This window comes from Scomber scombrus, chromosome 7, assembly GCF_963691925.1.
Source record: "Scomber scombrus chromosome 7, fScoSco1.1, whole genome shotgun sequence".
Classification (NCBI taxonomy): domain Eukaryota; kingdom Metazoa; phylum Chordata; class Actinopteri; order Scombriformes; family Scombridae; genus Scomber; species Scomber scombrus.
The window spans coordinates 19,985,021-20,090,087 of record NC_084976.1 but is presented as its reverse complement, the minus strand read 5'-3'; the positions used below and the strand labels follow the sequence as shown (position 1 = coordinate 20,090,087).

Here is a 105,067-nt window from a genome sequence, read left to right as displayed (position 1 = left end):
ACACACACACACACATGCTGTGCTGATTAATGATGAGTCACAGCTTTTAGGCCTCCATCTTTCAATTTTAGGAAAAAGTGGCGCACAGGGTGACAACTTTGACGGTAAATAACGCCCAACCTGCATGCCAGAGCTCCAGCGGCGCCATCATCAAATGTTTGTTTATCTAATCCAATATGGCAGGTCGTCAATGGTTTGGCTACAAGACATTGCACCATCTGAGTTTGCATGCTTTGACGATCGTGAACACTCCAATCTGTCTGGTAGATTTGTGCAATCTGTGCTCAGTAAAACACCCACAGCATCAAGAGAAGAAAACCAAAGTTTGTGATATTCAGCAACCTGACAGATATGATGAACCTCATCAAAAAGACAGGTGTATACGTGGGTCTGTTTGCTTGCATTAATATTGTGTTTGCCTGTTTACCTTCTTCTATGTCTCATCAGACACCCTGAACATCAGAGGCCTGTTGGTCTCTGAAGCCTCGTTTCAGGCTGCAGACAGTCCAGAGGAAAAGCTTTCCTCTGTGAAGCTGGGACTACACTCTTTGATGCTACAGACTCCTGTGTGAGCTCTATTGCAACCTGGCATCAAACTGCTCAGCTGCAGGTACTGTATATCCCTCCTCCAGGCTGCAGCAGATGGTTGATAACTCATCATCTGCTTGTACACGTTCGTCAACAATCCCTCATGTGTTCGGCATCTTTTTGTAAATTGTTAACTAGAATTTTGGAAAGTGTTTGTTTGATTATGTCCTTTTTTTTGTCCATTTCTGCACAGCTTCAGTTAAGGGATTGGTGCTTTTTCTTCAGCGGTGACAGGCTGGACTGGATTAATAGTACAGACAGATGTGCAACCATTTGCCATTTTGCATACCAAAGAACAGAATGTAAGTGTGTGTGTGTGTGTGTGTGTGTGTGTGTGTGTGTGCGTGCGTGCGTGTGTGCGTGCTTAATTTATGTTTTTTCCTGTATTTGAATGTTGTTTTACATTCATGAAGTGCTACAGTATAAGTTTGGATGCAGAATATTTTAGAAGGCAGTGGAAAAAGATGGCAGAAGATACACAAACTAGTGCACTAGAATGACAATAAGAAGACAATGGAAATAGGTACACCCCCTATGTATCAAGAAACTAAAATGAAAACACTCTTCTCATAGTGAGACAGTACAAACACTGTCCATACATGACCAAGAGTTAAGCAAGGAAGCTTCAACACCTGCAACAAAGATTTACAGATTTACAATAAAGGCTTTTTTGGGGTTATCACACCCCTAATCAACCAACCATTGCAGGTGAGGGCAAAAACCCAGTCAAGTCCTCGTTAATTAGCATTTAGCATCATTCAAGTTATCACATTTTCTGGGAAGTTACCTGAAGACTTTATACTTTCCTTGGGCGATCACTGTGTTCCACTTGCAATGGTTATACAGATATATTTATACATTAGGTATTTGAAATCAGTTAAAAAAAATGTAATGTAAGCAAAACTCGACTCAGCACTTGCCTGTGTTGTGCAGTTATGTGTAAATGAAAACATGAATCAAATATAGACATCGGAACTAATGTCTGTGAACTGTGAATGTCGGATATATTACGAATAAATCAAAACTATTGCTCGGTATTACTCAAAACAACATCAAAAATATAAGTAGAAAATATAAATAAAACTCAAAATCAAAATTATTGTAAGAAATATAACCAAATTGATTACTTAACATGTTTAGAAGTAATCAGAAACTGAAAATAAATCACACATATTCAAGATACACATCTATAGAAAATATTGGAGTTTTTACGTCTTTTATTTAAAGGGGACCTATTATACTGTACTTTTCCTTATTTTCAGACATATACGTATATGTATGTGTGTGTGTGTGTGTGTGTGTGCGTGTGTATAATGTCACAGTGTTGGATGTTGATGTTAAAAGTGGCTCTGAACTTAAGTAACTTTCAGCCCAAGCTGATGTCGGCTTGTGACAGATTTCTTTATATGGTCATCCGCTCCACGCATAGCAAGCTACTGCTCTGTTCCGCTAACATCATGATGTTTTTCCATTGTTTTGGAGGTAGTCACACCAAGCCATGACTCCATTACACAGCATGGAAAAGTAAAATCAGTAGTTTAGCTGTTGGAGCTATGTTGTTCGTCTGCAGCTCTTCATCAGACATCATCATCACTGCGGCTATTTCTGCTTGCACTATTCCTCCTTGCATTATTTCTAATTAATCTACTGAACAAAGAGCTACAAATCGTTGTAGTTTCAATCTGTTTTTAGCACAGCTAACGAAGCTAATTCAGTAAGGAACACTATGAATTGTATAAAGCTACTCTAATGGAGACCAAAAATTAAAAAAAATTACAGCTGGAAATAATTATCACATACAGCAAATGTAGCATTCAGTGTCACACCTACACAAGATCTATTTTATGCATGTTCATATGTTAGGGGTTTGCTTTAAAATAGAGGTTACCATTTTGGAAACATGAAAGCCAGCCAGACATGAGGATTGGAATTAGTAAATACAGTGGTGTTCAGTGAGCCTGCCAAAAATGTTTCCATGTGTCAGATTCAGAGCTGGGGACTCGGACTCGCGACTCGGACTCGAGTTGCACTTAAGTCTCACTAAACTGTGACTTCAGACTCGACTTGGACTCGACCTCAAAAGACTTCAGACTTGACTTCGACTCGAGGCTCGAGACTCGCGAACAACCTTTATTTCATGTTATTATTATTATTCTCATTATTTATCTGTCATTCATCTTTTTGTATGATCTCTGGCTCTGAGCTAGATGTAAACACCAACGTCATGCCACGCGCATGCGCCATGTGTGAAGCGCGCATCTTCAGTATCAGACATTGACAATGGCGAGTGCGATAAGTTCAGCAGGAGTGCCTCAGATCATTACGTTTGGATACAATGCCTTCACACTCCCGATTTTCCCTGGTTCTCCCATATTTCGAAACCATCTCCCGCCGCCCTCCCGTCATTTCTCCCGTAATTGACAAGCCCCAAATTTGTTTGTTAATAATAATAAGAAGCGCACAATAGCAAATGTTTTATTTTGAAAGCTCAGACAGGAAACCACCGCAACTCTTATTATGCTTAGTGCCACTAACTTAGTGGCTCCGCTACTAATTATTAAAAAACACAACGTTGCGTTAACTATGGTCATTTTATATATATATATATATATATATATATATATATATATATATATATATATATATATATATTTTATAATATCCCCACACATTCCCTGCTGTGTGTTGTGTTAAGCAGCAGATAAAAGGCAGCTTGGAGAAAAAAATAATGAACATGTGTTTGTACCACAGTGTTAAACTGCAGTGCAGTGTTTCTGTGATGTTCATGTTTTGTTCATTTTGTTATATTTTACAACATTGTTAAAATAATTATTTTTTTGTTGAAGAAAATACAGTTATGGAATTGAAATAATTCTTAGTGTATGTTTCTTCACATCACATTGCAGTAGATTCTCTATAGTGAACCTACAATTGGTACATTTTCATACTGTCCTATATCAAGGTCTTTGAATATATGAAGGAATTTGAATTAGTGTTGGCGAGAGACTTGAGACTTGACTCGGACTCTTGACCAGAGACTTGAGACTTGACTTGGACTTGACCCTCAAAGACTTGAGACTTGACTTGGACTCTAGCTCAAAGACTTGAGACTTGACTTGGACTTGTAAAAAATGACTTGTGAACAGCTCTGGTCAGATTTGACCTTGTTGAACAGATGCAGTGTTAAACAGAAATGTCCACTGTTGGTGTTTACACATGCAGACCATTTCTAACAGTGAGAGTTCACTGACAATGCTCTTGCTACAACACACCCAAAGATATGGAAATTTGTCTGTGACCTAATAAAATAATTATTTACTTATAATAGCAACAAATATTTGGTTCCCAATTGACTGTGAATGTCATTTTCTGAAAAGTGATATTATTGTAGATATAACTAAAGGTATTAATGTAGATATAACTAAACTTTATTTGGTTAGGATTGTATCTACTAGTAGAATCTCATCTAGGAAGAAGTCCTTTTTTCTTCCATGCTCTGTGTAGGTCTGATGAAAACATTTTATGGTGATACATTTGTGGCATGCTTTACAATATTAATTACCACTGCAACCTTGCTGTTAAGTGCATATATAATATAAGCAGCTAATGTGCATAAACTTCATGTGTAGTGCAGATACTCCAGATAGGTGGTGAGGTACCAGTTCAGTGGAACATTGAATTTTTTTTAAAAACCATATTTATTTTGTGTTGAATACATATCAAACATACAAAACATAATCAAAAAAGAGAAAAAAAGCAACCACAAAAACAAAGAGAAAAGAAAACTACTGATGCTGTCCAGTTTGTCCAAACTTACTTAAGTCACAATATATTTGATATATTATACTTTAAGATAGATAAAATTCCAGCATTAAGAAGTCTGCCAAGGAAGTCCATAACTTGTTGTCCACATCTTTTCAAAGTCGTTGGATTTTCACTTGAATGCAAATATAAATATTTCTGTGGACAGTGTGCTTGACAGAGATGCTTTGGAATTGTATATTTGCTGTGCAGATAACCAAAATATCCCATCTTTTTCTTCACATAACTTAAGTTACATACTTTAGGAAATATATCAAGTAAATGTAACTTGGAGCGCAAAGGGAAATCATAATTAACAAAATGGGAAACAAAGTCACTTTCTTCCAAAAATCTTACAGAAGCAGGACTTTCCTATGAACAGTGATATAGCGTCCCTTGAGTAACTCACATGAAGTAATATCTCATTAACAACTTGTACAAGGTTGGACCAGGTATCGATAGTAATACAATTTGTGACCGTAATTAAAACGTTAAAATGTTTTCATCTGTGTGAATGATGTACAATGAAAAAACAGCTACAATAACATCCAACATCCTTTGAGTATCCTAAAATCTGTCAGATGGATGACAAGCAGCTTCACTGAGCCCACCACTCATTTATTAAAGATACTTAGGTGCTCAGGTAGCCTTCTGGTTAAGATGCATGCCATATAACCATCTGCAGTTTGAATCAAGTTCAGACCATTGCTGCATGTCACATCATCACTCTCTCCCTTCAATTCCTGTCATTTTTTCACAGTCACTACAATAAAGGCACAATCCCCCCCCCCCCCCCCCCCCCACCACCAAAAAAAAAAAAAAAGAAACTTTATTGAGAAAACATAATGGTACATTAATGACAGGACAGTAGGGAATGTTTTTACTTCTTAAAGATGCGGCTTTCATTTTAAGTAATAAAGTATCATCATGTCTATACAAATAATAGATGTGAGAATAGTCATAGAAGCAAGTAACCAAGCCTACCAATGTAATACCATAGAAATATATACATTACATGCCAATAAATCTACAAAAGGTTAATCTAAAACGATATGAATTAAATCAAGCACTGTAATAATTATAAACAAGTTAAAATGCTAATTAAATGGAACATCAGTCCCTATTTGGATTATATTACAGATATAACAATGTGTTGGAAAGAATCTGAGCTGGCTGATATGTACAACTGTAAGATGCATGTCGTATATGATGTTTCAACAATGACTAAGACAAAAAAAATCTGTCTTATCTGGACAGAAATTCAATTGTTTGCGATGTCCTCTTGAGAACATCTTTCTTGGTTCTGGAAGACATCATGTTCTGTAAAATCCTTTTGGCTTGGGACTGAAACAGAAAAGTCACAAGTTTCTGTTTGAGTTTTGGAAAGAAACACAGAGCTACAAAAACAGAAAAGAGGAATGAAAATAAAGCCTAAATGTAGATGTTTATACAATTGTTTTTATCTGCATGAAACACATTATGGCTGGAAGTATTCAGATTTTAGCCCTGAGGAGTGTGAATGTGTTTTTGAGCCATTTCATCAATCCAGGAAATGGTTGGTACGTACTTTTTGCACTGGCAGAGTCGATACCTGGGGAATCTCATCTTCCGCTAAAGAGAGAGAGAGAGAGAGCGAGAGAGAGAGAGAGACAGACAGACAATCTTAATGTGATACTAATAATCCAGTGTGATTTAACAGAGAAGAACAAAAACAATTTAAACGTACTTGTCTGTGTCGGTGGAGGATCAAAGCAAGGATGCAGATGAGGATTACGATGACTGCGGTGCCACATATGGTCACGACCATCCACACACTCAGCTTGAATTCTGTATACAACAGAGACAGGCAGCCATCAAACACTATACAGTACAGAGAGTGCATCATGTCAAAGCAAGTTTCTGCTGTTAGATATTGTGGCCACAAGGTCATGCCCATGTCATATTTCCTGCTCTCCTCTCACTTCCTGCACTCACCGATATTCAGTTTTATCACAGCATACGTCAGCAGTATATTGTTCTGCCACAGCTCACACTTCCAATTTCCGCGATCGCTTAAACCCACTTCCGGGATGGTGAGATTGGCTGGGTGATGGTCAGATCCCAGAGAGTGCACGGATGATTTAGGTGGGATCCATTTCACTCGTATGTCGGAGGGAAGCGCATGTCCAGTGGTGCAGTTCAGGTTGAGCTGCTGGCCAGAAATTAACTCTATTCCTGGAGAGGAGATGACTGCCGAGAGAAGAGAGGAAAAAACGTTTTAAAAGCTGACTTTTTTTTGACAGGCTGATAAAATGGTGGTTTGATGGTAAACTAAGAAAATCTTTCCCTTTCTTTACATAAGCTATATGAATTTGACTGAACCTCTGCTTTTGTGCTGCCATAGTTTGCCAGCAAAACAAAGTCAAAATGTTAGTACAACCTCATTCACTTACACCCTTAGACAACAATATCATGATTATTTTTGAATTTTTATGTCCAACTAAACATTAACACTAAGTAACTTTCACCAAACCAAAAACTGAGCTAACTAACAGCCCCGTTTTCAATAACTCAACCGTCTTCTGACAAAATGACCCATTTAATTTCGGTGGTGATGAAAGGGGACCTCCGTATGATCAAGTAAACTGGGATCCCAAAGCAAGTGTTCTTAAAGGAGGCCCAGATTTGATAAATATAACCTTGCTTGGAAGAAATCCACAGAGCTACTGGATTTCTTTGTTTTTAGCTCAGATAAAAAAAACAAATCTTAGTTTTACATTACAAATACTGACAAGACAGAGTCCAATTAAAACTCATTGTGTTCGCACACTCCTCTTGCAGAGCAAAAAAGAAAGCTCGTTACACCCTATTAAATCTAGTGGAGCTAAACAAGTGTATTAGCCACTGAATTAGACACATGTCAAACCAGAGACACTTCCAAATAAACTGCAGCAGAGAGACGAGAACAGTTAGAGCAGAAGCAGAGAGGTGGCAAAGAAAGGATTGTTTGCAACGTGTTATGAATAACAAGTAGGAAAGAGCAAAGAAACCGGACATCAAAAAGATAAACGAGGACACTGCGATAACTTAACAACAAACATACAAAAATGCGTATGACAGATGTGAGCTGATTTCATGCAAGGCAATTTTTTTTACTTACTTTCAAGCACCTCAACGTTTATAGTCCTAGTCAGTCTCATATCATTTTTGAATTCAATGCTACACGTGTAGGCTCCTCCGTCATCTTTTTCTGCTCGATTTGTGGTCAAAGACAGATTTCCTTTTTTGAGGGTTGGTACGTGAGTCAGTCCTCTGCCCTGGTCCCCCATCCAGGTTATATTCTCCACAGAGAGGGAGAAGAGCCTCTTTCCTTTACTTGACTCTTTACTTGATGAGAGTTTAGGGGAGAAGTCCCATTGAACTTCTTTGATGCCCTTGGTTTTGATTTGTTCCCAGGAGATGCGAGTAGGAAAGTAACAGGGGATGGTGAGAGACGAGGATGTAGAGGTATACTGATGACGTAAAGGAGCTGGTTCGAGGTCTAAGTAAGGAGGAAAAGAGAAATAATGGTGAAGTTATGTTCAAGATGAGATGTAAGACATGGGTATACACACTCGTCATCAACATGCACAGTAACTTACCGATAACTATAACAGAAGTTTCAGCCCTGTTTTCCTTATTATTCACTACACAGGTCCACAAGCCATTGTCTTGGTTTGTGACCTTCTTGTTGATTGTTCCGCTTCTGACGCTGTTCGTATCTTCTGTTTCCTGGGGGTTTAGCCAGGATATCCGGGGGTTTTGACCCCGAGGAGCCTGTACTTCACAGGCTAGATTCAAATCTTCTCCAAGCACTAGAGGAGAGGCTGGGAAAATGGAGACTAGCACAAAAAGGGTAAAGAAGACAGAATGGAAATTATAATTATTACAGTTATGATTTGTTCTTAATGTCAACAAGAAACATTACATGTTGATGATTTACAAAATGTAAAAGTTGTGGAGTTAAACCAACAAGTTTTTAGGCTAAAATTACACTTACTTTGCACAACACAATGCATGAAAGCGATCAAAATATATCTGCCTATAGATTATGTTGAAAACTACATAAAGTACTGTTGTAAAATGTATAATCACCCTTTGCGATGAACATTTATCAGAGTGAATGAAACAAGCACATCGCCTTGTTTTTACTCTTACCTTTGAGTTCGAAGACTTTATATGTGATGACTGTAGTAGGTTTTTTGTTATTTATCACTTTACAGATGAAAGTCCCAAAGTTTCCTTTTTGGATATTTTTAATTGTCAGTTCTTTGGGAGACAAGGACAACTTGTCCTTCCATATGCCCTCAGGACCTGCAAAAGCAAGAGTGACGGTCATCATCAGGAGTGTCTGTATTTGCAATTCATAGATTATTTCATCTATTGATGGTTAAAAACATTTAATCTGTGAGTAACTCAATGCACTGTTCACCTTCTTTACTGCTAAGAATCGAGGTTCCACCGAAGGGATTGATCCAGGCAAGCTGAAGGCCATCTCCTTCCCCAAAGTACCAGTACATGTAACTTTGTTCCTCAGTTACTGGAAGTGTAACCGTGTGTCCCACCTCAACATATTTCACCTCCTCAGCTCCTAAAAGAGAAAGACGAGGATATTAAGTATCAGTACGCAAATCCAAAGCACCTTGTCCCGAGTGCAAATACATAAAGTATCTGCATCATGGCATCCTACCTGTTGTTGACATGAGCACAGCAACGGGGATGAGGATGAACTGAATTAAGTTCTTCATTTTGGTCAAAGGTCTGAAAAAAAACAGGTCACATATATATAAATGATTAGTTATAATGATAATAAACCCTAATTGTACTGTACCTTTCATACATAAGATGCAGAGATGCAGAGAGGTATACATTTAAAAAATCATAAAACTAGTAAAAAATGAAAGATAGGGAGCTAGTGTAAAGATGCCACATTCTTTGCATTAAAAGGTGCACAATGTGATCTGAGTTTTGCTATTTTTATGATGGAAAATGCAGTCTAGTGATTCAGCCCCAATAGATGTCATTTTTGTTTTGTCTTATTTCATTTCAAAAAGTCATCCAAGTTGTTATACTATTTAAGCTAAGCCTAAATAATTTAGGTTGTTGGACTCATCAGACAAGAGGACAGCAATGAATTTCACACCTTGTTATATAATTTGACAGAGTGGGAGCTTGAGATTGTGATTGACTGAGAAAAATGTGATTAATATTGTGTCTGAGCAAGCTACTTAATCGTTCAAAAACTGCTTTCTCTATGATTTTGCTGATGAGGGGTAGATTGGAAACAGGTATTGAATCATTCATAATAGATGAATCAAAACTGTTTTTCTTGAGGAGAATCTGACTGATGCAGTCTAAATTTGCCAGTTTATTAGGTACACCTGTACACCTGTTATAATCCATTTCAAACGTTGTGTAAGTAATTGGAGCTCATGAAGTTTGGTTTTTTTCGTTCGGAAGTCAGAGAGGTGTTTTTTAAATGATGCGTTTATTTATTATTATTTATTTGAGGGTTTAATTAGTGGTCATATTGTACTAGACTACATTGTATTATATTGCTTCTAATATTCAGTCCATCTACTCTACAAAAATGAGGGGGACAATGAAGACTACCATAAAAACTGAACCCTAAAGATGTACAAAGCAATTATTTATTGCAGGGCTGCTAAATTGGATTGCAATAGATTTTATGGGTGTACACAATAAAATGGTAACAGGGTGCGGCATACAGAAAAAGTCAAATCTTTGTTCATTATATCATTTTCGTAAATCCTGCTGCAAAGTGAAATTATTCGGCAGGAAGCAAAGAGGGGTTTGTGGTGGTCTCAGATTTGGAGAGATTTGACAATATAAAAGACAAAGAGTTCAGAGAGGTGAGAGTAGGCGGCCTGTGGTGGGCTTTGGATGAGAAGAAACAGACACAATGTTGAAGGGAAGAGACACAGAGCGTACGCCAGGTTGTGGTGGGCCTTGATTTAGTTAAGGTGCAGATTCTTATCCCAGTCCTCCCCTCTTCTGCTCCCCTCTGCCTCTCACACCCCCTCTCTTCCTCCCCTGTTCCACGAAAGACGGATCTCTCCTCGCTTAAAAGGAGAAAAAAAGAGACCACAGCACCAGCACACCTAGACTGTGGTTTACGGTAGATGTTTCTCTCCTCTATCTCCCTGTCTCACTCCCTTATCTCTTTCTTTCTCTCCCCTCCCCCCTTTTCTCTCTTTACGCTGTATAAAGTTTCATGATTGTGCACAAAAAGCTTTTTCAAAGACCTTTCATTGTTGCTTTCATTGTTGTTTTTATATTGATTCAACCCTTTAAAAGAAAAGTTAGAGCTTATGGATCTGAACTATTTATTAATTCAACATTGAGTATATACTAAATACAAAATCCAGTAAAAATATCTTAAATTTGAGTAATTGCAGATGCAGCTTCACAGGCCAAAATATACCTTCAAACTGTTTTAACCATCAACATTACTTCACTTGAGCTACTGTAAGTTTGAGTCCCGATCAAGGACTCAGATAGATATTACAATTAAATAATCATTTGCTAAGACCTTATTTATCATCAAGAAATACAATTTAATTTTACATTGATACAAAACATTTCTTAATAATATTTAATAGTTTAATAGTTTTGCATTAGTATTATTTATATTACATAAAGAAGTGAAGAGACACTGAGCGCTGGCTTCTGAGTCTTTAAGATTATTTTTACTGAAACTAAACTGAACTAAAATGACACAAACTGACAAAGCTTACTGCTAGATGTTAAAAAAAGGAGTCCAGCACAAGATACATTTGCAATATGTTTAGATCAAATAATTAACTTTGTCATATTGTGACTGCACTTTGCAAGTGTGCATTCATAAAGGCGTTTGCCAGGTTTTGATAAATATTTTTGTGGCATAAATTAAATTACGTAATGTCCCTTTTTTTTTGCAGGTCATTCCTCGTTGCTCTCCTCTCGTTTCCTGTCCTACTTCATTGTCAGAAAAAGCCCCTTAAATACTTTTAAAAATGTAAATGTAAAAACATTAAAATGAACAAACTATACATAGTATCCTGTGAAAACGTGTAATAGCCCTTTAAATAAAAGTATCAAGATAAATATTTAAGATTTATTAAGGTCGCCAAGTCCTTTTTATTGCACTTATACCAACGTTAATCACAACGCACTGATAAAATTCTGCTCATGGTCTTAAAATGTTTACTGCCTTCTTCAGAGATAATCATCAGCCTGGGGCAAAATATAAAAATGTTAAAGTTTAAAGGTGCAAGTCTATTAAAAAGCAAAACGTATTTGCTAAATAACTCATCACGCTCACAGACAGACCAGGCAGGCAGAGAAAAGTGGTTTTAAACATTAAAATCGCAGGCGATCTGCTCTGCGTGGTTTATGTATATATGTTATAATACATTTCAACCTGTCAGATAAGATTTGACAGAAAATAAATCATGTTGCATTATTGATTTCAACTGAGATCAGAGTTTGTAAGAAAGAAAGGAAGAAAGGAAGATCAGAGACAGAGTCGGACTGATGATAAACAGACTTTCGAAGTCGTTGCACCTGTGGAGCTATAACCCAGAAACCCAAGACGAGCGTATCTGTAGTCAGGATGGAGGTTCAACAGCAGGCAGAAATGGAGGGGGAGGGGAGGACGAGGGTCATACACAGAGGAGGTGAAGGAGGGGAGGAGAGCGAGCAGAAAAAGACAACACAGGATTACAATATCACAGTAGTTACTGAAGTGTTTTCACTATTTAAACTGTGTTTTGGGCTTCAACTGGACGTACTTCTTTCATTTCACTTCTCAGTAACTTAACACGGTTACATGAAGTTTGAGCAAGAAACTAAATTATTGGACCTTTTTGTAAAAATCAGTGGTACACAAATTAACGTTAGTAGTATTTCAGCATTTTGTGAGTTTGTGCCCAGATTTTTTTTTCATACTGTAATTGTATTTAAAGTATCGTATTAGAAATAAAAGCACTTATTAAAACACTTATAAAAGATTATATTTAGTTATGTGAAAATACATAAATCTGACATTTATACTTTGTAAATTGCATCTATAGCGGTCGTCCATTTTACAGCGGTCAGCTGCCCAAAATATTTATACATCAACAACAAAACATGATGCAAGAATGAAGAAATACAACATATAATGTAACATTTTTAAATGATTTCTTGTGTTTTGACAATTTTATAAAACTCTAAATATTGATGATACCATCTCATATTTAATATTTTATGATTTCAATTTAATTCAGAATATTAGTTTTGCAATTTTGATATTAATACTTTATAAATAGATCTTTGTAATTAGATACATTTATAAAACTCACAATGACATTTTGACCCTGCTCGGCCTGCTGCAATCTAACAGGTTTATGTTTCAAAATCAAGAATGAGAAGAAAAACAATAACACTGATAGTTGTTGTATACATCAACATATACATGTTTCTATATTTTAAATATATATGTTATGAGAATTTCAATGTCACTCTCAAGGAAAGAGACTAGATTCAGAATAGTAGAACACAAGTTGAATTTATTTGCTTGTACAAGCGGAGCGTTTTACAAATGCAACAACAATGGTTACAGGCGAAAAGGCTCCTAGAGGAGCGTTGACAGATAGGCTTTATACTGTTCTTCACTTGTCTTATCAAGGCCCCCCCCGCCCCTAGCTGACATATGTATTCCATTGATAGAGTCATATTCATTACACAACGCCTCTTAGTAGCCTTATTCCATAGATAGCATCATAACTGTTGTCTAGTTCCTTTTTATCAGCAGGCAAGCAGAAGTTCCACTCCCTGACCCATCTCTAACCTCCCAGTACATCTCAGCAATATGTTAAAAACAAGAAGTATCAAACAGTTCACATAAATATAGAAATGTACTCATACTCTACATGAACTCTTGACACATGGAATTCACCCTTATCTAATTTTTATAACAATATATGTATATGAAGCTAAAATTAAACAAACAGTATACTTACAACTGTCGATGACTGCTCTGTGTTCAGCAGTGATCTGCAGTCAGGTGGAAATGTTGAATATTTATCAAACGAACCCTCTTTTTAAATGCCGTTGCACCTCCCTCACCACTGATTGGTCTGTAAAAAAGCACAGAGACATTGATCAAACCCAACATCAGAATAATGACCTTTGATTCGTTGTCACTGGGGCCGAGATTTCGACCTTAACTTTTCTTAAGTAAACTTAAAACTGTTTAAGCTCATCGCATAATGTGTTGTTTTGGACAAAGATGTAAATGCTTTAATGTAATATCGGATCAAACAAAAATGCATCATTTAGCAGCGTAATGGTGCCATATTTTAATCAGTATATTATAAAGTATTCATGCCCTTTTTTCTTTTTAATCTTTCTATTAGATACACAAACAATAACTAATCCTAATTGGCTAAATTTATTATTTGAATTGCTTCCTGATAACATATAAGTCCAAAAATTTGTGAAGGGTCTCACTGGACTCAATGTCTATCTTTAGCACATTTTAAAGAGCACACAAGCGGCTTACGGCCTAATTTATCATAATTGCTCGGTTGATTTTTTCCCTCGTCATATAATTGGACTGATTCAGCTACATAATTAGTGTTCAGAAATCAAGCCATGAACTGCGGGAACAGTCTTGGCAAAAGCTGTTGTGTAAAGTAAATTAAAAATGTCACATTTCCTAAAAAGAAACAGTATAAAGTGTTTGTTTTGGGTAAACTGTCACTGGGATAACAATAGAGAGATGGGATTAGGGCAGAAAGTGAATTGAATATACATATGATGAAATAATTATCAGAAGAAATCGAATCCTGAAGATGTTTCCACTGAAAATGTTTTTTATATTCCTCAATAAGATCTCCCTCTCACAAGCCGAGTCTCTCTATTTGACCTGCTAAACGCTGAAGTTTCTTTCATGAAAATTGTCTTTGTTCATTCAAGTTATCAGCGATGAAGTCTTTAGATGTCTTCTAGGATGCAGGCAGTGTAAAACACTGGAAGCTACGCACATCATTTTGTAGTTTTTCGCGACAGGATAAAGATATTAAAGTTGGATGAAGCCTGCGCAGACAATTTGGAGTTCATCTGACAAACCAGTGTCTTTATTGGGCAAGAGACATGTTCTTTCTTGTCAAAATAGTTGAGTTTAACTGTGCATGTAAAATAACTGAAAATCTACTAAAGAAACATACATTTCAAAGTTGTTTCATAACATGACATATATAATCTGTATCTGCGTGTTCGTAGTGCGCTGCTGAAGCTAAACCGTATATAACACTTGTATCGAGTGATACGTTCAAATTTAAGACTTTTTTTTTTGGTCTACACATCCTGATAAATTAATTTTAGAATTTATTTAATTGTAATTCAGCGCATCATGTTTGAATCTTCAGATGCAAGAGTAATCTGACTACGATTTACAACAGAGATTTTCAGGTCTTTGGGTACCGTCCACACGGAGACCCTCCAAACTGTCCAGGTCAAATAGATCAACAGTGCTCATTAAGTAATATTGTATAATCGAACTCTTGTCATTCGTGTTCTGAGTAATGATTAATTAGTACTAATCAATATACAAATGTACACCCTGATAAAAACTACCATGCAAATGAAGACAGCACAGGGATTTCACTTTCACAAAAACCCATAAATGGAAAGTGCAGCTTTTATATTTAAAATGACATTTGTCCTTAAATAAATATACTAAACTACATATAATCTTGCATCTACTGCCTCGGGTGACACTATTTTTGGTGGACTCTTTCTATTTGATGTTTTTTGTAACAAAGTTTAGCTTTTGCAGCACTACACAGTCCAGTCCAATTTACAAAAGTACACGTGTCCGCACCTTATTCAATGTAGAATCTGTTTCATTTCTTATTTCAGTGAATGTTCTGATGATATAAAGACTATCATCCTGTGTACAGTTCAGATTACACCCTGCAAAACATAATCATTCTTTCAGTACTTTATGGGTGAATGTACACCTGTGCAGGAGCCATCTTTTTGTGCTTATCTCCTCTCTTAACCTGCTGTAGAGTCTCGCCTGCACTCAATACATCAGTAAATGTAACATCTGTGGATCTCTTAAAGCTTATTGTAGTCCTTATTGAAGTTGTACACAGCTATAGTTGCAACTATTGGTTGATTAATCGATTAGTTGCCAATTATTAAATCAATTACCAAAGATTTTTGATCATTGAAGAACCATTTTGAGTCTTTTTTTTTTAAAGAAAAAACAAATTTCTCTAATTCCAGTTCCTGAAATGTGAATCTTTTCTGTTTTCTTTAAACTTCATTGACAGTAAACTGAATATATTTGGGTTGTTGACTTTCGGTCAAGACAAAACAAGGCATTTAAGAAAGTCATCGAAGGCTTTCTGAAACAGTGATCAACATTTTTTACCATAGACCAAAAAATGTATCAGAAAAAATAAATCAACAGATTAATTCAGAGGGAAAATAGTCATTAGTTTCAGCATTTTGCACAGCTGCAGGGATTGTTACTGAAACAATTTCCCTGTACAACTTTGCTGATGAATTATTATTGAGGGTGTTGGATAATGAAACGGTAAAGGCTCTGATAAAATGTATAGAAAAAATCACGATTTGACAGTTTGTGAGAAGCTGAGTGAATCTAAACTAAAGTGGAATGGCAGTCACAGTCAGCATGAGTTGAATTTATTTGTTTCTTTTGTTCAAAAAAGTTGAAAAAAGAAAGAAGTTCCCATAATAAGACACTTTTGTTGTTGAATTGCAGACTTCAGTGATCAACTTGAGTAAACATCTTTGCACTGAAATATTTTTAAGAAGTTTTAAAGCATCCAAACATGCAGTGATGAGATAATATGTCTATTGATAGCATATTGACTGTTAATTAATAACAGTTACAGCTACAGGGATCAGTTCGGGACTAGAGCTGTAGAAACACGCTGCCGAGGTGGTTTAGAGTCATGAACCACAACAAGGACAAAACAAACATCTCGCACACGTCTCATGTGTCTCTCTGAGGTTTCTCTTGCTCTCTGCCTGTCTCTGTACTGCCATCATGAAGGGTTCACACCTGCTTCTGTTCCCTCTAAACACGAAATGAAACGAGCCTTTTGTTTCCTCCGTTGAACAAAACCTTCACATAATGGCTACTTGAATCTAACGTGCAGTAATATTTACTTCTAAGCCTTGTGTATGAGTAAAGAATGTATGGATATAATATTTGTCTCAAAGTACAGGTCCTATTTGACTCTGTTTTCTTTCTCGGTGGATAAATGCCTGTTTTTGGGCTGGCTGTGATTCTGGTGGAAAACACCTGAAAGTGAGGACTCCCTCATTAGTCACACACCTAACGAGGGCGTGTGTACCACACTGTGTCATTACTGAAAAAGAAAAAAGAAAAAAGTGTGGGCCACAATCAAGAATGCAGGGTGATTCACTTTTATTATGTATATCTCTTGATTCCCCATCCTCCATTCTCTCCTACATAGGGTTTCCCTCAGCATGCAATCTCTATTTTCTGACTCTCACAAGTCTTTTTTTTGTTTCTGTTAGCCATTTCAGGTTAGATTTATGGTGTGTAACATAACAAAACACTGGAGGATGTTTGAGGCCCAGCAAAAACGGAAAGGCATCAAGTTTATACTGTCACTTCTGGTGTCTGCGACTACTCTCGTGTTTAAGAAATAAACAACATGTCAGTGGAAAAGACATCAAGAATCAGAAACAAGTGACATTCTGCTCAATGACTGAAAACATGTTGTCTGTTATCTCGCGACAGGAACTTCATTCAAGTTTCTTTGAAACCTCTGAGTTGTGAAACAATAGATGAAGACAGAAAAGTTTGCTTTCTTTGCTGTCTCTCCCACTCATCACTTCACCTCCATCATTCATATGCACTGATGGTTTAGTTATTTCCTTTTGTTTGCATAATCATTTCAACAACATACTACAGTTAGTGTAGATTTAACCACAAGAGAAGCATCGTACAGACAGTGAATTATACTGTTACAACAATTTTAAGCCATATTTATTGTTTATGAGAAATGCATTTTTTCACAAAGCAAGCAGAATTATTTTTGTCTGTAGGAAAACTGCATCGTGGTTCAACAAGCTGTTACTGTAAAGCTGTGATTGAGTTAAAGTGAACAAGCTCAATGATGACGTTGGTTTGGATGGAAAAACTGCTGTACAGTTCCACCGCGCCTACATACATGTACTGTTTGTGTAGATGAAGTAAATGAATTTCTGTGAATAATTCAGAATCCCCAAAACATATTCACCACCAAAATGAAACAAACACTGTCAGCTATAAACTATTTATCAATAAAACAGACTCCCTGCAATCCACAATACTACAGTAAAAATCTATTTCAATGTTGTAGTGTCTATAAATGTTACTTTCCTCTTCCATCATGGTAGCACTCAGTACTCTTCATTTCGACTACTAATGCATTTGGATACACAAAATGTTTTCTTACTTTTTCTTCACTTCAAGTGAAACAATATAACATTTAGAAACTGGGGAACAGTCTGAAAGTGCTGAAAGCCACTGCTCGTCTGTGTTGCCAAGCTCTGGAAGATTAGCTTAAGCATTCACAAATTTAATTGGGCAAAACTGCTTTGCTGTTTCAAGTTAGTCGCTACACTATTCATTAATTTTTCATTAGATCTGATTAGAAAAATCTTTTGTGTCTGACCTTGCAGACCTACTTGCTGTCTTGCATAAGAAGCTTTGTGTCGAATAGACGTGAAATTCATTCACACACAGGAACAATATTGCAGACATATACTGTACAGCTGCATGCAGTTCATTTCTTTGCTTAACGCTCAGTCTCAGACATATGCAGGTACGTACACAGGCTATCCAGACACTATATTGAATATTTTTTCTAATATTTTATCCACTACATTAACATACATAAGGAGGGCAAAATATTAAGAAAACTCTTCAATATAATGAACTCCAGTATGTTCGTGTGCGCATGATGGCTGCCTCGCATATCCTGCGTCCATTTTGAGCGTCGGTTGTGCACATTGTCAAAAATGAACACTACACGGCCACAAAATGCATTATGACATAACAGTAGGGCCGTAAAGGGATGTAACAGTGTCAGGGGTCAGTAGGCACGTCAGCAGCGACAATGATGGCTGAAGACAAGTTAATAGACCGAATATGCAATTACCAACATCTGTACGTGTCATTACTGCTGCAAATTGACAAATGGGAATAGCTGGTGTGAGATCGGTACCACTTTAGAAATCGCTTTTTCTGTAATGATCAATGAGAGAGCAGAACCATCGTTTATGTTATTGGTAACACCTGTGCTTTTTCTGGCTATGACATGACAAAATGTCTACTGCGGAAAAAAAGGCCCATCATGTTTCATTTGCTGACATGTTGCACATTACCGTTGGCCTAAAGAGAACCCATCTTCTCTTTTAGCATTTTTACTCTAAAGTTTACACACATTAGGGAGACCGTGAGACTGGAGGGATCATCACTCAGCTGACGTGTCTTCACAAATGAGATGACAACTTCGACAATTTAGAAAATGCATCATTTCAATGTCAGGCTGGACAGCGATCAATCACAATGAACCAGTTATTCAAACACTGACTCCACTCATCAGACCCTGCGCTGACAACTGAAACCTGCGTGGAACCCAGCACACAAGGGGAGTTTACAGAATGGGAAATCACCTAACAGGTAATAATTTTCAATTGAAGAATTATGAGAACAAAAGTGGTTTAAAATGTATAACAATCATTCAATTTACACCTGTGGATGGAGTATGAATTAAGATGACTGCAGCTCTGAAAACTCACATATAACTGCGCTGATTATGGCACCTAGTGAATGCTAACTTTCTACCAGTATTTCCTATTCATTCCAAAGTGATCATATACATTTGCTTAAATCATATGAATGCTCGCTTAAAACTGTTTATAAGAATCAAGATTTTCTCAGATACATAAAATTACTTTCAGTGACCTGAATGTGGCTCCTGATGTTTTGCACTGACACCCTAAGTGGAAATACAAGAGGGAGGGATACACTTGTTCAGAAATTTCAGTTTCACTTCGCATGATTGTGTGTGTTCATTTGTGTCAGACAGATAATGAGAAAGAGAACTGAGTAATGCAGGCTGTTATAAAGCCATGAAAAGGGAATCCTAATGTCTCATAAGAAAACACCCTCAGTCCAACACAGACGTTATATTTTCATAACAGAGTCAAGGAAACACTTGGTGATCGCCTACAGAAAAGACAAAACACACAGAGCCTCTGAATGTGATCAAGACAAATTAAAACTTAAAATAACTTTCACTACATATGACACAGTCCATGAGTGACATATTTGTGATTGTTTTGTCTGTTAACTCCTGCATTTTAGATCTGAAAAAGAACAATAACTAAGTTTACTGCCAGTCAATAAAGGAGAAAGCCTCTACACACAGGAGCCCTCTCAACCCCTCCACCACTTATTCCAGCCACTGCCATCAGGCCGTCACTGTAAGGTTACTCCTGCAAAGAGGAACATCTTTAATGTCCTTCATCCCCTCAGCCATTTCTAAATTCTTATATAAACCACACTAAGCACAAACAAATATATTCACATCTGAATTGTCTGTTAGCAGTATTGATGGTAGCATTCATGAAGTATTTTACTGTGATGTTATTACTGTTTAATTGTTCCTACTTTGTTACTGTTACGTTTTTCTTCCTTTGTCTTGGATTGAGCTGTGTCAAAGAGGGATTTCTACTGGCTATGTGATAGCCAATAAAGTTTCTTGAGTCTTGAATCTAAAGTGCTGACTTCAAGCAGCATTTATATGGACAGTATTGTGTGTGTTAACATGTGTTGAACTCTTAGCCTTTTCTTGTACATGGTACCCTGAATTGTAGGGAAATGCAGGAGTGAAATAATACTACACATACACTACTGATAAAGCAAACAAGGGTCAAAGACACAAATGTTTCTGACCATCAGCTGAACCCTTCAGCAAACTGATGGTAAGAAGCCCCCAAAACAAGCGAGACAAGAAGATCGCTGCAGCACAGGTCCGACAAAGCATCACCAGGTATCAGATATCAAGTCTCTGCTGATGCCGGTGGGTCGCACATCAACTGCAGAATACCAAATATCTATCATGATAATATTGTTTGAGCTCATTTATTGATTTATTCTTACTTTGTCAAATGCATTTTGGTTCTGCTAAAATCATCATGGGTCCAACATGTACTAAAAAGGATCCTTGTACGGTTCATCTCACGTGAACACCCCTGAACAAAAGCGGCGTGCCAACTCTTAAACCTCACAGTCCTAATTTTATTTCAAATCCAACCTGGTTGAGTCTCAAGCAAAAAATGTGTCACTGTCCCACTACTTATGGACCGTACTGTACCAATATGTCTCCACATGTAACCTGATTCACAGAAAGCGTGAACCACACAAAGTACAGTACAATATAACTTAACGCAGTGCTTCTTAAGTTACTTCTTCTAAACTGATGAATGTTCAGGCTCGACCTTGTAGTGAATACAGCATGGATTAACACCAGAGAGTTCAACTGGTTTCTCCTGCGGTCGTCTGTGGTCATCCATGGTGAAGAACCAAAACTATTAAGCGTGTTATCTTTTACTACATTAAACAGGCTTAGATACACTTTATCAGTCATGTGTGATTTAACAGAATTTCAACATTTCCTAAGTTTATGGTCTCTGAGTAAAATATTAAAATCACACGAGTCACGATGTGCAGCCTGCTAGCCTAATTTGTTCAGGTAAAACATTTTTAGCTGATCCCAAACTCCATAATATGTTTGGTACTGACTTATAACATTTATATTACTTTTTGTGTGTACAGTTTGCTTTTATTTTCGTTCTACAATGCACATATTTATCATCCAGTCCTTCATTTGTTTTACTTCAGATTACATGTCTTAAAAACCAGAGAGACACGACGGCGTTTGGGAATGGGCTTTAGATCAGCCCTTTTTTCACAGGAGACATTTTGACATGTAACAGTAGGAGAAGCTCAGCTGCAAATGATATGCAAATGAATGATAGCTGAATTCAATTTAATTCATGTTTAGTTAAAGTAACACCTGTGCTTTTCCTTCTACAACTAGTCAAAATATCTTCTTGGAAAAATACTTATTTCTTGATCCACAGAAGTAAAACAAAGAGACAAGACATGTTACGGTGTCGACCAAACATGGGCTCTGAATTTGTTTTAAAGCTTTAGTATTTCCCTAGTGGTACATTACACTTAATGAAATCACATGCATCAAGCTCCCACTGTTCAAATTCTGATGCTTGTGTCGCATTTATGAACAATGTATGCCACATAAAGCATGTGTATTGCGTCAAGCACATATGCGAATACTGTACAACACACTATATTCCGCATTTCTTAAGGTAATATGCACATTGAAATGTATTTGTTCAGTCAGCCCACTGTTGATGTACGATGCTATGAACCTGTAAATGGTCGGCCTTTACTGTACAGTACAGTACTGCAGGTGTCGTTTATTCGACACTAAAACGTTTTATGAACACTATTAGTGCCCCACAATATTTAAACAAGTGGTTATCTCTCTTTTTATGGTCATGGTTTATATATTTTTAGTCAGAAACCACCATCAAGTGAACAATTTTAATATTGAAGTAATTACTGCTCTTCAGATAGATGCATTATTATTTAATGCAGTTTAAGTCTCCCAAATGGGAACACTGTTCTGTTAAGATGATTTTCAAGCGCAACTGAACAACAGTGAAACATTTTGAATATTCTTTAAAACCATTGGTACTCAATGACAATGTACTGCAGTGGTACTTCAACAATTAGGCTTCATATTAGGCGGTCTGCAGGCCACAAAGTAGCAACAGCTGACACGAGCCCCTAACAGGGACAGCACATGAACTTCTACACTTTTCCGAGTTCAACACATAATTACATTTTTAGATTTATCCCTTGAGAACACAATTAGTTTGTGTTCCACTTGTGTAAGATAAGCAGAAACAAAAGCACCCCGTCGGTGTTAACAATTGCAAAATCAGCTAAATGTTTCTGCCGTTATTGCATAAGATTTTATCGTCATACTTTCAAAAACTAAGGAACAAACTATTCTATTTTAGGCTTTTCTGTTTCAAGATTTTGAAATCCTCCTACGAGCTGTCATCAGGAGGAGCACAACACAGAGACCGGTAGAGCGTGAAACATGTCCTACAGTGGGTCAAACCAGAGTCTGGATTGAGAGTGAAGCATTTATAGACTTCTTTACTGCTAGTGATGAAGCAAAGAGACAATTATTCAACATTCTTAAAGTTGATCCAATTCATCTGTCTGTTTACCAGTTCAAATATCAAGAGGCATTCAGCTAGAACACGTATACGCACAGTCGTATACCTGTTTGAGGTCAATTGAGTCAGTTTTCATGGCAAAATACAACCAATACATAAAAGACCAGACTACGGCCAAGACAAATCAATCAGCATGAGGAATGAAACAAGAAGTTTTAAAATTGTGGCCTTGGACAGTTTTGACTAATACAGCTTTGCCCCTCTGCCCCTTCGCTTCTGTCTACGAGAGTGTATCTCAGACAGCAGCTGGGAGGTTTGTCAGTATTTGTACAAACAATTTGTACTTTCAGAGTCAGACATGTCAATATCCTGACCTATACATCTGTAGAAATCTCTTAAATCAGCATTTGAATAATGAACTAAGGAGTTTTTATACACAACACAACATGTTCAGGAGTACTCACATGTGATGTGATCAGTGCAGCGATGAGTTCAGCTCTGACATTTGGTGAGATGCATGTATGCACTGCAGATGTCTCTTTCATACACACACACACACTCACTCACACACTCACACACACAAACACACAGGAAGTCAAACAGCACTACGATCCTATCCTCCCTGTTATGAGCTAATAGGATTACATAGAATTTACACACACACACACACACACACACACACACACACACACACACACACACACACACACACACACACACACACACACACACACACACACACACACACACACACACACACAAATGCAAAAGTGTCATGACTTAAGAGTTTGTTAACTTGTATAAGGCATAAAACCATTTCACACTTACACACATTTGAAGGATCGTTGGTGGTCTTGTGTGACAGTCGTGTGTTGCTGTGTGAAACAGGTGTTTACTGTGTGTTTAATTACATGTAGAGCTGCACTGGTCTCAACACCTGCATACTGCACCAGTTGTGGCGAATACGGAGCTTTTGTACCACTAATCCAGTGCAGGCAGGGTTGAAAGTACATTACAGAGCAAAGAAATATGCTGATATAATGTTGAACAAGATCATTGATGTTGTAAAATTGTCGATTAATTCATTAGTTGTCAACTATTAAATTAATTGTCAACTATTTTGATAATCAATTAATCGTTTGGAGTCATTCTTTAAGAGAAAATTCTCAAATGTGAATATTTTCTGGTTTCTATCATGATCGACATTTTTCACCATTTTCTGACATTTTATTGACCAAATAATTAATTGATTGAGAAAATAGTCGACAGATTAATTGATAAAGAAAATAATTGTTATTTGCAGCCCTCATTATTTCACAACCATTTTTTGATACTATTCATTTGATCTTTTATTATATACCATCAGTAATTATCTGGCTGTATAGTAGTTTTCCTGCTAGTGGCAGAGTCCGCCTCTCCCACACTGTATTAAAATTACCTGAATGCACAGGGGATTCAAAGAAAACAATGCAAATATATATGTATATATGTATATGTATACATGCATGAATGCACCTCAGATTTTCTCTCCTACCTGTCTCCCTGTTCTGTCATAAGGATAGAAATAATTTTTGAAATTCAATTGGGTTTGCTCATAGTTTATTGACAGCAGGAAAAAAAGACATCAAATTCAATGCAGTATGGCAATCCTGAAAAATCAGAACAAAGAATACATACAAATCTTTTTAGCAAATAAAAACAGAAGCACAGGAAAGAAGATATGTCTGTAATTTAAGATAAAAGCAGAGCCCAATAGTTTAACAATGCTGAATGTATTGATATGCTAGGCTGAACATGTTAATATGATTCATAAATGTTAAATAAGTACAGACTGTTGCTGTTCCTCGCTTCCAGTGGAGGCATTCAGGTCCATTTGCATTCAGATCACTGGTTATATTTAGTGGGAAAAGCTCAAAGTGCCCACATCATTACATTTGATTTTTATTTTCATCAAGAGCATTCAAAAGCCCATTTACATTCAAGCCATATTCGCACCGTGGTTCTCGTTCACCCACGCTCTTTTTACACTTATCTCTATCTGTTCCTCTCTTTCATTCCTTTCCCCCTTCTCTCCCTGCCTCCTTTTCTTTCTCTCTATGTCTCCTTTCTTTCATGTCACTCCGTTAGCAGGGGTTTCTCTCTTCGGCGTTCTTGCTGCGGTTTGGCTGCAGCTGTTGGGCTGTGATAAAGAGAGGAAAGGGGAGAAGTTTTCACACTAATTACGGCACAATAATGAAGTACTGGGTAAAAGGCACAGTGAAAATGAAGGTCATACAGTCATTAATATAAAGTGAATAGAGTCTATTAGAAAGCATCTGTAAAGTGAACAGAGATTACTGGAGAGGGGATAAAGGGGTTTTTTACAAGATAGAAAAAAGTTAAGAACATTTACTGGTCACACTGGCAGAACTGCCTGGTCGTCAGTGGTTGTCTGGAATTCTTCAACCTGCGGTGTCTTTCCTGTAGTAAAAAAAAAAAAAAATATATATATATATATATATATATATATATATATATATATATATATATATATATATAAATACATTTTTTTAATTTGCTCAAGCAACCAAACCTCCTTCATCTCACCTTCTAATTTCAATCTACAAAGCACCAAATGAGGATGATTGGATTTTTGTCTTCACTTACCTTCCTTCTTTTGATCCTCTTGTACAAAACAATGACTACGACCATCAGGGAAACTGCGACCAGGCCGCCAACTCCAATTCCAACCCACACCCACAAGCTGAGCCCCAGCAGCACCAGCGGCGCTGAATCATTACTGGTCTTAGAGTTAGAGCCGCCTGGTCGAGCAAAGAAAACAAACCATGGCAGAGAGCAACACTAATGAGTCAATGACGCACTTTTGGGTAATATGTGCTCATGATCAGAGGATTTACACAATCAAACACAAACGGCACGCACAGTTGTTGCAGGTCTTCTTATTGCCCTCTGTGGTTTTGGAAGGGGAAACTGTAGATGGTTCAGGAGCTGAAAAAGACACACATTCTTACTTTTCCCAGTGGTCACAAAGGGAGAGGTTGTTTTGGTGAAAAGCAGATGCAGAGTCCTACCTTTAACTTTAATATCTAGGCTCACGTTTTTGATCTGCCCATCCTGAGAGACCGCACACTTCCATGTTCCTGCATCTGACGAGGCCACAGGATTGAGTTCAACAGTGTGTGACTCTATTGGTTTATCTACACCTGGCCTCTTCCACTGCACTGGAGGGGCTGGGCTCAGACCTTCGACCTGACACTGGAGCGTAGCTTTGCTGCCCAGCTGGAGCTCACTGGAGGGGCTGACTGACACTGGCACACAGAGAGACAACAGACGGGAGCGAGGATACAGTGAGAATCACAGAGAGAGAGGTTTCATCCAGATCATCAGGACTGTGACACACCAGTATCATACGTTAGAAAGAGCAAAATGGAAATATGTTATGATAAACAAATAAATTGGAGTGGAACAACCGAATTTTAGAAAATTAAATCTTGAACTTAAAGGGGCACACTTTTAAATTTTAAACGTGGAAGTCAGTTTAATCATCAAGAGGAGTACAACTAAATTTGTGACGTCTTGGTGACTACAAGTTTTAAACAGGAAGTCTGCGTTACAAACTGGGGGAGGGGAGATTTATAGATGTAGGTGTTTACCAAGTAGAGAGGGTCTAATGGAAGACAATATCAAGTTAAATGATTGGAAATGTAGGATTCACTGTTTTTGGAGTTTGACCCTCACTTCATTCTGGACTCCTCTCTTAAAAAGTCTTTCTGTTGTGTCTCTCCTAACCTTATGAAAGTCCAATATATCTTTGGAATATTAACTATTTATTTTTAATGTATTTTAAACTTTTGCATTAAAGGGAAACTTCTTTTTCTTTTTTTAAATTCACTCTTCAAAGGTTACATTATTGTTCAAAAACAATTCTTGTAAAATTAATCTGTGATTCTGAAATCTTTGTTTGAAGGATCAGAGCTATTACTCTTGTTTAATGTTTTTCTTCTTCTTCTTTATTTGCATTAAAGAATATTTTCAAATACTGGTGTTTTTATAATCTGACTACCAGAGATGTATGATGGGTAGGGTATGTAGTGTTTAATGCAATTCTAATAGTTATTTGCAAATACAAATGATTTTGGCTCTGCTGTTTACCTGACACCACCAAAAGTGTGTGACGGTACATTTTGCTGTCTGCTTCACAGGTGAACTGTCCAGCATCCTCTTTCTTCACTTTGTCAATCATCAAATTAGCCTGTAGCAGCCTTGACCTGCTCGCAATTTCCTCTTGGTCTAAATGAAGAGAATACATGTAGTGTAATTACAAACAGTGAAGATTTTATAACAATATTGTCCTGTAGACAATATCAACTGTTTAGTTTTTTGAAACATTAGACTGAAGTCTGTTTTTGTGACTACCTCTGCGAGGGGAGCCACGCCTCAAATAGCCAATGATTAATTTCTGTCCACGTTTCCAATCCAGGTTTAAAGGGTCTTTGTTGCCCCCACACTTGATGGTGGCTCTCTCCCCTGGTTCTGCAAACACCACTTCGCCTGCAGCAGTGAGTGGACCCAACACTGAAAAGAAAGGTTAACATTCATGAAGCACACTTCATTTAGTGTGATATATTCACAGTAGAATATTATAATCTCTGTGGATTAAGACAAGGACAAATTGATGGCTTTTGTTCTCAGCACTTTGCAATAGAAACTCTTCCTGTGAATATTTCCTTTAATTAAGGGCAAATGATCAGGTTGAAATATCAGGCGTTTATAGGCATTTGAGAGGAAGAAAATAACACTGCAGGCATTTTTTCACTTCTGGACACAAAAAAGCATTACACTTGAAAAGCTAATCATACACATTGCCCTGTTTGGGTCTGTGGTGAACACTCAACCAACCAAATTAAAATAAATTCAAGACATTAAGGTTTTTCATAAAAATGTTAAAGGCTAACTGAAGCAAAATCAGAGCTGTATGCATGTTTAATATGCCATGACTTGTAATGTTTTTAATTGTATGTTTTCAATAGTGTGTCACTTGTATACTTTGTTTTTTTCTTTCTGTCTGTTACTTAAAGCCTAACTAAGAGCTGGAGTTGATAACCAGCTAAAGCTAAAACTTCTAAAACCTCTGTATGCAAAACATCAGTACTTCAATTTTTTCAATGAGTGGAAATGCTTCTAGGTTAACTTGCACTGTCCGTATCAAATAAACTGAATACAAAATAAAATAAAAATCTACTTCACTGGCAACTCATTCAATGTTACAATAATGTTTCTCACTCACCTAACACAAACCATATGATAGTCTTCATTTTGAATGTTGGACCTGTGAAAGTGAAAGAAATGTGAGTACAAAAACACATTTCTGTCATGACAAAATCATGAAAAAAGACTAGTTTAAAACAGTGGTTGATGGTGTGAAAGCAGGTTTTTAACCCAGATTAGAGACACCACATGTAGCTACTGTTTGAGCACTTTACAAAGAAGCATGTGATACATAACCACCAAGCTACAGCTCTACTTCCTGATTCTCTCACTTTCTCTTATATTAAAAAATGTAAAACTTGCTTTGGAGACTTGCATAAAAAAAACTGAAACAAATGTCACAGGGAAAATTCCAGCGTATGTTTTGGCTCTAGTATTTAATTAATGTGATCAATTATACATGTTAAGGTGCTTTGCTGTAGACCCTGTTCCAAATGTATCTAATCGTTCATCAGAAATAAAACATCTATTTAAAAAGGAATGATTTCGCAGTGCACTTTGGTGCTAATAAGGAAATAAGTTACAAAGAGCCATTCATGACTCTTTGTCCCACCCTGCATTTCAACTTTGATGTTTCATGACTTTGAAAGATTTAAGAATTAATTTCAGAAAACTGAAATACTTCAAATTGATTGTTCAATTTCTCATTTTGAAGCTACAAATTATGTGTTTATTTTAGTAACTTTAGATAGTCACAACCAAAACCTGACCGGATAACCAAAATAATTAGAACTATATCAGAATAATGTATGACAAATAAAACATATGACTAAATAATCTTACACTGAGATAATAACATTTAGATTTAATCAGATTGACCTGGCAGTAGACAGTAAAGGATCGAAAGAAACACTTAAAGATATGTTCTTCTTAGAATTTGTTTAAGAACATTATTTGTAGGCACCTCTACTAAACTATTTCTATATTTTTATTTCACAAATATAGAAATAAAAAATAACTAAAAAAGTTTAAAAAAGAAATTTATAAAGTTATGTTTAATCTGCCATCAAGTTTGAACTACGCATTTTACGGAAAACAGACAAATGGCTTCAGAATGATCACATTAAAAACAAATATATATAAAAACAAATATATAAACTTTCATTTCATAATTTGTTATGCGATCTTACCTGAATTTGGAGGCATTGCTGCGTGTTTGTGCTTTTATTAAACGCTGAAATCTTTCCCAATCCTTCGTGCGTCACTTCAAGAACAAGACTGCCAGGATGCAAAAACTGTAAAGGCGGAAGACACCGAAAAAGAAAGTTGCACTTTGGCAAGTTATAGGCCAACGCAAACCCCAGCCCTTTGTGGCTTTGCTCTTCATGCCTGCGCTTTCTTGCAAACTAGGCCTGAGATTCTTCAAACTGTTCTCATTTTCATATGAAGCTCAGGAAAGATCTGTACAATGTATTCAAAACACTGACATGTTAATTCTGCATGCACTTTGTAGGATTGTCACGTATGTCAACTCATCACTCGTACTGAAATCACGAGCTGATTGTTCTCATAAAACCAATTTCATGACGGCTCACTCAAAAAGAAAAAGGCAAAATGACAGAAAGACAATTCTTTATTGTTCCACAACAGAAGTAACAAAGGATTTGTTTGCAAAATAAAAAAAGAAAACCAACAAAAAAGAAAATCGCCCAGTTATCACCCTCACCAAACTTTTCAGAGAAAACAAGTTGATTTTGGTGTTTGACATTTTTTTTATTTCCTTTTGTAACACACATTTGAGCTGTTATTTATTTGTTTCACTTACTGACATTTCCTCTCGTCTTGAACTGTTATTACTTCCTCACTGAATAGGCTAGAGGAGGAGTTGGTGCTTGGCTGAAGAGGTGACACTAAGCTGCAACCGTCCAATAAAATAAAAAGAGGGGGCTGGAAGCAATAGACTGTATTTTGAAGGGAAAGGGCAGTGACCATTGCTGGCAATGGACGTCAATAGACAGGACATGGAACGGTGATAATAGAGCAAACTTATTAAAGAGTGAATGGCTAATGTTTAGGGCCTGTTCAATGAAGCAGGTTTTCTGAGTTACTGGATGATACTGTAGAGTAAAACCTGGAAAAGGTCTTTTAACATCAGGCAAAAATCCAGATTTCAGAGTTTTACTCAGAAAACTTGTCCAGATAAACTATTTGAACCTGCTTCTCTGATCAGGCCCATGCTTTTGTGCTCAGTGGATGAAAATAAAACATCTCCCCCCCCCAATACCTAATCTGTACATCTGCACCAATTTATTTAACCGGGTATATTTGCAATCTGAGAGACTTATTTACAGTTTGGTCAGTTGTGAAGCGTGCCAGGGCGTTTGTAAGAGCTTGGTGGAGTGCAGCTGTGGATGTTGTGTGTTTGTGTTAGCGTCCACGCCCTCTTCCTTCACCCCGAGTGTAGCGCTCCTTTGTCTCATTCAGCCATTCTCCGGCAGAAGTCGAGGTAATCCAGGTCTGTGGGAGGTTTCTCTGAAGCGCACACCTTCTGATCATTGAAGATGACCCACCTGTGAAACACAGAGCACACACACTTAATGATGAGCTGTTTACAGACAGTTTATTGATCTTAATATAAGTTGCATGTGGCATCCAACATGATCCAAATGACTGAAAGCATAATATACTGTATGAACACATGATAGCAAGTTTTGGGCTTATTCCGAAGTGGATATTTTTAACCATTTGAATTCATTAGATCTACAAAAGGTCAGTACGATGTAATACTGTGTACACATCAGATGACATTTCACAAACCAGACCTGGAGTATGGTGCCCCCTGCTGAGCATTTCCAGTAGCAAATCATTTTTAAAAAAGACATTTTTTAGTGCCAAAATGGATAAAACTCGAATTACTCGTCAAAGAACAGAAAGCATGTGATTTGTGAGACTAACTTTTTTTGTTCTTTTTGGAACAGATGAGACCACTGGAGCCAGAATAAGGGAGAAAACGAGCCTTTCTGTCCCCTCACTTTCAGGCATTATGGTAATAAAGTGGTAAAGTCTAAGCCAGGTGTTACAGTCAAAACAATGATGTCTAAGTCTACTCTAAGATGTTGAACCTTTAAATCCAATCCTAATCAGAACAGAGAAGGAGCCAATTACTGCTGCAAGTTCATACTAGTTTGATCATTTGACCACTAAATAAAATATTGGGCCGTATTTTTATGATAGTGCAACCACCAGCGCAAGAACAATCTAAATACTTGCTGTAAATGTGTTGCAATAACAAATTAATGCTTTAAGTATGAATAAATAATTTAATTAAACACCTTCTGACCAAAATTGGTGCAGAATATAACATTTAATGTGATTAAAGCACCTGTATTGATCTGTTAATGAATGTGGGTGATTCTTAAAGTGACTGTCATCCACAGCTGCTTTGTACTGTATGAAAAGCCTTCAGTTCATGAAATCTCTGCAGCATCTGAAGGCAGCTTCACTGATGTGTTTATAAATCTGCAGCTGTGCCAGAGCAGTGCCGTTACTTTCATTAAATCAGCTGAAAATGACACCAGGCTTCTGCAGAATAACTACAAACACCTCTACACACATCTGACTCAGTATTGTGATTCTTTTTTTTTTTTTTTATGAATGACACATCGGGTTAGCAGGGCTCAGCCACATCTTTTCCAGTTTTCGTTTCAGCAGAGGTAGTGTCTTCTTGAGACACACTGCAGTGCAAACACTGTTGTAAAACATTAATTACTAAACAATGTGACTATGAGGTGAGACTTTAGTGTTATGGCTAGAATATCGTTGATCCAATCATGTCTATTATTATCTAAAGCTGTATGTGTTTTTAAAAAAACAATCTTTGAAATATGATATTTGAAGCTCTGAAACAGTGAAATATTCCTAAAAGTCAGAAACACACTGAAGTGCCGTGCAGAGGAACACTTACTGCTGATCCTTCTTGATGTGACAAACATAGTGGCCGCACATTGTGCTCGTCTCCATGCGACTGATGAATGCCAACAGCTCATATTCTGGAGAAAGGAAGGAAACCTCATGTTTAAATATGAAAAATTCAATTAAATTATGATTGTTAGAAGATGATCGTGTCACAGTCTTCTGAATCCTGAAAGTATCCCTCTAAACATCCTCTCTCTCCTCCCTCTCCCTGGGACTCACTGCCCAGTCCGTCTTTGACACGAGGTCCGGGCGGAGGGTCCCTGCCACCCTCGCTCTCTGCAGCTGATCGACCTCCTTCAGACACATCCATGGACTCCAGGTCATCCAGGTGGGAAAAGATCCAGTCAACTGCTTGGTCCAGCACATTACTCTGATTCACAAAGAGGAGTAATACTGTCAGTGAATACCAACAAATGGTTTATAAGGATTATATATTTTTTTAAATTATACTTATCAAAACAATATTTAGAAGTTAGAAGGCCAAAGGCAGCTGTTGTCATTTCTTCAGAGGCTGAACATCACAACATTTTAAAATTGCAAAAAAATATACATGTATGCTTTTTTGTTTGCTCAAGCAACCAAACCTCCTTCATCCCACCTTCTAATTTCAATTTACAAAGCACCAAATGAGGATCACCTGGATATTTGTCTTCACTTACCTTCCTTCTTTTGATCCTCTTATACAAAACGGTGACTCCGAACATCAGGGAAACTGCGACCAGGCCTCCAACTCCAACTCCAATTCCAACCCACACCCACAAGCTGAGCCCCAGCAGCACCAGCGGCCGTGAATCATCACTTGTCTTAGAGTTAGAGCCGCCTGGTCGAGCAAAGAAAACAAACCATGGCAGAGAGCAACGCTAATGAGTCAATGACACACTTTTGGGTAATATGTGCTCATGATCAGAGGATTTACACAATCAAACACAAACGGCACACACAGTTGTTGCAGGTCGTCTTATTGCACTCTGAGGTTATGGAAGGGGAAACTGTAGATGGTTCAGGAGCTGAAAAAGACACACATTCGTACTTTTCCCAGTTGTCTAAAAGGGAGAAATTGTTTTGGTAAAAAGCAGATGCAGAGTCCTACCTTTAACTTTCATAACTAGGCTCACGTTTTTGATCTGCCCATCCTGAGAGAATACACACTCCCAGGTTCCTGCATCTGACGAGGCCACAGGATTGAGTTTAACAGTGTGTGACTCTGTTGGTTTATCTACACCTGGCCTCTTCCACTGCACTGGAGGGGCTGGGCTCAGACCTTCGACCTGACACTGGAGCGTAGCTTTGCTGCCCAGCTGGAGCTCACCGGAGGGGCTGACTGACACTGGCACACAGAGAGACAACAGACGGGAGGAAGATACAGTGAGAATCACAGAGAGAGAGGTTTCATCCAGATCATCAGGACTGTGACACACCCGTATTATACGTTAGAAAGAGCAAAATGGAAATATGTTATGATAAACAAATAAATTGGAGTGGAACAACTGTATTTTAGAAAATTAAATCATGAATTTAAAGGGGCACACCACCAATTTTAAACGTGGAAGTCAGTTTAATCATCAAGAGGAGTACAACTCAACTTGTGACGTCTTGGTGACTACAAGTTTTAAACAGGAAGTCTGCGTTACAAACTGGGGGAGGGGAGATTTATAGATGTAGGTGTTTGCCAAGTAGAGAGGGTCTAATGGAAGACAATATCAAGTTAAATGATTGGAAATGTAGGATTCACTGTTTTTGGAGCTTAACCCTCACTTCATTCTGGACTCCTCTCTTAAAAAGTCTTACTGTTGTGTCTCTCCTAACTTTATGAAAGTCCAATACATCTTTTGAATATTAACTATTTATTTTTAATGTATTTTAATCCTTTGCATTAAAGGGGAAACTTTTTTTTTTATATTCACTCTTCAAAGGTTACATTATTGTTCAATAACAATTCTTGTAAAGTAATCTGTGATTCTGAAATCTTTGTTTGAAGGATCAGAGCTATTACTCTTGTTTAATGATTTTCTTCTTTTTCTTTATTTACATTAAAGAATATTTTCAAATACAGTTTTTTTCTATAATCTGACTACAAGAGGTGTATGATGGGTAGGGTATGTAGTGTTTAATGCAATTCTAATAGTTATTTGCAAATACAAATGATTTTGGCTCTGCTGTTTACCTGACACCACCAAAAGTGTGTGATTATACATTTTGCTGTCTGCTTCACAGGTGAACTGTCCAGCATCCTCTTTCTTCACTCTGTTAATCATCAAATTAGCCTGTAGCAGCCTTGACCTGCTCGCAATTTCCTCTCGGCCTAAATGAAGAGAATACATGTAGTGTAATTACAAACAGTGAAGATTTTATAACAATATTGTCCTGTAGACAATATCAACTGTTTAGTTTTTTGAAACATTAGACTGAAGTCTGTTTTTGTGACTACCTCTGCGAGGGGAGCCACGCCTCAAATACCCAATGATTAATTTCTGTCCACGTTTCCAATCCAGGTTTAAAGGGTCTTTGTTGCCCCCACACTTGATGGTGGCTCTCTCCCCTGGTTCTGCAAACACCACTTCGCCTGCAGCAGTGAGTGGACCCAACACTGAAAAGAAAGGTTAACATTCATGAAGCACACTTCATTTAGTGTGATATAGTCACAGGAGAATATTATAATCTCTGTGGATTAAGACAAGGACAAACTGATGGTTTTTGTTCTCAGCACTTTGCAATGGAACATTATCCTGTGAATATTTCCTTTAATTAAGGACAAATGATCAGGTTGAAATTTCCGGCGTTTATAGGCATTTGAGAGGAAGAAAATAACACTGCAGGCATTTTTTCACTTCTGGACACAAAAAAGCATTACACTTGAAAAGTTAATCATACACATTGCCCTGTTTGGATCTGTGGTGAACACTCAACCAACCAAATTAAAATGAGCTCAAGACATAAAGGTTTTTCATAAAAGTGTTAAAGGCTAACTGAAGCAAAATCAGAGCTGTATGCATGTTTAATATGCCATGACTTGTAATGTTTTTAATTGTATGTTTTCAATAGTGTGTCACTTGTATACTTTGTTTTTTTCTTTCTGTCTGTAACTAAAAGCCTAACTAAGAGCTGGAGTTGAAAACCAGCTAAAGCTAAAACTTCTAAAACCTCTGTATGCAAAACATCAGTACTTCAACTTTTTCAATGAGTGGAAATGCTTCTAGGTTAACTTGCACTGTCCGTATCAAATAAACTGAATACAAAATAAAATAAAAATCTACTTCACTGGCAACTCATTCAATGTTACAATAATGTTTCTCACTCACCTAATACAAACCACACGATAGTCTTCATTTTGAATGTTGGACCTGTGAAAGTGAAAGAAATGTGAGTACAAGGGACAGAAACAAAAACACATTTCTGTCATGACAAAATCATGAAAAAAGACTAGTTTAAAACAGTGGTTGATGGTGTGAAAGCAGCATATGTTTTGGCTCTAGTATTTAATTAATGTGATCAATTATACATGTTAAGGTGCTTTGCTGTAGACCCTGTTCCAAATGTATCTAATCGTTCATCAGAAATAAAACGTCTATTTTAAAAAGGAATGATTTCTCAGTGTACTTTGGTGCTAATAAGGCAATAAATTACAAAGAGCCATTCATGACTCTTTGTCCCACCCTGCATTTCAACTTTGATGTTTCATAACTTTGAAAGATTTAAGAATTAATTTCAGAAAACTGAAATACTTCAAATTGATTGTTCAATTTCTCATTTTGAAGCTACAAATTATATGTTTATTTTAGTAACTTCAGATAGTCACAACCAAAACCTGACCGGATAACCAAAATAATTAGAACTATATCAAAATATTTTTTTGACAAATAAAACGTATATCTTAATAATCTTACACTGAGATAATAACACATTTAGATTTAATCAGATTGACCTGGCAGTAGACAGTAAAGGCTTGAAAGAAACAGTTAAAGATATGTTCTTCTTAGAATTTGTTTAAGAACATTATTTGTAGGCACCTCTACTAAACTATTTCTATATTTTGGGATTACAGTCACAGACATAGAAAGAAAAATATAACTAAAAAAGTTATGAAATGTATAAAGTTATGTTTAATCTGCCATCAAGTTTGAACTACGCATTTTACGGAAAACAGACAAATGGCTCCAGAATGATCACATTAAAAACAAATATATAAACCTTCATTTCATAATTTGTTATGAGATCTTACCTGAATTTGGAGGCATTGCTGCGTGTTTGTGCTTTTATTAAAGGCCAATATCTTTCTCAATCCTTTGTGCGTCACCTCAAGAACAAGACTGCCAGGATGCAAAAACTGTAAAGGCGGAAGACATCGAAAAAGAAAGCTGCACTTTGGCAAGTTATAGGCCAACGCAAACCCCAGCCCTTTGTGGCTTTGCTCTTCATGCCTGCGCTTTCTTGCAAACTAGGCCTGAGATTCTTCAAACTGTTCTCATCAAACAATGACAATAAATACTTTCTATTCTGTTCTATATAAAGCTCAAGAAAGGTCTGTACAATGTATTCAAAACACTGACATGTTAATTCTGCATGCACTTTGTAGGATTGTCACGTATGTCAACTCATCACTCGTACTGAAATCACTAGCTGATTGTTCTTATAAAACCAATTTCATGACGGCTCACTCAAAAAGAAAAAGGCAAAATGACAGAAAGACAATTCTTTATTGTTCCACAGCAGAAGTAACAAAGGATTTGTTTGCAAAATAAAAAAATAAAACCAACAAAAAAAAAAATCACCCAGTTATCACCCTCACCAAACTTTTCAGAGAAAACAAGTTGATTTTGGTGTTTGACATTTTTTTTATTTCCTTTTGTAACACACATTTGAGCTGTTATTTATTTGTTTCACTTACTGACATTTCCTCTCGTCTTGAACTGTTATTACTTCCTCACTGAATAGGCTAGAGGAGGAGTTGGTGCTTGGCTGAAGAGGTGACACTAAGCTGCAACCGTCCAATAAAATAAAAAGAGGGGGCTGGAAGCAATAGACTGTATTTTGAAGGGAAAGGGCAGTGACCATTGCTGGCAATGGACGTCAATAGACAGGACATGGAACGGTGATAATAGAGCAAACTTATTAAAGAGTGAATGGCTAATGTTTAGGGCCTGTTCAATGAAGCAGGTTTTCTGAGTTACTGGATGATACTGTAGAGTAAAACCTGGAAAAGGTCTTTTAACATCAGGCAAAAATCCAGATTTCAGAGTTTTACTCAGAAAACTTGTCCAGATAAACTATTTGAAACTGCTTCTCTGATCAGGCCCACGCTTTTGTGCTCAGTGGATGAAAATAAAACATCTCCCCCCCCAATACCTAATCTGTACATCTGCACCAATTTATTTAACCGGGTATATTTGCAATCTGAGAGACTTATTTACAGTTTTGTCAGTTGTGAAGCGTGCCAGGGCGTTTATAAGAGCTTGGTGGGGTGCAGCTGTGGATGTTGTGTTGTGTGTTTGTGTTAGCGTCCACGCCCTCTTCCTTCACCCCGAGTGTAGCGCTCCTTTGTCTCATTCGGCCATTCTCCGGTAGAAGTAGAGGTATCCCAGGTCTTTGGGAGGTTTCTCTGAAGCGCACACCTTCTGATCATTGAAGATGACCCACCTGTGAAACACAGAGCACACACACTTAATAATGAGCTGTTTACAGACAGTTTATTGATCTTATTATGAGTGGAATGTGTGTCTTATTTGAACATTAAACATCCAACATGATCCAAATGACTGAAAGCATAATATATGAACACATGATAGCAAGTTTTGGGCTTATTCCAAAGTGGATATTTTTAACCATTTGAATTCATTAGATCTACAAAAGGTCAGTACGATGTAATACTGTGTACACATCAGATGACATTTCACAAACCAGACCTGGAGTATGGTGCCCCCTGCTGAGCATTTCCATTAGAAAATCATTTTTAAAAAAGACATTTTTTAGTGCCAAAATGGATAAAACTGTAACTACTCATCAAAGAACAGAAAGCATGTGATTTGTGAGACTAACTTTTTTTGTTCTTTTTGGAACAGATGAGACCACTGGAGCCAGAATAAGGGAGAAAACGAGACTTTCTGTCCCCTCACTTTCAGGCATTATGGTAATAAAGTGGTAAAGTCTAAGCCAGGTGTTACAGTCAAAACAATAATGTCCAAGTCTACTCTAAGATGTTGAACCTTTAAATCCAATCCTAATCAGAACAGAGAAGGAGCCAATTACTGCTGCAAATTCAGACTAGTTTGATCATTTGACCACTAAATAAAATATTGGGCCGTATTTTTTTATGATAGTCCAACCACCAGCGCTAGAACAATCAAACAATAAATGATTTTAATTAGACACCCTCCGACCAAAATAACGCAGAATATAACATTTAATGTGATTAAAGCACCTGTATTGATCTGTAAATGAATGTGGGTGATTCTTAAAGTGACTGTCATCCACAGCTGCTTTGTACTGTATGAAAAGCCTTCAGTTCATGAAATCTCTGCAGCATCTGAAGGCAGCTTCACTGATGTGTTTACGCACGTTCGTTCACTGTGTTTACTTTCATTAAATCAGCTGAAAATGACACCAGGCTTCTGCAGAATAACTACAAACACCTGTACACACATCTGACTCAGTATTGCGATTCTTTTGTTTTTTTTAATGAATGACACATCGGGTTAGCAGGGCTCAGCCACATCTTTTCCAGTTTTCTTTTCAGCAGAGGTAGTGTCTTCTTGAGACACACTGCAGTGCAAACACTTGTAAAAACATTAATAACTAAACAATGTGACTATGAGGTGAGACTTTAGTGTTATGGCTAAAATATCGTTGATCCAATCATGACTATTACGTCATCTAAAGCTGTACCTGTTTTTTTTTTTAAACACCTGAAATATGATATTTGAAGCTCTGAAACAGTGAAATATTCCTAAAAGTCAGAAAAACACTGAAGTGCCGTGCAGAGGAACACTTACTGCTGATCCTTCTTGATGTGACAAACATAGTGGCCGCACATTGTGCTCGTCCCCATGTGACTGATGAATGCCAACAGCTCATATTCTGGAGAAAGGAAGGAAACCTCATGTTTAAATATGAAAAATTCAATTAAATTATGATTGATAGAAGATGATTGTGTCACATTCTTCTGAATCCTGAAAGTATCCCTCTAAACATCCTCTCTCTCCTCCCTCTCCCTGGGACTCACTGCCTGGTCCGTCTCTGACACGAGGTCCGGGCGGAGGGTCCCTGCCACCCTCGCTCTCTGCAGCTGAGCGACCTCCTTCAGACACATCCATGGACTCCAGGTCATCCAGGTGGGAAAAGATCCAGTCAACTGCTCGGTCCAGCACATTACTCTGATTCACAAAGAGGAGTAACACAGTCAGTGAATATCAACAAATGGTTTGTAAGGATTATATGTTTTTTAAATTATACTTATCCAAGTTAGAAAACCAAAGACAGCTGATGTCATTTCTTCAAAGGCTGAACATCACAAAATGTAAACATTGCAAAATCCATTGAATAGATGAGACTAATTGGTCAGATTCATTTCTACATAGCAACTGCTTTCATTTTTATTAATTGGGTTGTGATGCTTTCATGAAGCATTCAATGCACTATGAAAGGCCACCTCTATAGGGAGCCAAATGTTTAATAACGTCTTGATAATTCAACTGTCAAAAGCAGTTACAGGATATTTTCTAAGAGGAGAAAAAGTGGAATCACACTGCTGATTCAACGTGAGACTGAGACAGTAACTAATAAGAAGGAGGAGCACAGTAAAAAGCTTTGTTTAGTTTCATGTGTGGTGAAGGTTTGAGAGTCACCTGCAGCTCTTTGCCTAACTGATTCACTTTGTAGTTTTTCACTTTGTGTAAAACTGATCCGCAGACAAATATGCAGCAAAACAAAAATGTTTGAAGTCAGTTTCTGAAGAGCGTCTACTTCAGTAAAAACCTAACTTGTAAATTAGGCCACCACAACTGACTTCACCTCATAATTGGCTTAAGCTGCATCACAACAAAATCCATAATCCATAGAGAAGTGTTAAGTCAGTCACCCGTTGTTTACTGACAACTTTTAACAGCTATTCTTGTTCATCAGCAATACTTTGTTATATAATACACTACTTTTTTCTACATTTCAACATGCCAGCAAAACAATAAATCTACGAGTACAAGCAAATCTACGACAAATGCCTTATCAGATAATAATAAGACAGCTTTGCTTACTGTGACTTTAAACTGACACTAATTTTGTTGAGCTATTAGAGTAAAAGTCTCCGAGTTTCATTACGGAGTAAAAAGGGCACAGCTGTGCCTGCCTGTATTGGCACAGTTGTAGTTTTAGACTAGTGGCCTGTGAAATTAGTTAAATCCCAATCTTTAAATTGGACAGAGATTGATTCTAACCGTGGCTCGAAGTGCTTTGGTTGCCTGGTCTCGGCTGAAACCCATGGAGACGATGGTTGCCAGGTGCTCCTCAGAGAGGCTCTCTGTGGGTGTGGTCCCGGCGCCAGAGCTGCAGCCTGGCAACACCAGCGGGGCAGAGAAGTCTGCAGCCAATCAGAAAGAGAAGAACATGAATACTGAGAGGAGCAGTCCAATTGATTGATGATGATTTGCTCACTGGTTTGTTCCCACTGATCTGCACACCTGGGTCATCCATATGGCCCATTATCCAATTCATGGCAGCATCGATTCCAGTGTTCCCAGTGTAGTACACCGCTTTCCTGCAGGCCTCCAGTGGGAATCCCATTTCACATAACTGGGACACAGTGGAGTCATCAAGAACTGGAGCTGAGAATGTGTTGAGAGGAAAGAGTTGAATTACTTGGATGAAGATCAATAAAGATGTCTGTTCTTCTGTTTTCATTTTTAGTGGAAATGTCTGTCATTAACAAATGGAAGAACAATATTTTCTGGTTTTAAAAAGTTGACAAAAGGCAAAAATCATAAAAAATATATATTGAAACATCAATTCATAGGGTTAGCAACAGCAAAAACGGAACCAATAAGATACGGCTTCTGTAATACAAACTACTATGAACCTCACGTGATGCAAAAGTAAACAAATAAAAAGGCAACACGAGGACACATGAAAACAGAAAAGGCAGAAAAAAAGAAAAGGAGGAAACAAGGGTGGACATATAACAGTGTCACCGAGGAGGAAGGAGAAGATCAGAAATGACAGACAGACTGACACAGCAGTGGGGAGTAGAGCGAGTCGTCCTCCTCGTTGCCATGGGAACCCAGGATACCTTTAACCTCCACATCTGGGGTCATGAGTGGGGGCGGGGCCACCTCTGGTAAAAGCTCCTCCCCAGGCTGCTGTCCCATAGCACGTAGCGCACTCAGGTCCAGAGTATCAGGAACGTCGATGCTCACGTCTGCATAAAGCAAAAAAACAGTAAAATATTATTTCATCATCCACCATTATCTAGGATCCTGCACCATTTCAATGTGAAAGTTCAGTACATTTTCCTCACCCCTAACTTCTTGACAATATCACAAAAATTGTAGCAAGTATAAATGATGATGTACGACAAAGTGTCTCAGTTGGTGCCGCCCTTCATTGCTCAAACACTCAAAAGTCCCACATTAGCAAAATGTTGAGTCAAGTTAAATTTGATGCAATTTTATCCTTTTTTTCAGCTCGTTTTGATCCCCCCACAGACCAAAAGCAGAGTTCACCCAATTACATTAAAGTACTTTAAACAAACTGGAGGAAGCCGATCAGTCAGCAGCTTCCACATTCTCCACAATTTGACGTCAACAAGCTACCAGAACGTGAATGAAAACAACAATGTGTGCAAATCCATTACTCAGGAAATGGACTAAGTTGTTGTGTGCCAGTATGATAGCAACAGGAGGAAATAACTACCCAGTCGGAGTTGAGTTCATATGCACAGATGTGAATTAATACCTCTCATCTCTCCTTAGAAAACTGGCTAATGTTGGTCGTTTAAGTTCAATAATTTTATTTAACAAATAGCTATTTTTTATCCAAAATTTCCCGGAACTACAGAACCAGAGGAAACAATCTCAGGAAGTAAAATTCCCTTCTGCACCTCCTGTTTGTGTTTCCACCACATCTGAAGAACCATGAAGATCAGGCGATTTGGCCCACGCTGGATATAAAAATGACTTTTATTCACACATGAGGAAACAACAGCACAGAGCCATCACATTGTTCTCTGATGCAAAGGGGGAAAATTACATAAAACTTCAGCGTGCCTGTCTCGACAGTGGACGACCTGTTGAGTGTTTTACTGTCATTATTTCTGCTTTAGAAGGTAACCACAGTGAAATAAATGTGTATTTCTCTTATTCACTCGCGCTGCTCTACCGCCCTAAGCTCGCTTGACCATCACTGCTGCCTCTGCATTCACTCTAGTTTGTGATGGAAGAAAACAAAACTTTCCGGGTAAAACTTTCTGATTACTTTACAAGAGAGATTTTCTGTATTTTGCATTTTGTCTGTGCTCTTCATTTCTCTTGCATCTTTTGGTTGGGAAAAAAAGTGATGTCATGTATTTCCATGCATCAATTACGATTAAGCAACATTTGAATCAGAAGACAAGGACAGCTGTGGGGTTGTCTGTGCGTGTTACTGGGTCACTACCAACCAAATCTGAGCTCAGTTTTTGACTGAGTTTGAGTATTTTCATAAACAAATTATATGTACAATATTTCCAAACCATAATTGTAATAGTTTTTTCTTCATTCATTCATTTATTTACCGCTTGTCCTCTGGAAGTGGGAGCCATGTCTTGTTTAATAGTGAAAAATTTCAGCTGCTATCAGAATTCAAATTTAACATTTAAAAAACGTGTAAGGAAGGTCAACCACACCGTGAAGTGTGGTCTTGCTTATTTCAGATTATATATGTACAAAATGATATTCTCCCGTCTGTCATACTGTATCACAAGCAGGATTAACCCCCCTACATCAACTCTAGTCCACCTAAAAACAAACACTTAAAATCATGGACAAGAAGCCCCACAGATATCACCACTGCCTCATTATTCATAAGTATAATCTCCTCACACTGGACAACCTCAGACTGTACAATGACGCCTGCCTTGTTTTTAATATCCGACCTACACGGTCTGGCCCCTCTACCACTGAGCCAGTTTGTGGCCAGAAAGGACTATTATAGAAGGGATTGTGTTGTTCCTTTACAAAGGAGTACGTTTGGATGTTAAGCCTTCTCTGTCAGAGCCACACACTATTGAAACACTCTCCCCACATATAAGGACTTTTCATTTTCACTATTCAAAAACAACAACTCTGAACCAACTCAAAGAACACCAGAGCTGTATTTATAACTAAATCTCCAGCTTCTGTGTGTTTCACTGTTAAACTCTATGTGGAAATAGGTTTTATTCTCTCTTTTTATTGATGATGTGCTTTTTATATTTCAAAATGTCATGTTTATTTTTCTTTTCTTTTTCATTGTGCTTTGCTATGTTGTTGACCTGCCCGTGGACTACAGGTGTAAACTACCCTCTTGGCTAACTCTGACCCATTTATATTGCAGTGTACACTAAAATGCTCATTGATGTGTACTGTCCCTGCCAAATAAATATTAAATAAAAAGAATTAAAAAATAAAAAATGATTGGAACCAAAAATTCAATTTTAACAGACACTGTTAGGTCCATCAGGATCAAGTATTTAGTCTGTTGCTGGTATCAGAGATTTTAAATGACAATGAGCTTCGACATGTGCTGTATGTGTATCAGGGGTGAATACATTCCTCCACTCAACCTTTAATCCAATCCCAAAACATTTCAACACCTGGACGTAATCACATTATGTTTTGATACTTTTTCAGATCCTCCAGATGATTCTGTGGCCTAGTTTGTCTCAGTGAGCTGATTTTACAACTCTGAGAGGAAGTGATGACCATGCTCGTGTCTTCAACACAAACACTGAGTGATATGTTTACTCACCCAGTTTCTTGGGGACCCAGTCAAGGCCAAAGGTGAACTTCTTGATCTGAATAACCAGATGGTCGGGAAAAGAGGCAAAGCGGGTCGTTCTGACAAATTAGACAAAAGCTGATATTAATATTAAGATTCGCTTCTAATTAATCACTTTCAGTGTGTGAGTGGATGTCTCTTTCCGTACTTGGTAGCAGTAGTCTTTGCCTGCACAGCTGAGCTCCAGAAGTCTGTGAGGATCTCTGGTTCACTGAGGGCCGCCATGCAAGCTGTGAAGGGAATTTGCGCACGTACTGTAGGGGCTGATGCGTCCCCTTCATCACGCCGGCGCTCTGCCTCCTGCAGCTCTTCTGTTAAGAGAGATGTATACATAATTGAAAAAAGTAAAAATGTACACAGCACTGTGTTCAATCAAAGCAATAAAAAGTATTAAAGATCCTCTCCAGACATGCATTAAGACATATAAAGATACTTTGCTTGGAACAATAACAACATGTGTCTATGTATGTGTGTTTTTTTCTCACAGAAAAACGCTGGCAGGGAGCTGGGGAGCTTTTTTGATGAAGCGCTGTGCACGTGTTTTGTTTATATGACAATAATATCTTAACACATTACCACTTTAACCACCGTTGTATGATAGACTAGCATCGCCTCCTTGCCATTTATTATCTATTTGTTATTCTAAGGCTACCATCTATTTGTTTGGCTTTTTGTTCTCCCCTATGAGCACCGAATTGCACCCATCTAATAAATGACTGGCTGCCTGAAACGACAATGACAACACCAGCAACTTTCTGAAAAGTTCAGAGATTTTTAACAAAAGCGCTGGGAGTAGCTGCACAAAAAAGATAACTCTGAAGTTGCAAAGCAGAAAAGCACAGCCATGGCGCTCCAGATATGTCTTGTGGTATATAAAAAATACCACATGGACATGTTAACAAGGTTAAAAACTTGATTTTCACTGGACACAATTCATTCAAGTATACAAAGCATGTGCATCTAAAAAGGTATGGGAAACATTTTTACCCCATTAGGCGAACCTAGCTATCAACCCCTCACCTGTGTTGGTAGCCTGGTCTATGGGCACCGGCAGCTGGACCATGTAATCCACCCGCTGTGTGTACTTGGTTTTCTCTGATTGCTGACATACAATCTTCTCCTCCACCAGGAACCTGAAGGCTTCAGATGGGTTGGCCCCGGAGCGACAGTTCCTCTGTGAGTGAAAGGAAATAATAACAATAGTATAAAGGACTAGAGCTGAGGACAATGAAGAGAGGCAGAGTGAGAGCACAACTTTACCTCCACCATGTTTATGAAGTGCAATAAAAACTCCTGAGCATCCTGTTGGCGATTGGTGGAGAACTCTGGGTGGCCCCGCCCAACAAGTGCTTTGAACATTCGTGGTGCTATGCCGATTTGGTCTCCCTGCAAACATGAATACCCAAGTTTGTCAACGATGAGAGCTTTGGCGGACCACATTCTCAGAAATTTCAGAGAGTAAATCCCAAACATCGCAATAGATATCTGTAAAGACTTTGAAATCCACTGGATGATTGTTTCTTCTTACCCTGGGTTCAGATGCACCATTTTCATCTCCAGGGTCTGGTGCTGGTTTGGAATACTCTCCTGACAACAGACCGTAGCCGAGCTTGGCTCTGCGATAAACAAACAAAGCTGAAATCACTGCACATTCAACAACACACCAGAGGAGGAGGATTTGGATATAGGCCTAGATGTATTTTAGTTTTTCAAATAATGGGGTACAATGTCTAATAAGGGAAAAGACTTTGATATGTCTCTTGAGAGGACAAACGTTTTTGTGCATGAAGAAATGTAGAAGCTGTGTTTGATTAGGCCATACACACGTCACCTCTGGCAGATTTAAAATTGAATTTTACAGTAAGTAAAAATATGAGATTCTTATATTTGTGAACTTATGAGAGACGTGAAAAAGGCCTCAAGTCACTTTGTAGCACATACCGGTGCAGCTCATATCAGACTACGGTTTCACTTTTGTTTTCACAATAAAAGGCTTTGTCAGTGAATAAAATCTCCTTTCTACTGCAATGGCATAGAGCTCAAATGGCAAGAGGCCAAGTGTCATTATAAGTCTGGCTAAACTCTGCTGATCAATAGAGCGTTCTGATTCAGGAGCAGAACCCACATTCAAAACAAAAATCACATTTGAACATGGATCTGCCTAGAGAGAGGTCTGTAATTGGGTTTGTGGTTGACAGCTGGCAACGCTATGAGAATGTCGATGTTTATGTGAATGTTTTCTTTAATCTTCTGTGCACGACAGCAACATTTTCAAGTCAAAATGTGAAAAAATACAGGATGTGTGTGAATACATGGGTGTAGGAAATAGGGCTGGGCGATAGCATGATAAAATGTTTCATGTCAGTCAATATCAATTAATCATTTTTAATTACCTATTTTTACTTTTACTTACTTTGAATTTAACTACTTTATTTATCAAACACACAGGAAATAATTTTTATGTTATCACAATAATAAAAAAAACGCACAAATAAATAATTTATCCACAACATCTGTGCTCATTTTCTCACTCTATGCTGTCAATGGTGCAACCGAACAAAACATATGTTAAACGATTGAATGTTTGACTCGTGGTGCTATCCATTATCCAAGGATATCATAGGCTGTTTTGAGCCAGGGAGGGATCATGCATGGGGTTTGTGCATGAAACTGAGCTTTACATATTCGTTGTCATTGTTTTATCGCCCAGGCCTAGTAGAAAGTGAGCTAGGAAATGGAGTGTAGAAAAAGAAATCACTTTGGAGTGTCTAATATTTTTCTTACTTTTCTGATATAGTACTGATGATTGTTTTCAAGCATCTATAGGTATACAACAGCTTCTCCTAAACAAGCAGTTCAACTTCTTTAAGCTTTGTTACATTAGGTAGAAAGTTGTAAAATACACTCACACTTGGACTTTGAAGTCCTGAGTGGGGTCACTTGGGGCATCATCAATAATCTTGTCGATGTTAGACACATACCTGGAAAACATGGATAAAAGGTTATGAAACAAATGTCTTTACATTCAATATTCCACTAGTACTATTATTGCTGTTGAGTGGAAGAACATTTAAGATTCACCTCTACACAACTGTAATATAATATTTTTTGCAGCGAGCCACAGGGATGAAAATTGTGCTTTATTACATAAGTTAAACATGGTTAACGTAACAAGCTGACAGTGCAGGAAGATGGAGGCTGTACTGACTTGCTCTGGAAGTCTGGAACGGTGAAGAGCACTTGCATGACAGAGTTGAGGTAGCAGCTGTTGCCCAGGTTTTTCATGCCTGTCAGGCCCGAGCCATACAGGGGACGTAGGGTAGTCCCAGACTCCTGGATCACCTCCCATTCCCCCACACGCTGGTTCACAGCAATCTCCAGCTCTGTCATAGTCCGCTCAGTCTGATAGCAGAGAAGTAAAAGGGATAAGAGACTGAAGGATGCAGGGGACACACAAATGGAATACGGCAACCTTCATATGCGAAGGCAAGTTTTGAAAATGATGAGGAAAATCAGCCAATTTAAAAGTAGTAAAGACACCAGGCAGATGAGTAAGAAACTACAAAAGACATCATCGCAGTTGTAAGTGCTACGTCTTTTCCTCCACTGTAGAACAATTCCTCCACCCCCTGCCTGTGCCACATCATTAAGTGTGTGTGCAACAATACATTAGTGAGACAAGAAACAATGCAGTACACAGTGAGAGGTTCAGAGATCTTAGACTTCAACAGCTGTGTGATTTGTACTTTGCGAAACAGGAGAAACAAGTGGCAAAGAAATTAATGGCAGCAGGGAATCTGAAGACAAACAGGTACGGGGGAAAATATGTGAAACAAAGAAAAGTATACTAGGCAAATATGATACTAGGAATGTGGTGAAAGTAAGAGCACACAAGGATAGGTATTACTATACTATTATAATCCATCAGTGATCATACTATAACAACAACAATAATAATAATTATAAAATTAAATATCTCTGGCTAAATTTGTAACTGAAGGTGAATCAGAGGGCTGAGCAATACCTCTATCTACAAGATCTTGTTCAGATGCTGAAGATTAAAATGACAGGTTAAGTGACACAAAATGAAAATAGTTTTGTTCAACTACAAAAATCAGAAACACAGAACTTGCCTTCTCCATGGTCATCATGTCAATGCCAAAGTGAGATAAGTGCTCTGGTAACTTGGAATCCAGTACCATGTCGTCCTCATCATAGGAATACACATCTGGACAAAACAGTGGTGGAAATTGAGGGCAAAGAAGCAGTAATAATCAGTGTTGGGCACGTTACTTTGAAAAAGTAATTAATTATAGTTACACATTACTTCTCCCAAAAAGTAACTGAGTTAGTAACTGAGTTATAGCAATGTCAAAGTAATTAATTACCAGGAAAAGTAACTATTATGTTACTTTTTTAAAAATTGTTCAAATATGTCAAATTACTTGGCTTCCCCAATCAACAACAACTGGCCCGAAACGCGTTCAAAATTAAATTATGCTTAAGAAATGTACTAAAAAGAAGTAAATTGTACATGTAGTAAATGTGCAGCAATTTAATTTTATTCCTCAAAAAGCAATAACAATATAAACTTCTCTTAATATAACAATGAAAAATTGTACTGGAAATGAATAAATAAATAAAAACGTCCGGTGACGCGCAGTCACTCTATACAGTGCACTCTTGATCATCGATCCAGATTCCGGGAGATTGTGTCTCATTTGCGTCCTACTCTGTCTTTGGTTTTGCCTCTAAGTGCAGCCGCTCTTTGGCAGGGAGGCACAGAGAGAGAGAGAGAGAGAGAGAGAGAGAGAGAGAGAAGCGTCTGTTCGGGTGAAAACCGCTTCAGTTAGGTCTGAAGAAGTAACGCCGCATTTTTTTTGGCAGTAACGGTAACGGCGTAGTAGCGGGGGAAACAGTAATTAATTTGATTACTCGTTACTGAAAAAAGTAACGCTGTTTATTTATAACACCTTTATTCCCATCACTGGTAATAATATACATACTTGCATGTCATGTCCTGATATTTCAAATTTTCACCACAGAAAAATTATCCATTTGTTTTCTCACCTGCACCGTCGGGAGTGATGGTACCGAGTTTGACAGCAAGTGGGTATCCTGTTTCCTGGAAGTGGAGCAGGGCGTGGTTGTTGCCTCCAGTGCCATCAAAGTACCTGCGACCACAGAGCACTTTGCCATCCGTCAGGTTCATCCAAATATTCTCCTGGAGGTCACACACCTCACACCGCCAGCCACTAAGATGGAGAAAACACAAGTAAGCCCTCTAATATATATGTGTTCTGAGGTTTTGACAAATAAAACTTAACAGCTACAAATTGTTTTATTACTGCAGACACAAAATTATTAATGGACGAATACAATCATGGATCAATGGATCCTAAATATAAAAAGCATTACTGTCTAGACATTTCCTTCACTGAAAATAATATACTTCTGCCACTGCTAAAGATTTTGTAGTATGTGTATCTTGTGTATATGGAAGTATCATATTTGCATATTTTGTACATTCCTTTATCAATTTGGAGTATAATTTCTCATAAGCTTTACTTATAAAGTCACTTATCTGTGAGAAACAGCATATTTGTATGTAAGCGAAAGCTGTGAGCCCTGGTCTCACCTGGGAGGGATCTTGAGCCCATTGTCAAGCTGTTTAAGGTCAGCAGCATGCCGTGACTCCTGTCTCACCTCCCCGTCCCACTGTTGAATTTGCAAGGTATGAGACACTGAGTCGGCTGCCATGATACCCGCCATTGACAGGGACACCTTGAAGAACACAGAAAATGAGATTTCAGACAAAAATTACACCTCAGAAAGAGCTCATGATGAAACTCCTGAACTAACTGGTCACCGAGAGAAACACAGTTTAGTGTCTATTTATCCGTGTACCTCCCTATGTGCATGTGTCTCAATACTCTGATATTAAAGAATGTATTTACAACATTGCAATCATTACATTTATTTTACAACTATTTATCTAAGTATTTATGAGATGTTCGATGTGTATTAAACAGCGGGAGCATTGAGCATCCACAGCAAATTCCCCTCTGGGACAATAAAGTTCTTATCACATCTTTTTATTTTTATTGAAAGTGTGCCAGTGTCAGTTCTGTAGAGTAGCCTACTACGATTGTGACAAACCGGAATCTGAACAAATTGATAGCATTTCTGTGACCAGAATACACACAAAATCTCACCCGCTCTCTCACAACGTCAGGCATGGTTCCAAGATCCTCTGCTGTCACTTCCTGTCTGTCAGGTAAGATGACAACCTTTACATCCTCCTCATACTGCTCCTGCTCCACATCAAAACCTCCTGCAATCCCTGGACAGACCAGAAACAGAACCGTAGACAAACACTATGAGTCACAAAAGATGACGCCCATATTATTTATATTTATGCAAATACTCTTCAACGCACACACCAATAGCCAGTCTGGTGGGCTTCTTCTTAGGCGGGTGTCCAGATCCGGAGTTGTTGTCGTCTTCCTTCTAGGAGAAATACACATGTAATGAGCACTGGGAGTAATTTAGTGTACATGGAAAGAGATGGTGCTGCAAATTACTGTAGGTGTCCAAAGGGAGATGCAGAATTAACCACCACTATAAAGAAAATAAATCATATAAATAGGAAGATATGAGGTCCACCTTAGCCTTGCGAGTCCGGGTGATGTGCAGGTAGGCTCTCTGGCCAGCCCGGGCATGGTGCCTGTCCACATACTGACTTCCAAAGCCCAGGAAACTGTTCATGCACACATACAGGCCTCCCTCACTCTCCTGGAAAAAAAATTGTTGCAGACTGTTGTAATGTCTCACCACCCTGAAACAACACTGGGAAGTTTAGGTTGGGAGCAATGTGGGTGTCTGTCCATGTCACAGCATCAGTTATCATTATATTTCAACCTCTGACGTTTGCTAATCAACTCAAAACGTCAACTATGTAACGTTAGATTGAGATAATGTGTACTTAAAATGTGACAGGTGCTGCCACAGCCGCCTCAATGGACCACAGTTAGCTTGCTAGCTCGTTTTGACAGCATACCCGGTTTAAGTAATACAGCTAGCTAGCAGGCTAGAGCAGCTAAGCTTTCATTACAGTGCAGTATTAGCTTAGCCTAACGTTAGCTTGCTAGTCAGTCGAAACAGGAACATCTAGGAAAGCCAGTGAGTTATAAGTAGGACAGCGCTGACAAAACGTTACGTGTGACAAATATAAGAGAGGGGAAGAGAGTGGGGGAATGAAAGGACGCTGTTTGTTAGCTGACGGTTTTATTTGCAAGAGGTAAAGATGGCTCACCGGCGAGGAAAATGACAAGGCGCATTCGTCTTTGTGGACACGGTCCCCGGGCTTCGGGACCCGGATAGTGGACAAAACCGACATCAGAACCTCTCCAACATCCGCCATGACTAGCTAGCTGGTTCCGCCTTTCAGTGGGACACTTGCTCCTCGTGAGTTTGGACCCCCAGCCTCTTGATTCACCGGGTCGGAGAGTGTGTCCGTTGTCTAGCCCAACTGCTGCTGTGTGTGTTTGTCTGAATGAATCATGAGCTGCTGCTGCTGAGGGAAGGCCCCGTTACCGTAATGTCTACAATATGAGTATCCGTCGTAAATTTAAAAAAGCAACTGGTTTGAAATGTGTTTGAATGTAGGGAATAGACACAATTCAGGTGGCCTAATAAACACTGAAAGGGTTTTTTCTTATGCTTTTCTTGCTATAATCGATCCTACTGTTCATCTGTTCATTTCTGATTGTGGCCTACTGTTACAACAATAATTGCTACTGTTTGCTGTGTTTGCACCTTTTTACCTTTTTGCATATTGCACTTTGTTGCTCTTATAGATTGTTAATGTTGTATTTATGTCTGAAGTTGTTTTTAATTGTCTTATGTTTAATGTTTATATGGCTCAGGGAGTGCTATCTAAATGTCGTTATATTGTTGTCTGATCCTCAATATAATGACAATAAAGAAACTACTAAACTAAACTAAACTAAACTAAACTAGAAGATCCCCTTATAAACACACTTATAATGTAAATAATCAGAGACAATTTTCGGGAACATGTCTATGTTCCCACAGCCCCATGTTCCCTCAGCCCTATGTTCCCCCAGTTTAATGTTAAAATAAAGAATTTAATCTGTCTTTCAAGCATTTTCATGGATGAAAAACAACAATATGTTATGTGCATTAGGGAATGGCCATACCTGTGCTGTGGGAATGAAGGCCTGAGGAAAAGACCTAATTTTGATTGAAAATTACTTACAAATGGGGTAACATAGGGCTGTGGGACTAGGGCTGACCCCCAATTGCCACAAGCCCCCTTCTGTGCAAAAATGTATCTAAAGGTTTATCTGAAACTTATACGAATCTTCAGTTATCTATTTGGTCAATTCAAGTTGATATCTTTCAACATTACAGCCTTTTTAGTGCCAAAGTCCCTTTTTATACTTCTACTGCTGCTCAATTATTATTACTGGAGTCACAAGCATTAATGGGACTAATACAATCATGGATCAATGGATCCTAAATGTAAAAAGCATTACTGTCTAGACATTTCCTTCACTAAAACTAATATACTTCTGTGACTGCTAGAGGTGTGTATATGGAAGTATCATATTTGCATATTTTGTACATTCCTTTATCAATTTAGAGCATCATTTCTCATGAGCTTTGTTCATAAAGTCACTTATCTGTGAGAAACATCATGATATTTGTATGTAAGCAACAGCTGTGACCAACATGGAAAAACACAAAAAGGGAGTTTTATGCTAAAGATACTTTAAATGTGGCAGATATCTAATTGAAATGTACTAACATTTGTAACTAACTCAGACTGTTGGACCCTCACATAAGCTTTATATTAACTTTTTTTATGCATTTTTGGACATTACTTAATGGACACGCACTGGATTTTGGCCTCCATCACTCACATTGAAAGCACATTTGAAGGTGTTGAAGAAAATCACTCAAGTCCTTGTTCAAAGTTTGCTGTGATGGTGGTGTTTATTGATATCCTGGGTTATCAGTGAGTGAAATGACACCGAGCGGGTCTGAGACAGTAGACTGACCCAGAGCAAATGAAGTGGAAGCATTTTATACAGTAAGACCAAGGCTGTGATCAGCAAATGAAAATAAACAAAAGGGCAGGAAGGGAGGGCATTTGCATTTCAGACAGAAACAAGGGCCATCTTAGTAAGGGGGAAGGTGGTTCTCAGTCAGATGTCAATGTTAACTGAGAAGGGCCAAAACAGGAGGGGGTACTGTAGCAAAAGGTAAAATCATCAGGGGGCAAGAGTGACCAAGGCTCTGTAACCAGATGTCCTTTGATTATCACGTCTCTACCCAAACCAAATGTATTTCTTCCTCAAAGGGAACATCTTAATATATTCTGTATGAGCATGAGGAATGACATTTTTGTTCACATGGGCATCTGACTGTTGTTTTAAGACAGACCTGAAAAAATGTGAACCAATCCTTCAATTAATCACCAAACCATGGATAGTGGATCAACCACCTTTATTTGTATATTTACGGTAATGTCCGTTGAGTTCAACTAACGTCTTCCTCTCACAACCGCTTTATTTTTTCTCCCACCCGCATTCCGAAAAGACCCGCCCTACTCTGACTCTGGTTGGCTAGTACTCGTTGCCATCGTAGGGTTAGTGCCAATCAGAGGTAGAGTAGGGGTGGGTAATTTCGGAATGCGGATGGGGGAAAAAATAGCGCCTCTCGGCCACATAGAGGTATTGCAACCATGGTAACGTGCGAGGAACCAGGTCACTTATCCCACTAATATCTCAAACAAAATTATGCTCAATTTAGCTGTAATCTCAATTTAAAGGAACGTAATAAACAGTCAATGATAACGACAAGCTGTAGTGAGTATGTCAAATGAAATAACTTTTTACCCTGGGGGAAACTTTTTAGGGCAGCAAACTCCTTCGTTCCCCGAATATTTTCCTAGTTAGTCCCTCCTCTCCTCCAAGCTGAGTCTCCTCCACTTGAGGGTTTGCTTCTTGGACTATGGCGCTCCTCTCCAACTACTCCTCTGTATACGTGGCGTTTCATATCTTTATCTTGGCATTATTTAATTTTAACTCAGTCAACCAGGTTGGTGGCAGTGTCGTGTCACTGCTGCAGCCGTATGATTTCTTGTATTATAAAGGGGTCCGTTCATACTTTAATGGGGAGTGGGCTAAGGCTGCGGAGCTGCTGGAAAAGTCCATCGTAACCAAGGAATCACTGTTTAAGATACGCAGGCAGTGTTATGATGACTGTGAGGCAGCAGGACGGGATGCATACAGTAAACTGGGTATGTTATGAGGTTTAAATGGTGTCTTTGTGGTGCATGGTGTTTAAAGTGGAGTCAGTGAGTGGTTATTTATTAGCAATTCATTTAATTATATGATAAATAAGTTAAATAATTTTTTTGAATTGATATATTCAAAACCACTTTAAAATGTTACTTTTTACTTGCAGCTATCCCTTTGTTTTCCTTTGCTGTACCTAGCAGTAATCCAGGTGTTCATTTGGAGAAATCAAGTCAAAACTAGTTTACAAACCCATGCCTGCAACTGCTCTGGGGCCCCAGATCTCCAGGGGCCCCAAAGCTGGAGGTTCACTGCCTGTCAATTGAGTTGTGGTAATTTTATTAATTGCAAATTTGTACCACAAAGAAAGCTTTATCAGCTAAGGTGAGTCCTGTATTATTAGCTAACCTCGTTGCTCTGTCTTGTTCAGGAGCCTCTTGTCAAAATCTAGTTTTAAGTTTTGTAATTAGAAGAATTAGGAAATACTCAATTGTAAAGTAATAGGAAAACATGAATGTGAACTAGATTCATACAGTTATATTTTTTATGCAAAACAACTAAACAGGAAAATGTTTAGTTGAACTGTTTGTTTGATTTTATGTATGACTCCCTATAATGAAGCACATTTTCTGTATTGTCAGACACTGCAGAGGGGAGTATGTGGGACCTGTGGGCCTTGGATTGGGTGCAGCAGAAGGCTGAGTGTTTGAAATTCTGTATTGGACGCTCTGTCACCCTTGTTGGACAGCTTCCTGTCTCTGCGGACATTGAGTATGAGTTCAGCAGTCGCAACCCCTACAACTTTCTTCAGGTCACATACTACAAGGTGAGCTGTTCTTAAAGCACTCATGAAGGTCTATGGCATACTAATGATGATGACTTATCGTCAGTATTATATATATAGAATATCATGTTCTGCTCTTCCTCCACATCAGTTGGAGAAGTTGCAGAGGGCGGCATCAGCAGCTCAAACCTACTTTGTGGCCAACCCCAGTCACCTGGAGATGAGAAACAACATTGAGAAGTACAGAAGGATGAAAGGAGTGACAGACGAGGATTTCCAGGACAGAGAGCTTGAGAATGAGAAACACTGGGTGAGGAGCAGCACGGGGGGGTTGATGGGTTTGAAACAGAGAAGGTAGTTGTGTATGAGCAGGTAATTTTGGCCACTGTAGGTAACTGCAGTGCATAAAGTCCGTACCCAGAAATCATGATGATAATAATGATAATAGTTCAGCAGCTAACACATATTTTTATTATCAACCAATCCATCCATTTTATTTTCTCAATTGATCATTCGTGCGGTTTGTAAAATGTCAGCAAATTGTGAAAAATGTCCATCACAAGTGCCCAGAGCTTTTCTAAATGTCTCGTTTTGTCCCACCACAGTCCATACGAAACCAAAGATAATTGATTTATTATTAAAGAAGAATATGAAAACCAGAAACCATTCTCATCTGTTAAGCTGAAACCAGTGAATGTTTGCCATTTTTGCTTAGAAGTAGCTTAAAATGATTAGTTAATTATCAAAATCGTTGCTGTCTTTTGATAATAATTGTAATTGCAGATCTATAATAGACTGTCAATAAATTCACTGGTTTGCTTTTCAAATACCAATTCTTGAGGTAAAACAGAGAAAAAGTATATAATGATCCTGCTTTTCATGGACAGAATATTTTCTCACTATTTGTAGAAAACAGTTTAATATTTAAAATTCAGTTTATCACTTTCTGTGGATTTAGAATTTTCTAAACCATCATCCAGGTTTTATGTGGATAAACAGGTCTGATTTATTAGGTCAACATCTACAGGAGGGATTGGACAGTCCTCTGTTGCCTGTTTAATGTTCATTCACTTTAGCTTAGCGTTTAATACCATCATTCCTCAGACCTTAACATATAAGCTGAGCTTTCATGGACTGAGCATCTTATTGTGCAGTTGGATTTTAGAGTAGCAGGACACAGAGGGTCAGAATCAAAACATGGACATCTTTCAGTGTTACTGCAAACACTGGAGCCCCCCGAGGATGTGTGCTGAGCCCACCACTGACCCACGACTGGGTCACCATAAACCAGAGCAACCACATCATCAAGTATGCTGAAGTCAACACAGTCGTGTTCAACTATGATGAATCCGCTCATAGGGACGACGTGAGACAGGTTGAGTCTCTCTGAATGTCTACAAGATGAAGGAGATGATTGTTGACTTCAGGAGGGCTGAAGAAACTCACTCCCCCCTACAGGTTGATGGTAAGACTGTGGAGATAGTACACACAGTGTTAAGTTCTTGGGGGTGCACATCACAGACAAACCCTCTTGGCTAGGGATAGCTGGTCTATGCACTTTCATCATCTCCGGGTTCTACAGATGTTAAATTGAGTCCATACTGACCTGCTGCATCACTGTTTGGCATAACAACTGTTCGGCTGCAGACAGGAAGGCCCTGCAGCGGGTTATGAAGACCCCTTTATACACAGAAAGGTGTAAAAGAAAATCCTGTAGCATCATGAAGGACTCCTCTCACCCCTCTCAATGTCTATTTGACCTGCTGCCCTCTGGAAGAAGACTGAGGAGTGTCAAATCCAGAACCACCTTTGTCAAAAACAGCTTTTTTTTTTACGGACTGTTTGTCCCACCTGACTGCGGGGGGACAGTTCAGAACTCCATAAGCACCTCAGCACTAGGACAATTTTTATGTATCTACACTTTAATTGAAGTTTGCTGCTCCTATTGTCCTATGTTTGTTTTTATTGCTTTGTTTAAAACATATATTTTTATGTATTGCACTATGGCTGCAGGGACATTATATTTAATTCTTGCTTTTTTCATAACTTGTAACGAGAGGAATGACAATAAACTTGAACTTGAAGTTGAGGACCAATAAACACACTCACTCTGCACACACTCTGATGTTAACTAACTGGATACATAAGATCATTATTTTGGAGATGTAACTGTGAGGAGCCAGCTGCAGCCTGAGGGGCTGAATTTCTGTCTCCTTTCACTTTCTGTGATCCAATCATGTAATTCAAACCTTTGTCTCTTCAGACATTCACACTTCTTACAACATGGTTAGGCTTGTCTGAAATGGGCTTAAATGGCCTGTGTAATTGCATGTATTAAAATAAAGTGGAATAAAGTCTGCGTTTCTCTTAACACGAGTCAGTCTAGCAGGATCTGCATTTTGAATCTTATTATTGTATCTTTACTTGTCCCCAAACGCAGGTCCTGTACGATTCTGCACTGCAGTATGAGGCCTCCTCTGACTGGGTGCAAGCAGCAGACAAATGGAGAGCATGTCTGAATGAAACACTGCGGCAGACAGAGGAGTGCAGGGCACAGTGTGTGGTGTCCTCCCAGCGGCTGCCTGAGGACAGAGGAGTGGACAGCGTTAGTGGCGTGTTCGAGAAAGCTGCAGGTAAGAAAAAAACAAAGTTTTACTCTTTCACTTTGAATCAGACAAAAAGAGAAAGGAACTGTTTTTTCTTTTCCATCTAGCTCTTTCTCTCTCGCTACTCTCGTGCCAGCAGTCCTGTGTTACTCAGGTCGCCACACGTCCCGTAAGGATTTCTGCTCAAGAGGACTTCCTGCCCACACAGCTGGAGCATCTGCACATTGTGCAGTTTAAAGGTTGGTGTTCGGAGGTCAAACTAAAGATCATCTCATTTTATATGAAACAGTGCATGTAAAGTGCTCTTGATGATGAAGACACTGGTCACACTAAAGAAAACATTTTTCAGGAAATTCTTAGGCAGAGCAAAGAGAGTAACATGAAACGATTAATATTTTAGAGTTATTGTTGTAATTGTACGTATTGATGGGACTGCACCATCCTGAGTGATATGATTTGTATTTTCTTTGATATAATTTGTGATAGCTCTTTTCTCTATGTCTATATAATATTTCTGGTGTATTTTCCATTTAGAGCACACAGTGCAAACAGTGCTTTTTTATGCTCTGAAGAAGACCCTGTATGGTCAATACCAGTTGCTGTTTTAATCAATGTGCTGCTTCTCCTCATTTCTCTCTCCTGCATAGCTGGAGATATTAGTGGAGCAGTGAAGACACTTCGCTCACTGCTCCTGTTTTATCCCTCTGACAAAGACAACATAGACAACCTGCAGCTCTACTACGAGACACTAGGAGGAGACACAGAGTCACAAGGCACACAGCCTGATCAGGTACTTTTCACCACTATGGTTGTAACAATGACCTTTTATTCACTTGAAGACTTTCAACTTTTCTCACTTTTCATACTTTTGTTCATGCAGACTACATGTTTTTGTGTGTTTGTCCTACAGGAGATTGTCAGATATGTTAATCGGTCTTTGCAGGAGAAAAAGCTCCTCTACTTTGGTATGGAGAGCTTAGATTTCAGTTTCATCGACCCAGTAAGTACTGATGCCAAATATATACTATCGTGATGCACAAGTTGAACGACCGTAAAACTAATAATTGTTTTCTGGGCAGGATCTTTGGACTCCAGAAGATGTTGTACCTAAATCACTCAGGGAGGTCTGGAGGTACGACAGACCAGAGGAAAAGTCATTCAGTAACTTAAGCTTTAGTAAAAGTTAACGTTATGTCAACTCTGAGTCTTTTGTGTTCCTACAGAGCTGAGAAAGAGAAAATGCAAGAAAAAATGAAAGAGGGAGAGCAGCTGGAGGAAGTGGATGACAGCGGTTTTTTTGCAGGTAAGACAGTCCTTCCACTCTTTTTTCAGTTTGTAATTCACCCATTTTTTTCCCTCACCCTTTCCTATTCATCCTTTCTCCAGGTGGACCGATCCGTGAGGTGGGGGTGACCATCACCATGGACGACGAGGTTCTAAATGGGACCAATCGCGTTGTACTCGACGGGGTCATGACAGAGAAGGAGTGTGACAAAATAATGAAGTTAGCAACAGTAAGTTCAGATTGTTAAATAATTGATGTACGGTCACACTCTCACCTTACATTTATATACCGCATGACTACTCTTGTCTCTGATAGGCTGCAGCATCTGCTGGAGATGGTTATCGGGGTCGACGGTCTCCACACACACCTCACGAAACGTTTGAGGGCCTGACCGTCCTCAGGGCTTTAAAGGTGGGTGAAGAGGAGATAATGCAGGCAGATATGTTACACATTTTTGAGTGAATCTCATCATCGTGGCGTGCAGTGGTATTCTCATGAAGATGAAGTTGAAATGTTGTGATCCTCATTGTTTTTTCTTTCACAGTTGTCTCAGGATGGCATGGTGAACCAATCAGACGCCAGGCTGTTACATGAGCTGGGCGAGAGAGTGAGAGTCCTGCTTCATTCCTACTTCAGGAGCCCCTCAGGACTCTTTGTCTCTTTCACACACCTGGTCTGCCGCAGTGCTATCACAGGTAACACCAGCAGTAAGCTCAGGGGAGAACACTTTTAAACATTATTCCCATGTGGATCTACACAATTTCACAGAGTTCTGACTTGACTCTGTGAACTTAAATGTTTTCTTCAGGGAAATGAAATTGTCAGTTTGATTTTCTGTGCCCTCAGGGGACCAGGAAGGCCGGTTGGACCTGTCTCATCCTGTCCATGTTGACAACTGTCTCCTTGAGCCAGAGACCAAGAAGTGTTGGAAGGAACCTCCAGCCTTTATACACAGAGACCTCAGGTAAACAAAATGCTTTTATCTTTATTGTCTTTATCATATTCATTTTTTAAAATGTATTTTTTAAATGTGTTTTAAACAAACCCTAAATTGAAATTGCATTCCTGTCCACAGTGCGATTCTCTATCTGAATGACAACTTTGATGGTGGAGAGTTTTTCTTCACGAACAGGGACGCCAAAACAGTAACGGTAAGTGATTATCTAAGACTATGACTTTAATTCATTTCATGATTTTTTTAAGTGTATTTGCTCAACATGATGAATTTGTGACCTTTCCCTTCAGGCTCGAGTAAAACCCACCTGTGGCCGAGTAGCAGGCTTCTCCTCAGGTCCAATTAACCCCCATGGTGTCACTGCAGTGACAAGAGGCCGGAGGTGCGCACTGGCCCTCTGGTTCACCAAGGAGAAGCTGTACAGAGACATGGTGAGCGTTACGATGACACACTGCACTGACTTCCTCCTCCAGTCTGACCTGTTGCCTGCAGCCATGTGGTTATTTGTGTTGTGATGCCAGTGCTGGGAAATGAGACCAGCTGGAGACAATGCAAATCTGGTGGTGGTTTTCATGATTTGTCATCCACAATGCCCGATCTGAGATCAAACCATGGCATTGTCCTTTGGGTTGATCATACCCACTTGGAAAAAATGACTCATTCAGATGCGTTGAGGATGTTCTCGTATCATAATTTCTTGTAAATGTATGCCATCAGTCATTTTGTAATAAATTGCAGTGTCCGCATTTTGAAAATAACATAAATACCAGGGACTCTTCTGAAGAGTGGGTGTTTATTAGTTAAAGGTGCAGTGTGTAAAATGTTGTGAAATCTAGTGGAACAGACTTGGCAGAAATGGAATATAATATTTCTAATTTTGATTAATCAGTGTATAATCACCTGGAAATAAGAATTGTTGTGTTTTCATTACCCTAGAAGTAGCCCTTTATATCTACATAGAGAGTGGGTCCTCCTCTACAGAGGCAGCCATGTTTTCTTCTCTTCAGTTATGTGTTTCTACAGTAGCCCAGAACAGACAAACCAAACACTAGCCCTGGAGAGGGCCTTTTGCAAATTCCATAGCCACCAGTTTCTACTAAACACTTGAAAAGAGAGGAGTATTCATTTGGTTGCAATCTGCTACCTGAGCTATAGATGCAACTAAACCCTACACACTACACCTTTAATAAAAATAATAACCTTTGATACTTACAGTAGAGTGGCTTACCCACTTCAATGTTGGCTAAGCTTTAGCAGTGAGTTTATCTTTTGTAATATTCACAGTGAGATAACATAACATTTTTAAAGGAAGAAATAACATCCTGGTTCTTAAAAAATAAATGTTGAATTCACAGGATTAGTTCAGTATGTTTTGGTTTTACTGCTACAGCCTTACTTGGTCTTTTATCACCACAAGTGTATGTTTGCTATGTTAGAAAAGCATAGGTTCAATGCTTACAACATTTTAATTGTGATAATAACTTTATTTATGTAACACATTTAAAAACAGAGTTTACAAAGTGCTTTGACAGACAAAACAAAACCAGGATACTCAGAAGGGAAATATAACAATACAAAGCCAAACAATAAGGCCAAACAAGACAAGACAAAAAAGTATTCATATTCCTGTTCAGCAAAACCTACATAGTCTCGGTGTAATACAGGAAACATTACTAGTTTCACAGTTCAAGGATATAAATTGACAGGAACACATGTAATCCGTTTCATCCAAACTTTTCCTGTCATAGTGGCCTCTGTGAATCAATATTTTGTCATCTGTTTATTCTGTCTCTCTCCTCCAGGAGCGAGAGGAGGCGGAAGCCATGTGGGCTGCAGACGGACAGAGTGTGGTGAAAGCGGACGAGGAGGAGGCGGACAAGAGCGGCAAGGCTCGAAGCCAAGCACCAAAGGAGAGGAGCAGAGGGAGAGAGAGGGTGACAGGAGGCAAAGATGAGCTGTGAGAGCCTGAGCAAACCCAAAACCTAGACTCAACCAACCAAACTGGCATACATTTTCATCTACGTCAACTCAAGTGAAGCATGACCAACCTTCCTGCCCATTACACCAACCACAAACTCCTCTCTGTTTTTACATGACCTTCCAGTTGGTCACACTCTTAACTTGCTGCCTTAACACTTCATCCATCTTTTTTTTTTGTAAAACAGCTTGCATGTGTTTGTATATACTGTATTTATACTGTATATGATGAAAATAAGTGAAGGAGACATTGTCATTACAACTCTCCATTTCAGTCTGTGTGTGCCTTATGCCCTATGTGACTGTTAAATAAAACTGATTTAATTCCCTTTAAATATCAAGAGAATAAAAGAAGAAATAAATGTGACTCTAACAATGTTGCATGAATAGTGGATTTCAAATTGATGAACAGAAAGAGCATTAGAGCAAGACAGAGAGAGAGAGGACAAAAAGGGGCAGAAAAGTGAAAGCAAAGGGTGTGTAATCTATTAAACGATTACCTCACACTCTCTGTGGCTGTCCACTGATAAAAAAAGTAAGAAATAAAAGGGTTTACACTTCTCTCAGCCTGCTCCTGTCTATAGAGGAGAAGCATGTGATAAGATATGCTATTAGTTACATTGGGTTAGTGCGTCAGAAACTACAGTTCGAAGGCAGTAAGAGGGAGAGGAGGGAACAGTGAGAGAGGTGCGCAGGGGGGGAAAAAAGGATAGAAATAGAGAGATTACTGTTAATCCCTCATAAATGAGTGCATTTGTTTATGAAGCTTAAAAAATCTCCCATTTAGAATATGGAATAGTAATCCAGCGAGAGATCATTTAATCATTCACGTCCAGTGGAGTGACACTCTCGATCACCCACTTCCATCTTATCCTTCCCATTACAACCAGTGCCTCCCTATCAGCCCCCTCCTCTGCTTCGTCTCGTGCATTAGGTAGCCAGTCATGTACTGTTTATGGCCCATATTAACACTCTCACTCCCCCCTGTGTTATAATCCCTCGCCGCCACAGAATTGGGTCGGCAAGCCCGTCTAATGGAGCCTTGGCTTTAACCTTTTCCTTCCCTCGTGCTGAAACCATGCAGCACCCTGAAAATGTACATTAATCTTCTCTTAAGTAGGTGTTATGTCTGTATAATGCATCTTAGATATCCTCACACTAAGCACTGTGACCGTCTACTGTTCCAATTACACAGAAAAGCAGTCTGCCAGCCATGTGATGTCACCTTTCCATATTTGATATGATTAGCAGAAATTATGTAAGGCCTAACGACATAGTCACAAAATTAAAATCACAGCATCCTGTTGTCGCTATAACTGAGTGTTGTATTATGTGAGTAGGCTACAGGATCACTCATCTCTAATGTTGCACTTGCTCCCATCCTCTAGCTTACTATTTGTGGCCTGAATTGGATATCTACACAGTTTATGGCCTTGCTGAAGGGTGCTTACCATCATTTTTAAGAGTAATGACACACTGAGAGTAAAAGGGAGGGGATGAGGATCAAAATATAGGTCCTTGTTATGTTCATTCATGAACAAAACAGTTGTTTGTCACTGACCGATTTTGTCACTTAATCCTGTCACCCCACACCCCCTTCATGAAAAACAAGGCCAAGAGGTCAGACACACTTCCTGGGGCCGTATGTCCTAAACACAGTCTACTCACCTCTTTTTTTTCTCTGTTGTGCTGTACAGAGATCTGGCTGGTGTGAGTCACTTGAACAAAGACTTTAATCTCCATTGTCTCCCTGAGAGGGTTGCTCACATTTTTCTGTTTTTATTTATCTTCTATTACTCTCCATTTTCTCTATTTCAATGTTCACTTACACTGCCATAATGTCAAATGAGGCACCAATTGATGAATGAATGATGAATAAATACATTATATATATATAAATAAGCAAAATATTGAACACGATGTTGTCAGAATGAATTAGATGATTTAATTAAAACACTACAATAAGTTAATGTTGGTACAAACTTTAATAAAAAATAAATAAAATGATGCAAGCTTTCATCAAAGATACAAAGCAACATTATGGTAAGGATATAAGGCATCATTGATCTTTGTAAGCCAAAGTCTCTCTCTTATTGCTCTATCCTGGCCAGTGTCTGCACTCGAGCGAGCAGAGGTCAGAGGTCTTTGAAACTACAGAGCTGCATTTATCCACATTGAATCAGGAATTAAGCAACACACACTTACTACACACTTACATACAGATGTATGAAAGTGTGCAAACACACACAAAGGAGACCACATTGCATTAGAAGCTCAATAAAAGGTTGTGATCAGCTGTAGCAGCGTTAGGGGCGCTGGTGAGAACTCAGGCTCTGTTTCATTTGAAGATAATGTGTACTCCTCTATTTCCTTACATGATGGATTATTTCAGGTGTGTCCACTTAAAAAGCAGAGAGCAGAATGAAACACACTTACAACTGCATATATAAACAATAAGTAACATTAGCTTAAGACATATAGATGTGTAGCTTGTTTCACTCTGTTTGTTCCCAGTAAACCACTATGTGCTGTAGAGAAAATTCACATTAAACAGTTTGTATGAATGATGGCTGACTGACCTGGCTGTCAAAAGTTGGATGTAAAGATCTTCAATTGAATAAGATTGAAATGGATTTTTTTTTTTTTTAAAGCAGTAGGAATTCACTGAATGAGAAGTCGAAGTTATCAATGAAAAATGGTCTCACTTTCTCACTCAAGGCCACTTTTTAGGTTTCATCTCAGGTCCCTTGGGTGAAATGCTCTTTCTACAGTAACTGAGCCACACTACTGCCTGAAAGTGCTGTCTCATGTTTGCGGAAGTGCTGCTATTTCATAAGCAAAACAATTGATTCACTTTATTAGATGAGTGGAAACAACAGTGGGGTGCACACTCTCTAACAGACGGGTGAAAATGAAAAGAAGCACGTCACAGTACTTACGTGTTACACCAGAGCAAAACTTGGGCAAACAGAGGGGTTATTTGGGCACTTTAAGGCTTCCTCTGAAGTAACATAAAGTCAAGAACTAAGAAGTGTCCATGCCTGGACATCCTGTACCTATGAGCTGCAGTTCTTCCCTTCATCACCACTTCACCCGGTCTGATCTCTGCTCTGTCAATCTCCCTCTCTGCCCATCAACTTTCTAATATTAGCTTCACCTCAGGTTTACAAAACACAAACCCTCCTGCCAGTCATAGATCTTTTAAAGACTACCTCAGCACCATAAAAAGCCATGTTCCCAAGTGCTCTATTTATCTTCTTTGCCCTCCCCTCTGTGATTTCCATCTCTTGGTTTTTGATTCGGATTCACCCCAGCGCATGTCTTGTGACCCCACAATCACAGTCTGCCCCTTGTTTGCCCCCCATCCCACCCCACCCCTCACACCCCCACCTCTACTCTCCCTTTCTGTCTCTTTTACCCCCACTCCATCCCTCCATCCCCCACCCACCCCTCTTTCTGTCCATCCCAGGGTTTATCCCCTTATCACTGATCTCCCTTCATCCCTCCAATCCTCATCTGTTCCTCATAGGAGCAGTGGAGAGAGTGAGCAAATATAGGAATATCACGCTGTGTGTGATACCAAAAGTGAATAGGCGGGAGAAAGTGTAGTAACAGGCAGGCTGAACTTATGACAACAACCAGAGGGAGACTCCTGGAGGAAGAGTGATTAACAACTTGCCTGAACACCCTGAGAGGAGTCTCCTAATTGGTGAGTGCATAGTAATATGCTACCGTTTACATTTTTGGGTCTTGTGTGTTTGTGTTGATGGCTCAGAGTCAAAGGGTCAGATATTGGGCTCAAGGATGAAATTAATTCATAATTTGGCAAAGCTTCCTGCAGCTTGAAGGAATTTTTTGACTGTCATGATGTTATATCTTTAATTCACTTTAATATCGAAAATGTCCTGAGTTAAAAAGTTGTTTATTTTAAGCACACAGCACACTTTGAACATAGTGTACTTGTGATCTTATTTATGGCATCTTTTAAAATATTATAATAATATTAATAATATTGTAATATCAAATACTGAGATGCCATTCAGAATTATGCTGACACACATTTAATGTACCTATTTGTGCTTTATCTTGTGTATGCGGCACACACAACAGAAGGATTTAGATCAGGGATCAACATACAGTGCTGGTTTTGTCGTATGGACTGATAATCTGAGGAAAAAACAAACTCCTGTTGTCTGATTCTTAATACTGTCAGACATAATCTGCATGATGAAAATAAGTTGTTTTTCCTGGATGTATCATGCTGTTTTATGGCCATCAGCGTGGAAAATTTAAAATCAAAGCAGTCAAATTTTATGTCCAAATCATCGACTGTCTGACACTTTGAAGAGCAGAGAAAATGGCTGTAGCACAGAGTAGCTGTGGGGGATATGGATACAATTCTCTATTCTCTCATGATATCAATATATATTGTGATGAATGTGTAGTTTCTGGAGACTCTGAATGTCTGTTTTTCGATAATCAATTAAACACCAGATAAAAAAGGTACACCATCACATTGATGTAAATTCACATAAAAGTCCAATATTACAATAAAACAGTCCTGGTTGTTGATTTACAAGATTGAGGACAATTATCTAATACACTCAGAGATATTAAAGAGATTACTAAATGGCAAAATCGACAAATTTGTCTCACTCAGGTCATAATAGCTGACCCCAATACAGACACAGTAAGTTTAGTGTTAACTGGCTATGAGCAAATAAAGTAAGCTGCTACACAAAAGGCCAATGGACACTTTATGTCATTTTAATCAAATTAACAAACATGTCTGTCATAAGTTTAAAGTTTTTGTTTTGCACGTTGGACCACAACAAGCAGGACCTTCACCTGTAACAGGCCAGATGCAAACTCCAGAGCATCTGCAGCCACTGATAGGACTCAAGTTCACATGCTCAGTCACACCAAAAACCTTCCACCCCTCACAACTCTCGCCGTCCTTTTCCTCCATCTGCCCCCTCCCTCATTCTCTTCCCACTATCTGCCCCCACCCCACCCTCCCATCCCTTTCTCCATCTCTTATCCAGATGCAAAGAGCAGTCAGTAATCGGATGAGAGCAGATTTGATTCAAAAGGCTTCCCTTAAAATCTCAGCCAGTAGGATTTAAAACTCACTCTCCTGCCTCGCCTCTTACCCTCCGCCCCCACCCCCCAACCTCCCCTCCTCCCTTCCCTCGCTCTCTTTGGCTGTGTTAATGCACTTCACTATCCAGCAACCCCTAGCAGTCATTTAATCACATGGAACAATGGCAGGGTCCCAGGAACAGAATGGCAAAAGGCTAATAGCATGACTAAAACACTCAAGCATTCATTACAACACTCATTATCAAAGCAATTTCCCATCTGGAATAAAGGCCTAAAATCCCCTGTTACCAACTTTAGGGACAATGTAGTCATCAGCAGTTAAAGGCTTGACACTCATACAGTAGCTGTTGGCTGAGATGTCTGAAGCATTGAGCTACTATAAAGTCCGGGCGATATAACATTCACTTTAAGCATTACACATGGATAAAAGATAGAGCCCACTGGCAAACAATTAAAGCAAATCTCTTTCTTGAGTCACTCCCTTCCTCTCCTTTTCACTTCAAACAAATTAGAGGCAAATCCACTTGGTCATGTGCTTTGACAGGGACACTCATTCAAATAGTGAAAGAGAGAGAGAGGGATTGCTGCACGCATACGATAAGATCAACACAAGCATTCACGCCTATCAATTTTCAAGGTAAGATAAAGGAAATAGCATCATGACACCTTCATATATCATTTCTTCACAAGGGAGAAAAGTTATTTGTAATGTCAGTGGGGAGGTTGTTCTTGTTGAGGTTGGTTATATTGTGCTGTTTTAACATGAAGGCAGTGTAATGTGTTAAACTGTTCTGTTTTTGTAAAATCAGCTCGAGATGGTGACTCTGCCTTTTTTTCCACTTTGTGCTTTGATTACATTTGTCACACTGTATGAGTTTGCCCATTAGGCGATTGGTTGACTGCTAAACATTGCTCATTTAATCATGACATTACCAAATTCAATAGCCATCAACATTAGGTGAGAGCTCACTGGAGTGTTAAACGCCACAAAACCCCTCTGTTAACTACTGTGAATTTGCAGTGAACTGAGAGCTGAGACAGTGATGACATTATTACAGGACATACTGGTTTGTGTGTACATTCAGGGTGAGGATGTGTGCTCTCAACTAGTGTCACGTCGTCTGAAGAGCAAAATACTTTCACTGTTAATTTCACGCTGGAATATTCATACCTCCTGTGTGTGTGTGTGTGTGTGTGTGTGTGTGTGTGTGTGTGTGTGTGTGTGTGTGTGTGTGTGTGTGCGTGCTTGTGTGTGTGTGTGTGTGTGTGTGTGTGTGTGTGTGTGTGTGTGTGTGTGTGTTTGTGTGTGTGTATCCGTGTTTGTGTGTCAGAGTGTGCACGCAAATGTGTGTATAGGTGTGTGCTACAGACTTTCAGTGTGTGCTCCTGTGTGTTTATGAAAGTTTGCAAAGTAGACAGGGGCAGTTTGACTTGCAAAATAGCGCTTACTTGGAGACTGGAGCTAGGGAGGATTAAAATCGTCCAGGTAGGTGCAGGTAAAATTTCAACATTAAATATTAGTACAGGGAATGCTTTACTGGAAAAGGTACACACCACAGAGTGTTTTTTAAAAAATGAATTACTTTCTTGAATTAGTTTTTTGATAACTGAATTCTGTTTTTGTTGTTTCCCTACCTTTCTTCTTCTCCTTCTTCTTCTTCTTTTCAGGATTATCAGCTCTCCTGTCATCTCTCCCAGTCTCCACTGGTGACAGTGACCAACAACCATCGCCATGGGTGAAATGGAAGAATTGCGAAAGGAGGCGGAGAGCCTTAAAGACCAGATCACTGTTAGTAGGCTCATCCATATCATTTGTTAAAATAATTAAAACAGCAATATTTATCTTTGACATTATGAGCCTTGGCTTTGCTTTTTCTTTTGACCTGTAGATGACATATCTCCAATTTGAAGCACACATTATTAATGATCACATCTTAGGTCAATACTGACAGTGTTTGTGTGTGCTCTCTAGGCAGCTCGTAAGGCGGTGCAGGACACCACACTGCAGGAGGCAGCAGCTGGGATCACCGTGGTGGGCCGTGTCCAGTTGAAGACCAGGAAAACACTAAGGGGTCACCTTGCCAAGATCTACGCTATGCACTGGGGCACTGACACCACGTAAATACACAACATACTGTGCAATACATCTGTCATTTTATATATATATATTATATTTAGCTCAAAATTAGAGTGAGGGGAGCCAGAAAATGCAAGAGGGAATTCTAATTGGTAAATTAGATTTCAGGGCTACACAAATTACTTTTAATGGGATGAATGAATAAGAACATGGTTTAGGGCTGCTGTTTATTTGTCACTAACACCTAACGTGTATCTCCCACCACCAGGCTGTGTGTCAGTGCCTCACAAGATGGAAAACTCATCGTGTGGGACAGCATCACAACCAACAAGGTAGGAAAGAGTAAAAGGCAGGTGTATTATAGCAAATTAAGGATGTAGATGAATGTAGATCATATGGAACCGTGAAACAGTTCTCACAGCAAAAACTGAATGAGGGCTAAAACTTTGCAGAAGACAAACAAAGATACATGTGACTTCACTTCTGACAGCTTGGCTTCAGTATTTCTGTAAATAGAAAAACAACAATAGAAAAAAAACCTCACCTTGTTGTATGCCTCTGCCAGACTTTGAAGGATTGTATTTTTCTTATATTTGTTCAAATGTTTGACCAATAAAGATAATTCTGATCACAAAGTTTTAGCGATGACAGAAAACAATAATTCAAATATAAATGCTGCTTCAAAGAAACAAAACACATCTTCAACCTGGCAGCACTATAAGATCTATACAATCACCCAGTTTTAAGGTGGACACCCAAGATTAGTATCACCAATTCAGTATCAGAACAAATATGAACTATGGTCAAAATCTTCCTTTCTGCTCCTGAGTTATTGCTCTGAATAATAGAGCATAAAGAACATTATGATGATGATGATGAAAATCATCACATCATAGTTTTATCCCATTGGATGTTTGAGTGAAACTTTGTCATAATTAGCATGCAAATTCTTGAGTTGTGGTCAAAAACGTTTTTTTAAGAGTGCACAGTGACCTTTGACCTTTGACCACCAAAATCCAGTCAGTTCATCAAGTGGACATTTGTGCCAAATTTGAAAAAAATCACTCAAGACATTCCTGAGGTATCGAGTTCATGAGAGAATGGGACAGATGGATGGATGGACAACCCGAAAACATAATGCCTCCAGTCAAAGGTGGCCTGAGGCATCATGTTCATGGACATTAAAAAAAGGGCAAAAGAATCAGGCATTAAAAAAAAGAAGAATCGAGTAATTTTGAAAACATCAAACAAGAATCGAAGCTTGAAAAACATCTTTAATTATTAGTTATTAAACTCAGCTGATCTGCTTAATCAGTAAATAGATCAGTTTCATTGATCAGATTTAATTAGCAAGGACCCGAATGACCCACAAACTGTTGTCAGATCCTGATTCAAATATTATTATTAAATCCTGACATTTGTGACATCACCTTTTCTAACTGAGTCCCAACCAATTCAAACGAGAAAACTAGAAATCTCAAATGTTGAATAACCAAAACAGGAATAACTTTGGCCGAAAATATTGTTAATGAAGACTTTGTTGCTAAAAGTAAGAAAGTGTTCGTATCTCCTGTTCAGATTGAATGAAATTAATTTCTGTGTTTTAATGGTGGAAAACAAGAATCTCACCAGTCCTCTGTGTGTCCCCAGGTGAGCGCCATCCCCCTCAAGTCATCATGGGTGATGACTTGTGCCTACGCACCTTCGGGGAACCTGGTGGCTTGTGGCGGTCTGGACAACATGTGCTCCATCTACAACCTCAAGGGAAAAGATGGAAACGTCAAGGTCATGCGTGAGCTGGCAGCACACACAGGTAACTAAGTCTCTTTAAAGTTACTAATGTTTTTATATTGGACTTGAGTTCTTGGATCACATTTTAGTCAACTGTGTTATGTGGAGCTTCATATAGACTATCTTTGGTTACCCAGGTTACCTGTCCTGCTGTCGTTTCATTAGTGACAGTGAGATCATCACCAGCTCTGGAGACTGCACTTGGTAATAATATAAAGATAGAATTTAATTTAAGGGTACTACCTTGTTCCTGCCTGTTGTTAAAACCAAAATATATCCTCCTTGTTCCTTGTAGTGTACTATGGGACATTGAGACAGGGACCCAAAAGACCATCTTCGCAGGACACCAGGGAGACTGCATGTCCCTGGCCGTGTCCCCAGACTTCAAGTTTTTCATCTCAGGAGCATGTGACTTCACGGCCAAGCTGTGGGACATCCGGGAGGCTACATGCAGACAGACCTTTGGAGGCCATGAGAGTGACATCAATGCAATCGGGGTGAGGACGAGGAAGATTTTAGTTCTGTATGGAGACTTTTTTCCCTTCAAAGCAGACCAAGTTTTCATTATTTTATTTTCCTCTTTCCATGTCTTCAGTTCTTCCCCAATGGTAACGCAGTGATAACAGGATCGGATGATGCCACCTGTAAGCTGCATGACCTGAGAGCCGACCAGGACCTGATTACCTACCAGGATTCCAGCATCATGTGTGGTGTGACCTCTCTGGCCCCATCTTTGTCTGGACGCCTGATTCTGGCCGGCTACGATGACTTCAACGTTAATATCTGGGACTCACTGAAAGCTGAGAGAGTAGGTGAGTACAGGTGGAAAACAGAGGTGACGTGAATTGAGCAACTGATTTTTTTCCAGGGTTCAACACCTGAAATGGGATCGAGTGCTCTAATTTAGTATTTTCAGTGGTACTTTTTCCAGCTAACGTTGTGTTTTTTCATCTGTGTGGCGGTTCAGGAGTGCTGGCTGGTCATGACAACAGAGTGAGCTGTATCGGAGTATCGTCAGATGGTATGGCTTGTTGCACAGGATCCTGGGACAGCTTCCTCAAGATATGGAACTGAGGCTGTTCCTCACCGACAAGCAGGAAGAGAGCAGTTAACATCTTCCTGGCAGAAAGTGAAGATTTTTTTTCTTTAAAAAAAGAGGGAAGAATTTGGAGTTTGAGGGAGGGATGAGGAGCTGCATAGGGTGAGAAGAGGGTATTTTATTTGTGCCAAGCCCTGTCTAATGTTGGAGAGGGGTTGTAATGTGAGGAATTTCTCTTCTCTTTGTCACATCGTGCTCTCACCTTTCTTCTCACTTTATGTGTGAATTTGAGATGGGACGGGGGGGGGGGTGGGGGGGGGGGCGTAAGATAAGATCATTCCTATCAATAGTTAATTATATTGCATTTCAAATTGATAACATGTACATTTATTACAGCAATTCAAAGATCACACAAATGAAAACAGTTGCCAAATGGTAATGGTAGCACACTGGATGAGATAAGCCCGTGTAGGTTCACACTAGACTAATATGCGATGTTTTCTATGAAGCATAAGATACGTCAAATGAATAATATGAGCATTTTGTTTCAGACTGTTGTATGTTCTTAGTTTTGGTAGATTCCCTAGATGCTTACATTTATTTCCTTTCCATTTTCTAATTTCAATTAAATTCAAGTTATAGTTTGCAGATGTCTACATTAGTGTTTGAGTTGTTTTGTATGTGATTAATGGACAATTTTTACCAGGTTTTGGGGTCTCATCATTTGGTCTAAACCCCCCAGTAGCTAGACCTGAAAAGTGCTTTGAGTCAACAGTTGAACTGACAGATGGGATAATAAAATGGTCTTCGTGGTTCACTAAGCACTAAAGAAAAAAGGATGACCCATTTGTCTCAGGACAGGAGTTTTTGTATGACTGTTATATGGATGATAATGGCTATTGTGTGGATATGAGCAATACATATGAATGTGTACATAACAGCTTACCTTCTCCTCTGCGTGGTACCAGATAAACTTGAAGGACAGTTCATGTACATACATGTAAGATCTGGCTAGAATTCGGAATGCCTCTTTTTCCCAACACTGGATACACACTGTGCAAGTAAAGCAATAAGACCTTTCTTAAAGACTGTCTAATAAACATGGGATTCTGCATTAGAGATGTAGTTGTGTTTAAATGTGTTTTCACAAAACCACACGCTGGATTTGGAATGAGCCATAAGGCAATAGTGACTTTAATGTTTTTACTGTAAACCTCCTTTAGTACATTAATTAATTTAGACTGTACTTAGATATATAGAATAGAATATTCTTGTTTCATTCACATAAAGTAGACCCACTCTAGTGTTTATAACAAACTGCTAACAACCAGAGGTAGTGAAGAAAAAGCTTAAACTGGAGTTTCGCAACCAAGTGAGAAGTGTGATTAAAATGGCAAGCACATGAAATGAATTTTTTATTTTTACAAGAATATTGTTTTTATTTTAGAATTTTTACAATTTAGAGGTCAGGCAAAATTAAGTTATAATAGCCAAAAAACTAAACCAAAACCAAAACAAAATGAGTTACAATACAAAGATTTAAAAGCATAAGTAGGTATGCAAATAGTTTTATTTATATTTACAAAAGGACAAAAAAAAAAAAAAAAAAAGGATAGAAAACTGCACAGAACAGCAGTCAGAATATACACAAATCAGTTAAAGAAAATTGTACACATAAAAAGGTTGTTTTAAGAGATGAAAAACGTGACACAATTCTGTACACATTTACATTACTGCAGCACATTATCTGTTCTCCTTATCCAGAGCCACTGCCAGCACTCTGCGGTCCATGTGCCCGAGCCTCTGCCTATCAGGAGTGGACACCTTCTCCTTCATCTGGAAGTGAGAAGAACATTACGGTCCAGAGGTTAATTCACTCTGTGTTGGGATTCAGTTTTGGACAGCTAAATCATAGATATTACTGTAATGAGTCAGAGGGGCAAATTAAAGTTGTTATCACTATAGTGCATGCTTGTGTGCAGTACCTGAGGACGGTCCCTGGGCGAGTTGGTCTCCTTGAGGATCTGCAGTGGAGAGCGGCCTTCAGTACCTAGAAAAAGAAAAAGGCGGAGGAAAAAAAATAAAATGAAGCAACAATATCTTGTTATAAATAAACGAGAAGCCAAAAATCTTTATGCACACCTTTCTGCTTCAGTTTTCCAGACAGTCCTTTGTTCTCATTGGTTACATTCTTTACGGCCACGCGGACAGCAAGAGGAGAGGAGCCTCCTTTTCCACTGCGCCCTTGCACTCCTCTGGCTCTCAGCCCCGTGGCACCAAACCCTCTGCCCAACCACTGCGGCTTGAACACCACCTGACTTGGGCTCTTTGAGTCAAAGGTGGGGAAGCGGATAGTAGTGCAGGGCTGTAACTGCTCAGGACTGGGCACAGCTGGTGGCTCTGATGGAGCGGATGCAGGAGGCAAAGAAGATTCTTTAACAAGACCTTTTTGTTCTGCAGGAGATGGAACTTTCTCTGCTTCCTCCAGCTGTGCAGGAGATGTTGGAACTGGGAAATCATCTGGATTAGTGGTTAGGGACGGCTCAACTGTGGACTCTGGTTCAACAGTCACATAGGGAAGGGTGTAAGAATGATCCACACCATCCTTAAGTGGCTCAACATCCACACAAGGCACTGGGGATGAAGTGCTGTCACGGTGCACCTCAGCAAAGATCTGGGATGACGTTGCTCCCTCATGGCAAGTTATCAGGCTCATGCTCAGTCTCTTGTTAAGTGGAGATTCTGTCGCTTCTTCTGCCTCATCCAGGGTAATATCTGCCTCTGTTTCTATTTCCACCTCTGCCTTGGGCTCCTCAAGAACCACGAAGGGTGTTGTGTCACCCACATTCTGCACACGGGGCAGCACAGGGGTGGCCAGGAGGTTGGCATGCTCAGCCATTGAGCCAAAGTTGCAGGACGACTGAGGAGTTAGAAGGGGCTCAGTAGAAGCCAGTTCTTCATCCTCATGGACCTCCTCCTCCACCACAGCATCTTGGAGGTGTTTCTGAGGGGCTTTGTCCTCAGTCTCATTGTGGAAAAGCATCCCCAGCCGCTGCGTAAAGGATCCAACTGTTGCTGTAAGGACAAATTAAGATAATCATGTTACGGGGTATTTTTCAGGTGACAGATGCCAAGCTTAAAGTTATTATTTACCAAGCAGTTACCTCTCATGACTTCTCTGGCAGGGGTGCGGGAAATGCCAACAGAAGGTGAGCGGGGATCATTGAATGCCAATGGACACTCACCTTTCATCTCAGCAGAAACTTTGGACACAGGCCCACCAACCTGAGAAAAATATTTAGAGTTGTTTATCTGTTTTTAAATATTACCCCCCACCCACACAGCTTACAGTATGTCTCGTCGCGGATCATTCAGATAATCTACCTGAATAGGTGTGCGATTGATGTCCCCTGAAGGGGAACGTGGATCTATCAGGTGACTGACTCGAGTGTTCTTGATGGCCGGTTCTGGTTTTACTGGGGCACACATGGCCAACTTACTCTCACTGGATCCCATGATGCTTATTTATCCTTGTTTCAGCTGTAAATACAACACAATAAAGCTAAGCAAAATTTGAAACACACAACAGAACATGCAGATACGGTAACAAAACAGCAAAATATGAAACACAGGGCACTAGAATAAAGTACAATAAAATACTAATTGCTGTTGTGAATGAAATGCTGTTGTAAAGGAGTAGACCTAGAAAAGTTCCTTACTTCATCCACACCCTTTCAAACATTGAATGGCTATTATTTTGTTGTTTCTTAAAATTGTTGCTGTCATTTGTATTTATTTTAACATAGAATAAATAAACTAAATTAAATGGAAACAGTACATTTCCACACAAAAAAACCTATAAGAGCTGCTCTTCAAAGTATATACAGTACACTGTAAACAACTTAAAACAAAACAAAAAAAATCAAATGATCTGGAGAAAGATTTGTGGCTCAACCTTTACATTTATAAATGCTATAATGATAAATTAACATTAGCGTCAGTATATTATAACGAAACGCTTCGCACACTGATATATATCATAACTTTAAGTTTACAGTAGCTTGATACACCTTTGCATTAACTATTTAAATAACGATTGAGTAATTATCTGCGAATCAAAGAGCTAAGAGAGCAAGTTAACAGCAAGCTAGCAGCAGTTAGCTTTAGATTTCGTCATTTCATTCAAAATTTTAAAATCGTAGTAATTCGTAACGTTGCGATGGTAACCTTTGGTATTAATTCATTTGAATGAGTTAGCATTTACTACTTTAACTTATATCAACCGAGCCAGACAGCTTCTTATGTATTTTCTGCCTTACCTTAAAACGGACTCGATTTAAAACGTGCTATTCCTCCTTTCACTTCTTCACTCTGGTCTCTGGAGATAAACAGGGGGCTTTTAGCACATTTAAATGGCGCGGTTGCGAGCATGTTATTTTTAAATGAGCCAATCAGCGTGCGCTTCCTGCCCTCCTTCTCTGCGCTGATTGGCTCAGAGCACGGCGTTGCAGAAGCGGGCGTGGCGTACGGCTGATAAACGCATTTGAAAATTGCAAAATATACTGTTTGTCCTCTGGGTTATGAAATCTGGGAGGATTATAAATGGCATTTTACGTTACCCATGGTACTCCTGGAACATGCCACTCCCTTGTTTTCTTTGCCTTTGTGCATTCATTATTTTATTTTTTTGATACAAATTTCAGTTACAAACCTTTATGGTATATATTTTAATTATACCAAACGTGCATGTATTCATTAGTTCATGTAGATTTTGGAATATAAAAGTAGCAGAAAAAAGTCAAAAGTAGTTACTCCCCAACACTGAGTACTTTAGATAAATAAATGAAAAATAAAAATAAAAATATGCAAAAAATATAACTTAACTATTCAATTCAATAAAATAATAAAATGTTTACCCAATAAATCAAGTTGTTTTACAGAAATATCTCCTTCATAAGTACTCTTAAATCAACATCACATTTCAAGGGTACAGCAAAATGTCCTCAAATTGAAGCCAGCTCTGAAAATAAAGCACAGATTCACACTGTAGATTGTATATGAATAATAATTTTATATAGTTGATGATTCACACTGGATGAACATATCTTCTAAGGTCTCAATAACCTTCTCACAGTATCAAGAAGAGTTGTTATTCCAATTAAATCATCCATGCAAGTGAAAGGTCATTCAAATGTCACTTATTTGGCTTTAGGTAGGATTGGGAAGGATAAAGTTCACAAACAACCATGCAAACGACACATAAGAAAATAAAGAAATATAAATGAAAAAAGAATTTAAAAAACATTCAAAACAATACACACAATATTTCTACGGCATTTTATTAGTGCAAGATTTAATGGTCTGTAATTTATGCTCACACACAGATGATTACACAAAGATTATTATAAGGTTTCTGTTGTAACTTGGAAAGCCAAATAGTTCATATTTATCATGCCACTACCTCACCAAGCAGTCATCATAACCTGATAGTTTTAAGGGAGATAAAAACACAATTCATTAATTTTCAATACATAAAATATAAGTAAAAATATAAAGATAAATTTGCATTTAAATGATAAAACAATCAAAATATGAATACCTGCGACTTAATTACATTTCCTAATTGAGCTTAAATTTTGACTTTATTATTCAATTTACTTGTGTATCTGTTTTTCATAGTTAAACACATCACTTGTTTCCTGCTCTTACAATTTAAATTTACATCCAACCCACAGCAATAGGAAGTGCAATGACAGAACTACTAAAATATAATGTGTTTGTCTTACTTCATTCTTATAACATTTTAGATTGAAAATCTTGGTGCGAGTGCTCCCAACTTGTGTTGCCTTCTGTTGCTATCTGTTATCTGTGTCTGGTTCTGTGTCACTGGAACATTTGTTAATTAATGTTATAAAAAAACAACAATTGTTTGGAATCAAAGCTTTATTGCTGAATATTATATTAAACATTGCAATCAGGATATAACTAGCCTGAAAACAATTATAGTGCAACAATTATGTTACAATACACAATATGGCATATAGCGATATTTTACAACGAAGCAAATTGTTTTACAAGAGCGATATGAAAAAGACCAAGAGAGGGAGGAGCCCAGATATTTCTCAATGATATTACAATTATATGATCTCATCCTCCGATGCATGATTAATGTCCCTCACCCACACACACAGTGTACACACACTCGTCATAACAGTAACAGTCCCGCTGGTTGTCAGTTCATTGTCCAGGCTGATAGTTGATTACTAAAAAATTAAATTAGGTATAAAAAAACAAAACAAAAAAACAAGCTGCTGACTAGTGTATGTACTCTGGAACGGACTAATCCTTCTCTTGAGAGCACTTCTGATAAAACGCAGCGCTCTTCTCGATATCACAGCAACATTGTACCTTAAATCTACATAACCGTAGTGAGTTTACAGTTCAGCTTACAACCTGTTATGAAGAAAAGCTGCGAGAGCACTGAGTGTCATAATAAAAACTGTCAAACCACTGGTTACTGAACACAGAACAGATTCAGTCATTTTCATTATTTACTTTCTTTGTGAATTTTGAGATGAATCATTTTAATATTTCATTAAACTCAGTTCTGCAGATCAACAGAGTGAGAGAAATGTGAAGACTGTCAAACGTGTAAAATACAGTGACACGACTGTATTCTTGCTGGCTGCTACTTTCCAGGTAGAGACTAATACTGCAAATGTTTGATAGAAGTCAATGAAGAGCACATGGGCACAAGACGTCTCTAGGATGGTGGATAATTCACAGTGTCTTCCTCCTCCGTTTCTCTCTTACCGTCATCTGTTACCATGTCCCGGTTCTTCGCATTCGCCACCTCATTCAGTCACCCAGACATTTACCTCCCAGCAAAACACATTCACACTCAATAAGCCCTCCCCTGGCTGATCCTCATTCGGGCCCACCCTCCACCTCTCTCTGACAGAAGTGAGCCAGCAACGTGTCCAAGTCCCGGCGGTCAGCAGCGGTGTACAGAGAGCTCTCTCCCATCATGCTGAGAGCCATGCGCAGGGTGGACCAGATGTTGTCAGACATCACGGTGGCTGCGGCACCTCCAGGCCCCCTCGCAGCTCTCCCTCCGTCCCCGGCGGCCTGGCGCTGTAGAGACAGAGCTTCGAGGAAGTGCTCCACTGCCTCTCTGTGGATAGAGGAGAAAGGAAGCAGGAGCATTTAATTTTAGCCTGCTACAGTGACTACATACAGCCTTTTCTGATTACTTTGACCCCAATAGCACCATAAATGGAGCATATCTATATATGTAAAATAATAAGACAGTCTGATAGAGCTCACATGTAAAAGTAATACTGGAAACGTCTCTCAGTGTACAGTAGTACAATTCCAGAGAACTACAAAGTTCAGCCAGCAAAATAACCAAAAATTTTAATCAACATCACTTTAAAACAGTTAAACTAAAACTGAACTTTATAATCTTCCTGAATGTATGATTTAATGCAGGATGGTTGCATTAGACTGCTTTACCTTTATCTAGATTCATAAAAAGCCACTAACTGTATTTTACAGAACTGCTGCTGCCATCTAGTGGAAGAAAAAGCAACTGTACTGCACCAGGGTTTGTTAGCACGATTAAGACAAATCAGAAGTAAAATAACTACAAAGTAGTGATTCTCTTAACTGAAATATAAGACAAGTACAAGAGAGTGGAGTTGTTAAAAGTAGAACAGACCGCTTTGGTTTCTTCCGAGTGCTAAAGCCTAAATAAAACAAACCTGGATCACAATAACCACATCTTTTATCAAGTGATCAAACCTAAAATCTATGACAGATTGCATTAAGGCCACTTGTATGTTAATTTTCAACACTTCACACAACCATGTTCGGCACAACTTTCATTTGAACCATTTTTAGTAATTTTACAATTATTATAGAAATGTGTATTTACATGTACGGCCTTTGATGAATCAACTGTAAACAGATTAATCTAGAGTTTTGCGTTCATCTGAAATTAGTAGAAATTAATTTAATCAGTCAAATAATGCAGTATGTAGCAATTAATATAAACATGATAATTGCAACCCTTCACGCATCATTTTTAAATCTACAAACTGGAATATTCTGTTGCTCAGATTAGTTTTTCAAACATAAACAGAGACTTGCTCCCTGACCTGTGTGCTCCTAAATTAACGCAGCTGATTCCCAAGTTGTAGCGACTGCGGACGAAACCTGGCTGCAGTTCCAGGGCTCTCCTGTAGGCGGCCACTGCCTCCTCTGAGCGGCTCCCATTGGCCAGCGTGGCACCCAACTTATTCCACAGCAGGTAGTCCTGAAGCAGACAAAAAAGACAGCTCAGAAACAGACAGAGCATGTGGTGTGAATGAAGTGAATCGCAGTGTTGGTGTTTAAATTAACCTGTGGTGTGACCGAGAGAGCGGCGGTGAAACAGTCCACCGCCTTGTCGTACTCTCCGCTGAGGTTGAAGAGAACTCCCAGACCACACTGCAGCTGAGGGTCCACTTGTGCAGGGTCGGAGTTGGCTGCACGCAGGAACAAAGTCTGGACATCAGTAAACAAAGATCTGTGAAGACCAAGAAAGAAAGACAAGGGGAAAGAGAATCAGATACACTTTGTTAGGAGCATTTTTCTGAATGCTGGATGTATGTTTTCTGTTTTAAAGCTGAAATTGTTCTGCATCCCATATAGAGAGTGATACTCACTCAGGCAGCAGTGACCCAAACCTCTCCCTCTCCTTGTCCCTTTCTCTGGCACCGTCCTTTTGGCGTTCATGCTCGTTCTGCTCCCACACTGAGCGGTATTTTGGATTGTGCTTTAGCCAATCACAAAGAGTCTCACAGGCCTGCCTGTGCAGCGATTCGTTGGTGAAACTGACAGCCAGCGCCATCAGAGCAGTCAGGTTGTCGTTCTTCAACTCTATGCATCTGATGAAAGAAGAGTGAGAATGGAAAGACAAAAAAAATGTCACAGAAGAAATTAAATGAATGTGTCCTTATCCAGAGACTAACTAGTAGTTGCGTTAATGGCTGATTAATGACATCATACTGGACCACAAAAGTTTCAGAAAAATTGCTGTAGTTATCAATTACTTTATTTCTTTTGCTTTTCATGTAACTATGCAAATTTAGTGGACATTTACTCTAAACCAGGAGCAGAATAGCAGCATGAGCCTATAACTACTAAGCTCCTTATTGAGCCATAAACAAGTGAATCTTTAGTGTCATTAACCTTGTTTTATATCATTCATAATTTCCAAAACAATGTCTGCTCAGGAATAGGAATTAATTTTATCAGACACCTCTGCCACCCGTTACTTATTGCTGTTAAATATATTGTTTTAATTTATCTGTTTTTGCACCTCAAGTGAAGGTTACACAAGCATTTTGCAATTGTAATTTCTGACCTTCGGAGGGCGCTGATGGCAGCGAATTCTTGCTCGTTTTCTGCCTGGCATGTTCCCAGATATTGCCAAGCCTGCAGTTTAAAGAAAATAAATTCACACACACACACACACACACACACACACACACACACACACACACACACACACACACACACACACACACACACACACACACACACACACACACACACACACACACACACACACACAAGAAAATCATTACGACTACTTTCTCTGGGGGAAAAGTAAATTACAAGTAAGAGACATTGATTAATAAGAGAGTGATTAAAGAATTAAACACACTGAAAAATGCAAATAGAACAGCAGAAGGTTCTCACCAGTTGGTTCTCTGGTTCTCTCTGTACGGCACTTTCAAAAAAGCGAACGGCGCCCGGTATGTCTCCGGCCTCCATCCTCTTCACTCCCTCTGACAAAGGGTCTGTGTGGGACATGTACGGGTTGTCCTCTTCAAACTGGTAACCCTGGGACAAACACAAAGAAAAAGGGAGGATGTTCAAAGTAGTGCTATGGGTTTTCTCCTGAGAGAGCACTGTGCAGAAGCAGGGACTGAACCATGAGCATGAAAAGCAGTAGCACGTGTAATGTGCTGTTATCAATCACTGACAATGTCTAAAAATGCTGAAATCCTTCAAACATGAAAACAAATAGAGTTTCTTAGCAGATGCCCGTTCTGGGCAGGCTAACAGCTACCTTGTCATAAGAAGTGCTGAGTAGCTGATCGAAGTCAGACAGCCAGGGATGGCTCTCTGCGTCCCTCTTAGCCATCTCCTCCCACTCCTGCTGCAGCTTCTCCCAGAAATCCACATCGCTCTGATAAAATGACACAGATATACATCATTGCTTCACAGCGTCTCCTCACGTCATACATCATCCTACACCGTCGACAATAATGACCTTAACTTTTCCAAAGAAAGAGTGACATTGTACTGATGGTGTTTCTGAGCACAACTGAGGAAAAAAAAGAAACAGCAGTCTTCCTCTTTTGACTCGAACAAGATTAAGTGACGCTAATTGTTGAGGCAGAGGAGTTTCCCTGCTTATTTCATTACCCACTAACTAAATATTTTAAACTCTCAACCCTCCAGGTCTCAATCTGCTTTTATCATCACATTATTAAATCATCTAATTAATGTGGTTCCGCTTTGAAGTGCCAACTGATTGTTTGTCTCACCTCCACTGCAGCTTTGGCTTGTTGGAAATCCGGTCCTGATGTGGCGAACTGGTCGACCCAGGCTTCAGCCGACTCCTCCGACACCTGAATAAGAGGCGAAGAATGACAGTGGTTGACTGGATTCTACATGTGCTGGCAAAAGAAATTATTCATTGAGCTGAGGATGGGGACATTAAAACGGGAAAAATATAAAGGAAAGTGAATGGAAAGGAGGAAAAGATGAAAGAAGAAACAACACAGAAAAAGCATATTTTCTCTTTCACTTCCTTACGATGCTTCCTTATTAACTCAACTGATTTAACTTAATTATATAAAAATGTGCTGAGTGTATCTTATTTTTTTTATGTGTAAAAAAACACTACGTATAACACTGGTAGCAAAATTCTAATGAATAAAACCTGAAGCTAAATAAAGAAACCTATCGCTGCCACGACCACAAAGGTCCTACCTGCCTGACGACTTTGGCCCACTGCGCTGCCTGTTTAGCTTTAGTTTTCTCAATCTTCTGTTTCCTCTCTGCCGGTTCCAAAGGAAGACTCCCTCCCCCTGTCTCCGTCAGGAACTAAGGCAGGAGGCGAGGAGGGGTGGCAGAGGGGAATGGGACAATGTTTTGAGGAGGCAGGGGGCAGTTGGTGGAGGGTTTTGGGTTTTTTTTGGTGTAGGAGTATATTTAAGTGGTAGGAGAGGTCGATAAATGGTGGTTGTTTATCGAGGGAATGGAAAGCCGAGAGTTCGAAGGCGGGTCAAGAATGGAAAAAGTAGAGGTCAAAGTTAGAGGGCCGTGGTTATGAACAGATATCCATCATAAAAAACACGACTAAGAGCTACACATACACAGCACAGTATGGGATGAGACTCCTTTTCCACCAGTAAAAGAAACGATAGATTAAAAGTTGAAATAAAATAATAATAAATGTTGAGATACAAAATCAAAATGAGATAAAATTATAAAATATTAAGTCAAACGTTTGATTTACTATGTTTATGTTGAAGCTGGCCGTGTTTGTGTTAAAAAGCATAATCAAATATATTTTTAGACTTTCTTTTTTAGTATTTCTGCCTTATTACCTCATATTTTCTCATAATGTTGTCTCACCATGAGTATTTTTATTTTCATCACATCTAACTTTTTATGTTCATTTTTTTCTTTTCTTGGAGGTCTTTGAGAAGTGTTTGTGATTTTATGGGGAATCTATTAAAAGTCCTAAATCTGGCTTCAGCCTTTTTCTGCCTGAAGTGGATGAAGTCAAAGGAAGTGAAGTAAAGTAAGAACTTGCAACACCAGTAAAGAAAATAAAATAATGAAGAACTGCAGGAAAACTGAGTGAAAATGAGAATACTGATATCATATACATACAAACACTGGATGCATAAAAGAACATGCTGATATTCAGGAGAGCCCTCTCCTTGTTGAACAGTTTCCATCTGCAATGCTACAGTGCAGCCTTGAGATTCATATTACAGGGAGAGTAGTGGCTGCTTTTGGTTACATTTGTGGAAAATGTTACACTGCATCAGATACTAGGCTGATGAGTCACAAGGCATAAAGTCTATACTATGCAAAAGTGAACCAATATGCTCCCCAAATGTAATCCCAGTTGCAACCACCCCCGTCCTCGGTGGGCAGCGACTCGTACCTGGTTGAGGTTGGAGGCCCAGTTCTGAGCCTCCTCGGCCTGAGCTTTATCTTTGAGCTGTTTGTCTGTTCTGCTCTCCACTGTGACACTTCCCTCGCCAATTTGCCTAATGAACTGCAGGAACTACACAACAATGAAAGGAAAAAGAAAACAAAAAAAAAAACGACAACAAAACAGCATTTACTATTACTAACTGGTCATGCTTACACTTAATACACAGCTAGTTTCTCTCACTTAATGTCCATCTGACATCAATCTAAGACAAAAACCTTAAAAAAAACTACAGCAAAACTGAGTCATCGACATTACCAGAGCACAAAGTTCCCAGAAAACAACTCTAAAACAACAATAAGGGAGAAGAGAAAGAGTATGGTGACAGATATGTAAAAAGAAATAACACGTGGTGTAAAAGGGATCCGATGGCTGTCAGGCGGACATGACATCACCGCTTACCTCTGTGTTTTGTAACTTGGGGTCGTCGACCTTTGCGACAAGCTCGTTGGCAGTCTCCCTCAGTTCCTCTCCTGGTTGATACTCCTTTGTCCTGTCAGATTAACCACTAAAAATTATCCACATTATACTGTAAGGAGTTATGAATAAGATGAGAAAGAAACAGTTCTGGTTTACTCTGCACATGCAGGCTGGGACAAATCAATTCATGCCGAAGGCTGTACTCTGCTTTGTTGTACAAGTGAGTGCTTTAAAGGTCAGTGCACTACGCTGATGATTAGACATTTGTAAGGCCAAAACATCAGCTACACTATGTATTAGCTTTCACTTCCTGATCGGATTCTTCATTGACTTTTGACAGAGCTCCTCTTTCAACACAAGACGAGGTTTAAAATTGAAACATAAAATCTCCACTCAACGAGAACATTATCACAGTATCCTCCGTCTTTTAGTCCTCCTTTTCTATTGCATTGCCTCCTTCACTTAAGCCCACATTTTTACTGTCTGTGCTCCACATGTATTGCAGCGTGCTTGAAGTTGTCATTTATGAGCACTATTTTTCATCTGGATCCTTTAAACACTCTCCATTCCCTTGTTCTCACCACTCATTCTCTTTGTCTCCAAGGTCTCCCAGCCATAACTTCTCCTCCGACTGCTCCAGATACTCCTCTGCCCAGCGACCAGGATCTGGAGCATTAAAAGAAAAGAAGAAAAGAAGCTGTAAAAATATATTACACAGTATGAAAAAAATATATTTTTCCTCATGAATGTTTGCTCTCATGCCACAGTGAAATGTATGATATATGACAGCGAAGATTAAGCCAAGTGTGTGTTTATAGAGTGAAAAACAGAAACAGGAGAGTAAGAACGAGCTTTTGACAAACTCAAGCTACCTGCAGCCTCGGCGATAAACTCCCTCGTCCAATCAGCATCTGCTGTATCACCGAGTGCGATGAGCCCCGGCGCCGAGGCAGAGTCAGCACCTGCGATGAACTCTGCTGTCCAGTCACCAGAGAGAGCCAACGCTGCCACATCTGGAGCTAAAGACATGGAATTATATGTTGTATCAAAACGCTGAAAAAAGTGATGTGGTCAATCCTATGTCTCGTACAAACCATGAAAAAAAAAAAACGACTTAAAAAAAGGAAAGTGATGAAACATACCCCTCTGTGGAGCCTGTCTGTAGCTCTGCTGGTCGATCTGCTGCATTTCCTCCAACAGCTGCCCCATGTCGAACGTGTGTGGAGGTCGCGGGGGCGCCTGAAGGAACTCATTCACCAGCTGGAGCCAAAAAATAAACATGTTTTTACAGCTAATCATGGTTGAATCAAACTTTTATAGATTCCATCCACAGATTGCACACAGTATTTGGCAGATGTGAGCAGCTGAAATTGATTTATTCATCAAATAGTGCCGTTTTTATTACAATAAATAGAGCATATTGTCAACAGACCTCTTCCTCAGTTGCAATTTCAATGGGAGTCGGGGGGATCTGAGAAAAAATTTGCAATTTCGTGATAATATTAAACATTTTAGGACATTATTTGGCTGATGTATGAAGCTATTTCAACGAGGAGCGGACATGTACAAATTACTCACTGTAGGTGTTGAGCGGTGGCGCCATGCCCCCCCTTCCTTGGTCATGTGACTGGTCAACTTCATGAGGGGATTGGCTCCCCCACATTCTGCCTCCACCAACTCCCGCATCGCCATGGCAACACAAGGACGAGGCAAACCCAATCAGACCACCTGAGAACTGAGGAGAGAATGAATAGACCACATTTATTCTTTTACACCTGCACAGAATTCACTCTGAGGGTTAATGGCGTCACGTTTATTTGGCATCAAACGGTCGTAGACGCACAGACGCTCGACTCTGGATCGCTCGACTGTGAGATGAATTTAAGAATATTACAAAAAGTTAAATGCACAGTGTTGGGCTTAAGTCTTACATGAACAAGACAACATTTCAGGTCTCCTTGACAGATTATTCAGAAGCCAAACAAGCGTAAAATAAAACAATGTGTTTTAATTTGAGAAAGATTGAAATCAATGATAAAAAACATGATGCAAGACGGTGAATTAGTTTGTTTTGAAGGAGTTTTAATCTCATTCATCTCTTGTTCATTTGGAGACTGAAAGCACTAATAGTAAGTTGGACAAAAATGCAGGTTATCTAATAAGTAATGTTGGATTTTTGTAATCTAAGCACCGATAAAATATCAGTGTGCTCATTTATTCAAGCGGATAATCATCAGTATTGCTATCTAAACTCTAATGAAACACACTCTGTATCAGTAAATCTCTAATAAACATGTTTTTATGTGTCTGATCCTTCTAACAGCTGACAGGCCGAGCAAGGTGAAGTCTTGAGGGTACCCACACCGCACTGATAGTTTCATCATGTCACATAACCGAATTCAAGCTCCATCTGCTGTTTTCCGTGTCATTTCCTGACTTAGGTTGAACCATGAATAATGAGGATATGATGGCCCGGCAGGCACAGGCATTCACTGCATATTTCACTCAGCTTGGCAAGTAAGGTCAGCAAGTTTCTGCTTTTCACTGGTGCCTTTAAAAGCAATGAAAAAAAGACGAGGTTTAAAGGTTTAAAGCTACATCATAGTAATTATGATGATAACCAAAATCACAGAGTGTAATCAGCGTCATAATGGGGCTGAGTACTGAACCACAACACCTTTCCATTAACCAAAATGTGTCTGGTAACTGGATTTAAAAGCTCTTACTGAATGTCTGATCATCTTGTTTACTTAAAGTATTATTAGATCCATTTTTTGTTGATTCATGTCAAAAATCTGTATTTTAGATCAGTATTTATTTATTTTTATTTACTTTTAAGAAGTGAGGCTTCTTTTACTAAATTAAAAATGGGTGTTGCAGAAATTTTTATATTTTGAAGCAGATTTGCAACAAATGATTTCTTTTATTATTGATTAATCTGTCTATTATTTTTTTCCCCCTTGATTAATAGATTAGCTGTTTGGTCTTTACAATGTCACAAAATGGTAAAAAATGTCAATCACTATTTCCTAAAGCCCAAGACGACGCTATAAATGATCTTCTTTCATCCCGACTAACAGTCCACAACCCAAAGATATTCAGTTTACTATCATAGACGTGTAAAGAAACCAGGACATATTCACATATAAGAAGCTAGAACCAGCGAAATTTAGTAGTTTACTTTTAAAAAAAGTAAAGACTCAAAACAATTAATGGATTATAAAAATAAGTAGCGATTACTCTGTCAATTGACTAAATCCATGAATTAACTAATAGCTGCAGCTTTATTTTATAGTACATTATTGTTGCTATTGCTATGTTTAACATTGAACCTCTGGTATCATATCATCACTAGTGCTGAAAAATAAACAAAAACAATCTCTAATATAATATCACATTTAAGTACTATACAGTATAAATTGATATCAGGTCAAACTCGTAATTTTTAAAGCGATGATCACTCACCAGAGAGTCCAAAAATCAAGACAGCACGAACAGAAAAGCCTTGTGACAATTAGTGACTGTTTTAGTCACTTAATGCAGCTTTTAAACCCTGAGAATAATTAAATGTGCTCCGGGAGGCAAACCTGCTGCTCATCTAACTGACCTACATCCAGCCCAACGATAAACAGCTGACAAACTGTTATACATGCTGGCCTACTCAACTTCTCTAACCCCCCAGGAGAGGTGCGTAACAGTTACAATTTCCATAATGAACTGTCAGGAATAGAAATTTAATATCTCATCGACTTCACTCTTCTCTGTTCCACTATAGCAACATTCACCTATAATCACTAGAAAGTGTCATAAATACAAGATAGTCCATCCAGGTGGATCGTCCACTGCTCTTACAGTCCAGACTATCATTTTAAGGATATTGTTCTCCTAATAATTAAGGCAGCTGCAGTATGATGATTAGGGTCAAAGTAAGAGGATTAGACGAAGATATTAATACTCACACTATCACACACCTGCCAAAGTGACACCGGTTTACTTGGTGGCTTTACGTACCACAAACCCACCGACTTCATTGATTGAGAGTTGTGCAAATAAAAGGAGTAAGTGTGTTTTTGTGATTTTTTTAATACATTATATAAATAAATATGAAAGCAGTGTTACTCAAACTTTTTCACATCAAACTGACACAAATTAGACCACAGATCACCTTTTCATAATTTTTTGTCTCAGCACGGTTCCCCCATCTGATAAGATTTTTGTTTTTAGATGTTTTATTACAGAAAATTTATGAAACCCATTACCAAAATGGTCATAAATTCTGCTATTGTGTTACGTATGGATATAATTAAAGGGAAAATCTTTAATGTTTCTCCTTTTTGATGGGGACTCCACTTTGAGAAACACAGTATTAAAAGGACAGGTTCACATTTTTTCAGGTTTGTCTTAAAGCAACAGTCAGGTGTCCATGTGAACATTGAAAGAGGTTTCCTTGCTGTATTAATTCCTCCTGTTCATACCAGCCACTAAAAGATCTGCTTAAAATGTGCTTCAAATGTAAGTGATGGGGGACATAATCCATAGTGTGTCCATAGTCATTTTGTGTAGAAGCGTATTTAAAAGTTTATCTGAAGCTTATGTGAGGCTGAGTTAGTAATATCAAGTGGATATCTGCCATATATCCTGTCCTTTAAGCATCAAATTCCCTCTTTGTGTTTCCCTGTTGAGCTGTGGTGGAAGTATAGTAACAAAGAGAGGGACTTTGGCACTAAAAAGACTGTAACATTGAAAGATAGCTTGAGATAAACTTTTAAATACATTTTGTCCCCCATCACTTACACTATACATACATCACAAAGGGATCTTCTATATAATGGTCATGTCAACAAGAGAAATGATTACAGCAAGAAAAACCCCGATTTAAATGTTAATTTGGGCTCCTGACTGTTGTTTTAAGACACACTTGAAAAATTACGAACACGTCCTTTTAATATTCAATACAAAATATTGAAATGTAGTGTGCTGACAGATGTTTTAAAGAGCCAAAGTGCTGTCATGTGTCAAACCAGTGAGCAGACTGGGTGACAGTGAATGAACACTGGTAGCTGTGTTATTGCCTCAATGCTAATTTTGGCTTCACTCTGCAACAATAGCTTCGTAAACCTAACTAGCTACGTGTGTTTTTCTTTCTCGTGCAGACAACATGCTGCCAGTCAAATTGCGACTGAAAAGAGGGGGAGGATTTTGGATATGAACGCCGTTTGACACCCAACAATAGCAAGAGTAGCTGGCATTAGCTGACGGCACTAGCAGACGGTAACTTAGCATGATGTTCATCTCACCGCCGACAGTCACTCCTCTCCGCTGTGTTTCCGTCCGATTTTATCACCGTTTCAGGACAAAAGTTGCTGCATCCAGGCTGTTAACTCCCCCGGTAACCGTCTGAAACCAGCCGCTGTATGTTTTTATCGCTTCTCCTTTTATTTACCTTCCTCCTCCATGACCCACAAAAACCTTACCCCGATCGCTTGGGGGAGCCTCAACGCTACGCCGTTACGTTTCGTATTCTCAGAACGGTCTTACGTAAGAAGACGCCAGACGTGAAAGAAACGACGGAGTGCGAATTCTCACAAACGTTTAAAGGTTTACGTAAAATAATATGTTGCGCAGGAGATCAAAGTCCAGTAACTTACAGGTTGGACTGCAGTTGTCAGGTGCAAAAAACAAATAAGGGGCAGCAAGCATATGATAAAATGTAAGAGTTTTCTACTGCATATATATCATAATATTATATTTGTGTGTATTCTCAGTTTGTGCCTTTCATTACATGTGGCAAGAGTTTCCTGGTTTTGATCACTATTCTGGTTTTCATCATGTTCTGAATAGCCTATTATGTAAGGCAAGTTTATTTGTGGCACATTTCAGTGACAAGGGTAGTTAAAAGTGATTTACATAAAACATTAAAGGCTTAAAGACAAAAAGAAACACAATACTTCATAAAAAAGACACAATGCCTCTCAGTATGTGAAGATTTTCTGACTGTACACTGCACTGCTCACTTAACCTTATCGTTCTTATTTTATTTATTTTTATTATAGGTGTTCTTTATTTTATCTCATATTTGTGTACATGCATGTATATAGATATGTAATATATGTTCATATGTATATTAATGTATTTGTATGTGTATATACATCATTGATATATTAGTATATTAATGTGTATGTGTATATATTGAAGAATTACTTAATTCACCAGGACCTGAGTACTGTTTTTGGTTCTTTTATGTGCCTACTTGGCTGAATGACAAGTAAAATTCTTGAATCCTTGAATCCTTAAATACAATTAAAACTGGTTAAATAGATAATTAAAATAGTCTTGAATACAAAAAAGCAGGAGAGTTAAAAGCTACAGTGTAGTGTGAGATATGACTTTTACTACTATGAATTTAATTTAATAAAAGGCAAACATAAAAGTCTTGAGCCTCAAATGAAGCCTTTAAATTAACTGAAATTTGCAGCAGACCTCAACATTTCTGGCAGTATGTTCCAGATATATTGTGCATAAACACTGAACGCTGCTTCTCCATGTTTAGTTTGTTTTCTGGTTTACATGGAACATGAGAAACCTGGTTATTTATAACTCTGTTTCCACAACAGTGTCCAGATTTCTGATCATCTGTGTGTGGTTGTATCCTGATTCCTCAACCCCTCAGCCTACACGCCACAGTATCCTGATTTATTTTGAAACACTACGGATTGTATATCCAGGTTAGAATAAAGTGTTTAAATTGATTTTATAAACACATTAACAGGATACTCCACAAACCTGTTTCTACTGTAACCTGAATACTTGTGCGCATGTAAACACACTCATAGGACACCCAAGGACCCAAAGGCCCAAATTTACTGCATGTCAGTTGTTATTTTAGTAATTTAATGAACTGCAAATTAATCAAAGAATTTGCACCACTGAAGCATAATATTAACTAATATGAGCCATGTAGTCATAGCTAATTTTAATATTCTTTCTTGAGAGGCTCTGTGTGAATATATGGTTTTGACAGCTATATTACTTTAGTTTACCCTGATCTCACATGGCGAACACTTTCCTAAATGAAGCTGTTTTCAGAACATTAGTTTATCGTTGGGTGTCTGCGAAAATTATGTGGCCTGTATGGTGTTTTCACTGCTCTAGGCCACATAAAAATTGAGTGATTTCTCTCTCTTGCTCTGTTTTTATAAAAAACAATTACATATGCAGTCATGCAGTGGTTCTCAAAGTGGGGCCCATGGACTCCCAGTGGTTCTTGAGGGGGTTCCAGGGGGTCACCAGCACAAAGGGGAATCAATTATTTTTCACTATAAATTTCATCCATAAGTATAACAAAGACAGAATGTGTCACTATTTTGGTCATAGGTCCATGGTCTAATTTGTGTCAGTTTAAGGGTCTTTGATGTGAAAAAGTTTGAGAACCACTGCTCTCGTATCTAACTTTACTTCATGTGTCTTGAAACCTCATTGCACTTTTGTCAGGTGGTATTTTAAACTGAGCATTTCGGCACTTTTGTTATTATTTCTTTATCACTTACATCAATGGAAATTTCATTGTATTATTGTACAATATTGCCCATTCTTGTCCTCTCACCTCGGAGTCATTTTGGTTCTTATACCTGCTGTTGAGTGATGGACTGTGGTGAATGTATCTGGGAAGTCTCACGTAAGCCTGCAGTAAGAGAGTAAAATTTGTATGTTTTACTGGGTTGATTTATGATTATTTAAAGAGAAACTGTTTCCTGCTTTCCCAGAGTGACTAGAGTACATTACACCTCAATAATTTAAAGGCAGGTCACAGTTGTTTGTCTTGTATATGTAACTGGTTACTCATGTAAGACTCAAATATTTTATCATTATATTGTAGTTTAAAACGTGTGTGATTAATCTAGATGTATTTTTATTCATATGTGATCTCACCTCACAGTGCTATACATGATCCTCCCCACATATTTCATTGTGAGAGTCCTACTCTGAAAGGAAAGGTTTCCCATGGAGACGTCATATAGTGTTTTTATTATGAATTTTGTAATGTTTTCTGACAGTTCTCAATAACAATTAGTCAGCATAATCCATGTCATCGTTGTATCAATAATTACAGGTAATGTTCCGATAGTAACATAGTAATAATATAAGTTAGTAATCAATGCAATGTTTATTCCTTCTTAACATCACACTCAAAAACTTTATTTACTGACAGGTTTAGCACTGCACACTGATAGGCTACACAGACAGACAGCAAGAGACACAGAGGGAGAGTGAGGGAGAGGTGAAGGAGGAAGGAAGGGAGGAAGGGGTGGAGGAGAAGCACACAGTTGTACATTCATTGAACCAAAGATATCGGATGGAGCGGAAGGAAAATAATAAATACAATTTTTAAAAAAAGGTTTTGAAGTGTGAAAAATATTACCTGGAGGCGTGAAAGATGACATGATTGAAAGATAGACATATCTAGGTATCACAACAATGTGCCCTCCTTTTTCTGTGATTCAGATATTGACAAATTCTTAAATTACAACAATATTACACACAAAGTAAGAGACACTCATCAAGCCAGAGATTATCATTCTTATCACTACTACTATTATTATCATACTGTTTTCTGATGCTGTAAAGGTGATCACTCAAATGGGGGGAAGAAAAAAAAAAGTAAATCATAATCAGCTCCCTCTCAAAGTGTGCAGAAAAAGATAAAGAGTGGCTGTAATAATAATAGTAATAACAATAATATCATAATATTCATCATTGTATGTACATAAAATTCATTACAATCAATACAATCAAAACTGCCCAAGCTGAGCTGACATTCTGGAAACAGCAGGGGTAGCGTTATGGTGTGTGTTTTTGTGTGTATGCATGTGTTTGTCTTGCAGTTATTGTAAGAGTGGTGTGCAGTGAGTGAAACAGTGCAGTGAGAGTCATTTGGAGACATTCCAGCGGTCACTGTGAGATGGGGTCAGAGGTCATGTGACACCAGTTTTACTGTAGACACTTTGTTATTTGGCGGCACAAGCTGCATCTTTGCAAAGATCAAAGACCCCAGTTTGAACCAGAACCACATTGACGTAGCATGGGCTCAACCCCTAGAGGCTTTTACTCTGTTTCCTTAGAGTATTGCTGACGTACCGATTTGCGTTAAATTGAGGTTTATGGTTGATAGTCTTTAATTCTTATCATTAGCCACACATAAAATGCTGAAGCACTAAACTAGTCACAATACCAAAATAAAAATGTCTGCCAGCATGTGTGTTTTTAATCTTTCTTTTTTTTTTTACATGAATTAGAGGGTGACCGTAATGTCTGACCTCACTGTCTTCACTCTGCAGATTAAAAGTGGTCGAGGAATGTGTCGAGAGAGGTGATGCGACGAGGGAGGAAAGAGCTTGTGCACAGACTTCTTGAGTCAGTCTAATAAGGGGGGTAGGAGACATGTCCAGATCGAGGCTTGTGTCTTTGCCTACAGATCTGTTCAAGGCCAGTATGTTGAAGATTGTTCCAGTTTTCATTCTGCGAGGATTTCATTCTGTGTTCGATAACAAAAGATAGAATACAATCTCTTTTTTTTAGTTTTTAGTTTTTAAACAAAGCAGTCTCATTCACCCAGTATTACACTATACAGACACATTACCATCTTGTGATTTAGAACTGGTGCACCACATACAATTTTGGTGGAGTTTGCTCAGGCGGTTGAATTACATTAACTGTATACATTGTGCCATCGAACATTTAAGTGGAGAACAACTGCCCGTTGTTGGTTATAGGTCACATATGGCGTTGAGTGTCAGAGTATTACAGTGAACGTGTTGTGCATCGTGTTTGTAAGCATACATTCCTTATACTAGTGGTGTCAGCAGTCGTTGATAATAAAAGTGTTGGAGTGTGTGACTGGTAAGCCGGTTTGTGGTTTCCATGAGAAGTGGTGCAGAGATACATGTGGCTCAATAGCGACGGGCGTTGCCATCTCTCCCCTCCTTCTTGATGATGATTCGCTGGTCGTCACTCGCATCGTCAGGTGACTCTGCTACCTCTTCATCTTCCTCCCCTTCTCCCTCTGTGTCAGCAGAGATGCCCATACGAGACTCATAGGACTGCGGGAAAGTAAAGGTGTGCAGATGAAACAGGTGGCTCAACAGGTGATTCATTTTTAATATAACATTAACCAAAATCATTGCAGGGGATTTGTTTTTTACCTCCATTGGGTTGACAATGATGGTGAGGGCAGAATCGTCCCATTGGCTGCCACCCTCCTTCGCTCCACCCCTGGCACCTTCCCCACGGCGATGGATTGAGCGAATTCGGAAAACGCCGAGTATCACCATAACAACCAGGAAACCCACACACACCATGATGATGACGGTGGCTGCTCCTGGCACAACTGTTAAAAAACACAGAGAGATGATTGTGTGTAATAAAACAAGCCAGATTTAAAGGAGGTATGTAAGCCTGGAAATTATAGCACTTTAAATATAAGTTCGTTCTCAAGTTAAGAGTTTTTATAGTAATGATTTTATCTCTCAGCCACAGTTTTTTATTCTTAGCTGGATGTTGGCTTTCCGCGACTGGCTTTACCATTTTATTAGAATCATCTCCTCCAAATTATAGTTTCCTGCACTCATGCAGACAAGATAAAAGAGGAGGAGGAGTTGCAAGTTTCTCCTCTAATTACTTCACTTGCTCCAAATGTTGTTTTGGAGACATTTTAAGCTTCGAAAGCTTAGCTTTGGTTATCAAAGCTCAGCAGTCTATTTTAACTGTGATCATGTATCGATCCCCTGAGAACAACAACTTCTTATCTGAGTTTTCTGAATTTATGTCGATTGTTCTTCCTGGTTATGACAGGATTATTCATTATTAATTTAGTGAGTGTAACTTTCATTTCAATGACGCTGCTGATTCAAAGGCTTTGGAGTTTTTAGATGTTCTGGTCGGTCTTGGTTTTGAGCAACATGTAAAGAGGGCCACCCACAACCATAAGAGTGCATTAGATTTAGTCATTACAACAGGTATCAAAATAGATATGTCCGATATCACAGATGTTCCCATGTCTGATTATTTCTGGGGGATGAGGGGGTTAATGCCACTATGTCTGAATCAAAGCAGTGTGTAAGTCCTTGATGACAATGCTACGATTATGTTTTTAGATATAATGAATACTTTTCCTCCCTCCAACTCTTGCTCAGTTCATGATCTAATTCATAGTTCTAATAATGCATTGAGGTCTTCTTTTGACACTGTTGCTCCTCTAAGAATTAGAAAAAGACAAGTAGCTGACAAATAATCTCTGAAAACTGCTGCTATTTGTTAGCTAAAAAGAAACCGTCCCAAAGAGACAATACAGGAAAAGTAAATTAAACATCCACTTTAAGTTTAAGTGTTAAAGTTTCACATGAGCATTTACAACACTGCTGTCAGAAAATAAATACTAAAGCCAATTCCTCAAGGATCATTTCTGAAAACAAATATAACCCCAAAATCCTCTTCTCCACGATCAACACTCATTTGAACTCACCTGAGGTTTTCAGATTAAATGATCAAGCCTCAGTTCTTAAATGTCAGGAATTTGCATCTTTTTAAAAAAAAAAGAAAGTATTGAAACTGTTAGTATCAGTATTTGTTATAATGATACACTAACTCTTTTTGGGATCTACGGGTGGATGAGCCTCTTCCTACCATAAAATCCTTTGTTATGACAGCAGATGATGAAATTGGTCTCACTACCAACTAAATGAAGTCTTCCACGTGTGCACTAGACCCCATTCCTAACAAACTGTTTAAATCCAGCCTCCTTAACGAAACAACAGGAATAATTAACAGGTCTCTGCGATCAGGTACTTTCTCTTCTGCTTTTAAAACAGCTTTAGTAAAACCTCCACTTAAGAAGCCTGATCTGACATTAGTGACCTTTCTAATTAAAGGCCTATCTCAAATCTTCCTTTTCTCAGTAAACCTCTTAAGAAGATTGTATTTGACCAACAACAATCATCTGTATCCTCATAATGTATTGTTATTATTATAGGGAGGGCCACTGAGAGCCACCACACCCTGATTACAGTACAAATAAAGACATTAAAAGTACATAAAACTTAGAATTTACATTAACATATTATACAACCAACAGGCTAAAGATATCAACATGAGGGGCAACATGAAATAAAAGAAAAAACATGCATTCACACTTCTCTATGTCAGTCAAAGGAGATTTAAATTGATTAAAAGGGATTAGCTTGTCTAATTTTACAAGTGCCTGCAGATTGTTCCACTTATGTAGAGCAAAGTATTTAAAAGCCAGTTTCCCAATCTTAGTACTAACATGATGAATTTCGAGGACTAAATAGTCTTGGGACCTAGTTAAGTGTGAAAATGATCTATAGTTAAAAAGATGTCTGAGATACTCAGGAAGTTTGCCAAGAAGTGCTTTGCAAATAAATAGATTGCAGTGCCGATCTCTTCTCGCTGCAAATGACTGCCAACCAATTTTCTCGTATAGTATGAAATGCGTTTTAAAGCCATCTGCAGTTATGAACCTGAGGGCAGAATGATTGACTGCACCGAGAAGTTTAAGAGTAGAGGCAGCACAGTGTACATAAATCACATCGTCATGGTCCATAACAGATAAAAAAGGTTGACTGAACAGTTTGCTTTCTGCAATTCTGGGCAATACGTACCTTATTTCTATAAAAGAAGGACAGATTTGCTTGTAAGGACTTGCTGTCATTACAATAAATACTGCAGTTTATTTTGAATCAATCCAACATTCACTCTCCTGCTGACATAAATACTCACCTTCATGTATTAATCCATTTAAAATAGTCCCCAACAAATGTAGTATTTACTCCTTTTTGCATAACCCTTTTTTTTTTTTTTTTAAATGAAAAATGTGCCCAATTTTTTAGCTCAGAAATCAGTCAGAAATGTACTGTGACCCATTTGTAAGGATGTACGTCTTCAGTAGGAACAAACGAGACTGGGACAGAGTGAGGATAAGAGAGGGTAAGTAAGTAATTATCCTCATGGTTGTTCATATTGGCTTTTGCATTAAGTTTAAAAGTACGACCTGATAACTGAATGTGAGTTAATTAGAAGTTCTGCTTAAAAGTTTGCTCACTCAGAAAAATATAATTTTTCTCAAAACTAACCATCTCTTTAAAAGCAGATTGAAATTCTAACATTTGCAGTGTGTGGGCGTCATGATTGGACCTGAAAATCATGTCACATTTAAGTTTTTTCCACTGACATAGAAGAGGTGTAGGAGACACAATTATTAGTTACACTGGCACATCCTGCACACACAGTTCTTCATACCAACTCCCTATCAAAATTCAGAATCCAAATCAAGACTCTTGATTACTTTTAGCACTCTGCACAGTTAGGCACCTAATTAGAGAATGACTGCAGGCTTACATCACCAGTAGGTCTCTGAGGTCTTGATCAGGGCTCGTTGGTTGTGCCTTGCTCCAGATGTAAAACTAGAAGAGACTCTGCCTTTGAGGATGAGGCTCCCAAACTTTAAAACTCTGAAATCCATGGACACCCTTAAAAAGCAGCTCAAAACCCACCTGTGTAGACTTGCCCCTGTTTATTCTAATTACTACTATTCATCACTTTGATATTGTGTCCATATTTCATGTATTGGTTTTGTCTTTAATTGTAAAGCATTTTGTGAAATCTGTTCTGGAAAGGTGAGATGTACACGAACAGGACAGACAAAGCTGGTGGGAGGGAATTGTCACCTGAGTTGCGGTGCGGATTGGGTAAGGTGTGTCCACTCAGCTCCCCAGAGTGATGTGATGGATGTAGAAACTGCTGCTGGGAGGCCAGCAGGTGGGACGGGTGATACAGGCTGTCTAGAGAGTGGAGGAAGTTCACCTGCAGGGAGGAGACATACAGAAGAAAGAATTACATCACTGACTTAATGACTGTACAGTGTTGGTACATCACAACACCTTTATCTGCAACTCTCGTTGCTTTATTCACACTTTACGAGTAGTAAGGTCCATTCTTACATATCCTGTTCCTAAAGGTCAAGAATGAACATCTAAAAGATTTTATCTTTGTGTCAGTATCACAGGTGTTATGTAAGTGATGTTTGTTTTCACCTCCAGAGTCAACTCATTGCTGGTGTATCTGCCATTCATCTCAGAGCAGGACAAGCGGAACCGCCTTTCGAAGCGGGCTGAGCCTTTAGCCAGCCGGTAGCGGACTGAGCGGAGGACGTCCTCGTATACAGAGATGGATTCAGCACCTGGAGGGAGCACAGAACAAATCAAAGACAGGGAGTCAATACTGAGACGATGCCTGTAGAGAGATAATTTGTCTGTATCCACTTACTGACAATAAGTAAAATACTTTTTCTTTTTAGGTCATTGTGAATCTGTCATACTGAAGAACTGAGTGATATAGAGTCTCATCTTGAACAAACACAAAATCTGAGATTTTCTGTACTTTTCTTTGCTTCTCTCACAGTTTTCAAGTGGGCAGATGATGTCACATATTTATGTGTTAATAAGCTACATTTAATAGAAATGTGGGTTTATTTCCTTCTGCTGCCAGCAGTTTTGATCAATTCTGTTTAACTGTTTATCACACCTACACTGTCCTCAAAAAGCAGATTAGCTGAGCTTTTGGCTGTTAAAGCTCTTACTAAACAAGAATAAACACAGAAAAATGCTTCATGGGTTTTAAAAAGTGAGACACAAAAACAGACTACTTAATTGAGATACTCTGACTATTTTGTGCTGTTTTACAATGTTTGTCTTAAACCTGTGACACCATTAAAAAAACATCACTTTAAAAGGTGAATTAAGTCTTTATGCACAGCAGTACCTGTGATGGCAATATATGCAGTGGTATTGATGATTTCCAGGCCCCTCTCTCGCACAACATCCATGTCGACTAGAAGCTCCTCCCTCTCTGGGTTTAGCTCCTCTCCCAGAGGTTGAACCTCACAGCCGTCCAGAGTGTGAGCCACGGCGTCGGACATTAGAGCTATGAGCCGACAGACAGGGCAGGAGTCAAATTACAACGTTATTAAGTCCATTTAAGAAACTAATTGGCCATAGATGGCCTCTTCTTGAATGACCTAATTTCCACTTAAGTCTGGGTTATGTCTGAATACATTTGAGAAATCTGTTAATATTCTTAAATCAGCCCATCGATCAGGGGTCTGACTCACCTCCACCCTCCATCCCCTGAGCAGCCGTGTTGACAGCATGAGACAGTGAACAGACGATCCGGAGCTCTGGGAAAAGTGGGACGCCACGTGGGCCCTCGAACTCAGGGGCAGGACGAGCCAGATGGGGGCCGACTCCAGACAGAGAGATCTGAGGAGCGTCAGGCTGGAGGACCACCAGGTAGCCCTCCAGCTGCTTGAGGGACAGGCAGCTCTCCTCGTTGAAACATCTGGCGGGGTGGAAGGAAGTGTGTGTGTGTCAGAGCAGGACAGACAGATAAAAAGAGATCAAGAATTTCATTAGTTAGTAATTCAGCTCTTCGGCGGTGTATGCCCCTGAAACTTGTTTGTCAGTCTGTTCACAACTTTGGTCCAGACTGAATATCTCTGCAACAATTGGATGAAATACAGTAGAATTTTATACAGACATTCATGGTTCCCAGAAGATGAAGCCTGCTGAGTTTAGTGACCCTCTGACTTTTCCTTTAGTGCCAACATGAGATTCACATTTGTGGTATTGAGTGAAATGTCTCAACAACGATTAGATGAACTGACATTTTTTGCACACGTGTCATGTCATGCCCTCCTCAAAATGAACCCCCTAAAAAAGTGTATTAAGATAAAAATACTCTGCTCTGAAACTCTGAATGTGTGTCTGATGAGGGTTTTTAATAAAGAACTAAAATTACCACATTAAAATGCTTAAAATGTCATCTACTCCTTTGCCCTCATTAAAAATTCAAGAATCTATGCATATGCAATTATATTTTATTTCTAAAGTTTAACTGCTGGACTCAAGACTTCTCCCACTTCTCATTAAATGTAATTTGCTGTGTATGTGGACTGGAGGTTTCCATAATTTCCATTTCCATAAAGTTTCCACATCTAACTTAAGTTGTATACTAATACTAATAATTATAACTTACATTCATATAGCCACTTTCATAAAACCAAAGGACGCTTTACATAGCAGGCAAACATAAAATCATAATACAAAAACTGAGAAATAATAAGAGGAATGATTTCTGGGGATGAGAGTTATTGGAGATCAAAGGCCTTTTTGAACAGGTTGGTTTTGAGGGTGCTAATTAGTAAATATTAGCATAGTAACACCTTAAACAAAGACAGTAACATGGTGGACATTATAGCTGCTAAATATCATCATGTTTTGTCACTGTGAACATGTTAGTATGTTGACGTTAGCACTTAGCTCAAAGTCTCAAAGCAACAACAAACCGAGTGATGTAAGTAAAGTTGGTGAAAAAGGTCTAAATCCAATGCAGTGTTTTCTCAATATAGCTCCCTAATTCTACCGTGACCGTGGTAAACATTGGTCCGTTGTGACACTGAAAATAACAAATGTCAGACCACACTAGCTCCGCTGTTACAAATTAAATTTTCGTGCCAGAATGAGAGAGCAAATCAGATTGATGACAGGCTGCTTACATATTTATTCATCTGCAGTATAATTCAGCATCGTATCCTAAAGGGGATTAAGCAGAGTGTGCGTTAGTGTGTGTGTTACATTTCCGCTATCAGAGTGAGCAGCTGCTTCTATCGGCCTCTCCAGAAGGGCCTGCTGTTCAGCCATCTGGGTAACTCCTGGCCTCAAATCAGTCTAATCTTCACACACGCAATAAAACACACTGAAGGAAAAAAAACAACAACTGTGGTACACTTGAGTTGGAACCAAGAAAAAAAATCTGCCCATGACGTTGAATCACTGGGATCTTAAAAACAGACAGAGGAGAAAAAAAACTCCTGCACCAACTCATGGCCTAAAAATCATTCTAATCTTAAACATACGACAAAAGCACAACAACCCCTTAAGACGGTAATAAGAATATCTGCACATGCTGAGAGTTTGACGAGTCCTGCTTTATCTGCAGGCACGTGGTTTCAGTGTAATATAAATATGAATACACAATATACCCTCTATATGCACTGGACTGTACCCAAGGTAAATTAATATTTCATCAGCTAAAAGTGACTGCTAAAGCCAGAGAGCCAGTTTGCGGTTGTTAAGCATGGCTGAGCACTGAGCCGAGCAGAGTTTGTGTGCTTTTTTATTTCACAGCCAGGTGATTCAGAGTGATGCGCACTGAAACAATGTGGGATAGCTTTCAGGGATTGTTCAGGAGCTGTGCAGGATTGTGCTGGACACATCTGACACAATGGCAAAGGCAAAAATTAGCCATAATGGCACAATTTGCTGGAAATTTGAATTGTTTTTCACAGTTAGAAACATGTTAATTTGTTTTTAAAAAAGAAAAGAAAAAAAGAACATGCTAATATGAATAGGTTGAGTGAAAAGATCAGTATGACAGATATAAATGGCACTATACGTATCTGTCTTGGCTAAAAATGAACAACCACTGACACAATCTCAGTTAATGTAAAACCAGGCAGAATGACTTTGGGACCTGCAGTTTACTCCGGTAAAGCTAAAGTTACTCGGTGGCTGAATGAACAAAGAGATAAGATATTCCTCGTTATCTCTTGCCTCGACATATTCTCTATATAATCGTCTCTTCCATGCAACAGCAGTCCTTATCGCAGCAGAGGCAAGGTCCATGTTTGATGAGTTCAATGTCAAAGGAGGAGGCTGCAGCACAACTCCACAGTGGGACACTTGATCCCAACAGCGACAGACTGCTGGAGGAAAATTCGACTCTCAGATATTCGCTAAACTGTTAGCAAGCGGCTGATGTATCATTTGTGAAGTACAAAGCATTCCAGGGTTGTAATTTACATAATGGTGAAGCCACTTTCCCGCAGCCTGCCTCATCTCCTACTGCCTCAGTCAGTTTTCTGCATTACACAGAATCACTTTAGGAAAACACTCAGATGTGTTGTTTTCAATCAAAGGACATATGAATTACTTAGCAAGGAAAGTTCGCTGTGAATATTGAGGCATCCCTATGATTGTAGTTTTGCATTTGCGTTCCTCTCTGGCCCATCTAGACTTTGATTGGTGGTGAAATTAGAGTTGCTGCCTTTAATATGATTGAATTCTGATTTGCAAGGTTATTGAAATCCATGCAGAAAGGTGAAGAGCCATTTCTATTTGTTTGTGTGTGTGTGTGTGTGTGTGTGTGTGTGTGTGTGTGTGTGTGTGTGTGTGTGTGTGTGTGTGTGTTTAGTACCTGAGCGAGGTAGTGAGTTTGAGGGGCCGCACTCCGGGGGTGGCAAAGCGTAGTGAGTTTCTGTAGGTGACCTGCTGCACTGCACGGTTAAAGCTTTCAATGTCGTCTCCCTCCAGCACTAACACTGACTGACTGGGGTTCACATGAACCTGCAGGGTCAAAGGACAAGTTTGAACATCTCGTGTCATATTAATTTTATATGAAAAAGACTTCAAGTTACCAAGAATCAGAACACAGTTTTTTTTAACCTAACACGTAGACACATAGATTAAAAAAAAGTTATTGCTATAAATTCATATGGATCTGATCATCTAAACTACCACTAGAGGAGGTAAGAAACTCAACAACAACAGTTTATTTCCAGATTACACACACTAGATCCAGAAATATATGTGTGTACACAGGTTAAACAAGGGGGTGGACACAAATTAAATATGTGAAAGACAAAGTAAATGCTATCATTCCCTCTGTAAAGTACATAATATGCACACCCACAATTTGGGAAAAACTGTGATTTAAATGTATGGATAGGAAACAAAAGCTCATGAATTTGCAGTCAATGTTAAAGACTGAGACTGAGACGAAAGCTGGTTGTTGTGTATGTTTTGTTTTCATGGTAATTTATTTATCTGAACAGAATAGAATATGATCACAGCGTGCAACGACACTTGCTGTGCAGCTCCTGAAAAAGTCTATTTAACACACACACACACACACACACACACACACACACACACACACACACACACACACACACACACACACACACACACACACACACACACACACACACACACACACACACACACACACACACACACACACACACACTGCTGGCTCTGCAGAGGGGTGTCCTCCACTGAGGACAGGGGGAGTCCAATTATTTTCTGGGCAGTGTTTATGACTCTCTACTTTGTTGTCTGCTGCTGAACGATTAGCAAACCATACTGTTATACAGCCTGTCATGGCACTCGCTGTAGAGCAGTGGAAGAAGTTCACAAGCAGCTTTATGGACTGGTTGGTTTTCCTAAATATCTTTAGAAAGTAGAGCTACTGTAGAGCATTTCTGACCAGAGCAGTAGAGTTGATTGTCCATGTGAGAAGCTAGAAACCCTCTTCACTTTTTCTCCTTTGATGTCCTCCCAGTGGCTCCTGAAGTATAGTTTGAAGACTTTGTCTCCGTAGGCTGTCTCATCCTTGTTTGACATCAGTCCCACCACTGTTGTGTCACCTGTAAATGTATTGTTTCGTGTTTGCGGGTGTGTGAGTGGGTATGAAGCCTTGTGTTGCAATGCTGCTTGGGGAGAGGTAAAGACCGAAGGGGGGGTTTGAACAGGAAGTCCTTGATGTACATGCACATAAAGTTACTGAGGTCAAGCAGTTTGGTGACCAACTTGCTGAGGACTATAGTGTTGAATGCAGCGCTGTAGTCTATAAAGAGCATTGTCTCATATGTCCACTTCAGTGCATTGTGAGGCGCTGTGGTGATGGTATCCTCTGTGGATCTGTTTAGGCGTGCTGGTGCTGCTCCAGGGTTTGGGAAAGGGAGGATTTGATGTAGTCTTTAAAAGCACTTTGCTATGATGGGTGTGAGTGCTACTGGTCTATATTAATTCAGACAGGTGGTGCTGGTTTGTTTGGGCTCTGGTATGATTATGGCTGATTTTAAACAGGCAGGTGCAGTAGCCTGGGACAGGGACTGGTTGATAATGTTAGTAAACACCTCTCTGAGCACTCCTGGAATTTAATCAGGCCCCGCAGCCTTCTTAACATTCACAGTGCTGAGAATTTGCCTTGCCTCTTGTGTGTCTGTATGGTTAGTACGTGATTGGTGGTAGCTTTGTATTGTTGTATGTAGGTGGGTCTTTAATTGTGAATATTAAAGACATTCTGATCTGTGTAAATTTCACAGATTGGAACCATTGGATATCCTGATTAAATGTATATATCTAAAACACAAGTTAACTTCAGACATAAGCTGTCTCTTTTTGTAAAGTGGTTTATTACAGATCTCTGAAGCTTTACCTTCATGCCAGAGCCCAGAGTCTCCAGGTCTCCAAAGTCCAGCCCTTCTCTGCAGGCATATAGACACTCCACCACACTGTGAGGCTCCACGCTGCCAGGACGCACCGTCACCCCCGACAACAGGCCATGGTAACCACCCACATATTTCACTAAAGA

General features: G+C 38.9%; 9 protein-coding genes across 12 annotated transcripts in view; 2 read left to right on the top strand and 7 right to left on the bottom strand.

Annotated features, from left to right (window-relative positions):
* Positions 1-4,361: 4,361 nt before the first annotated feature.
* Positions 4,362-23,260, bottom strand: LOC133982934 (uncharacterized). The gene is made up of 11 exons (XM_062421819.1): positions 23,193-23,260; positions 13,413-13,529; positions 9,098-9,168; positions 8,840-8,998; positions 8,566-8,721; positions 8,010-8,249; positions 7,529-7,909; positions 6,364-6,618; positions 6,116-6,216; positions 5,957-6,000; positions 4,362-5,733 (listed from the first exon to the last, which is right to left on the bottom strand). The coding sequence occupies exons 3-11, from the start codon at positions 9,153-9,155 to the stop codon at positions 5,703-5,705; spliced, it is 1,425 nt and encodes a 474-aa protein (XP_062277803.1). The 5' UTR covers positions 9,156-9,168; positions 13,413-13,529; positions 23,193-23,260; the 3' UTR covers positions 4,362-5,702.
* A 1,066-nt stretch (positions 23,261-24,326) lies between these two features.
* cd4-2.2 (CD4-2 molecule, tandem duplicate 2) lies at positions 24,327-29,230 on the bottom strand. The gene is made up of 9 exons (XM_062421855.1): positions 29,127-29,230; positions 28,016-28,057; positions 27,145-27,303; positions 26,881-27,018; positions 25,800-26,036; positions 25,651-25,716; positions 25,375-25,529; positions 25,121-25,188; positions 24,327-24,907 (listed from the first exon to the last, which is right to left on the bottom strand). Exons 1-9 carry the CDS (start codon positions 29,140-29,142, stop codon positions 24,844-24,846), a joined length of 945 nt encoding a protein of 314 aa, XP_062277839.1. The 5' UTR covers positions 29,143-29,230; the 3' UTR covers positions 24,327-24,843.
* Positions 29,231-29,684: 454 nt separating this feature from the next.
* On the bottom strand, positions 29,685-36,234 carry LOC133983006 (uncharacterized). The gene is made up of 9 exons (XM_062421914.1): positions 36,131-36,234; positions 35,211-35,252; positions 34,340-34,498; positions 34,076-34,213; positions 33,002-33,238; positions 32,571-32,731; positions 32,131-32,281; positions 31,901-31,985; positions 29,685-30,506 (listed from the first exon to the last, which is right to left on the bottom strand). The coding sequence occupies exons 1-9, from the start codon at positions 36,144-36,146 to the stop codon at positions 30,413-30,415; spliced, it is 1,083 nt and encodes a 360-aa protein (XP_062277898.1). The 5' UTR covers positions 36,147-36,234; the 3' UTR covers positions 29,685-30,412.
* Positions 36,235-36,719: 485 nt separating this feature from the next.
* usp5 (ubiquitin specific peptidase 5 (isopeptidase T)) lies at positions 36,720-51,447 on the bottom strand. Of its 2 annotated transcripts, none has more exons than XM_062421770.1 (20): positions 51,224-51,447; positions 50,575-50,703; positions 50,352-50,418; positions 50,124-50,251; positions 49,547-49,692; positions 48,979-49,163; positions 48,042-48,136; positions 47,117-47,310; positions 46,818-46,889; positions 45,437-45,524; positions 45,169-45,294; positions 44,929-45,082; positions 44,057-44,219; positions 43,879-43,967; positions 41,183-41,311; positions 40,578-40,721; positions 40,335-40,477; positions 39,128-39,278; positions 38,898-38,982; positions 36,720-37,545 (listed from the first exon to the last, which is right to left on the bottom strand). In XM_062421770.1, the coding sequence occupies exons 1-20, from the start codon at positions 51,329-51,331 to the stop codon at positions 37,452-37,454; spliced, it is 2,490 nt and encodes an 829-aa protein (XP_062277754.1). In that variant the 5' UTR covers positions 51,332-51,447; the 3' UTR covers positions 36,720-37,451. The 2 variants fall into 2 exon arrangements, with proteins under 2 accessions (XP_062277754.1, XP_062277755.1); XM_062421771.1 differs by having other exon boundaries at positions 50,352-50,415.
* A 2,502-nt stretch (positions 51,448-53,949) lies between these two features.
* On the top strand, positions 53,950-62,189 carry p3h3 (prolyl 3-hydroxylase 3). Its single transcript, XM_062423120.1, has 16 exons — positions 53,950-54,238; positions 54,878-55,062; positions 55,172-55,330; positions 57,461-57,653; positions 57,734-57,865; positions 58,274-58,416; positions 58,537-58,626; positions 58,706-58,758; positions 58,850-58,929; positions 59,013-59,140; positions 59,227-59,322; positions 59,456-59,606; positions 59,758-59,875; positions 59,987-60,062; positions 60,157-60,297; positions 61,669-62,189. The coding sequence occupies exons 1-16, from the start codon at positions 53,950-53,952 to the stop codon at positions 61,825-61,827; spliced, it is 2,193 nt and encodes a 730-aa protein (XP_062279104.1). The 3' UTR covers positions 61,828-62,189.
* A 6,489-nt stretch (positions 62,190-68,678) lies between these two features.
* On the top strand, positions 68,679-71,888 carry gnb3a (guanine nucleotide binding protein (G protein), beta polypeptide 3a). Its single transcript, XM_062421861.1, has 8 exons — positions 68,679-68,735; positions 68,919-69,064; positions 69,292-69,355; positions 70,674-70,836; positions 70,952-71,018; positions 71,110-71,311; positions 71,410-71,626; positions 71,782-71,888. Exons 1-8 carry the CDS (start codon positions 68,679-68,681, stop codon positions 71,886-71,888), a joined length of 1,023 nt encoding a protein of 340 aa, XP_062277845.1.
* A 1,531-nt stretch (positions 71,889-73,419) lies between these two features.
* On the bottom strand, positions 73,420-76,228 carry cdca3 (cell division cycle associated 3). Of its 2 annotated transcripts, none has more exons than XM_062421831.1 (6): positions 76,173-76,228; positions 75,238-75,393; positions 75,018-75,138; positions 73,996-74,928; positions 73,839-73,903; positions 73,420-73,689 (listed from the first exon to the last, which is right to left on the bottom strand). In XM_062421831.1, exons 2-6 carry the CDS (start codon positions 75,367-75,369, stop codon positions 73,597-73,599), a joined length of 1,344 nt encoding a protein of 447 aa, XP_062277815.1. In that variant the 5' UTR covers positions 75,370-75,393; positions 76,173-76,228; the 3' UTR covers positions 73,420-73,596. The 2 variants fall into 2 exon arrangements, with proteins under 2 accessions (XP_062277815.1, XP_062277816.1); XM_062421832.1 differs by having other exon boundaries at positions 75,099-75,138.
* Positions 76,229-77,778: 1,550 nt separating this feature from the next.
* Positions 77,779-90,047, bottom strand: pex5 (peroxisomal biogenesis factor 5). Of its 2 annotated transcripts, XM_062421783.1 has the most exons (16): positions 89,860-90,047; positions 86,141-86,297; positions 85,995-86,033; positions 85,705-85,822; positions 85,435-85,581; positions 85,144-85,228; positions 84,545-84,635; positions 84,092-84,214; positions 82,455-82,538; positions 81,974-82,093; positions 81,601-81,744; positions 81,263-81,333; positions 80,562-80,783; positions 80,257-80,422; positions 80,013-80,170; positions 77,779-79,027 (listed from the first exon to the last, which is right to left on the bottom strand). In XM_062421783.1, the coding sequence occupies exons 2-16, from the start codon at positions 86,252-86,254 to the stop codon at positions 78,781-78,783; spliced, it is 1,929 nt and encodes a 642-aa protein (XP_062277767.1). In that variant the 5' UTR covers positions 86,255-86,297; positions 89,860-90,047; the 3' UTR covers positions 77,779-78,780. The 2 variants fall into 2 exon arrangements, with proteins under 2 accessions (XP_062277767.1, XP_062277768.1); XM_062421784.1 differs by lacking the exon at positions 84,092-84,214.
* A 4,312-nt stretch (positions 90,048-94,359) lies between these two features.
* The window catches only part of clstn3 (calsyntenin 3), a 21,769-nt gene continuing 11,061 nt past the window's right edge, over positions 94,360-105,067 (bottom strand). The window contains exons 11-18 of the mRNA XM_062421763.1: positions 104,912-105,060; positions 102,887-103,035; positions 99,744-99,970; positions 99,395-99,556; positions 98,668-98,813; positions 98,302-98,437; positions 94,762-94,946; positions 94,360-94,659 (exon numbers count right to left, since the gene is read on the bottom strand). Coding sequence (XP_062277747.1) covers positions 94,510-94,659; positions 94,762-94,946; positions 98,302-98,437; positions 98,668-98,813; positions 99,395-99,556; positions 99,744-99,970; positions 102,887-103,035; positions 104,912-105,060 — 1,304 coding nt within the window. The 3' untranslated portion in view covers positions 94,360-94,509. The remainder of the gene's footprint in view (positions 94,660-94,761; positions 94,947-98,301; positions 98,438-98,667; positions 98,814-99,394; positions 99,557-99,743; positions 99,971-102,886; positions 103,036-104,911; positions 105,061-105,067) is intronic.

What these genes read in the sequence shown, in the direction of transcription:
- p3h3 (XM_062423120.1), top strand. Translation starts at nt 53,950, where the DNA reads ATGGCGCTCCTCTCCAACTACTCCTCTGTATACGTGGCGTTTCATATC. An exon ending in TTCAGGTCACATACTACAAG is followed by an intron (nt 55,063 to 55,171) that starts GTGAGCTGTTCT and finishes CCTCCACATCAG; the next exon opens with TTGGAGAAGTTGCAGAGGGC. An exon ending in CTGCCGCAGTGCTATCACAG is followed by an intron (nt 59,607 to 59,757) that starts GTAACACCAGCA and finishes CTGTGCCCTCAG; the next exon opens with GGGACCAGGAAGGCCGGTTG.
- LOC133982934 (XM_062421819.1), bottom strand. Translation starts at nt 9,155, where the DNA reads ATGAAGAACTTAATTCAGTTCATCCTCATCCCCGTTGCTGTGCTCATG. An exon ending in TGTGATAAAACTGAATATCG is followed by an intron (nt 6,217 to 6,363) that starts GTGAGTGCAGGA and finishes TGTTGTATACAG; the next exon opens with AATTCAAGCTGAGTGTGTGG. An exon ending in CGACTCTGCCAGTGCAAAAA is followed by an intron (nt 5,734 to 5,956) that starts GTACGTACCAAC and finishes TTTCTGTTTCAG; the next exon opens with TCCCAAGCCAAAAGGATTTT.
- pex5 (XM_062421783.1), bottom strand. Translation starts at nt 86,254, where the DNA reads ATGGCGATGCGGGAGTTGGTGGAGGCAGAATGTGGGGGAGCCAATCCC. An exon ending in TTTGGGTCACTGCTGCCTGA is followed by an intron (nt 80,423 to 80,561) that starts GTGAGTATCACT and finishes TGGTCTTCACAG; the next exon opens with ATCTTTGTTTACTGATGTCC. An exon ending in GTTAATTTAGGAGCACACAG is followed by an intron (nt 79,028 to 80,012) that starts GTCAGGGAGCAA and finishes CTCTATCCACAG; the next exon opens with AGAGGCAGTGGAGCACTTCC.
- usp5 (XM_062421770.1), bottom strand. Translation starts at nt 51,331, where the DNA reads ATGGCGGATGTTGGAGAGGTTCTGATGTCGGTTTTGTCCACTATCCGG. An exon ending in GGGCTCAAGATCCCTCCCAG is followed by an intron (nt 49,164 to 49,546) that starts GTGAGACCAGGG and finishes TCTCCATCTTAG; the next exon opens with TGGCTGGCGGTGTGAGGTGT. An exon ending in ACTTCATAAACATGGTGGAG is followed by an intron (nt 45,083 to 45,168) that starts GTAAAGTTGTGC and finishes TTTCACTCACAG; the next exon opens with AGGAACTGTCGCTCCGGGGC.
- gnb3a (XM_062421861.1), top strand. Translation starts at nt 68,679, where the DNA reads ATGGGTGAAATGGAAGAATTGCGAAAGGAGGCGGAGAGCCTTAAAGAC. An exon ending in AGCTCTGGAGACTGCACTTG is followed by an intron (nt 71,019 to 71,109) that starts GTAATAATATAA and finishes TGTTCCTTGTAG; the next exon opens with TGTACTATGGGACATTGAGA. An exon ending in ACTGAAAGCTGAGAGAGTAG is followed by an intron (nt 71,627 to 71,781) that starts GTGAGTACAGGT and finishes GTGGCGGTTCAG; the next exon opens with GAGTGCTGGCTGGTCATGAC.
- cdca3 (XM_062421831.1), bottom strand. Translation starts at nt 75,369, where the DNA reads ATGGGATCCAGTGAGAGTAAGTTGGCCATGTGTGCCCCAGTAAAACCA. An exon ending in TGGAAAACTGAAGCAGAAAG is followed by an intron (nt 73,904 to 73,995) that starts GTGTGCATAAAG and finishes TTCTTTTTCTAG; the next exon opens with GTACTGAAGGCCGCTCTCCA. An exon ending in CGCCCAGGGACCGTCCTCAG is followed by an intron (nt 73,690 to 73,838) that starts GTACTGCACACA and finishes TCTCACTTCCAG; the next exon opens with ATGAAGGAGAAGGTGTCCAC.
- cd4-2.2 (XM_062421855.1), bottom strand. An exon ending in CACACTTTTGGTGGTGTCAG is followed by an intron (nt 26,037 to 26,880) that starts GTAAACAGCAGA and finishes TCTGTGTGCCAG; the next exon opens with TGTCAGTCAGCCCCTCCAGT. An exon ending in AGAGGATCAAAAGAAGGAAG is followed by an intron (nt 25,189 to 25,374) that starts GTAAGTGAAGAC and finishes TTTTTACTACAG; the next exon opens with GAAAGACACCGCAGGTTGAA.
- LOC133983006 (XM_062421914.1), bottom strand. An exon ending in CACACTTTTGGTGGTGTCAG is followed by an intron (nt 33,239 to 34,075) that starts GTAAACAGCAGA and finishes TCTGTGTGCCAG; the next exon opens with TGTCAGTCAGCCCCTCCGGT. An exon ending in AGAGGATCAAAAGAAGGAAG is followed by an intron (nt 32,282 to 32,570) that starts GTAAGTGAAGAC and finishes TTTGTGAATCAG; the next exon opens with AGTAATGTGCTGGACCAAGC.